Source organism: Poecile atricapillus, chromosome 3, assembly GCF_030490865.1.
Source record: "Poecile atricapillus isolate bPoeAtr1 chromosome 3, bPoeAtr1.hap1, whole genome shotgun sequence".
Lineage (NCBI taxonomy): Eukaryota > Metazoa > Chordata > Aves > Passeriformes > Paridae > Poecile > Poecile atricapillus.
The window spans coordinates 5231804-5374359 of NC_081251.1; the positions used below are offsets into that span (position 1 = coordinate 5231804).

Sequence of the window (142556 nt, forward strand, 5' to 3'; positions counted from 1 at the left end):
TTCACATTGCCCTGTTTATATGTGCATGAAAACCCCAAAGTAACAACATCCACAGCAAGCCTATTATAAATCACCCAGTGGTCAGGGAAAAAAAATTAAATTAAAGCAATTACGGCTTGCCTCTGCAACTACCCAGAGCTGTAATGCAGCTCATTCAGTTACTATTTCAACTTCCTTGTGTGGGAGCTGAATCTGACTCCTACTCATTGCCTTTCTCCACACTTACTTTCCCTAATAAAAAAAAAAATTAAAAAGGAAAAGGTATCTATGTGGTTCAGAAAGTTCAAACCCACACAGTAAATCACCCTTAACAAAAGCAAAGGAGTGTACCTTTACTTAACCTTTTCCTGGCATGTAGGAAAACCTTTAACCCATACTCTGGATTAAATGATTTGGGGGAAATGGTTATATCAGTAAATGCTCCCCTTGCCAAGTAATCATAAATATGAGAAGTATTTCTAAATAACTATATTCCTTATCCTGTGATTCAGTATAAAGCAAGTACTTAGTCTGGTTTTCCTGATCCTACATGGTTTAGGTAATCCTGAGCTGACTCTGAGATCCTTACAGGTTTGTTTGTTCCAACTTGAGATATTCCATGATTCTAACTCCAGAGAAGCTTTCAAGCCCTCATAGAAGATAATTAGCTTTTGTCTCAAAGAATAGCAGCAGCTTGTAAACAAGAAGAACAAGAGTTTATGAAGCAAGTCAGTGTAAAGAGCACTGCTATCTTCCAGCAGGTAATTTAACCTGAGAAAGTACTTTATGTTGTTTGATGTTGATTTTTATATTAAGTAATGAAAATGTAAAAACAATTTTGTACATTTGATAAAAAATTATTCCATTTCCTTCAACTGAGAGTTTATTTTAAAAATAGTAAGAAAGTTGAACAGGGAGTTTACAACTGAGTATTAGACAAGCTTATTTTTGCTACCTGTTTTGGGTTTAAACTCCCAGATAAAAACTACTTTGGTTAAAAACAATGCCTTAAGTGATTTACAAATATAGAAGTGCAAATACAATGGAATAGCTCCCTTATTCTGTGAAAACACCCACATAACCCAGGATACATTTGTTTCCCTTGTCCTAAGACAGGATAGACATGTCACCATTAGAAGTCAGCACAGGTCAAAAAAACCCCAATAAAACTTGACAGATGACTGAAATCACTTGAGTCCCAAAATGTGTCCACAGATTTATATACCAATGTTAACAGAAAATGTTTTAACAGAAATTCAGCAGTCACAAGAGGAAGGCCATCAGGAAGAAAGCAGATTCTCAGAAACTCAGCATGGACACTCCACACATTTGGCTTCTCAAAGCAAATCCACCTTCTCATAGGTCTTCTCAATGAGGGTTAACAAGTTCTTCAAGTCAGCTGACTGCTGAATAGCATTCATATCATTTAAAAGGCCCTTCTGATTCTTTACCTTCAAAATTTCCTCCTAAAGAAGGAAAGAATGATAGACAACAAATAAAAAAACAGCTTTCGTTGAGTCCAACAGGAATTTCACTTTCATGCAGCCCAGCTACAGCTAAAACAAAAGAGATCCAATGCCACAGAATGAGTCCTTCCTCCAGCAATTACAGATATATTTCAGAAATTACAAGTTCCCTAGGGCCATAGGGCTTGTTTTGTGATGTTTTAAATAAGAACACAGAATGGTTTGGGTTGGAAGAGACCTTAAAGACCAGCTTGTTACAAACCCCTATGGGCAGTGACACCTCCCACAAGGTTACACTATCCCAGGTTGCTCAGAGCCCCATCCAACCTGGCCTTGAACACTTCCAGGGATGAGGAGTTTTTTAGGATTTTGTCCTGGTTTTAAAACAGAAGCATATAGTTCTCAATGAAAAGAAAAAAACATTAAAAAAGGAAAATGAAAACCTATTCAAATGTTCTGAATTTTCAGAATTGCTCCCTCTGGCAGAGGTTAAGGGATAAAAGCACTATCTTTTGCCTTCCTCCTCATAACCAAAATGTCTCTGAAAAGACAAATATATATTCCACATTCACCTGCAAAATGGGTGCCTGCAAACTGTGCTTGGGGAGTTCTGGGAGGTGGAGTGCTCCACTGTCATTTTCCTGGAATATCTAGAAAAAGAAGAAGAGAATGAAAAAACAATCCAAACCCCCAAGTATCAGGCACACAAGTAGGAAAATAACCCATCATTATCCAACTTCTGAAACCAAACTTCTTAATTCTGCAGCTTTAGTTGGAAAGATCCAAGAAGATCTTGGTTAAGAAGTTAAGAAGATCCATTTCCAAAGGCAAATGAGCCCTTCCTTAAGCAACACTGCCTGAGAAACAGTTTTTTTGAGAAAGCTCTGGAAGTCTAGGTTATAGGAGTACACAAGTATTTATAAGAAATACCTTCCTGGCATTTTTTTCATCTTCCTCCAGCTGGTTCTTGAGCACCTGGATTTTATACTTCAGCTGCTGTATATTTTCCTCAGTGCGCTCTGCTGATCGTTCTGCTTCAGTTATTTCTTCCTAAAACGAAACAGACACTAAACCAGAAGAAAATTTACTTTAGAGATGGTGAGTCTTTCCCACAGACCACACTGAATCACTGAAAAAAACATCCAATAGACAGAGCTTTGTAGCAAAGGTGGGTGGCAATGATGAACACTGGAGACTCCTCCATAACAGCACAGGAACGGCCAGCAGTGTGGTAAAGGTAATTCCCACCCTTCCCTGCTTTTCATACCTGCAGTTGTACCAGAGACTCCTCATTTGTCTCAAGCATTTGCTTCTCTGCCATTTGAAGGCTCAGGATACTCTTCAGGTTGCCCAGCTCCCCTGGAGGCACCTTTAAAGACTTGAAACTTCTCAGCACCCTTTAATTACAGAAAATGGAAAGCATGGTTTGTTTGGAGTTCTTTGCAAAGCAAAAAGAAAATTCTGGGGAAAACCTAATCTCACTTTTGTTTTAAATTTAATTGCTGCCAGTGAAGTAAAAGGTTGCAGAGAGAAAGAAAAACTGCCTTGAATTGTTTTCCAAAATCATGTGGAGTAGGAAGGAACAAGGAACAAGAAATCCCAATAGTCTCATGTTTTCTATTGCACTGACCTCCTGTGGTTTATATTCCATTGGCTTCTACATTCCCTGACTCTAAACTGACATTAATTAATATTTTCCCAGTTCTGACCCTTCTGCTTTTCAAATTAAGTTCCAAGAGAGAATTTTTAACTGCTTCCAACTGATGATCATTTTAGTAAAACCTGGAAATGCCTTTATGAAACATGATACATAGCTTTAAGTCAGAAAGAGAAAGTTTTAGCTCACCCTCAAAGTATCGTACAAAACAACTGGGTAGAAGGATTCTCTTCTCTCCCTCTTTTTTTTTAAATTTATAATTTCATACCTTTTTTTCAGTACATTGAGGTGCTTCTGAACATCATCGTTTTTCTTCCTCTGCTGGGACAAAACAGATCTGGAAAGAAAATAAAGGCAGAATTTCCATCACAAAGCCTGCAAGCACAGAGAACACATCAAAAACCACACTGACTTTCAGCTCAAGTAATACGATTTTTACTTTATTCCTTGTGAAAACAAAGAAGAACCACCAGAATATTTGGCACTTACAGTACTACTGAATCCACTATATTTTCCAGGAACAGCCTACTGTTCTCTGAGAGAGGCTGCCAAGATCTTAATGTAGCACTGGACAGCTTCACCTTTTTTGAAGAACCATTTTCTCCTGTTATCACAAAGGAAAAAAGGGAAATATATGACTTGTCAAATCCAGACAGACAGCTTTGTGACTCAATTCAGTCAGACTGGAGTCAAAGGTGTAAAACAGTTCAGATTTAACAGGAAAGAATAGGACCGTACCTGCAGGGGAATAGTCCTTGAATTCCTTAACTTCCCTTTTGACTTTCTGAGGGACCTGCTGAAGGGAAAAATTTACAGCCTATGTGGCAATTTTGAGACATCATCTGCACTGCAATCATTCATCTGCTCCCATGAACTCACTATGCCAGTGTCTGACAAAAGTCTTTGACATGACCATAAAAAAAAAGCAGCTTTATTGAAGACTTCTCAAAAGAGCTCTTCATACTGGGCATTTCCTCAAGGGGACTGTTCTTAACTAATGAATTATTCTCTATAAACTGCAATTTAAGAAAATGGGAAAAAAATACCTCTTTCCCCTCCACCCTCACCCAGTTACTTCTCTACTTTGTTTGATCCAAAAAAACGAATACCTGTCTTTTTTGACCTTGTTTTCTTCCTTGTTCATCTGCTCCCTTTTTTTTGCTGGAAGGCCCTTGTTGATTTTGCGATTTAAAAGTATTTTTTGCTGATCTCCCACTAGTTGGTTTCCCCATTTTATTGGAAGATGTGTGGCGGGGCTTCATTATCTATAAGCCAATGGGAACAGGAGCAAACAAAGACAAAATTAAAATCCAGCAATTATAACCCATACAGTGCAAACCATACTTTAAAAAGCAAAATTATAGAAATTGTGCGCAACCCAATAAGCCCCAAATGAGGCTAAAGGAGATGAAATGTCTGAATATTTGCTAACCAAGAACCCAAAGCCTGTAAATTTACCTAAATTTAGGACCACTAAAAAAGCATCCCCATTTTGAAGATGTCTCTGCCCATGGAAGGGGGCTTGAAATAGATGATCCTTAAGGTCTCTTCCAACCCAAACCATTCTGTGATTCTATGATTTATCTTTCTAATTTTCAGCGCAATCATCCAACTACCAGAATATTTTACCTTAGCATCTAAGCACGGTAGTCCCTGATGCAGTTTAAACTTACAGTTTCTTTCCTTAATTACTACAGAGACAGAGGGAAAAGCGGTCACACAGAAGGGGGTAACCACAAACCCCACCACCCTTCTCAAATGCACCACGACCCAGATTTATTCAGCTTTTCCCTCACTCCCTCAGGCCACATTTTCCCTCACCCAGGTCCTGTCACTTTTCACCAGGCAACCTTCGAAATTGACACCAAATAAACCCCGGCCGGGTTAGTGAGGCCTAAAACAGGTAAATAAACCATATGCCAGGCAAATAAGCTCCACACCAGCTAAATAAGCCCTAAACCAAGTAAACAAATCCTGCCAATCCCGTCCCCATAACTACCGATGTTGCGGGACAGCTTTCACAGCGAACCGCAAATACGGCATGGACTACAACACTACAACTCCCGGCATGCATCGCTCATCTCACCGCCTAAGTACTTAACCCAATCGCAGCGCATGCTGGGAGTTGTAGTCCTTCCCACCCAGACTCCTTCACATCCCCAAATGCCCACTCCCCCGGTGCTGCCGGATAACATCGCGGATAACATCTCCACACAACCCTTCCTCTCCTCCCGGTTCATCTCGCCTCAAGCCTCACCTTCCCGGCGCTGCCTCCGCCTACTCAGCGCTGCCTCCGGTCCCGCCTCAGCCCGCCGGGACGTTACTAAATAAACCCGCGCTCCCCGCGGCGCATGCGCAGCGCCTCTCCCGCCCACCGCGCGTGCGCAGGGGCCGCGCTCTGACGGAGGGGCTGGTGGCAGGTAAGGGGGGGAGATCCCATCTCTGTCCTGATCCCGATCCCTTTCCGTGTCCCTGTCCATGTTCGGAGGCCCGAACCCTGCCGCTGTCCTTGTCCTTATCCCTTATCCCAGCTCCTGGCCCGGACCCGCTTCCCCATTGGCCGCCCGAGGGGCGTGTTGAGGGCGGGCTGTGGCGGCGGGCGCTGCCCCGGGACGGAGAGCGGAGCGTTCCTGTCACCTGTGGGTGCTGAGGAGGGAGAGGTGCGGAGACGGGCTGGCAGGGCGGCTCTGGGGTTCCCTCGGGGTGTGCTGGGAGATGGGCAGAGAAGAATTGTCTGAAACTGAACAAGGGTAAATGCAGCGTTCAGCACCGGGACAGGAATAATCCTGGCGAGTTAGGAAGAGCAGTGCCAGCAGGAAGGTGATCTTGCCCCTCTGCTCAGCCCTGGAGGCACATCTGGAGTGCTGGGTCCAGTTCTGGACTCCTCAGGACAAGAGAGACCTGGAGCTCCTGGAATGGGTCCAGTGCCCAGTGACAAAGATGATGGAGGGACTGGAGCATCTCCCTGCCCAGGAAAGGCTGAGGGGGCTGGGGCTGTTCAGCCTCGAGGGGAGCCCCAGCTGAGAGGGGCCCTCATCCCTGGGTGTCCCTGTGAGCAGGGAGGGCTCAGAGCAGGGCCCAGGCTCTGCTCCATGGGGATCCAGCAATGGCACCAGAGGAACGGGCAGGGATTGATCCCAGCAAGTTCCACCTGAACAGGAGGCAGAACTTCTTCCCAGTGCAGTGACCAAGCACTGAACAGAGACCAGAGAGAGTGTGGAGTCTCCTCACTGGAGATATTCCAGAACTGCCTGGAGATTTGCCCATGCCCTGTGCTCTGGGATGGCCCTGCTGGAGCAGGGAGGTTGGATCACATGAGCCACTGTGGTCCCTTCCAGCCTGACCCATCCTGTGACCCATACAGGGGTGTGGGCACAGGTTGCCTTCAATTCTGGCAGCAGCATCAATCCCCACAGGGCATGAGTTCTCCTCAGGAGCTCCTCTGTGTTCCTCAGGTTATAGGCATACCACACTTACCATATATATTATTAAAGCATGTTTGGAGGTGTTGCTGCAGTGATACAGGTGCTTTTCAGTTTTATGCAGAATTTCTTATAAAGGTGTCAGGAAAGTGTGTATTTCTTGGGAGTTGTGAAAGAGATGAGGCAGTGAGGAGGTGACTGACCCTTGGAGCCAAGCTGTAAAAGTTTTGTTTTTGTAAAGAAGTACAAGGATAGGGTATGGAGAGCAGAAGCAAAGGAGCTTACAGCTTTTAGGAGTTACTGAAGTCACAGACTGGTTTGTGTTGGAAAGGACCTGAAGGATCATCTCATTCCAACCCCTGCCATGGACAGGGACATTTTCCACTATCCCAGGTTGCTCCAAGCTTCATCCAACCTGGCCTTGGCCTTCCAGGGATTTGGCAGCCACAGCTTCTCTGGGCAACCTGTGCCAGGGCCTCACCACCCTCACAGGGAATTATTCACATTCTTGCCCCTATCAGTCTCATGCATGGTGAGACAAGCTTGTATTGCAGCTTTGTATTGTCCCTGTGTTCTCACATACCATATTTTTTCTTCTCCTTTCTTTTTCAGCCTATCTCTAGTTTCCATCCAGCCCAAGCCATCTTTTCCAAAGTGTATGATTATATCAGCAATTTTCTGACAGCTCACTTCCTGCAGAGCACCTCCTTGATGTTGGATATTGGGAAGAAATTCTTCCCTGTGAGGGTGATGAGGCCCTGGTACAGGTTGCCCACAGAAGCTGTAGCTGCCCCATCCCTGGAAAAGCATCGCTGTTTGACATTAAGGAATTCCTAGATGAGAGAGATGTGAAGGTGAGAGGGTAGCTGGCCATGCCATCTTCATGCCTCACGCTGGCTTTTCAGTGACTGATAAATGACTGTGATGCTGAGGGACTGAAATAATTTACACATCTCAGATGTGGATGTAGATAAGTTGAGGGAACTTTTTCTTTGGTTAGAGGAAAATGTAGATTTTTCCTGAACTCTGTTCCCGGTTGAAAGGCAAGAGGAAGGGCTGTCTGTCAAATCAGTGTGTGATTAAGATGTTTCATTTTTCTTCTGAGGGATTGTTTTGGCTTTAGCAAACTGCTTGACCTCTACATCCTCACATCTCCTATGCTAGGTGCATATGATAATGCAAAATATGTGTTTTTATTTTGTCCAGCTTGCCCCACACTGTGAGGAGAGCCATGCTGAGGGCCGGGGATGCCGTCCTGCGGCTGCAGCCGTGCCGCTGCGCACTCCTGGCCTGGCGCTCCCTGCACAGGCAGCCGCTGCACCCCGAGTGGGCTGCCCTGGCTCAGAAGCAGCTGAAAGGCAAGAACCCAAAGGATTTAATTTGGCACACCCCAGAGGGGATCGACATCAAGCCTTTATATTCCAAAAGGGACACAGAGGACTTCCCTGAGGAGCTGCCAGGGGTGAAGCCTTTCACTCGAGGGCCTTACCCCACCATGTACACGTACAGGCCGTGGACCATCCGCCAGTATGCTGGCTTCAGTACAGTGGAGGAGAGCAACAAGTTCTACAAGGACAACATCAAAGGTGGGGCAGCTGGTCTGGGAAACCACACTGCCTTGTGAAGCAAAGGGGGACATGAATTCAGTCAGTTACATGGCAAATGGGATTATTCTACACTGTGAGTTTGGATTTCTGATAAGGCCTTCCCAGTGGCACTGTCTTTATTACTGGGAAATTGGAAGTTAATTTCTGGAAGTGCCTTTGTTTCGTTTTGCTGTGAAGAATGAATGTGTTAAATACTGGTTGTAGTTGTTGTACCTTAACATATAGACATAATTTGGATCCATCCCAGGATTCAAGCAGCTGAGATCGTGGAGTTGAAGCAGAAGTGGTAACCTGGGTTAGGTGGTAACACAGCCCAGTCACTGGTCAGAGGAGGGAATGCCTGGGCATAGCAGAGTTTTGGGTTCTGCTTTCAGGTTGCAGCAACAAGAACTCTGGCCATCCTGTTCCCTGCTTCATGTGAATAATTTTCTCTCCCTGCAGATTTACAAGTAACAACGTGTGTCAGGAGAGCCAGGGAACAGTGTGTGTTTAGTTTGTGATAAAGAGAAGGTAACATGACAGAGTTTATGACACTTCTGTTCCCAGCTAAGCCAAGCTGAGTTATGTGTATAAGCTCTTACACTGCCTGTCTAGGCATATTTATAATTTGTGGGTGAGCTGTTATTCAGTAATTTTTGAAGTAAGGACTACCTTTTTGGCTTTTTTTTTCCCAGTTAAAAACTTTTTCATTTAAAGATTAAGACTACTAGACCTTGGACAGGTTTGGGGAGGGAACAATGTTTAAATCAAAATTTAGTTTGCCATCCAAACCTGAATCATGTAAAATAAAGTAAATAAATTTAGATCCCATCCTAATGCAAGTCTGTTCAACACTTCTAACTATCTTTCTTTGGGGTTTTTTGGGTTTTTTTTCCTTTCTTTTTCATGTAGCTGGCCAACAGGGATTATCAGTTGCTTTTGATTTAGCCACTCACCGTGGTTATGATTCAGACAATCCACGAGTTCGAGGAGATGTTGGAATGGCTGGAGTTGCCATCGACACAGTGGAAGACACCAAAATCCTTTTTGATGGAATTCCTTTGGAGAAAATGTCAGTTTCCATGACAATGAACGGGGCAGTCATTCCTGTGCTGGCTACATTCATTGTGACTGGGGAAGAGCAGGGAGTGCCTCAGGCCAAGCTGACAGGGACAATCCAAAATGACATCCTGAAGGAGTTCATGGTCAGAAATACCTACATTTTCCCCCCAGAACCATCCATGCGGATCATTGCTGACATCTTCCAGTACACCTCAAAGGTATTCATTGTTTATAACTTTCATTATTAGGTTAACTGTTTAGGAGGCACTTTGGAGAACAAAGAAAAGATGGGAAGACGCCATAGAGAAGAGCATTGTGGTTGTGGAAAGGGCCAGTAGGAGAAGTTAAGATCCAATATCACTTAAAATATAAATTTGAAGTTTGAGTCAGACCAGATCTGCAAACACATCTTTGTAGAGATGGGTTGTATTTGCAGTCAACAGGGAATTCAGAGAATGGGCTGGAGCACCTCTGCCCTGGAGACAGGCTGAGAGAGGCTGTGGGTGTTCAGCCTGGAGAACGCTCCAGGGGAACCTCACTGCAGCCTTTCAGTTCCTAAGAGGGGTTTATAAAATAGATTGAGAGCAGCCTTTTACACCAATAGTGACAACTTTTTACACAGATAGTGACAGGACAAGGAGGAACATTTTTAAACTAAAAGCATTTAGATTGGATATTAGAAAAAATTCTTCCCTGTGCAGGTGTTGAGGCCCTGGCAGAGGTTCCCAGAGAAGCTGTGGTTGCCCCTGGATCCCTGGAAGTGTCCAAGGCCAGGTTGGATGGGGCTTGGAGCAACCTGAGATAGTGGAAGGTGTCCATGCCCCTGGCAGAAGTTGTTGAAACTAGATGACCTTTAACTCCCTTTCAACTCAAACCATTCTGTTATTCTGTGTGAATGTTGATAGAACAAATATTTGATGCTTCCCTCTGCTGTTATACCCTTTTGTATCTTGTTGGTTTTGGCCTTTTTTTCAGCATATGCCAAAATTTAATTCCATTTCCATCAGTGGGTACCACATGCAAGAGGCAGGAGCAGACACCATCCTGGAATTAGCTTATACCATAGCAGATGGCTTGGAATACTGCAGAACTGGGCTTAAAGCTGGCCTCACTATTGATGAATTTGCACCTAGGTGAGTTCAAGAAATTTGCAAATATAAAACTCACTTTTGGTAAAACTTCTATAGAGTTTAATACCAAATTCAATATTTTTACACATACAAGCAAATAGGAACATTCCCATCAACTGTGAAAATATATTAATCAGAGACATTGCTGTAGGGTCTCTCCATTACTGATCCAGAGTTGTTAGAATGATTCAATGTTCTGTTCTGTTCATGTTCTCCTATTACAGGCTCTCTTTCTTCTGGGGAATTGGCATGAACTTCTATATGGAAATAGCAAAGCTCAGAGCTGGGAGGAAGCTGTGGGCTCACTTGATTGAGAAAATGTTTAAGCCCAAGGATTCCAAATCTCTTCTGCTGAGAGCTCATTGTCAGACTTCGGGCTGGTCACTCACTGAGCAGGTTAGAAATTGGACTCTCATCAACCTCCTTACTTAAAGGTGTTCTTGTGGTACGTGTCTTAAAAGGGGCTGCTGGTGTTACTCACAAAGGTGCAGCAGCTGTGCTCTCAGTTTGACAAATGTACACTCTGGCATTGGATACACCTTTATGTCTGTTCAGGACTCAGAGGATGAAGCTCTCACCTGGATTTGTCCTGTGAGTTATCCTTCCAAAATGCAGTGCAGTCAGCAAGTAGTAGAAGCACTGTTTTCTCAGGATCACTGGCTTGAGAATTCATTTGAGCAATCAAGGGAGTCATTCACATCCCTGATGCTCAGTGCTGAAGAGAGAAGTAATGGTTACAGCTCATCTGTTCCTTTGAAACTGTGTGCACTCTGCTCTTTCTGCTGATTTACATTACAGCAAGGAGATAAATCATTGGAGTGCATACAGTTTCCCGAGTGAGGTCAGAGCTGGGTTCCAGCTCTGATCCCAAGGCCTGTTGCTCAAAGTCATGCAATGGGAGTTATTTTTAGGTTGTGATTGTAAGCATTGTTGACTTCTCTGCCTTGTTTTTTTTGGTTTGTTTTTTATTTTTTAAATAAATGTAATGTTTACTTACATTACAACAATACAGTAAAACTAAAACAGTGGAATTTTCTGAACAGCGGCCTCTGTGGGTCCTCCAACTAAAAGTATTGTGGGAGTGAAAAAATGTTATTATTACCAAAACTATATTCAATTGTCTTCCAGTGTGCAGTGTAACTATATTTCTGGCTCGATCAAGCTCTTTCTTTTTTTCTAAACATTGTGGTTTATCTTAATATAGCTTCTCAGTGTGAAGTATTTTCTCCTTTTAAGCTTCAGAGAGCAAACATACTTAAGATGTCTTTAGATAGGTATCTACTCATAAATCATGTTTTACATTCTTGCTTATCCAAATCACAGTTTTCTATAATTACCTTATGTGATGCTATCATTAATGAAAATATTTAAGCACATTTAGTTCCAAAACACATCTTGACTAGTAATTTGTCTGCCACATGTACTGTTCACTCACTGCCCCAAGAATTCTGGATTTGGAGGATGGAAGACATCAGGTCTACTGTTCCATCCTCTATGATTTGGATTCACTAAATTCTTTGAAATACCACCAAATATAAATTAGGCTTTGGTTTGTTACTGTGAGCAGTTTACTTGCACAGTGATCATTTTGGCTTTCTTTATGGATTAATCTCTTTTCTTAAGATATCGACAAGTGATAAATCCATTTCATTTAGGTTTCTTTCAGCTTTTTTTCTGATTACAGTCTTTCAGTGGGGAATTTTGCATGTGTTTCTTTGCAATAATGACTAACCTGCCTCAGCCCCGTGGCAGAACCACTGAGCTTCAGAACTCCCCTTTTCCTTCCAGGATCCCTTCAACAACGTCATCCGCACCACCATCGAAGCCATGGCTGCAGTGTTTGGAGGGACGCAGTCTTTGCACACCAATTCCTTTGATGAAGCTTTGGGACTGCCCACAGTGAAGAGTGCTCGCATTGCCCGGAACACACAGATCATAATCCAGGAGGAATCGGGGATTCCCAAAGTGGCAGATCCCTGGGGGGGATCTTACCTCATGGAGTGCCTCACCAACGATGTCTATGAAGCTGCCTTAAAGGTCAGTTATTGCAAAACCTTCTCTGGGAAAATTCATGGGGTAAGAGTTTTGAAAAATGTCTTCTATGGAGCTGTTTGATAAATTGGTAACTTTTAATCTAGGAATTAGTTTACACTTCTGCTTCAGTGATGTCTTCGTAAATAAGCTTTACAAAATAGTTTAGAGCGCAGAACCGTATAAAAAAGGTTTAATGAAAATTTAAAATGTGGCTGATAGCACAGGTACAAAGCTCAATTTTTAAACCTTGCTACTACTCATTATCTCAATCCTTTTCATTTCTCAGCTTATTGAGGAAATAGAAGAAATGGGTGGAATGGCCAAAGCTGTTGCTGAGGGGATCCCCAAACTTCGTATTGAAGAGTGTGCAGCCCGGAGACAAGCCAGGATTGACTCCGGTAGGAGCAGGGGGATGAAAGAGGAAAAAATTTCCAATAGAAAACTTCGGTAGAAAGGTTTTTTATACACATGTTCATTGTGTTTTTTTATTTCTCAGTTTAGGAGTAGCAGATTGTGAGTGATAGAAAAAATGGTGATGGTTTTATATTAGTGAAAGCTCTGGAAAGAGACAGTGTGTACAAAATACAGCACCAGTGTGAAAAGTCTTGCTTGATATGTTCAAGATTAGATTAGACAAAGCAGTAGAAACACCATTTTAAAGGAGTGTTTGGATTCAACTTTCACTACTTCAGTAGTGAATCTCTTGATTTCTGATAAGAGCTTTAAGCTGTGATTCCTGAGTTTAAAAGCAGAAATGCCACCAGATGGCGATACTCACCGTGGCTGGCCAAATTCCTGGGTTTTCTGGAGAGCTGCCCTTTTCCTCTGAATGGTCAGATCATAGCAGAGGATGATACAGCTCCTTGTTTGCTATACAGATGTATATGTACAGAGTAAGTATTTGTGGAGATATTTATACATGAGTGCTTAAAACTCTATTTCACTTTTTGTAATCTGCATTCCAGTAGTAATCTAGGAACAGAAACTAGGGATAACTCAAACATGAAAGAAGTTATAAGGACTTCTTTGTATGGAGGATAAATTTGAAGCAGGTTTTAATTAAGACCAATAAAAAATAATCAGTAAAGTGTTTTCTCTCGTAAAGTAAATTATTTCATGTTGCTTCAAGGAGCATATTAATGTTATCAGGAACTGCAAATAAAAATAGCGGATAAGTCCATACTGATTGAAACCTAAAATACAATTTTACAGCATGAAAAATTAATTTTAATGCACATAGAGTAGTTTTAGGTAGGAACTTCACTTTCATATTTATCTGTTAAATCAGAAAAGTAAGTGCGGAGCAGGAGACCAGCACTTCTGCTTAGTTCTGTCAGATACATTTATGTAAGCTTAAAAAGAGAAAAATAGCCAATGTATTTTAGGGACTCATTACTAAATCAGTTTGCAAGATAAATACTGTTCTATTTCTTGTCTTTTTTCTGCTGCAGTATTCACTGAGTTGAATGTTCATGCATTTAATCTCTCATCATAAAATCTGGAAAATACTAACTTGAATCTGTTCTATAAGAGCAGATTTTACATATTTTAAATGTGTATGGTTATATAAGTAAAGAAATGCATAATTATGCTCAAAATCTTCTTATCCTGTTAACATTGTGTCTTTTCAGAGTAGTTTGCAAATGTGTTCTGAGTTTCTGGTATTTCCACTAAAAATAGGGTCTGAAGTAATTGTTGGAGTGAACAAGCACCAGCTAGAGAAGGAGGAGACCGTGGAAGTTCTGGCCATTGATAACTCTGTGGTCCGTGCCAAGCAGATTGAGAAAATCAACAAGGTGAGAACAACCTTCTTAAATATGAATCTTACTGTAATTGCAGACACAGATTGAGTAAAGGCAGCTTGCCAGAAGTTTGGCTTTCCCATTTGTGAGAGTGCACTCTGGTCAGTAGTGGAGAAACTGGAATATATATCTATATGTCCAACCTTTGAAAACTGAGAGCTTTACATGTTCTGAAACTAAGATAGAAACCGTCTATGCAATGTTTTGCTCTAAAAGCCTGTAATATTGCTTAATCACTCACTGTTGAGTGCTTTTTGTCAGGTGCTTGCTACTGAGGGTTACAGAACCAGAAGTCAACTTCCACTTTCATAATCAATTAAAATGTAGATAAAATTGGTTTAGGGTTATGTTATGGACTTGTACACATTTTAAGGTCTGAGATGTTGCCTTTTGACTTCCAATCTCATTGAGATAGGAAGTGGATATTGATAGTTCCATATCCAGAATTAATATTTGAAATTAGACAGTCTTCCACACTCAACTTCGCGTTTCACTTTGTGGTTTCTTTGAACTGAATGTCTCTCTCCTGCACTTTAGGTGAAGGCCAGCAGAGACCAAGCAGCAGCCCAGCAGTCCCTGGCTGCTCTCACACAATGTGCTGCCACTGGGGAAGGCAACTTACTTGCTCTGGCAGTGGAAGCAGCACGTGCCAGGTACCAGGGGTCGAGTTGAACAGCCAATTCTTGTTTAAAAATTGATGGTTCATTTTCACCCTTTAACTTTCCTTGGGTGTGATGTCAGCAAGATTGGAGTTTTGGGGCTTTTCTTTAGAGGTGGGAATAAATAATGGCTGCAGTTTCACATTGTAGGATACACTCTTATTACATTTTACAGCTTCTTAAGGCAATGCTTTGATTTCTCACATGGAACACTACAGATATAAAGAGTCTGATATGATAGGAGGCTGCTCATACACATTCTGCTGTTTACAGCTCATATTCATACCAGTTCTAGGACATAACTGGGTTCCTTTGTCACTCAGTTGTTTCATGGGTGAAGGAGTTTAAGAAGTGTCTGAGATGTGAAAATGGATATTCACAGTTTCATCATGCTCTGTTGCTTCATCTTTCTTTGCACCACAAATTGGTGTGAAAATATTTTTTGGCTGAAGGAGAAATCTTTTTGCTTAGTCAGGCAAAGTTGTAAGAAATGTTACTGAGCAGTGTGAGGAATCCTTAGAGTCTAGTGGAACAGCTCCTTTTTTTCACCCAAGGTGCTTTTGAGGCTGTTTTCTTTCCTGTTTCAAGGTCAGCATCAGTCTCTAGGATAGATCCTGTCTGTTGGTTTCTTAGTTAACTAAATGGCCCAAATATGAGCAAATTCACTCCTCATTGGGGTGCTGCCCTGTTTTAACTGTCATGTCTCAAATTCCTTCATTCCCACTCCTAGAATACTTAATAACTGTATTTTAAATACATTGAACCACCGCCTGTCAGGAATCTCCAGTAGTATGTCTACATTTGTATTTGAACTGGGAAGGTCACAGGAGGGCAGTGTTGGATTTACAAGGGATTCATATCTTCTGTACCACAATTGACCAGTTAAGTCCTAGTTTCTCTCTTTGGTGACCTCATTTTTGTTAACTGTAAAAGCATTAATAAATAGACTGAAGATGCACTTTTGTAAGTTCCAAACACAAGACTTAATTTTGCCCCAAAACTGTATATGGGATGTGAGCACAGAAAGAAGCTGTCGTGGCATCTGAGTGTTTGAAGGAGGACTGTAAGCTCTGGGAGCACATACCTCTGTAAGCCTTCCTTTTGGGGGTAACATGGGAAAAGGTTTCAAAATTAGCACATTCACCCTTCACAGGCAGTAAACAAGTGGGCCAGTTTCACCAGCATGAGAGGGACAGATGCCTCTTTCCTGCTAAATGGAAAATGATGGATTTTGAGCATGATGTAATTTAAGTCACTTGGAATAAAATGAGTAGCACAGAATTGTCAGTGCTGAACTGTGGAAGAGATTCTGTGGACTAGTACAGAGATTTCAGTGCTGACAAACATGAGTAGAAAAGTAAATGTTGTTATTCTAGCCCAAGAAATAAGGCAGATGTAAAGTTACAGGGAATGAGAGTGGTACCTCCCTTCTGTGCCTTGTGTCTCCTGAGAAACCCCCTTACAGGACAGTGGGATGGGTTATGCCAAATTCTTTCTCTCATCCCTCACCTGCTGTACTCTTTTTGTGTCCCTCTCTAGACTTGCAATTCAGTGGTGGAAAGGGAAGGCAGAAATGCAGTGCAGCTGCTTGTGCTGTTTCTTTTTCTGTCCAGTCTGTGTCCTTGTGGTACTTCCTCTGCTGATTTTACACTGCTGCCTCTGTTTACTGGGGAAACACAGAGAGGAGCAGCAGCAGCTCAGGCTCAGCAGACACAGGGTCCCAGCTCTAACAGGCACATTATGGTCATTGACTTTCTCCAAATTGGTATTTAGGCTCTGCAGCTGGCTGTGAGCCACTGGGAGAGAGTCACACACAAATACAGACTGATAAAAAATGACTCTGTTAAGAAAAGAGGCTGTATTCCTGGCTCCAGATACAGCTATTCCATTGTGGATGCATATGTGGCAGAGATTAAAAAAAAAAATAATAAAAAATCTTGGTAAACAACAAGAAAGTATTTTTGAGTAGTTCAAAAGCAAAACTCCTGTTTTTACTTAAATTTAGATTTAAAGGGTTGCAGAGATTTAGGATACAATTTTCAAAACACAGGGATTTCAGAAGCAGTGTCTATAGAAGAATGAAGCGTGTTTCATTTTTGTACAGTACGCAAAAACAACTTCATCCCAGCCACCAGTTTATGCCTCATTTATTTCTCATTTGTAACGTGAAAATTTCGTTCACACTTCTACACAATAAGAACAGAAAAGCACACCACAGCCATGGTAGGCTTTATTTAATACTGAAGTATACTCAGATACTACTGCAAAAGAGGAGGAGAAAGATTTATCTAAGCTTAGTTTTCTCTAGGAGAAAAGATGTGTTTCTTGCCACACCACACTGCCAGGAGTAAACACTCAGTGTTTGTGCATGGGGTATATTTATTTTGGGCTGCAATCTGTGATGTCTGGCACTCTGAAAAGGAGTCAGTATTTATAGACAGCATTTTCAAGTCTGCTGCAGACTTGCTTTTTAAACTTGGGGAAGTGACCTTACCTAATGCACTTTTGCAGTTTATTTTTCATTCTTTGTTAGTAATTACAGAAAGCAATAATATTAATAAGATTATTTTGATGTCCTGAAATCAAAACCTGATGACACAAGTGATTAACAGTGAGTCAAACAGAATTCCAGAAATCCAGGGAAGGGGAAATGACAAAAATGGCCCAAACAGCATCAATAACATGAGGTAAAATGTGTGTTCCAGAGTGATGCTGTCTTTAGCCAAAGCTGGCCAAGTGTAAAAGGTGATAGCAGAAATAAGAGGCCATTTCAGACATCTGAGCTGTACAGATCTTGCCTGTGTGATCATGAATGGATTTCTGACATTTTACCTTTGCATAGTTTATGTTTACAGCTACATTTGCTGAGTATGAGCCAGCGAAAGAGCAAATTAGTTGAGGGGTCACAGGAAGTAAAACTTCTCTCTGAAATTTACTAAATGATTCAGCAAAGGCAGGAGAAATCCATGTCTTGTTACTTTGGGGGCATGTGTGGCAGATTGCACATAGTAGGAATCAGTAGATGCTGAAACTGCAAACAGCAGAAGGAAAAGTGAGTACAGCTCATTTGACCATCTCCTTGTAGAGGTGTGTGGACAGCAAGGTGCATCTTATCCAGTCATTCCTGAGCATTTTATATAAAAGCTTTAGAGAATGTTTAAGTTAATTTTGCCTCGGAGTAGCTTGTAGTTAAATCATAGGATCATTTAGGTTAGAAAATTCTTTTAAGATCATTAAGTCCAACCATTCCCCCAGCACTGTTAATCCACTGCTAACCCAGGTCCTCAAGTGCCACATCTACACAGCTTTTAAATCCCTCCAGGGATGGGAGCTCCACCACTGCCCTGGGCAGCCTGTTCACCTGTTTTATTGAAGAAATTTTTCCAAATATCCAACCTAAACCTCCCCTGGTGCAACCTAAGGCCATTTCCTTTTGTCCTGTCCTTGTTACCTGGGGGAAGAGACTGACCCCCATCTGGCTCTACCCTCCTTTCAGGGAGTTCTAGAGAATAAATGGCACGAGAAAATATGAATCCCAGAGGTTTGAAATGTGCTAGCTTAATTAGTTATATACTTAATACTACTTTGGTGTCTGTATTTGTAAGCACACTTTTAAAGTGGTTTAGAAGAGTAGTATTTTTTTTTCATTCCTAATGTTGGAGTCTGAGATACAGAGTGTGTGCCCTTGTTTCTGATACTTAGTTCTAAGATCCAGAAAAACACTGAATTTCATATAATATGAAATTCATGAGCATGTTTTCATGGTGATACATGAAAACAACTGTTAAAGTTAGATAGAAAAGCTAAAAGTGTGTAGATTTGAAAGTTTTCTTAAGTCACTGGGTGAAAAAGTTTAGAGAACAGGAGACAAGATGGAGGATTTAGGGTGTTGTCTCTTGTCCTTCTTTCTTCTTCATGTACTTCTTCTAGAGGTTTTTGGGTAATAGTAGGTGATTGGTTAGGAAATTCTGCAGTGCAGCACACAGATGATGGGTCATTGGGTCATTAAAAAAAATAATATACATGTCTATTGTTAATTGGGTAAAAATAAGTATAAAGATGAAAGCACTGCATAATTCGGGGCCGTTTTGTACATCTGACACAAAGTGAGCCACAAGGCCTTGTTGTACCATCAAAAGAAAGAAATGTACCAGATTGCAAAGATTTAAGTTTGTGCAGTTAGTCTGGAGAGACCTGCCAAGTTTTGTGATGACCTTTTAATAAACACGAGAAACAAGATTCTAACGAGCTCGGCAGTTTTCTTCAAACCTAAAGAACTGATATAAGCAGGGCTCCCCACGAGGGAGGATCCCAAAAGAATTCAGTCCAAAGGAGAGTGAGAAAGCCAGGAAGAGAAAGAAAAATATAGAAGAAATGCAGCAGAATCAGAGAAAGAGAAAAAGGATTTTTTAGGGAAAAGTTACACCTTTGACAAAGTTTGCAGCAAGCTGTATTCAGCACAAATTTTTTTATTGCTTTGGAACAGAGATGTTTGGACAGGAAGACAGCACAGCCTAGTTTGCTTCTCTAACTTGTAATACAGCAGAAGTATTTTTTCAAACATGTACAGTGTGTCCAGTAGCAAACAAAACTTGTAACTTGCATGTAAATAAATTTCCCAGATCCTTCTGCATCATAGTGGGTAAAGGAGCTGTGTCAGGAGTAGAGGAGAAGAATAAACACTAAAATAAAGGCATCAAGGGAAAGGCAAATAAATTCCTGTTAAAATGTTAGGTTTCGGTATCTTCTGTGTGTTCTTCCTTTTTCTGTCCCCTCTTGATTTTATATTTTGTATTTTAGCATGAATCCAAATGCAGGATCTTTCAGTCTGAGCCCCCTCCAAAAAAAATCCCCATTGAGAAAATCAGATTTAGTTTTCTGAAGCATTTTGCCATTCCCCATTGCCTTGCCAGTTGTAAATCAATTCTCAAATGGGCAATAAAGTATTTTCTTAAAAATGCCTTTACATGTTCCATCTGTGGGTGGCAGTGGGGTGAGTCAGATGTTCAGAGTTGCAGCACTGAAAGGGAAATCAATGTAAGTAAATTTGTCCAGCAGTAAGGCAAATGGTTGGGCCAGTGCCAGTGATGTCTGTGTTCTGTTTTCATTTCAGCCTGCTGATAATGCGAATGTTTTCTGTCTGTGCCTCAGGTGCACCGTGGGGGAGATAACAGATGCCATGAAGAAGGTGTTTGGGGAGCACAAAGCCAGCGACCGCATGGTGAGCGGGGCCTATCGCCAGGAGTTTGGGGAGAGTGATGAAATCCTTCATGCCATCAAGAGGTGAGAACTCTTTCCAGATAGCTAAATGTGTAATAGCCTCACATTTAATCCAGGATGTACATGTGCCCTAAAAAACCATTTCCCAAGCCTGAGTGACATCCCTGGGGAAAACAATGACCTGCAAAAGCACTCTCGTAAGCAGGGGAGTAGAATGGTAAGCATTAAGTACAATAAGACAAAGTCAAAACTTAATTGAAGTTGTATTTGCTTGCAAACAAAATTAACTAAGGTGAAGTTATAATTTGAAGGCTTTGTTCAAATAGCCTATGCAGCCACAAGATTAAGAAGCTGAGAAACATTGCCTGAAATCCTTGTACATTGCGTTGCTTTTTTTAAAGGCTATGTAATAGTCATCTCTAAAACATTTCCAGCCATTCATGCTACAAAACCTCATCTTGATCTGCCCATAAATTGTTCCTGCAATTTCACTTTTACTGTTGCTTAAACTGTTGCTAAAATCTGTCTGGATATCCACATACAGCCTCCAGTCTTTGGGTGTTACTCATACCCCGATGGAGAAGGCATCCGGAAATGTTGTTATGTGTGAAAACAGTCGCCTCTTTGGGCCTTTTCTCAGCTTCTGCCTTTACTGCTGCCCTCAAGGGTACAGAGCCTGAATTGCTGCTGTGGGAGATGATGCAGCACAAATCGATGCTCATCAGTCCCTGCTGTGTTGGGGTTTACCCATTAAAGAATTCAGGCTCTCCTGAAAGGGAATTACTGATGGCTTTGCAGTGGTGATGATCAGATTGACTTGAAAGTAGTTGTGCTAGGAAATGTCACCACTGTTATTTTATTCTAGCTATTTAAATTTAACTATTTTAAATTATGCTTTTATGTGAAAGGGAACTGAACTAACCCCTTGAAAATCAAAATGTAGTTCCCTTTCTTACCTAGAACCACAGAATCATTTAGGTTGGAAAGGACTTAAAAGATCAGCAAGTCCAGCCTGTAACCACAGACAGATCCTGGTGGTACTTGAATCATGAGCAGTAAAATGACAGGTTAAGTCTGACAGGTTAATCTGAGGCTGTGATTACACAGCAGCATCAATACAACAGAAATATGAACTGCCACTATCCAAAATAAGAGGGGCAGTGGAATAACTGCACAGAATAGGAGATAAAATAATCCTTCCATGGACAGATTTTTTTCAATCATTGAGTGATAATGCACAATGTGATGTCCAGGACCCATCTGTGTGGAGCACTTTTGAAATAATAGGTCATAATTATTCTTGAAAACTAAAAAAATGTGTTTTAGTGAGTTCTAATTCAGCTCATTAAACCCTCAGAGAATTCAGTACTTTACCTGTTAGAAAATGAAAGAGCAGTGGAAGATTTTTTAAAATGAAGAATATTTTATTTTTGAGGCTGGTAAATACAAGAAGCAAGTTACTAATAACATAACATGAATATTAACATAGAGTGCAGACTGCACAGCCAAACCATGACTTGGAAGATCTTTTTATTTGATGCAATTACGCTACACTTGCAGCAAGTGCTTTTTTCATGTGTGGAAATACTTCCAACGATTCTCAGTGACTTACTCTGACAGAATGTGTGTTTTCAACAAGAGTTAACAAGTTCATGGACCGTGAGGGCCGCAGGCCTCGTATCCTCGTTGCCAAGATGGGTCAGGATGGCCACGACAGAGGAGCCAAAGTCATCGCAACCGGATTCGCAGACATCGGCTTTGACGTGGACATAGGTCCCCTCTTCCAGGTAGGACTGAGCAGCACCCAGAGCATTCCCAATGCATCCCTTCTCCCTGGAATGCGTGCTCAGCCCTCAGGCTGTGGCTGTGCCCTGTCCCACGCCCTGTTTGCACACAGACCCCGCGGGAGGTGGCGCAGCAGGCGGTGGATGCAGACGTGCACTGTGTCGGGGTGAGCACGCTCGCCGCCGGGCACAAAACCCTGGTGCCTGAACTCATCAAGGAGCTCAATGCCCTGGGCAGGCCCGACATCCTGGTCATGTGTGGAGGAGTCATCCCCCCTCAGGTATGGGCAGCATCATTTCCATCGAGCTAAGAGACTGATTTATCTCTGTTTGAGCTGTTTCCTCTGTTCTGTAACATTGGAGCATTCTGTAACATTCCTCTGTACAGTCACCAGGGCCAGCACAGATCTGCAAGGTGGGGCCCCCCAGTCTGATTTTCTGTACACCATGCCCTGGTTTAACTTAGTGTGTGTGGGATGGAAGATACAGCTGTGTTGTGAAAAGATGAGCTCCAGCAAGGTGTTCTTTATGCTCTGTTGTTTCACATCACCAGTCCTTGCATATCATTGGTACAGGCTGGCTTCTGTCATAAGGGACTTTTTGACTTCTGGCAATGGTTGGGAAGAGCCACAGCCAGTGACTAAGGCCCCTGGCAGGTCCCATCACCCATAGGCTGCACATCTCACTCGCTTTTCAGCCTCTCCTCACCTTCCTCATCATCAGGCACGTGTTGCCTCTCATTCGCTCTTCTTTCTCCTAAACTGTTAAGAAGTTTGTTGAATTCCCTTGCAGTCATCATTCCCTTGTGTTTCATCTTTAAATTTTCCTTAACTCAGGCACAATCTGCCCATCTCCATTACCTTACAACCATCCTCTGTCTATAGTGATCCAAACAGATTTTGCACATAAATTCCCTGTTACTCCCTTTTCCCACACCTCTCCCTTTTCTAGGCAGTTAAGTAGTTATTTGGGAAGGGAAGAATTCTAAACTGAACAAACAAAACTCATAGTATTTTTCTAGGAGATAATTTGTGTTCTGTCCAGTATCTCTCAATGGGATGTTACTACCCTATGGTTGGTAAAGGTGTAATATATCCTATACAGAAGAAAGAATACAGAACTGCTTCCCAAGTCTTCTTGAAATTTCAGGACAGTCATAAAATTAGATTAACTCTAGATTGCAAGAGACCACTGGCAGTCATCTGCTTCAATAAGAAGTTAGATCAAATTTAGGTTAGGTTATTGAGACTCATACAAAGTTGACTTTTGAATACTTTCCAACGATTGCCATTAGTCTGATTCTAAAGAAATAAACTCTTTCCTATGGATACCTTTTAGTATTTTTTTCTGCCTTCTAACTTCCACCCTTTTCCCATTTCCTGGAAGCTGTGCTGCCACTCTGGGACTTACTGCTTTCTCAGGCCCAGCATAGAGGACAGAGCATGTACCAGTTATAAATCAATTATCAATTTTCTTTTTCACAATTAACTGTATATCTTAAATCTCTCTTCCAACAGGATTATGACTTCCTGTATGAAGCTGGAGTTGCCAATGTGTTCGGTCCAGGCACTCGTATTCCAAAAGCAGCTGTGCAAGTATTGGATGATATTGAGAAGTGCCTGGAGAAGAGACAGCAATCCATGTAACTCTGAAATGTCACAATCAGCCTTACACTGACCACTTGATTGTCAGCAAGGGATGGCCAGCCACAAACCTCTGCTCCCACTACTGCCCCCTGGCCTCATGTTTTGTGCTTTCTAAGAAAGTTCTAAACTCTCTGCTTGTTCTATTTGAAGATTATTTATATAGATACCCACAAGATAATTTTATCTCTAGAGCTATGACTTCAGGAAGTGAAGAGAATTCAAATAAGTGTGTTTGGGTTTTTTTTTTTTCCAGATATACTGATAAATAAAATAACTGCTGCAGCTCTTTGGTTGGTCTTTTTTGCCTCATCTCTTTTGCATGCAGAGAACTTGCTTTGAACTTTTTTGGCAGTTCTAGTAGACCTAGAAGTCTTCATGCAGGATCACTCATTCAGCAGAGATGGGATTGAATCCAGCAGCACTTTGATTTGAGCAATGGTGGCTTCCCAGGGAAGGGCAGTGATGGGGACAGAGCACAGTGCACAGCTGCTCTTACACAGGCTACTGCCATGTACAGCACCTATATCTTACTAAGCCATGAAATTCAAAACTTACGCTTTATCTACCTATAGTTTTTATAAAAAGTTACATTGTGGCTGCCCCATCCCTGGAAGTGTTCAAGGCCAGGTTAGATGGTGCTTGGAGCAGCCTGGGATAGTGGACAGGGGTTGGAACAAGGGATCTTTCAAGTCCCTTCCAACCCAAACCACTCTATGATTCGTCAAACAACTTGTGTTTTACATTCATGAGCAGCAAAACTGTCTCAGCTATGTGGATGAGACAAGAACCCAAGACAAAGTTTAAGTAGCACAGTATTGCTGGCAAAGTAATGGGGTGGAATCCATGTCTTTGCAGTGTTATCCTCATGCTATAACTTCTGGATAATGACCTCTCTCAAATAATTGATCTTTGTTCTGAAGTGAATCACAATTAATTTTACAGATGGAAAATTGAACATTAACAGAAATTTTCTATAGAAGTTCTGTAAGTTATTCCTATGCCTCAATAGCCAGAGACTGCCTAGAAGATTTTTCAAAGCAAGGCATTGAATTCCAACTTATTTTAATACAAATCAGAGTTTTAGTTTTATTATCTAACTTTATATGTCATCATCTGGATAGGGAGCTCCATTTATCTTCAGTGGAAAGAAAGAAGCCAAAGGTGGCTGGCTCAGGTTGAGTGTTGCATTGTAAACCTCCTCAGAGTGATGAGAAAACTCCTAATATGTGAGAGGTCAGATCAGTTGGAATTTTTAATTAATTTTTTTTTGTATTGAGGTGGTTGCACTGGTGATTGCAAACATGAGGTGCCCAGACTCACTCCTGAACTCAGTGCTTGCATCCTGCTTCCATCTCTGAAAAGACAGCACAGTCCAGGGCTGGGTAGGAAATAACCATGGAATTATAATTTGAACATAAATTACCTTCTCAAAACTTAAGAAAACAACCAAACAAACCTGGTGTTATGGTTATACTGAATCAGCAAGCTGTTCTCAGTTGCAGTCATGTCTGTGCCCTAGCCAGGGGGGAATTTGGGATCTCAGGAGCTCCCATGGAAGCCATTAGAGCCAGGACTGCATCTGCAGGGTGACACTGCTAGGAAGGTTACCTGGGAATGCCTTTGTCATCCTATGCAGAGAGCAGCTGCAGAGAAAGGGTAAAGCACTGCAACAGGCTGCCCAGGGAAGTGGTGGAGTCACCAGCCCTCAAAGTGTTCCAAAAATACGTGGATGTGGCATTTGGCACAGTTTAGTGGTGAGCGTGGCGATGGGTTGATGGCTGGACACGATTTTAAAGGTCTTTTCCAACCTTAGCAATTCTGATCCTAAAGTGCTCCAACAGCTTCCGTAGCAGAAGAGCTGTTGTACCTCAGCCAGCAACAGCTGAAGGACACAGTTGCTCCTGCTGGGAGCTTCCTTCCCTTCCCACTGTGCCATTTGGGATACACAGAAGGCATCCTTCACTGGCTGCCACATTCCTGCCACACCTCATCCCACCAAGGCTGCTCACCTCTTTGGACTTGTGCTTGGAGGAGCTGGAGCTGCACCTCCGAAAGAGCAAGGATCCAGAGATCTCCATATCATCCACATTTTCACCTTTTCCTGGCATTTTCACTTTTTCCTGGAATTTCTTGTTCCTCATATGGTTTTCAGTCTGTGTTGCTGGAAAACTACACGCTCAGCTGTGTTTATTTGGTAACTGTGTGCAACCTTTTCTATGATGGCTGTTTCACTGGTAGAACCAAAAGCTGGCAGATAGATGGCATTAAAAAAATCCAAATTATAGGGAAAAAAATCAACAAAAAGAATAAATCTCTGTTTACCTGAAAATAAGTTTAATTTACATGATTTTATGTTTCATACATAAATCTATTTCTGTCGCTCTATTAAGGAACAGCTGGGAAGAGACGACACAGACTCTCATGGAGTCAGAACAGGAGAATTTTTCTAGTTTATTGCTTCAGGTCTTTTTTTATAGACCAATACCTGGAAAGTACAGAAAGGAAACTCTTATTGGTTAGTAAACCACTACATCACCATCATTGGTCAGTGGGGCACACCACCCCCTGACTTTCTCCTGCAAAGAAAACAAGGGATAGAAAACAACACCTGCAAGGCTGTTTTCTGTCTCTGAGGATTGTTTTAATTCTTTCTCATGTTTTTCCCAGGCTAGCTTCTCAGGCCTGCAGTTTCACAGGCACTTTGCTGCCTGCTCCAGAGCTAGCATCCACATATTTCCCCTAAACTGGAATTCCTTGGGAAAAAAAATAGGGGTTTTTTTATTATTCCTGTGAGGCTTAAAGACAATATTTGAGAGTTGCTTAAAAATATATACTTAAACCTCTGTACTGACATAAGATACGCAGTGACAACCTCACTTGCTGCATATCTGCTCCTTTGGAGCTGGCAGTGAGGCCGGGTTTGAGCTGTGCTGTAACCCCATGGCTGCATTTCAGGGAGCTGCAGCTCCCGGGTTCTCCACCTTGGCCGCCGCAGACAGACGGACGTTGTCCCTCCCGCTCCACACGGTGGACACGGGGTTCTCCGCGGAGTTGTCGGAGCTGAAGTAGTGAACCCTCCAGCCACAGCAGCACTGCAGCTTCTTAACCTCGCAGCGGAAAGTCTTGCTGAAGACGTAGTAAATGAAAGGGTTGTAGGCCGTGGAGGACTTGGCAAACAGGCAGGGCAGCAGCGTCACCACGGGCTGCAGGGAGTCGCTGGAGTTGAAGATGGACCAGAAGCTGGCGGCTGCATAGGGAGTCCAGGAGCTCAGGAACGCCACTGAGATGAGCACGGCCATCTGCAAGGGAACAGAGCTGCTTGCAGCGGCACAGACAGGGCTGGACAGCCTGGAACACGAGGGGTGTGTGGGGGACCACACCTGAACTGCAACACCCAAAGCTGTGCTTGCTGGGCCCTCATGACAGGAGAGACATTGAGGGGCTGGAGCATGTCCAGAGAAGGGAACTGAGCTGGGGAAGGGTCTGGAGCACAGCTCTGATGAGGAGCAGCTGAGGGAGCTGGGGGTCAGCCTGGAGAAAAGGAAGACCTTATCACTCTCTACAACTCTCTGGAGGGTAGAGGGAGCTCTGCTCCCAGGTGAAAAAAGAAAGGACAGGAGGAAATGCCCTCAGGTTGCACCAGGGGACTTAGATTGGATATTACCCCTCCTTCACAGGTGGGGTTGTCAGTCACTGGGACAGACTGCCCAGGGCAGTGATGGAGTCACTGTCATCAGCAATATTAAAAAACATGTGTTGCTGTGGTGCTTAGGGGCATGGTTAAGTGGTTGACCAGTCAGTGATGAATTAATGGTTGGACCTGATGATCTTGGAGACCTTTTCCAGCCTTAATGATTCAGTGATTCTATGATTTGCCTCTAGAAAGCTTGGATCAATTCTGCTTTTCCACAAGAAGTGCACAACTAAAGTGCATGTTTGGGAAAAAAAAAATAAATTAATATTTAAAGTATTAAAATCCTGCTTCCATACAGAATTTCTGTGTAGGTTTCTGTAATTCCATGATTCTGTGAGCTGTGCATGAGCAGAGCCAGCTCTCTGCCAGCTCCTGATTACTGCACACTCTTCCCATCACAGGGATAACTCACCAGGGTCAGCTTCTTCTCCAGTCTGGCTGCATTTGGGATCCTGTCAATATTCTGGATCTCTTGGTATGCTTTATGAACCTTCCAGGCAATCCCCAAGTAACAGGCCACGATGGTCAGCGCAGGCAGGACGGTGCACAGGAGGAACATGCTCAGGATGAAGGAGAAACCATTGGAGGAGTTGTGGAACTTGCTCCAGGCTATTGTACAAGAGATGCCAAAGGGCTCAGGGCCGTAGTAGCCCCAGCCCACCAAGGGCAGGATGGCCCAGAGCAAGGAGTAGAGCCAGATAAAAGCAATCAGGATGCAGACAGTGTTCCTGGTGATTTTGTTACCTGCAAGAAAGAGGAAGAGTGTGTGGATCCCATCCCAGCCACATGGGGTTTGCCATAACTTCTCCTTAGACAGAAGGATGGTGGCTACAGATTCACCTGGGCTGCTGCTGCAGGTCCCTAACCTTTGGATTTCTAGAGAAACAGAGTGTCAGAGGACTGGATGAGACCTGAACACAACCCCCAGTGCTCATCTAGAGCTTAGTTAAGCAGGGAGTTTTACAAGATCAATTTCACCTTGAACGTGCTGTGATCCCAGCCCAGGAATGCCAGAATATTCCTTTCTTTTAAATTCCAGTGTATCAGCTTGGATACAAATAGGAAAGGAAGACAGTCTGGTCTGGGAAAATGTCTGTGCTCTCCATTCTCAGGTAGTTTCACTTGGTAAAACTGAGAAGTGAAAAACCCCACTGTTTTGTACAGAAATTAATCAGATCCTTCTGGGAACACCAGGATTTGATATTGCACTAAAAGTTGAGGCTTATTCTGCTGTTACTGACCTGATATTCCACCCCACATTCCACAAAGCACCTCCCAGAGCAGCCCAGCCCAAACCCAGCACCACCAGGTGACCAGACAGGCAATTTACTCACTGTTGGATTTGGATGAGTTGGTGACGAGGAATCGAATCACGGCCATGGCACACAGGGTCATCATGCTGCAGACCCCAAAGAGGAAACCCATCAGGGCATAGTAAACACAGGAGGCATCTCCCCCCAGCCAGGCGTGGTTCCAGGCGGATGCAATGGCCAGTGGGTACATGCTGAGGGCCATCCCAAGGTCTGCCACTGCCAGATTCACTGTCAGCAGCTCTGGAGACTTCAGCAGGGAGAAGCGTTTCAGAGCCGTGGCAAGGACAGCTGAATTGCCAAGGATTGTCAGGATGGCTGAAGGGGAAGGATCAGCAAGAATATCACACAGTTAACACACCTGTGAAATCCACTGGGAGTGTGTGAAGTGCCTGAGAGGGCTACAATAGAGCTGAGGAGGGACTTCTTACAAGATTATGTAGTGATAAGGGGGAGTGGATTTAAACTGAAAGAGAGAATTAGATTTGATATTAGGTGTTCTTCCCTGTGAGGGTAGTGGGGCTCTGGCACAGGGTGCTCAGAGGAGCTGTGGCTGCTCCATCCCTGGAAGTGTCCAAGGCCAGGTTGGATGGGGCTTGGAGCAACCTGGGAGAGTAGAAGATGTCCCTGCCCATGGCAGTGTTTGGAATATCCTGTCACTGTCTGCCAGTGTGAAAAGTCACTTTCTGTCTTTTTTATAAGCTCTCTTTAAGTACTGTAAGGCCACAATGAGGTCTCCCTGTAGCCTTTTCAGAGAGAATTCCCCAGCTCTCCCAGCCTGTCTCCAGAGTGAAGGCACTCCAGCCCTCAGAGCATCTTTGTGGCCTCCTCTGAACCCACTCTAGCAGGTCCACGTTTTTCTTGCACTAAGAAAGAATATCCTAATTTCTCCTTCCTGCTGAAGTACTCCAGCCATTCTGCCCACCTGTCCCCAGCACTTCCCAAAGCCTTCCCCCTGACTTTCCTTATCATCAGCTGGAGCCCCAGCACTGGGCTGTGAGCTGCCTGGGTGGTGGGCATGTGCTGGCTGGGCAGCTCAGAGTCCTTGCTGATCCCTGAGAATTATCATGACTGTTCTGGTGGTCTCTGAGAGGAGTGGAGTTGTTTAGCCAGGGGCATGCAACACATCCAGAGCTTGCTTTGCAAAAGGAGCTGTCAGACATACATTATTCAGGTGTGCCACAGGGCTTCAAAGCGCTGGTGACAGCAGTGTCAGAAGTACATGCACCAAACAACTCATTTTCTCTCTTCTTTCAAGTGAACATGGTGCTGTAGCAACATCTTGATGAAAGGTTTTCCTGAAAAGGTGTCCTCTAAAGTCAGACGTGAAAGAGGGAGACAGAAAAATATTCTGTCATGTTCCCTTGTGGCTGTGAATGCAGGAAAGCCTGTGTTTGCTCACAGGTGCCACTAAAGTGCCCACAGAGGACTTAATAGAGGCACATGCAATAAAATGGAATAAATGTATTGGTGTTGATACAAAAAACCTCAGAGGTGTCAAGAGGAAGGCTTAACTGGAATGGGGACACAAATCTGAAACCCCATGTCCCTCCTCATTCACTTCCTGACCACAGACATTCACCTCTGGCTGCCCTTGAAGGGTTCCCTGGGCTCTCAGGATCTCTGTGGCTGCACACATGGGATGATGCCCACAAGGGCTTGGACACTTGCTGACAGAGCAAGCTGCAGCTCAGGGGACAGAGCACTCTCCACAGGGACACAGAATCGTGCAATTGAGAATGGTGCAACTTGAGGCCATTTCTTCTTATTCTATTACTTGTTATCTGGGAGCAGAGCCTGAACCCCCTGGCTGCCCTGTCAGGGAGTTGTGCAGAGCCAGAAGGGCCCCCCTGAGCCTCCTTTTCTCCAGGCTGAGCCCCTTTCCCAGCTCCCTCAGCCCCTCCTGGTGCTCCAGCCCCTTCCCCAGCTCCGTTCCCTTCTCAGGAGTCACTCCAGCCCCTCATTCTGTTTCTTGCAGTGACAGTCCCAAAATGGAACATCCTCAGGCTTCAGGAGGGAAAATGAACCCAGTTCACTTTCTTCTGTAAAAGCCCAACCCTTACACAAGATGCAGGAAGCAGCTCAGACCTCATCAGAGGAGAGATCCGGACCCAGCCTCTCTTTTACCTTGGCAGAAGCTCTTCCCCTCCATCCCACAGCCTGTGGGCTGCTGGCTGGCACAGGACAGAACTGTAACTGTGGGATTGTAACAAACAGCTGGTGGTGACTGCTGTTGTCCATGCCCTGGCCTTGTTCCTAAATAAAAACATCATTTCAGGGCACAAACGTGCAGCTCCAGTGAGGTGGCAAAGCTGTGGATAAATACACCACCTGTTTCCAGTTCAGCTCACTGCTTTATTTCTGAGAGTCCCCACAGGGTGCAGTGAACCTGGCTGCCACACAGGGCTCTGGATCCAGTGCTGGAAGCTGTGCCTGGAGTTTTCAGTGCCTCAAAGTCCTTTAGAAGAGATGTGAGACTGCAGCATGGTGGAACAAGAACAGGAGGAGCTCCAGCTTCCAGACTTTTTTTGCTGTCCCTTCCCACTGCTTTAACTGCATCTATGTATTTACATTTCTGAGAGAAGGGAACCGGCATCCTGACTCGAAAAAGCCTTTCATTGTTTTCTAAATGGGGATTTTCTCACCCTGAGTTGTGCTCTGCTGTGCGGAACAAGAGGAAATAAGAAGTGCTAAAGTCCAGCACTTCTACCCAGAGCCTCAGTATTAAAGCAAATGAAAATTAGGCTTGACTTTCTTATGTAAACCAGAATTTTCAAGGGAGATGAAGGAAGGAGTCTTAGGAAAAATTCAGGTGGAAAGCATGCCTAAACAAGTTACACTCCTCTCCAAATCCACAAAAACAAATCCAAGAAGCAGACAAGAAATAAAACACCTAACTGAAGCCATGGGCTGGTAGCCATCCCCACTTGTATTCAATTTTCAATCTGCCTGCAGCAGGGCAAACAGGCTGCTGCAAAACCCAGAACTGCTATTTGGAAACACTCTGATGTTCTGTAGCAGTTCATCCTACCAAGACACAGCAGAGTGACACTTCCCCCACCAAGGGTCAGCCCACAGCTGCTTTCCACTGACCAGCCCCATGGATTGAGCTGCCCTGGTTCAGTTCTCAGGGCTGAGAAGCCATGGAAAGTGACAGACAACTTATTTTGAATACTTGTGATGCCACAGAGGTAAATTTGTGCTGGCCATTCATCAGCATCAAAACAAGATTTCAAATCCATGAGATGGAGATAAATCCTGTCTGCAAACCAGCTCCAAGGCACTAAGCAGAGGAACCTGTGGGGAAACACTTGCTGACATTTCCCTCCAGGTTCTTCTGCCTGACCACAGCACAGACAGGGAATCCCTGTACCCTGTTCCCTGGCTCCAAGCAAAACGAGCAGGCTGTGCACTCACCTATGATTAGAAGAAAGACCCCAGCTCCATAATCCACTACTGGGTGGAGTTTGGAAATGTACTGCTCCTCCATGGTGCCTTGTGGAGGTGGGTGAAGGTTTCCAATCAAAGGTGAAGACGCTGCAGGTGCAAGGAGCTCGTCCTCATGGTTTGCCTGCTGCAGGTGAGAGCTGGTGTTGGGTGCTGGCAGTGCAGGGACCCTTCTGCTGCCTCCTTGTCCTGCCTCTGGTGTGGCAGGGGAGAAGCCTGGAGTGAGAGGAAGGCTTTCCCCCTGGGAGGCAGAGTGAAAGGCAGGCAGAGCTGCTGCCAGAGCGATCCCGCCTGCCTGGCTGGCAGAGCATCTCTCCTCCCACCCCTCCTCTCCCACCCTTCTGCTCCTTGGCTTGTCAGGAAGATTCACAACACAAATCCTCTCAGATGAGCAAAACCAATTGTTCTTCAGCCATCAGCAGCCCTGGGAAATAAAGCCAGGCTGAGGGGGCAGGCAAGGGAAGGAAGGTTGGGAGTTCTGTTTTCCAGCTGAGTCTGGGAGCCATGAGGTTGGGGCAGGGCTCTCTGAAGTGAAGTGTTAGAGGAAAGGTGTCTGCTGCAGGGGCTCAGCAGGGTCAAAGTCACACCACTGAAGACAGGACAGTCTGAGCTGCTCCAGTCCAGTGTAGTAAGAGAACCAACCTCTGAGGTCACTCTGTGACTCTCCAGGGTTCTGACGTGGCAAGCAGCCACAGGAACACCTTGCCTCTGTGATTTCCTTATCCTTAAAATATATGAGCCTAAAATCACCATAATGAGCAACTGGTTTAGTGGGTGGCATCCCTGCCCATGGCAGGGGGCTGGAACTAGATGGTCTTTAAGGTCCCTTCCAGCCCAAACCATTCTGTGATTCTCTGATAAGGAATTTTAAAATTCACAAGAGCATGGAGGCATCTCAAGTGTGATTTAGGTGGAATTTAGGTGCTCAAGCATAGCAGTAACAGCCTAAATTTAGAAATCTGGGAGACTTTAAAAGCCTTTAGTTTCAGGAGGGTTTTGTATATCTCCAAGCATGGAGATTCCACAATAGTTGTTCCTTTTTTTTCAAAGTCTCACACAGTTCTGAAATAAAGACACCACCCAACTCCTGACATCCAGCAGCTGCTCATGAGCTGTTCAGTGCAGGTGTCCTTCACTGAACCTTCCTCAGCAGAGGAGATTCAGCTGAATGAGTGTGGGTGGTTGTTGAGATGCTCTCCAGCCATGGGTGTATAGGCAAGACTCAGCATAGGAAGGTAGTATATATACAGTGTTAGGAAGTTCTTTTACCAGGATGGAATAAAACAGGGAAGAGGTGATGTCTCAAAAACATGCCCACTGCTGAGAGTTTCAAACAGCTTGGTCAATTCAGTGTAGCCTGTGGGAGAAAGAGAGGTTACTCTTTGACAGCATTTTGGGGGAGTGTCCTGGTTCTGGCTAGGACAGGGTTAATTTTGCAGTAGCCAGGAGGGGCATGGCCAGGACCTGGAGGGGATTCTATGGCACCTGGGCAGAACAAGGACGGGGAGAAATGTCTGCTGGAGTAGCCACTGACACAAATCCTGTGGCAGAAAGTAGAAAATGGCCACATTCTGACAGTATGACAATCTGTAAAACTGACAATATGACAATCCAGTACACAAAACCATTGTATTGGTTTACAATCAAACAGTGCCAGATCACCACAAAGAGGCTGGAATCTGATTGCTCACCTTGCTAAATTCACAGAACAGCTCCTGGCACTGGCTTGGGCTGGGCCAGCTGGCACTGTCCAGGCACAGGTTGGCTAAAACGAGCCCAGGATTGTTCCCAGAAAGAAGTAACATCATCAGCTCTGAAAACAAAGTGTTTTGTTCCCTGGTACAGATGTTGCCCAAAGGTTTTGCTCTTATCCTGAGTGCAAACATTTAGATCCTCAAGGTGCAGCCACTGGATGAGGACTGACTGTTTTAAAGTTCTCAAATAGAGTTTTTATTCTGATAAAACCCTTCCTTGATCAAATTCCTGGCCTGTGCTCTGCAGTCATCTCACCTAATGCTTCTTTTTGGCCTTTCTTGGTCAAACCACGGCAGAGGGCTCAGTTCAAGGAGCCTGATGTCACCCAGTCCCAGCCAGATCTCCTGCTTTCCCACTTGTTTCATGGTCCATCCCCTCTCTACTGAAATAAAACACTGCCTTTCTTCAGGCAAGCAAGGAGACCAAGGACAAGATTAAAACATTTTGCTGAGAATTTAATTGGTAATTATTATTTAATTACTGGAGACTCCACTGGCTACATCAGGAGCCCAGTCCTCTGCCAGCTCTTTTGGGTACCTTAGATTACACTGTGTGGCTCTTTCATGCTGGTTTAGATGGCATCTCATTTATTGTGAAACCCTCAGCTTAGCATTCACATGGGGTAGGATTACATCAACAGTCCAGTTACGAAATGGAAGAAAAGAAAATTAATGATTAAAAGCAGAAGAGCTGACGGATCCCAAACCCAGTGCATTATTCATGTGTTGTTTAACAATAGCAAGTTGTGCTCATCACCGTCTTCCTGCACATCAGATCAAGCCATATGATCTGTTCACAACAGCCCAAGTTTATACATCTTCACAGACCCAGATTTGGGGGAATCATATTTTAGAATTGCTTTGTGAAACTTACTTTCAATTTAATAAAGTAGTCATGAAGTGAGGCAGACGGAAGGATGAAGTTGATACCTACTCATTTCTGAAAGGTTATATGAAACTTCAAGCAAAAAAATGAACTTGCCATGAAATTATTATATGTATTTGATGTAAATATGGACATATCTAGAAAACAAGTTCCCATTGCTGGCATAAAACAGGGTATGAGTTTTGTTGTACCCAGTGAGAATGTCCAACAACTTCATTTTTACTTTCCACAGGGAGAAAAAATAAAGAACATTCTGAATCTGTAGGAACAAGGGAATTTCTCTGAATTACCAGTTTGCCACTATGTAGTGGTTTATTTTGAGAGATAAAATGTCTCAATGTTTGGAGCTGTGTGGACATGAATACTGGGTTGTGTTTGGTACCATATATCAAAATCACTGATATTTCCTGATATGTGGGGAGGGCTGTGAATCGGGGTCCTTATCAGAAATGTCTACCAAAAATAATCATGCATAATTTGGAAGAGGACATGACTTTGTTACTCCTGTTTCTGTCTGGCTGCTGTGTCCAGATCTTCTCTTTGCAAAGACTCTGAGATCTCAAGTCAGCAGAGTGTGTGCAGACAGTCTGTGGGGACAGTCCCTTTTTAGTGCCCTTTCCTTGCTGCAAAACACATCTGCCATGATGCACAACTCAGGCTTTTTGGTTAAGAAATAAAACCTTTTCCACACTCCTTGGAGGAGACGACTTCATCATATTCTCCAGGAATTACTACAACTTCCATCCTTTTAAATATTTGTTTATTTCTGCAGTTTTACTTTTGGAAGTTCATCTTTGAGCTGAGACCTCTAGCTGATCTTCTCTAGCTTTCACCTCTATTTATGAAAACCAGAGCCAGCATTTAAGTGGAATTCTCAGAGTCTCTTCATGGAGTTGTATGTTTTCAACAACTAAGTCTTGTTTAAGCTGGTATTTGCAACCTCAAGCATAGTCATTTTTAAATTGTTTTCTTCTGGCTTCCTGCACTGACTTGCATGTTATTGCCTGAGGGGTTATTTACAAAGTTTTAATTCAGTCTAGGGACACTAAACTCCCTAACTTCCCTTGTCAGGAACTGAAGCATCCAGTTGGATCAATACATTTTGCTCTTTCACTACAACCAGTTTAATCTACTATACTTGTGAGTTAACCCAGCCCAGGAGTAACTCGGGTCACAACAACCCCTGCAGTGCTGCAGACTGGGGGAAGAGTGGCTGGAAAACTGGAAAGGGACTTGGGGGTGCTGGTGACAGCAGCTGAACATGAGCCAGCTGTGCCCAGGTGGCCAAGGTGACCAGTGGCACCTGGGCTGTACCAGCCTCTGCAGGGCCAGGGCAGTGACCAGCCCCTGTGCTGGGCATGGCTGAGGCCACACCTCAAATTCTGGGTTAATTTCTGGGCCCCTCAGGACAAAAAAAGACATTGAGAGGCTGGAGTGTGTCCAGGGAAGAGCAATGGAGCTGGGGAAAGATTGTGGAACTGAAGCCAGAAACTCACATTTATTAAACAAAGTCATTATTTGTTGTAACCATGATATTCATGCTGCACTGGTGAAAATAATACCAGGCTCACAGTGAGGAAAGTCACACATGGAGTAAAGATGTCTCTGACAAGACAAATCAGCTCTTCTCAACTGGGCAATAGGCTGCCCTCTCAGGGACAATTTTTCTTTCCCCAATGAAAGGTAATATGCAATGAAAGGCTCTAATTTGATAAAACAAGACAAAGGAGGAACATGGCAGGAGGTGGAAAGGAGAGAGTGGAATGAGATATGAAAAGGTTAATTCAACATTCAAGTATGAAACATGCTACAGCTGTTTCAGGGGTGTGAGGAGACAGTCTAATACGCTAAAAGTGGAAAGAAAATTGCAGCATAGGTGCTAAAGTAAAATGAAAGCTACTACTGTGTCAAGAAAAGAGAAGAATAAAATGTATTGCCCATGCAGTGGAATTTGACATTGCAAACCTGCTCAGATTTAACATGGTGACCATGTTCCCAGATCTCAGTTTAACAGTGGTATGAACAGCAACAACTCTTATTTTCAAGGGCTCAAAGATAAAACCATGCTCTGTTATGCTGGATATTGCACAAATGAACACAGGAACACTTTCTTACAGGTTTTTTTTTTTTCAACCACTTATTGGCATGTTGATTTTGGTAGCAAGCTCCACTGACTTGTCCTTTGCATTTTGGTCCTGCACTCCATTTATTCACAATTCCTTTGTGTCATTCAGACAATGGGAAAAAAGCCCACGATTTGTAGAATGGAGCACCTGGGACTCAGGCACTGAAGAAATATTGCTGTGCAGCAACTCTGTCTCATCATCCTTTGCACAGCTCTAGAGCACATCTCTGAGCAAACATGAGTGTGGCTACAGAGAGAGGTGAGCTGGGAAGCAACACATTCCAGCCACTCTACCCTCTAAAAAGCCAGGTTTGACAGATTAAATCATTTAAGACTCTCCAGTTTTGTGTTACTGTAGCATGATGGCAACAAGGACTTGATTGTCTGTGATCCTAAAATCAGAAGAGCTCTGGAAGCAGCAAAACAGCAAATAGGACTGGGAGACAAGGGATTGTGTAGGGTTGGGACCAAACGTGCCCAGATCCTTCCATCAGCACTGGGAGTAGGAAGGCCAGCTCTGCAGGAGTCTGCCCAGCTTCAGGACTAGTCCCAGCTCTGCTCCGTTGCCTTTTTTTCATTTGACCTAGTGTCGATTTGGACTCACCCTTTCCTCTTTCGAATGACAAAATTCAATCCTCTCCTTTTTGCATGCTGAGAGGGAGCATCCCTCCAGCAGCACAGGTGAAACTGGTCCTTCTCTTTGTTCCTTAACTTTAACAGCAGGACTAGGATGTGCAGAACTGTGACAGGACTGAACAGGCTGTGGTGGCATATTTGGGATGCAGGGTCATATGGGATGGCAAACACCACAGGGCCCTCACGGACACTGGCATGAGGACAGTGAAATCCTCCCAAAGAGAGCCTCCAAAAGAGTTCACTGGCTGCAGCTGGTGTTGCTGTTCCTTGCTTCACTGAAGAGGGGAAAGGGGATTTGTTTTGAGGGAACGTTTTCACATTTATTTAAGGGTAGCAAGAGAAAAGGTTACCAGAGTGGAAAACAAGAGGTCAGAGTATTTATACAGCCTTTGGGGACAGAGCTGATTACATACTGATAATCTTTACCCAAATGGTGTAACCTGGTTGTGTTGACACCATGGGCTCTCTGAACACTTGTGTGTGCAGTTTGGGTGCACCCACCCCTGTTCCAGTTTCTCAGCCAAGGCAGGAACAGAGCAGCCCAGGGATGTGATCCCAGAGCAGGCATGGCCGTGTATCCCACACGGACAGCGGGGCAGGGTCCAAGGGTGCAGTCCTATGGCACTACAGATGAACTCGATGGCACTGCCCTGTCTCTGCTGCTGTCTACTGTGAGACACTGCTCAAGCCACTTCCTTCCTCCTGCTGCCTCTGACTGACCCGCTGAAATTGTGCATTTTCCAAGGTCTGACCGACCTCCAGCTACTTCTGCCCAGTGCCTGGTAACAATGCACTGCTGTTGTTGGCTTGTGCCTCTCAGCACCATTGTGACACAACAATAGCTTAAAAAGGCCAATTTTCTTTCATATTAGAATTACTCTTACTAATTTCTAAATAGACCCATGCTGGGAATTAAAAAATGCCAGGATTATTATTTAGAGAAAAGAAAAATAGCTGAGACTGAATCCTGTAAAAATATAGAGAGGAAATTCATGGAGACACTTCTCTTGGATGGAAAAGACCAGGTTTCCTTGTTCAATCTGGAACACAAAGTTTAATGGAGAAAGAAAAAAGATTGGGAAACAAGGGCACAACAGAGGCTTGATGGTAACAAATCTCTTATTAGGTAGAATGGGGAAGACAAAACTTCTGCTCTGCAATAAACTGTGGTGGCTTCACCAGTTCTTTGACAATGACCCTGTTAAGGACAGCATTGAGCAGATCTGCCTGACTGACAACTACCACAGCAACCTACTGCTAAGGCAGCTTCCCTGGATTTTAACTTCCAGTGAAAGACATTGCTTGGAGTTTAAGGGTTCCCAGCAGCAAGGAGAGCACCAGAAGCCTCATGTCAAGACCCTCTGTCATTTTCTTCATCAAGTCATGCTCAGGTCTCTTTTCCAGCCTTCAGGTTATAATCATATGAGGGAAGTCACAGCTATTCTGTCCTTTTGAGCCTCTTTCTGAGGTCTTTCGACCCTTTAAGCCAAGTAGTGCTTAATTCCCCCTCTACAAAACTGCCAGCTCAAGATGGCTGTAAATATGGCACAGAGTAGGACTGTCAGGGAAAGAAGAAAAATTACTTTCTCAAAATTATTATTTCATAGTCACTAGCATTTTAATTGCTTGAGTTTTCAAGGTTAACTGAGCTGCAGCAACACGTTGCTTTCAGAGAGCATTTTCCACACCTTGGAAAGTGCTTTAGGTTTTACATCTTTGCACTTCACTCCTTTGCAGTGGTGTGAAATGCCCTTTGCAAGGATATAAGAGATCATTAAACTTGCAAAAAATTAATCCTACAAGTGTCATTGACTTGAAGCCAGGTCCTCTGCTCATTGCTCTTGATACTTGACAGGAAAAAAAAGTGGGAGTAAGTTAAATATTTGGTGGATATTCCCTGCATTCACACAGAGAAACTTCCAGCTCTTTCCCCCATATTTACACAGGACTTGGTTTATTTTGCTAATATTGAGTTGTCCCTCTGCTTGCCTTCCCAGGGCCACTCTATAGTGAAAAACTTGTAAGACAAGGAAGGGACTTAGAAAAGTGTCACTGCAGCCTTCTTCATCTCAGGTAGGGATGACATCAATTCTTCTGATGCTCATGTCATCTGCTGCACATCAGAAAAGTATTGTCTTGCTTCTAAGAGGCTGGTTCAGATTATTCTCTTATAGACCATGCTCAAAAACAGCAACAGCAACTGTGAATACTTCGTGCACTCAATTACACTGAAAAAACGAGATGAACCTACCCTCAGAAAAAAAAAAGGTCTTGTGGTGAGGGCCCTGGGGCATTCTGGGTCCAGATCTTTGCCTTGCCACAGTCTTCCTGTCACTGCTTTTTGGCCATGGATTAAATCTTTCTGTGTTTTAATGCTTCAGAAATGAACCATGGATGCAAATAAAAGCTTTCTTCATTATATCCTCTAAATCACTGTCACACATTCATGGGAACAGAATGGTTTGGGTTGGATGCGACCTTGAAGCTCATCTCATTTCAGCCCCTGCCATGGGCAGGGAAACCTTCCACTATCCCAGGCTGCTCCAAGCCCTGTCCAAGCTGGCCTTGGACACTTCCAGGGATCCAGGGGCAGCCACAGCTTCTCTGGGCAACCTGTGCCAGGGCCTCCCCACCCTCACAGGGAAGAATTTCTTCCTCATATTTAACCCAAATATAAACACTGTCAGCTTGAAGCCATTGTCCCCTGCCCTGTCATTACATACCTTTGTAAAAAAAAATCCCTTTTGGCTTTCTTGGAAGCCCCCTTTAGGTCCTGGAAGGGTCTCTAAGGTCTTCCAGAGCCTTCTCTTCTCCAGGTGAACATCCCCAGCCTGGCTCCAGAGCAGAGGGGCTCCAGCCCTTGGAGCATCTTTGTGCCCTCCTATGGACCTGCTCCAACATGTCCCTGTCTTTGTTGTGTTGGTGCTCCCAGAGCTGGATGCAGCATTCCAGGTGGGATATCACAAAAGCAAAGCAGAGAGAGAATCACCTCCCTTGACCCACTTCCCAGACTGGTTTTGATGCATCCCAGGACACAATTTGCTTTTTGGGCTGCAAGTGCAAGAAATGACCAGCCATTGTCGAGTCATGCCCAGCTTTTCACTGACCAGCATCCCCAAGTCCTCCTCGGCAGGGCTGCTCTGAGTCTATTCTCTGGGTTGATACCAGGGATTTTCCTGACCCAGGTGCAGCATCTTGCATTTGGCCTCTTTAAATTTCATGAGGTTTGGTGCTGGGGGCTTGTTGAATCCAGATGGGGACATGGGGAAAAAAGTCCCCACAGCTCACTTGGGTTTATCTGGAAGTGGAGCTGCATTTTCTATTCAGTCTGCATTGCAAACATTGTTTACTTGGTTATTTGTTTGTAGACTCCATTTCCTCATCAGGAGAGAATCTCTGTATTCATTCAGAAGAGGAAAATCTAGGCCACCTCTATCCATTATGGTTATTTAGAAAAACTCTGACAGCATAAATACAACAGGCACAAAAACCATGAGGTAAATAAGGAACCATAATTATGACCCTTTTTTCACTCATCATTGTTGTCATACTAACTTCTGACCATTTTAATGCGTAGAGTTAACATGGTAATACTAATTTATTTTTGCCTGTAACTGAATATATTGAAATATTTTTCCTGTCACACATGTTGAAATGGTTTTTATAACCCAAACATTTGAAGCAAACATTTATTGGCTCGTAAGTGAATATATTAAAATCTGTCACATGCACTTCAATAGATTTTATAGCCCTAACTTCACCAGAGAATGTATTTCAGCTAAATAAAACCATTTAAAAGTTCCAGATCTGGTTGAAACTGGTCATCCAGACTTCCCCTGGAGTCAATAGAGAAAGATCATTGAAGTGAAAGACACTCTTGGAGGAGAAATATGCACCTTCTCTGGATGAGTTATTTGGAACTGCCTATTGACATTAAATTTAATAATAGCAATAACAGCAATAACAGCGATAATAGCAATAATAGCAATAATAGCAATAATAGCAATAATAGCAATAATAGCAATAATAATAATAATAATAATAATAATAATAATAATAATAATAATAATAATATCATCATCATTATTGACTGTAAGAGTGGTAAGGCCCTGGAGCAGTTTCCCAGTAAAGCTGTGGCTGCCCCTGGATCCCTGGAAGTGTCCAAGTCCAGGTTGGACAGGGCTTGGAGCACCCTGGGACAGTAGAAGGTGTCCCTGTCCATGGTAGGGTGTGGCACAAGATGATCTTTATGGTCCCATCCAACCCAATCCATTCTGGGATTACAGAGAGCCCAGAGGGGCATCTTAAATAAGCCACCCCATTTGAGGTGGCTAAATTTGGTTGAGTTGAATCCTGTCCTGACAGACATTCTAAGAAACACAAGAAACCTGTAATAAAGGATGAAATGGAACATATGGTTTCAAATCTTGAGTTAAGGCTTTCAACTCTGTTATATTCCCCTTGTTTCCATTACTGCCAAAAATGAAATTCCTCAGAGCATGCAGTGGTCACGAAGCCTGCTTGCTATTTAAAACAAAACAAAGTATTTTAGCTGTCCAACTTTAATATTATTTTCCCAAAGGTTTTTAATTACCAGTTCCTTCCTGTAGAAACATGACCAGGACAATGATGTTATTACTATTTGAATGACCCGGGTTTGACTGTGAAAATCACATTACACTGACCTGAAAAACACAGTGAATTTGAGTTTGCCCCTCTTTTGATGCAGAAAATTGTCAGTACCTGTAAAGATTTCCTGGTAAGGCAAGTAGTGTGTTCTCTGAAGCACTCTGTGAGCTCTAAAAGAATCATTTTTCCCAGATACTGAAAAGGATGTTTGGGGCAGTGAAGTGAGTAAAAGTATAAGTATTGCAAAAGCATCCACAATGCCACAAAAATAAGACAAATACTTAAACTTTTCTGGTTTTTCTCCGAAGAAGAGAAAACTTGCCCCAAAAGCTATAATATTTTTTCAAGTTATTTAATTGCTAATTAATGATATTTCAAGCTTCAGTTATACAATTCAATACTGAATTTTCTCTTCATATTTTTCCTTCAAATAAGCAACATCTCTGCCTGTCTGGCAGAAAGGAAGAACATCCAGTTTTTACAGCAAAATGTTTTTTGTCAATTTTGAGTTCTTATCAAAGGTACTTTCAGCCCCCTCTTTATCAGAGGTGATTTGTTTAATCCACCAGACTTGCTACTGAGATGCAACTTCAAGGTGGTCAAAGGCTGAAAGGACAGAGATCACATGTCAGGGACTGGGGATTGGAAGGGATGGGGAGGCTGTTCCTTGTAAACCACAGACCATTGGCAGCCTTGGAGGAGATGGACAAAGGGATTAAGTATGGATTTCTATGATGATGAAGACTATGGACTAGATAAACCAAAGCAGAAGAGACTCAGGTACCAAGGGAAGGAATATTCTGTTAGGAGTAGCACGTGCACAGCCTTTATGACCAAGTGAACCTCTGTATTAGTCTGTGGCTAACTTTGGTCTGCTAGTGCTCCTGTGAGAGTGCTGACCTTTGACAAAACATTGATAATAAAACACAGGAGAATGATGTTATCCAAAATTGTGGCACCCAGCTGCTAAATTAATGTATGCTGAAACCCTGGGGTTTGCAAAGCCCATTGAAGCCAGTGGAAAGATTCCTGTTGACCTCAGTGGGCTGTGAATCATTCTCAAATGGATATGGAGCTCCAGTTCCAGTGGCTGGTTTCATCTCCATGCAGACTTTTCCTGGGAGAGATCCCATATCAGCCATGGCATATGCTGGGTGATAAAGCTATTGCTGATAAGGCCAAATGTTGTACCCTGAAATGAAGATGGGATGAGTTCCTCCAATCCCATCAATCACCTGCATCTAAACTAATCCCCCTCTGGCCCTCTAGTACTCAACGAGGAGAAATCAGCATTTCATCTGCAACTCATCACTCCAAAATGGACATCTAAAATAGGTCAGATGACTCACTCTAAATTCCTGCTTCTTCCCATCAACAAAAAAGGGAATAAAGCCTGAAGTAATTTTCTCAGATTCAAGCATGTGGTTGGAAGAATATCACTCTAAGTATCTTCATTAGACTGGCTTCCAAAATGTTGTCTTTTACAGCTGATTGCTAAATCAACCAGCAAAGTCAACACAAGATCCTAATGGAGACAGGTTCAGATAAACCCGGTTCGTTTTGCATTGTCTTGCATGAACTACAGAGCTTTTCCTCAACAGGATTTTATGTTAACAACTTTAAAATATTCCAGTGACAAGACAAGGTAGTGATTTACCCTGCTCTGGTTACATGTTCTGGATCCCAGGCCCAAAATAGTCTCATGCATATTATAAATATAATAACAATAAATGGACAAGAGACTTCAAGTTATTGCTACTAATTAGTTCTCAGAAAGGTCCCATCGCACTGGTGAACAGAATAGGGGGAAATTCAGCACCAAATTCAAACCTAAATGGACATGGCTACAACAGTCCAGACTCCCATTATGCTTAGTGGAAAATGACTCAATTACAAGCAATGGAGATAAGAAATCACTTGTATAAGTAGAGGTATCTAATTTAAGACTGACTTGGACTATACAATTTTGGCTGTAGAAAATCCCTCACCTAATCAGGAATTTGGCCACTAAGCTCCAGTGTAGTCACAACACAAAAAAAGCCACCTAAAATTAGGTAATTGCTGATGAATCTCACCCACTAGAAGCTACCAATGTGGTTGTCCACAGCATCCTTACCTGGTTCTTATCCTGACAGGATACAGTGTGATGAGCTGAGCCATGTCCTGAGCCATTAGAAATGTTGTGTCAGGAGAGAATCATTGAACCACAGATTTGTTTAGGGTAGAAAAAACCTCTAAGATCATTGAAAGCAATCATTAACCCAGCACTCCCAAGCCCATCACTAAACCATGGCCCCATGTGCCACATCTACATGATTTTTAAATTCCTCCAGGGATGGTGACTCTACCACTGCCCTGGGCAGCCTGATCCAATAATTGATAACCCATTTAATAAAGAATTTTTTCCTAATAGCCACTGCAAACCTCCCCTAGTGCAATTTGAGGCTATTTCCCCTTGTCCTATCACTTGTTCCTTGGGAGCAGAGCTGAACTCCCCCCTGTCTGTCCCCTCCTGTCAGGGAGTTGTAGAGAGCCAGAAGGTCCCTCCTTTTCTCCAGGCTGAGCCGCTCCAGCTCCCTCCTCATCAGACCTGTGCTCCAGAGCCTTCCCTAGCTCTGCTGTCCTTCTTTGGACACGCATCAACACCTCATACTAGGATTAGAAACCAAACAAAATAAGTTTTGAACTAGTACTTTAAGTTTGAAGTTTCTCTATATATATTTACTCTTTGTTTAAAACAACACTTTTCTAAATGGGCAGATAAAGTTTTATACTTGTGGGTATGTTCACACTGAGAATAAAAACAAACTGTGAAACTTCAACATTTGCCATGAAATGGAAATGCTGAGTTTCAGACAACTCAAGAAAATTCAGTAATGCCCTGCAAAGTGTTCAGCATCTTTAGCACAACCAAACCCATGAAGTGACTCCACAAGGGGACATGTGAGTACCACTGCCAGTCTTTGTTGTGCCAGTCTGATCCTCTTCCACCAGATGTTTCTGGGATGACAGTCCAGACAAATTACCTCAAACTTAATAGACCCCTTGAGTATTTGAAAAAATCCATTCAGAATCACAGCTTCTAACTTGGCACTTACCTCAAAATATTCCTGACTGTCAGCAGCTATTAAAAACAACAATGGCTATTTCCATAATAGCTGTATTTTGAAATCTCAGAGCACTTTGAAAACTTAACAGATGTATCTGTATATCAGATATATCTGAGATGTGTGAACTCATACCATCATCAGGTAATGCAGACCTGCTTGGGCAAGATCTGGATTTCTGGTTTTAAATATTCCATAAAGAAATACAGATTAGGAATAAATACAGATAAAGAATGAGATTCCTGAAGGTAGGAACACCTTCCACTTCCACTTCCAACTTCTTATATGTTTTCAGCTCTCAGTATTGGAAGGGGAGTTTGATTTATTGCCATATGCAGCATTTCCCTAAATCTGGAGACAAATATACTTAAGGTAGAACTCGGGAAAACCTGGAAATACAGAGCCTTTTCTCTGGCAAATTGAGCATGGTCCATTCTACTGATTTTGCTCTTTTTCTCTTCATAGAATCATGGAATAGTTTAAGATGGAAGGACCTTTTAAAGGTCATTATATCCAACCCCACTGCCATGGCCAGAGAGACTTTCCACTAGACCAGGTTGCTGCAAGACCCTTCCAACCTGGCCTTGGACACTTCCAGGGATGGGGCAGCCAGAGCTTCTTTAGGAAAACTGTGCCAGGGCTTCACCACCCTCACTGGGAAAAATATAAATATAATGCCTTTAGGCTGCTCAATCACCTTAATAATGATCCTACTTTAATGAGAAATCCATACCACTTTGTCAAAGTCTCAATCGCTTTCAGCATGCTCTGTAACTGCCACTTATGCAAGGCAAAATTACAGAAAAAAAAACCCAACAATGTTCTGCACTTGCTAAAAGTGCAAAAAGTACCTAAAATGTTTTAAGATGGAATAATCTAAGGTGGAAAGAAAATACAAAAATAATCTAGGACATGTTTAGCCGAGGAAAAATTTGCAAACACAAAAAGCTTTGGCTTCTCCTTTTCCATAATTTTTTGTCATTTTCAATCTTGTCAGTGTGAATAATATTGTTGACTTTTGCTGTGATTTAGAAGCAGCTGCAGAATACAAAACAAAGTTGAAAATCAGTTGAAAGATCATTCATTTATTTTGCTTTCAGCTGAAACACTCCTCCAGCTGCAGACAAGTATCTAGGATGACTATAATTCCATAAACTACATCTGATCAACATATAGTTCAGGTCTGGGGAGACTTTTCAAGAAATCTTTTGAAACACACAAACAAAAAGTTACTTGAATGTTACAGCAAACATCTTTCTATATGGCATCATGCATTCCAGAGGTTCTCATCTGATTTTGTACAGGCATTAATCCTCTCTGCTCATTCCTTCTGTTTATTTCTGTTCTGGGAAATTAGCCCTGGCCCATGCTAGTAACTCCTAAACTGTACCTGAAAACTGTGTAGGAGAACTTTTGTTTTCCTGGATCCAAGTCAGAGTCACCTGGCTAGTGGAATGTGTCCCTAATCACCCAGCTTGGGAGAGTAACAGGAATTCACAATAGGGCATGAGCAGATCACACCAAAAGGACTCCAATCTGCAGAAAAGCCCTGCCACACAAAATCATAGAGTCATAAATGGTTTGGGTTGAAGAAGTTCATCTCATTCCACCCCCTGCCATGGGCAGGAACACCTTCCACTATCCCAGGCTGCTCCAAGCTCATCCAACCTGGCCTTGGACACTTCCAGGGATCCAGGGGCAACCACAGCTTCTCTGGGCACCCTGTGCCAGGGCCTCACAGGTAAATTCTTCCTCATAGGGAAGAATTTAATGCAAAAAACATGTGAGAAATCAGCTAAACAATCAATTAACATGTGTTTAAAAGCAAATACAATGTTCTCTGTTTTGAGTGAGGCACCTTTGCTTTGCTCTATTAAAAAAAAAAAAAAGTTTATCACTTTTTCAGGTTGGTCTCCAAACCCTGTGCTGAGGAAGCACAATTTCCACAAACTAATTATGCTGTTTTGTCTTATCTGGTGTGGATGAGTTATCTGAAGTTAATTTAAGTAAATCTAATAAGGAAACTTTTATTGTTATTTGTATTCAGACAACTGAATTAAGCTTGCAGCCAATATTATCAATGGAGTCTAGAGACAGATTAGCTGGTCAAATGGAGCAGGTAGACTGCATTCTCTAAATAAAAATCTTACATGCTCCACTGAAGAAAACTTCACCCAGATGGTGAATCATTAAATTCCTGCCACTAAGCAAATGTACTTCCCTTCACCCGTGGGTTACCCAGCAACTGGCAATTGGCAGCAATACACTTATTTTATAACCTTGTCAATCCACAGGCACTTGATTTCCCAAAGAGCTGACCTTTCCCTACATATTATTTTTTATAAGCAATGGCTCATTATCTTCTGGTACTGTCAGTATTTTAATCTTCAGTTTTCAAATTATTATAGAAGGCAGAGGCACCAAGACCCTCTATTAAGATTTCCTCACACTTTCCACAATGAAGTCTTGCTGTGCTGGAACTTTCAAGCTGAAATTTCCCTTGCCACGTTTTTAAACTGAAATTAACTCCATAATCCAGTTTTGGGCAAACTTTGTTCAGATCAGTGTGGCCTCATAAAAAGAAATCATTTTTTATTCAGAAGTTCTCCGTCTTTCACATCAGAAAGGCACAAGAGAACTCCCCCATCCCTGGAAGTGTCCAAGGCCAGGTTGGAAGGGACTTGCAGCAACCTGGTCTAGTGGAAAGTGTCTCTGGCCATGGCAGTAGGGTTGGATACAATGACCTTTAAAAGGTCCTTCATCTTAAACTATTCCATGATTCTATGAAGGGAAAAAGAGCAAAATCAGTAGAATGGACCATGCTCAATTTGCCAGAGAAAAGGCTCTGTATTTCCAGGTTTTCCCAAGTTCTACCTTTAGTATATTTGTCTCCAGATTTAGGGAAATGCTGCATATGACAATAAATCAAACTCCCCTTCCAATACTGAGAGCTGAAAACATATAACAGCACTGCTCTGTTCTCTTAAAACAATGTGAAGAGCTTGAAACATTCTTCAAACAATAGGGATTTTCACAAACCTGCAGAAAAAAACAGGACTGGAAATCAAGCTTCCTGGCTCTTGTACCCTAACCATAAGGCTGACTTTTTTTCCTAGCCCTGCAGTTTCCACAAGTTCAAGGTGAACTTAGTGATAAGAAGATCTGCTTGGTGGAGAAGGTATTAGAAATCAGAGTGTGCTAGGATTTTGTGTGACTCTCAATCCTCAGCTGCATCTCTCTGCGGGCGTTTGGTGTGAGAAGGCTCTGTGCCTAAGTGCTGCTCAGCTCTTTGTCCTCATTGATGTGTTCTCTTCTCTTCCCTCTGGAACAGACTTCAGGGGACCTGTTTTCAAAAAAGGACAAAAAAAAAAAAAACCAACAAAAAAAGTCAGTGGCAGTGTGAGAAAGAGAAAAACAAATCAGCAAGTTTTACAGTAAAAGAATCCATCTAGTTACTAAGATTTGGTTTGCTACTGCAACATCTGGGCTGTTAAAAAGCTCCCAGTCCCTATAGTTCACAGTGCTAATACAGCTGAAACTGGGCTGAGCAATCCTTCTGGAGATACTTCCCTCTTTATATCAGCTGACATTGATCAATAACTTCATTTACAACTTATCCAGCCTCTTTTCTATGCTTCTTTTCAGCTGTATTTGTATTCAGCTACCACTCCTGCTCTTATTGCAGCCCATATGCATTTATATTATGCACCTACATAATGTAAGTTTCCCAGGAACTATAATCTGACATTATCTTTTATCCCTTAACTTTCAGGCTTTTTGTTCAATATTTCCAGCTTGATTTTTTGTTATGTGCCCTGGCTGGTAAAATGAAGGATACTGATGTAAGACTTTACAAAATTAGTGGCACAAGCCCTTCCAAACTACAGGATTAAATGCAAGAGGATAAAACCCACTTGCAGTCTAAGATGACTACACTCTCAAGATATACCTTTTAGGTCAATATCTAATCTTAGTTGAGATAACTCTGTGCCACTATTCTGGCCACAAAGATGTCAAAAATCCACAATTGAAATAATCACAATTTATTTGGGTTGTTTCAATTTCTCATAGTATCTAATATTTCACATAATCACAAAATGATTTGGGTTGGAAGAAACCTCAAGGATCATCTCATTCCAAGCCCCTGCCATGGGCAGGGATACCTTCCATTATCCCAGGTTTCTCCAAGCCCCATCCAACCTGGCCTTGGATACTTCCAGTGGAACTTCTCCAATTGCTTCTCTGGGCAAACTGTGCCAGAGCCTCCCCACCATCAGAGGGAACGATTTTTTCCTAATACCCATTCTAAATCCACCCTCTCTCTGTCTGAAGCCATTTTCCCCCGTCCTATTCCTTACAAGATACTTCCCAAAACTTTTTCATGCTGGAGTGTGGGCACGAGCACAGTTGCAAGCAGGTTCAGACCAATCCATTGCAAGTTGAATTTGCAAAACAGTTTTGTGCAAAGGACTTGTAAAGACAGGTGAAGCCCAGACTGACCAGATTAATTCCTCAACCATTTCATGGTCGCTCTGTTCATTGGATGACGGCATCATCAAGTATTCGGCTTAAAGTAATAATCTGCTCCTTTAAGAAAAAAAGTGGAAAGAGCCACTTTTGAGGAAAAAGGCTTGGATTAACATCTTTGTAAAGTTTTCACAAAATTTTGAAGGTTTTCTAGTGAGGGAGATATCTTTTGAAGGAGATTATTTTAAAGTTAATGTTTTGAAAAAAAGAGAAATAACCGGTATTTCCAGGTTCTTCCCTTTCAGAGCCTGTGACTGCAGAGCCATCTTGTGGGGGAATTCTGCCAGGAGGAGACTTCTTTTACTTTTGTTTTTTTCCACATGTGGCTTGCTCAGGCAGCAATAAGTCTGTGCAAGACATGCTGCTCACCCCAGCATGTTTCACTCACCTTGGAGTATCAACAAGTATCACTCTATAGAGATTCCCAAACTCCCATGAGAGCTGAAACACACAAGCCAATACTTTTCTCATCTTTTCCTAATATAATGCTCCCAGTTAGGAAGATTTCAGAAATTCCCCTCCCTCAAGGTTTCCTCAGTTCTACTTGAAAGTAGAAGGAAGCCACCTAAATTTCACAAACTGAACAAATGTTCCCAAAAATGGGTGCAGCTAAGTGCACAAGAAGTGCAATGCTCTGAAATTAAGGCAGATAATTGGTTCCATGATTTTTATTGGGGGAAGAAGACAGGGAATAGGGAAAATTCCTCTCATTGGAGTGGCTAAACATTCCACCCTCTTCTGGAGACACTACTGCAGAGTGCTGAGCCTGGAAAATGAGGACCAGGAATCCTCTAGCAGTGCAGAATGTGGGCTCACAGCTCGGGATGGGGATAAAATAATGTCAGGAACAGGGTGCTGGGAGCTGGGGCAATCCCTGGGATGGCAGGACAAGGAGCTACTGGAGAGGCTTCAAAGAAGATGAGGCCTCTGGAGCATCTCTCTTATGAGGAGAGACTGCAGGAACTGGGCCTGGTTAGTCTGGAGAAGAGAAGACTGAGAGGGGATCTCAATGTTCTATGTAAGTATCTCCAAGACAGGTGCCAGAAGGATGGTGCCAGGCTCTTTACAGTGGTGCCCAGGAACAGTACAAGGAATAATGGCCATAAAATGAAACACAACAATTTCCACATCAACATGAGGAAGAGCTTCTTCATGTTGAGGGTGGCAGAGCCCAGAGTTTTTGTAGACTATCCTTCTCTGGAGCCATTCCAAACACACCTGGACACATTCCTGTGTCAGCTGCTCCAGGTGACCCTGCCTTACCAGACGGGTTGGACTGGATGATCTCCAGAGATCCCTTCCAGCCCCAACTCACAGAATTACATCATGTTTTTTGTTGGAAAGGACCTTATAGACCATCTCATTCCAACCACCCTGTCATGTGGGGACACCCTACATGTATAGAAATTTATTTATGAATATAAAGGCCTACATCTCTACACATGTAAATATGTCTGCACACAGGTTCCTGTATTTTCCACTTTCAGCCTGAACAGCCAAGGAGGAGACCAAGATGAAACCAAAGGTGCTGTTTTGTGTTTCCATTAATTTTGTGACTCCTGCCTGCGATTATTTTGTGATGCAGCAACCAAATTGCTTAAACCGGGAATAGGTTCCGCAGAGCATTCAAATAATTCTGCCCAAGGCTGGGGGCTCCCTGGCCCAGGCGGGTGATTAAACGGAGTTTTAAAACCACTTAAGAGCACGTTTAAAACTGACTTTTAAGGCGTATTTGAAAGGCTCGAGTCTCGCCCCACACATTCCTCCAGCCGCGCCCCCGCCTCTCCCACAAATCAGGAGGCGCCAGCGGCGCTTCCCCCGCCCCTCTGCGCAGGCGGGCACGGCCCGGGTTCGTGTCCCGCGGCGGAGCGGCCCGGAGATGAGGATGGAGGCGGGGGGGCTGCAGGAGGCCGCGGAGGGAATGGCGCAGCCGGCTGCAGACAGCGGTGAGTGCCGGCCGGCCGGGACAGGGACCCAGCGCGGCTCCTGTGGCACCGCGGAAAGTGGGGATGGCGGGAAGGGCCGAGTCGGCGGGGCCCGCCGGGACGGGCGCACTGGGCATGCGCACGGGTTATGGTGGACGCGGTGTTGTCGGGATTTTTTTGGGGGTGGGGAAATTGCGATAATTGCGTTTGTTTGTCCTCGCAGAGCCCGAAGTGTTTGAGGCAGTGCTGCCAATCACCGTTTTTGTGCTGAGCGATGAGGATTTTCTCCAGGATGATAAGGACCAGGAAGTGCCCATTCCCGAGGTGGAGCAGGAGTTTAAATTAAACAACAGCCTTTGCATAAAAAATGAAGCGGAGCCTTCAAACGACAGTAGCAGTGGAGGCAATTGGGACGCGAACAAGATTGTCTCAGATGAAGATAATTGTGTTACGTACTCTGAGGATAAATGGTTAGCTGAGAGTGTGTGTAACGCATCAAAACTATCTTTAAGTGATGGATGTGGTGCAGACGTGGATAAATATGGTCAAAATTGCATGTTACCTACATTGTCTTGCAAAACAGAGCTTCCAGAAATAATAAAATACAGTGATGGAGAAGATTGTGGTGATAATGGTGGCTTTCAGAAGATTCCTCCTCTCCTCTCCTCTGCTGACAGTGACAGAGCTGACACTTTTGAGACATTGGTGGTGGTACCCAAACATGAAGAAGAACCTGTCAGTATTGCAGGGCTTCTTTTTGATGGCAGTCCAGAGAACCAACCAGAAATCCACAAGGAACTGGAGATAATCGTTAAAATGGAAGGTAATATATTAATAAGATTATTGCAAAAGCTTAAAAAATACAGCAAACCTCGAGTTTTTGAAATAAAAAAAATGTACACAAACACTATGAAACCAATTCCTTTTAGAGTAAGCATTTCAAATTAGATTTTTAAATGCAGCAGAAAGAAAATACTGCCTGGAGTATGCTCAGTTCTTTCTCAGACTCCTGCAAAAGGCTATGAAACGACAAAAATTGGTACTTGGTCATTCTCCAATGATAAAAAGGGTGGCCTTTCATCAGGAAAGTGTTCTCAAAATAAAAATGCAGAAAAAGCGTGATATTTGTGAGAACGGAACATTAGAAAAGTTTTGTGTCAGTAGTTTGATAGAAATTCTGGCATAAAGGTGTTCTGTTAAAAACTGGATGTGATGTTGTCCTGTGAAATTCAGAGTCTAGAGTGAAAACAGAACAGAAGGTGGCTTTTAACTAGGAGCAATATTTAAATAGTGGGGTCTGAGAGGAGCATGAAGAGAGGCATTAAGGGAAAAAAATTGAGAGAGGGAAATAATAAGGATGCAAAAGTAGTGAAGAGCAAAGCAAGTTGTTGGGCAATTTTGGATTATTACTATGAGTTAATGATGAGTCTTTGTGATTGGATGAAATGTGACTTTATATTTCCATGTAGATCCTGATTTCTCAAAGAATGGAGATAATGAAATTGATTACCTGAAAATAAGCAAATTTGAAGATGAAACTCTGAATTCTCTTTTGGAGCATGGCTTGAAAGAAGAAGAGAAATTTACCTATAATTGTTCTGATCCATTTCTTAATGGAGGTTCTCCTACTTTTGAGGAACATTCAGAGGATGTAGGAAAACCTGACATGAATGCTTCCACTTCTGCTGAATCAAATACTACTGGAGAGCATATTTACAGGACGTTACCACCAGTCCCTAAGAGAAAATACCAACAACAAAAAGTTGTTTCTTCTCATGCAAGCCCAGAAGAGTTCCAGAGCAAGCAAGAAGGTTTAAAGTGGCTGAATGATAGTGTGACCATCACACCTCTTCCTAAAACATCTTGTTTTACAAAAGAGAATGAAAGATTGAGTTTCAAGTGCAGGTTTTGTAGTTCTGTGTATAAATGCAGTGCACACCTGAAAAAACATATTTATTCAGCTCATAAAGATAAGAAAATACATAAATGCTGCTTTTGTAAAAAAACTTTTTTCTTTTCTTTCAATCTCAAGAATCACCTTAAATTTCATAAGAAGATTGCTAGGTTGCAAAAGGCAAGAAAAAATAGAATTAGTGCGAGAAAAGGGAGGCAAAAAGGATCTGAAGACGGAGAATCTGAGACTAAGAAAAAAGAAAGTAAATACCATAAATTTTTCATTAAAATTGACAGGGACTTTACATCTCTGGATGCGCCAGTTAGATTTTCCTGCAGAATTTGCTTCTTTGCTTCATCAAATCCTAGGAGTTTTATTCATCACATGAAGGGACACAAGGAAAGACCACCTTACCAGTGCCCTCAGTGTGATTACTCCTGCAGCAGCTTGTCCTACCTGTTAAATCACATGTACTGGCATGCTGGCTATAAGCTCTACCAGTGCAGGTTCTGCACCTTTTTTTCACTGTATTTTGCAAGTATGGTGAGGCATAGCCATGTCCATACACAGGATAAACCATATTCCTGTGAGCTGTGCCAGGCAGCATTCACCAGCACCTCAGGGTTGGAGAGACACAGGAGGATACACGCAGGGACAGAAACGTGCCAAGGACAGCAACCCGACTGCCTGAGTGGGAGAAAGAGAACTGAAAAACCTCCAAAGAATTACACATGTGAAGAATGTAACCTGGTGTTCTACACTAAAGGACATCTCAGCTTTCACAAGAAATTTCATGAACAATTAAAGGTTAATGGTTCTATGAGTCAGAGCAATAAGTACTGTAACAGCAAAATACACAAAACTGATGGTGATTCTCAGGGCCATGTTTCTCACTCTCTTTTTGGTAGAGAAAATGATTGTCTGGGTAAGGGAATCATGGCTTCAGAAGTAGAGTTTGAGCAAGCAGATGGTGTGTGGGACAATGAAAAAATACGCCCTGGAAAGAAATTTCTTGAAAACAGCCAAGGAGGCAACAGCCTGGGTGTTACTGGAAATAGATCAGAAGTTCCTCAGACCTCTTACCAAATGGACACGATCACTTATAGAGAGGAGCCTTTCTTCAAATCAGAGGCCTCTCTTTCACGAGTGCAAGAGGATGCTTCATTTCATAACTTTGTGGAAAACTTGGAGGATACGTGTGCTTCCAATTTAAATACATTCCAAACATATAGATGCCAGCACTGCAGTTATGTTACTGATGTTCCTAACAACTTCAGGCTGCACCTAAAGGTACATACAGATGAAAGACCATTCGTGTGTAAAGAGTGCAATGAGGCATTTAAAACATCAAACCATTTGCAAAAACACAGCCTTCTTCATGTGAAAAATGGACAGGAGTTTGGAAGTTTCCACTTTGTAGAGAGGTGTTTGGAGAATCTTGAATTGCATCGTGAAATCAATGGAGGCACATACCCAGAAAGGGATGGTTTGGGTTTCTGCAAAAGCATAAACAGCTCCTTGCTTGGTTCAGAAGTCTGTGGAGTTCCACAAGGTGTTCAAAGGGGCCCAGTAAATGATGTGCAAACACAAAGTCAACCACTGTTATATCAGTGTACAGAATGCAGCTACGCTACTGGCTTTTTGAACAACCTGGAACTCCACATCAGAACTCACACAGGTGAGAAGCCCTACAGCTGCAGCGTTTGTCAGAAGAAGTTCCGTACTTCCAGTCACCTGAAAAGGCACAGTCTCACCCATTTGACCATGGGCCATTTCAAGTGCATGGGCTGTGACTACTCAACCGGCAAATGGCTGTCCTTGAAGCAGCATCTGGCTTCACACACCGGGGAGGGAACCTCCTCTCCTGGCTGCCTCTACGAGCACAAGGAGCTGCCTGTCAAGACGTACAGGTGCGAAGAGTGTGGCTATTGCACAGCCCACAATGGGAACTTGAAGCTCCACATGAGGATCCACACGGGGGAGAAGCCATTCCAGTGCGGGCAGTGCTCCCTGGCTTTCCGCACCTCCAGCCACCTCAAGCGCCACTTGCTGACTCACCTCAAGCTGCACTGCAGGAGGTGCAGGTATTCCACAACGGATAAACATGCTTTCCAAAAGCATATAAAAATGCACAAAAAGAAGTACAAGTGTGCAAACTGTAATGTGGTGCTGCCCACCAGAAAAATTCTGGAGAAGCATAAGCAGCAGCACAAGCAGCAGCACGAGCCTGGAGTGTGAGGTTGAGAATTGGAAATTGGTGCTTGGTTTTAGACAGGTTTGAATGTCTTAGATTTTTTCATGGCTTTATGTTCCTTTGCTGTGTGCAGAGCAATGCCTGGTAATGGATGCATCCAGCATTTTGTTTGAGAGAGTGAAATTTGGGGTACTGATCTGCTGCAGGTGTTTCTGAGAACATCAGTTCTAGCACAGGCTGTGCTGAAGATCTTGGAGACACTTTTTCATCCCTGAGTAACTGCTTCAGTAGAGGTCAGTTATTTTGGCCAGTGTTCATCTGTGTTTAAACAGCTATTCTGCACCACCTATTTTCTTGTAAAAAATATAGCAAGAAAAAAAATCTCTATTGTAACTGAAAGAATGTCTAAAGGGAGGGGAGGAAGGGAATGTTATATTTTATAGTAATAACTTTTAATATAAAAATTACCAGTGTATTTGGAGGCTTAATGCTACCTCCCATCTGCTGAAACTTGCCTCCTTTACTCCCAGGTGCTTTTGCAATACTTGTAAGAGGGAGGAAAAAAATAGTACCTCGCTGCATTAGGGAAACAAAACATGCAAGTCATCACGGGGTAATTGTGACATGAAAATGTTTTCCGTGTGTCTGTATGTGTAAGATGTTTATTAAGCTGTTACCTTGTCTGCAGTTTTGGTAATTTTTTGAGTAGTCCGACAGAAATGGTAATGTGTCCAGAAACACATATTTTATGATACTGGGAATCTTTAATCTTCAGTTTTATGTGAATGTTCAGTGTTAATCTAGTATGAAATGCCTTACCTTTTCTCAGGTTGGTAGTTATTGTGTTGTTTATTTACTTCTGTTAATATGAAAAGTTGCTGATAATTGTGAATGCTATTTAGTTAAAATGAAAACCCTAGCAGTACCTGAACCTGTTAAATTTATTTTAAGAACTTTACTCTTGGTCTAAAATACTCCATGGTGTGTAAGAACCATTGTACTATGCAGCAGTTGGTGCAGGGCATGGTGAACCCAGATGATGCTGCTTCCAATTTATATTCAAATCTAGACAAATCTTCGGAGTTGTGCAGTGCCAGCAACTGTTGAATGTGGTAAGTGGTTTTAGGATAACAGTGTGTTATCCTCTTATGTGAGGAAAGACAACAGCAAAGGACTAGTGCAAACTGTCCCAATGCTACAGCTCAGTCCATGGAGCAGCAGAACGAACTTGTGGTTTAATTTAGAGAATGTAAATGTGGAACTCAGTGCTTTTTTTTTTTCTGCTCCTGGATGTGTGCCTTTCTGTGGAAATACAGATAATGCCTTGTAGAGGCTTTCTGGTAACGTAGGAGACAGGCTGAGAAGGGCTGCCCAGAGGGGTAGTGGAGTTCCCCTCCTTCTTTCAGGTATTTAAAAGTCATCTGGATGTAATCCTGGACAGCTGGCTCTGGGTGGCCCTGCCTGAGCAGGGCCTTGTCTTCAAGAACTCTTGCAGCCATTCTGCGATTTGGAAGACAGTTTTCCAATAATGGATTGAAACTCATGGACAGATGCACATTTTAAGGCCAGATCAGCAAAGATATTCAAGTGATCCAGTTCTTTGCAGCTTCAATAACATCAGACAAGTATCTGTGCCTGAACTGTGGTGGTTACAGATGAGTGATTTAGACCTTGGAACCACCTAATCCAGTTGTGAGAAAGAAGAATGTTATGCTGTATGAAGAAAGGAAAGAACTTCTTTCTTTTATATAAGTATTTTAGGAAATATTTCTTAATATTCCTTGGAAATACTAATGGTTACTCAAGCTTGGATGAATTTTTACCTGCATTACATAACAATTCTGATAATTTATTTGAAAAGAACAGGTACAAAGAGAAAACCAAAATACTGATGGAATTGTAACCTTTATATCAGATGAGGCTAGGAAGGCTAAATCTGATAGAGCACAGTTGTTTAAAAGTATGCTTTACAACAATAATGAAGAGAGCCTGGTTTAGGGGGGTAAATTAACTACAGTAAAGTTTTAAAGAGTTTGTAAGTATAAATTTCTTCAAGTTATAAGTAAGAACAAGAAGGTATTTTCTGTTGGAGATTGATGATTTTGTAAAAATAATTAGTCCTAGTCTCTACTAACAAAAATAAATAGTTCAAGAATTCCTGACGTTGCTTTCTGTTCCTTATGCACTGCACTGGATTTTTGGGATTTCAGAGGTATTCTCAGTCTGCTAAGTCAGTGAAATTTAAAGGTTGAGGCATATTCAGTTTCAGATAAGATGTGGACTGTTGTTGGGTTTTTGTTTTTTTTGGTAGCTAGAAGTGTAATATTTTTTATTCGTGTAGTTTAAACAAAAATCAAATCTATAAAGTTTCCCATTTGAACCAAAAAGCTTAATAATTTTCTCCATGAAAATATCCTGAATTTGGACAAAATGGAAATGTAACAAGACAAATTGAGCAAAAGGCCTTTTTTACCTGCTGTACATCTGCTAATTAAATGAATATAAGTTAAATTGGAGGTGATGTAAATGAACAATAGTAACTCAGACCTGGATGGTGTGGTGGTGCATCTTTCAATTTGGGCCACATTGTGGTCTCAAAAATGCTCCTTAGGGCTTGGCCTTGGCAAGCTGGGCCAAGCCCCTCTTGAGCTTATCCAAAACTCTGTCTGCTCCCAGGAACTTATGCTGGCTAAGGAACCCCCTGGGTTTTAACAGCCTTTGAGAACTTATTTTTCTTACCCAGGTGGAACATTTTTGGGTTTGAACTTTCAAAGAAAGTTACCAACCTGAATTGCAGCCAGTTATGAGCAAAGCCAAGTCTGTTCTGATTCTCTAAGCAGTGGTATTTGAGACCCTCTGAGCTCTCTGAACTGCAGTGGGCTGAGACCAGCACCTCCCTCTGAGTGGGGCCTCTCTGAGCCACACAACTCCCAGGCTGGAGATACCTGGGGGGCCACAGCTGAGTGACGATGACAGATCCTGAGCTGAGATCCCCACTCCTTGAGATTGAAGATCCTTGAGGTTCAACCCCTTCACCTGTTGAGAGTGACATGAGTGCTTTGCTATGAAAATTTCCCAAGTTCAGGTATGTACCTTGTACACACTCGTTCAGCGTGTGTGTGAGTGTGAGTATGCAAATGCACTGTCAATGTTGCTCTCTTGTAGAAACTTAGAATAGTTTTCCATTGGCACTTTAAAGATTATCTCGTTCCACCCCCTGCCATGGGCAGGGGCACTTTCCACGATCCTAGGCTGCTCCAAGCCCTGTCCAAAGTGGCCTTGGACACTTCTGGCCTTGGACACTTCCAGGGATGAGGCAGCCACAGCTACTCTGGGCAACCTGTGCCAGGGCCTCAGCACCCTCACAGGGAAGTTTATTCCACACATAAATGCACGGGGCTTTTTCCTGAAATTACCAAAATACCCTCTAAACGGAACACTGCGGAGATGTGATTATTCCCCTGTCCCTTTCCTACTTCACTTGCGTCCCTTGGGGAAATTTGAAGGGTTTAATGAACTCCCAGCTCCTCCTTTCGGCGCCGGCCGGGTCTCCCCGCCGTGCGCTCCTCCGGCCGGGCGGTGGCGCTAGCGCAGAGCGCCGCCTCAGGACACGCGGGGTGGCTGCGCAGGCGCGGAGCGGCCGGACCCGCTTCCCTGGAGGAGCAGCGGCCTCACTTCCCTTGCAAAAGCAGCCGGCCCCGCTTCCCGCTTTCCTGGCAGAGCAGCCGGCCCCGCTTCCCTCGCCCTCGGCACCCGCCGCCGCTGAGGGGGACCGTGCGCGGTCTCGGCCGGCGCCGCTGACGCCAGCGGCGCTCCCGTCCTCTCTCCATTCTCTCGCTCCAGGGGTTCGTCCCCGCCTCTCTTTGCCGCCAAGATGCCGCGGATTATGATTAAAGGCGGCGTGTGGCGGAACACCGAGGTAAGACTCGGCGGGGTTTGAGCCCTCATCCCCCTCAGGGCCGGGGAGGTGGGGGGGGGAAGGGGCTCAGTGGTGCGCAGGCGCGGTAGGGGTGGAGGTGGGTGTCGCGGTGCGCCTGCGCGGGGGGTTCAGATCTTTGGGGTATCCCGGGGCAGGTTCGGGTCTGCTGGAGACCTGTGCCGGGACATCAGAGGGTTTGGGCTCTGCAGGAGTGCAGGGAAGGGCAGCGCAGCTGGGGAACGGTCTGGAGCACAGCTCTGATGAGGAGCGGCAGAAGGAGCTGGGGAATCTCAGCCTGGAGAAGAGGAGGCTCAGGGGGGCCCTTCTGTCTCTGCACAACTCCCTGACAGGAGGGTGCAACCACGCGGGGGCCGGGCTCTGCTCCCAGGCAACAAGCGACAGGACAAGAGGACATGGCCTCAGACTGCAGCAGGAGAGGTTTAGATTGGACATTAAAAAGAATTTTTTCACAGGAAAGGGCGATTAAGTAAGGTGGTGGAGTCGCTGTCCCTGTAGGTGTTTAAGGAAAGACTGGATGTGGCACTGAGTGCCATGGTCTCATTGACACGGTGGTGATCAGACATAGATTAAACTCAGTGATCCGAGAGGCCTTTTCCAACCTAACTGATTCTGTGATTCCTTGGCTCACTGGTGGGTTGCATTCCCCAGCACCCTGTGCCTTCTTCCTGCTGCCTCAGTGGGCAAAGGTCACACTGGTGTTGTTTTTTCCTCAGGCTGCAGGTTGGGAAGCTCAGCCACATGTGTGTTGTGTCCTTCTGCCCCAGAGAAGCTGTTCCCACTGCTGCTGGAGTGGAAACATGTGCTGTGCTTGGAGATGTCCCTCTCACAGGCTAGAGTGTGACTTGTACTTAATAGGCAGGTCTCTTACGCTCTAGGGGAATGAGGCAGCAGGAACCTCTTGCCCTTGAAGATATTTCCAAATGTGGAAATGGCAAAGGCAGAGGCATAGAATTTTTAGGGTTAGAAAAACCTAGTCCAGGCATCAGCCCAGCATCACCACCATAGTCACCATTTAATCTGTCCATCAGTGCCACCTCTATGTGGTTTTTTTATCACTTCCAGTAATGGTGACTTCACTACCACCCTGGGCAGCTGTTCCAATGCTTTACAACCCTTTCCATGGAAAAAAATCCCTAATAATGTAAACCTCTGCTGTAACTTCAGTCTGTTTCTTGTTTACATGTGTGGGTTCTTCATCTGCAGTCCAAGAATGCTGTATACAGAAATTATTGTTCCAAAAAAGAACGATCCCCTCCAGTTTTGCCATCCCAAGCTTTCAGAACTGCAAGTGATCATGAAAAATAAATTAATGACATGAGAAATCAAGGATGTCAGTTTTATTAGATGCATATTTGAAGCAAAAGGATGTACCTGGCACTGTAAAATACTGAACGCTGTCACTGCATACTGTGAACACCAGGCATGCATGTGGTTCCAGGAAAGAGTGAGGAAAAAGTAAGAGAAGATAAAATGTGCTGTGTGTGCTTTTAAGCACTTATGATATATCAGTGATGTGCCAGGAAGCAGCTAAATTTGGGGTCACCAGAAGACAGGAAAACTCAGGTTATCTTCACCCCATTCTTGGGGTCTTCCATACTTGATAAATTTTGGTGACTGTTGAAGAGAAAAAGCAGTGCATTACATGGAATCACAGAATATCCTGGGTGGAAAGGGACCCACAAGAACCATCGAGTCCAACTCCTGCACAGAACACCCCCAAGAATCCCACCCTGTACCTGAGAGCATTGTCCAAAGGCTGCTTGAACTCTGGCAGGCCCTTGGGAGCCTGTTCCAGTGGCCAAATACATCCCTAATTCACCAGGCTTTGTGTACCAGAGATAAAATAGGTGTTGGGGTTTTCTTAATTAACATTTTGATTATACATACGACATTAAAAACAGAGAAAGTCGAATCAGGCAATACCAGGTCATGCATGAAATGACTAATTGCTTGCAAAAAAAAAAGCAGCTTGTTAATGTCACGAGTACAGCTCCTGTGTGCTGCAGAGCACCAAGTAAGTTAAAAAAACCACACAAGGGAGGATTTATTATTTATTTCGGAACAGTAATTAAAGGAATTGTTGCCTGTAGCAGCTCAAGCCAGATCAAGAGCTGGTCATAAGCTCAAAGTTAAAGTTGTTCTCTGGGAGGTGTCAGTGGAGACAGTGTCAGACTCACCGAACACTCACTGGGTACAGGAGAGGGACATCTGTGGTTGACAGGGCTGCAAGAATAGCTTTAATGCATTTTAAATACCACTTTCTCTGAATAAAGCAGAACTAATGAACCCATCTATTGAGGAAGGGAGAGAGGGGTTGATGGATGGGATAGATTGACAGACAATTGATAATGCTTCTGGCTTTTGATCAAATGCAGTGCACACTTTGTTGTACCTGGCTCCCAAGCTGAATATTATATTTTTATTCCAATTGTATTAAAAGGTGAAGAATAGAGAATTTCATGGTGTTATTTAAAGCAAGGGATTTAGAGATATCTGCCAATTCTACTTTTTTTTTCCAATTGTGATGTCATTACCAGACAAACACCTCCTTACCCCTGCTGCTGTCCTTCAGGGAAGACATCCAGAGCCTTTAAACACTAGTGCATGAGAGAGCATTGAAAATTATCAGTTGGGAAGTTCTGTTGGATATATGAAGTTTGGAACAATAATCATGTGTCTTTTTCATTTAATCTTTATGGATTTCATTGGCCTTTGAAAGACAAATCCTCATTTTTCTTGAGAATAAAATAGAACAGAAGTAGCAGTGTTATGCTGTTTCCTCTGGGCCAGCCTATGAAATTTACCATGTTCTCCTTTCCTTGAGCTCAGACTTTCTGTTTTGCAGTCCATAAGGATATTTATTTATGTTTTTTTTCAAGGATGAAATTCTGAAAGCAGCTGTTATGAAATATGGCAAAAACCAATGGTCTCGAATTGCCTCATTATTGCACAGGAAATCAGCAAAGCAGTGCAAAGCCAGATGGTAAGTGAGAGGTGCTGTGCCTGGGAATATGACCTTCATAATTAGTGGAAATTTAGGAAAAAAATCTTACCACAGACTAATTTATGTCCACAGAGCAACAACAGTTTTAACACTGTTTGATTTGATCATGGAAATTTCAAATTCTTACTGCTTGAAGTAGTTGAACAAAAGTAGCCAGATGTTCTGTTTGCCAGTGACTGCAGTGTTAGCAAATGCAGGATCACTTTAAATTATACACAGTTTTTCCCTTTATTTAAACATGTTTTAATTGGTGGATATTGCCAAGGAAGTAAAATTGTAAGATACTAATCTCTCTTACATATGATTTTCTAATTTCATGTAATGGGAGTTTGGCTTGAGAGTAAATGTTTAGAAATTGCACTGTGAAATTTAATATTTTATAAAAGATAGGAGCTTTAAACTTATGCAAATACTGATGCAGTATGAATGTATTTGAGAATCAGACTTAGTTTCTCAAGTACTGAACTGCACATATTTAATAGGATACTTTTTGTAGAGATAACAGTGCTGGCACAGTTGGGGATTAGTAAAATAATTGTTGAAGGCTCCAAAGCAAATAATTCTACTATTTCTCTATCTTTGATAGTTGCAATTTTTACTTTTCTTTTTCAGGATTAATTCTGTGACTATTTACCTTGCCAGAATAGAGATGGGAAAAGCAACAAGAGGCAGTATCTGTATGAAAAGTGCTGGATAAATAATGCATTTTAAAGCTCAAATGCATATGTCATGAAAACACTCTTGAAGACAAATCAGTGGATAACTTGGATCTGTCATCCTTAATTTTTTTCCTTACTACAGGTACGAATGGCTGGACCCGAGCATCAAAAAGACAGAGTGGTCTCGGGAGGAGGAGGAGAAACTGTTGCACCTGGCCAAGCTGATGCCAACCCAGTGGAGAACCATTGCCCCCATCATTGGGAGAACTGCTGCACAGTGCTTGGAACACTATGAATTTCTGCTGTGAGTTTGTGCTTGCCTAGAGGAAAATCTAACCAGGAATACCCAAAAAATCTGAGGAGTTGTAGCCATGTGTCATTCCCTTCTCCCATGGTGGTAAATTAGAGTGGTTTCAAGTTGATTGAGTCCTTTTGTAAGCAAATCTTTAAAGACTGTTTTCAGTCACTTGTGTCTAGCTTGAAAGAAGCTCCTGGAACCTCGAGAGCGGCTTGAATAGAGATAGGTGTATCTCTTCTTGCTCCTGGTTATTCTGGCTAATGGACTGTCAAGATTTATGCTTTTATGAGGCTGTTTGGGCATTTTTTGAGTGGCTGATCAGCAGGAGTGGGTATGTGAGAAAGAAAAGAGACAAAACACGTGATGAAATGGCTGAATGTGTAGATACCATCTCTCTGCTACAAAGAGTTTCTTTAGGCCACGAGAAGAGAAAGAATGTGCTGTTTTCCCTTGTGAGCTTTCTTAATTCTGGTGCAATTGGTTGAGTAGAAAAAACATAATAGAAAATCTGATTTTTTAAATTTTGTCACACTGCTTGAATTCTTGTTTTTATTGTTAAAGATTACCTGAGGAGATTTTTTTACTACTAGCTGTATCAGTATTGTATTTTATGTAATATTTTATTGTTGTAATGCAATACTGTGTTGGTTTCTTTCTCTTATCTTGTTTAAGATTATGGAACTGTACCACACTTTTGAATTGTATAACAGATTTAATGTATTGTACATTACATTACAGTAGAGTACAAGGTTACTGCTTTATGATCAGTCTTTGGAGATATTTAAGAGATGGTTATTATGAGTCTGGGGGAAAACAAAGAGCTGGTGGTGACATCTGTAATATGTTTTTAGGGACAAAGCTGCTCAGAGAGACAATGAGGAGGAAACTGCTGATGATCCTCGGAAACTGAAACCTGGAGAAATAGATCCAAATCCAGAAACCAAACCTGCCAGGCCAGATCCCATTGATATGGATGAAGGTGAGTTAGGAATATGTTTACCATTTTTGACAGAAATATGACCTGCTAATTTTTCCATTTACACAGCTAGTGTACCTTGGTTTTCTTCTTTTCTTCCACCACCGCAGGGTCTTTAATTTACTTGCTAATTTTGTCTTATTTCTGTGTCTGGCCAGTCAGTTACACTTGTCCAGTTTTCCTTTTCTTGGTGTGTTTTTTGTCTCCTTATTTGTCACCTTCATCTGTTACTATGACTGGCAGTTCTTTGCTTTGGCAACTTCTCTGCTTGTTTGCATTCTGTATCTTCATCATTTTCCATCAGCTTACACCTCTCAAATGAATCCGTGCTGAAGCACAGAAGGACTGCCTGGACTGCCTGACTCTTTTTTTTTTTTTTTTTTTTTTTCCCTTGCACAAAGCAGTGTTGTGTACTGAAAAATGAACACTTTAAAATTCCATTAATGGAACCATTGGTGTTTTTGAACAGTCACAGGTTCACAAAAACAGTGCTCTCAGCTCTGGAAGTAAATGCAATTAAAAAGTTCTCAAGATAATACTCTCAGATAAAGATGTAAATGAAGTTTACTTCCATTAATGTGGTCAGTTTACTTCTTTATGTAAATATTTGATTTGCTGGTAATACTTATTGATACTGTTTTCACCATTAGGTTTTTTTCTAAAAGTCTTCATTTCACCTGGCCAGTGGTTCAGTAAATACATTGGGACAACCTGGAGATTAGTGATGGCACGGAATGCCTGTGATTGATTGATTGATTGAACTTTTAAAGATGGTTTTCTGATCTTAAAGTCATGTTTTTCCTGACTCTCATCTTTGAAGTGCAGATTCACTGCTGTATTTATCTGTACTATTGTAGATGAGCTGGAAATGCTGTCTGAGGCTCGAGCACGTCTGGCGAATACACAGGGAAAGAAAGCCAAGAGGAAAGCCAGGGAGAAGCAGCTGGAAGAAGCTCGGTAAACTTGCATATGGTTTCATATCCTGAGACTGCTTTTCTGTACTCTACACTTTAAATCATGTGATGTTACTCTTTCTTTAGACGTCTTGCTGCTCTCCAGAAACGACGAGAACTTCGGGCTGCTGGAATTGAGATCCAGAAGAAAAGAAAAAAGAAGAGAGGTGTGGATTACAATGCAGAAATTCCATTTGAAAAGAAGCCTGCTCCTGGTTTTTATGATACATCAGAAGAAAATTATCAGTCCCTGGATGCAGATTTCAGGAGACTGCGTCAGCAGGACCTGGATGGAGAGTTAAGATCGTAAGTGTGTGCTGTAATAAGGAGGGAACACCATATTTGAAAAAAAAGCAACCCATATATCTGTGTTAAGTCCTGAAAACATAGTGAGGAATATATTTCCATGGAACAGATACAAGTGTAAGTGGCCTCTGCCTTTTCAGTTTTCAGTGGTTTTGTCTTTCCAAAAGGTATGGTTTACCTGTTGTCTGTGATCACTTTTATTCTTTCCTCTAGTTCACCTTTTATCTATCAGAATAAAGTTTCTCACACATATTCTTGCTCTTTAAGTCAAAATGTTAATTTTTTAAGGTTGGTTTTTTTAGCAGTTCATTTGCTTGTGTATTTAGTGTATTTTAAGTAATGATCTTATTAAGATTGCTTATAGGAGTAGATTTGGAGTATTACTCTTTATGGAGTTGTTCTTAAGTAGATGTCCTTAAATGCTTGATTTCTCCCTATCCCCCATAAAAATTCACAAAAGTGTAGTTGAGAAGTTAAATGCCACTCTTTGCACATATTTAATTGTACAGTTGAATTTCCCACTACTTCTGTCAAAACTGCTTTTTACTGAGAGGGTCCAGTGCCATGTACAGTTTGGTTTATTAACTCCTGTGGTGTTACTGACTGATTTTTCTGCATAGCACTCCATTCAAAGGGTCAGGCAGGAGCTTCAGACTGAAGCTTATGATTTTACTGACTGCCTCCATTGCTGTTTGAAAGAAATGCCATTTTTATTAAAGACTGAAGAGAAATAGGTTCCCACTTTCCATAAAAGAAAATGTTCATCTTCCCTTAGCAACTGCTGGAGAAAAAGGGACTGTTCACATTCACATATTTTTACTATCTAAATTCTTGGCCTGACATTTTTTTATTGATCCAGTGAACCTGTTGATTGTAGTTATTCAGCCTAAAACTAAATCTGTTGGCTAATTGCATGATTTAAAAGCATTACACTGCCCTGTGGTAGGTTCTGCTGCAAGATCTGCAGGTCACATCTAATCACCCACAAGGTGCTCCACTCTTCCTGCAGTGTTTTATTTCAGCATATCCAGTATTTGATAAGGGTATGGCCTTTTTGTTCTTGGTTTGCTTGCTTTGCTTTGTAGCTGCTCTTTGTGTTCTGAAATGATTCTGTTTTCCATAATAACAGTGAGAGGGAAGGAAGAGAGCGCAAAAAGGACAAGCAACACATGAAACGGAAAAAAGAGTCAGACTTGCCCTCAGCTATTCTGCAGACCAGTGGAGTGTCAGAATTTACCAAGAAAAGGAGTAAACTGGTGCTTCCAGCTCCTCAGGTGAGGTGTTTCCTGATAATAAACAACTTGCAAGGCCAATACCAAACAGTGTTTTCTGTTTTATTGAGTGGATCTCATAGTTACATTGTATCTTACTGTGCCCTGGGCTTTTCTCTTTCAAAGATATCTGATACAGAACTTGAAGAAGTTGTAAAAGTTGGACAGGCAAGTGAGATTGCACGGCAGACTGCTGAGGAATCTGGAATCACAAACTCAGCTTCCAGCACTCTTCTCTCTGAATATAATGTAACCAACAACAGCATCGCTCTAAGGACTCCCAAAACTCCAGCAGCCCAGGACAGGATCCTGCAGGTAGAGTATAAATGTACAGGATGGGTTTTGGAGCAGGAGTCAGCTAAGTAGAAGGTGGAAATACCAAAGAAACACTCCACAGATTATGTGCAATACTGGGATTTGAAACAATCCCAATCTTCAGGACACACTGAAGGGCATAGAAGCAGATCTGCTTCTATTTGATCAATTGTCACTATGTTTCAAAACATTCTGATTCTTTTAGTCATATATTGTGTGAAGCTTTTAACCGTTCTCCTGATGTCTTGCATAATTTTCACTTCCCTTGTGTTGAAGATGTACGAGTTCATCTTCTTAAAACAGTGTATTTTATGCATGTTGTCCAACTTCTATTTCAATTAACAGGTAGTGATTAACTGCAACAATTCAAGAATATTTTCATAGCACTTTATTGGCTTAAAACATAGGTTAGCCAAAACCTTCCTTTGCAACCTCTGATTGTCTGGATTTTTCAAATACTGGTAATGTTAAGTAACATTTTGTTGACTGTGTGGAAATAGATAAATCTGTGCAACTAGTGTGTAGGACAAAACAAGACCCCAAAAATCCCATTCCAAAACAAAAACCCCTCTGAGATGACAATGAGCTGTATTTCAGCAGTTCCATGATAGCAGAAAAGAGAAAGTTCCTGGCTCTGCAGGTCATGACCTAAGTTTGTGCAATGTTTGCATCAATGGTGAGGCTCACCTTCAAACGGAGTACTCTGACATTATAAACGTCACAGTATTATGCATATCCAGAGTTCTCTCAGTGGATTAGTGGATTAGGTATATTCTGGGAATACATTTGCTGTTTGCAGTAGTATAATTAGCTCATTTTCAGAGAGACTTAATTCTTCACTGTAATAAGGAAAAATGAAATAGAAAAGGGAGCTATTCATAAAAGCCCAAATTGAGTCATGGACCAAAAATCTGAATAGTGACCATCTCTTTTGGAACATTCTCTTTGAAGTGCAGTTTGGATTAAGTTGATTGAATTCAGGCTTCAGAGTTCAAGTGTGCTCTTCCCTCTTAAAATCAGGATTCTTAGGATTACTTGAATGTTCAGTAAAAAATCTTGGAGTCTGGCAAACTGAAGGAAGCTGAAACAGTAAGTAACCCACTCATTTTGCAACTCCAGTTTATATTTTACTGGAAATGCAGTTCAAATGCCTCTCAGTGGAACAGTAGGGTTTATAAATACCAGTGTACAGGTGTTAAAGCTAAGAAATTTTAAATGTTTTCCACAAACTGATACTCAAATAACTCTTCAGCTGTTCTTGCTGCTACTGAATCTGTTAAACATGAATGTGAATGTCTTGGTGAAGAATTGTTTGTGTTGTCTGTTACACAGGAGGCCCAGAATCTGATGGCTCTCACAAATGTGGATACTCCTCTGAAAGGAGGTCTTAATACTCCCTTGCATGAAAGTGACTTTTCAGGGGTAACGCCACAGAAACAGGTTGTTCAGACTCCAAATACTGTGCTTTCCACACCTTTCAGGTAAACAGACTCCTTTTGTGATGGGTGCCTGGGTGGGCATGTCTGTTTGGAGGAGGGTGGACAGAGCAGATTTTAATGTGTAAAGTACTACCATGATTAGAGCTTCAAAAGAAATTTTAACTGCATTTTATTTCAAGCCCTTGTACAAATTTCTCCTTCTTTGTGTTTTTAGACAGCTCAGCCATATTCTCTTCATCTGTGTGCATACACTGTATGGCTCACTGGAGTTTTGATCCAAAATGTGGCCTTCTGTGGTGTGGATCAGTATAAATTATTCTGGAGTAATGCAGGAGTATAAATAGTAAGCTGGAGTGTCATTCTGTATGTGAATTCTGGCCTTTCCAAAGTATTACCTTGGAGTCAAAGATGTGGGAGGTCCTTTAGCCAAACCCACACTGAATTTTTGAAAAGCTGGAGTAAATATTTTATAAGCCATATATATCCAAAATAAAATATTTCTTATATTGCCAATCTAAATAGTACAGAATTGCTGGTTTAACTCTTACAGTGTACAAATAAATATCTCACAAATGCCAAATACCATACAGCTAAAACATGTTATAATTGGTACATTTTGTGTGTCAGGTTTTTCCACTTGTTCTAATTTTACCTGTATCGTGTTAGTAGGAAAAGTGGAGAATGAAATAAAAAGGACCTTTATGGCAGCATTTCCAAAGCAGCTTTATTTTGTTTAGAAGCTGTGTTTAAAAGCCCTGATCTTTTTAATTATAAGAGCAGTTCCGGCAATGAGTGCTTTTTTTGAAGATCTGTTGGTGTCAGTGTGGTGCAGAATGAATGCAGAATTTGACCTGGAGTGATCTGGCTGTCATTTGGGTTATTTTATATTTTAAAAGTGGAGATACTCTTAATTTTCTTTGAGATTTTTTTGTGGTGTTTTTTTTTTTAGCTTCTGAAGTTCAGATTTGCACATGTAAATATAGTCCCTGTGGGTCAACTTGTCTTGCTTGCAGAAGTCCTCTGTCAGTGGGAAAATCCAAGACCTTGAGTAGAGGGAAAAAATAAGAAATCCGTGAAGTAGCCCCTCATTCATGAGTAGGTCATTGGGATAGAGAACAATATTCTATCCCAATCTAGAGGAGAAGCAACTGGGAGCAACAAAATCTGAGACTTAATCTATGTTGCCTAACCATAGATGCTTAGAAGTAATTATAATGTAATTATTTCTTCAATAGTCAGTGAAAGCAAAGAGACATTTTCAGGATGATCCATTCAACTGCAGTGTGGAACAGCTGTTGGGCCAGATGATTTTGGAGTGAATGACTTGCCCAGGTGGTGGGGAAATCAGAGCTTGCAATTCAATCCTGATTACTGTATCCCAGAATAATGCCTGGTGACTTGATAAGCTCTTCTTTCAAAAGCAGCAGTGGGAGTTTGTGTTCTTGGAGTTCCTGAAGTTTCTCTTGTCAGCTTGACAGGACCTTGGTTACATCTTGACAGGCTTAAACGATTTGTTTTTAGTATTCTTCTAATTGCACTTTACAGTTTCACTGCCTTCCGAAAAACAACTCAAGGTTGAATGTATTGACTGTGTTTATGTAACTTTTCCCAACATTCAGACTTCTGTAAGTAGAACTCTTTAGTAAAAATCTAATGACTAACTACACTTCACTAGAACACCCTCTCAGGGGTCAGAGAGCTTAACTCCTCGAGGAGGACTGACTCCCAAACCTGCACTTGGCACAACTCCTGGGAGAACTCCCCTGCGGGATAAACTGAACATCAACCCAGAAGAGGGAATGGCAGATTACAGTGACCCATCCTATGCAAAACAAATGGTAAGTAGTACTTGAGAAGTGGAAATCAGTGCTCTATTAATTTTCAGGTTTTTAGCTCTCATCTGCTGAAAATAATTGTATTTTATAATAAATGTTATTTCTTCCACCTGTCTATAGGTCTGTCCTCATCACGTTAATAAAATACTGTCTTTATTTAAAAGAGCAGAAATCTTGCTGTTTAGAATGGCTTTCAGTGTGCTCAGTAAACACACTCTAAAATTGTTAGTCGGAGAAGACATAGTTAAGTTTCCATCCTATTTCTGTCTTTGAAGCTGAGCAGGAAATGCATCTTGAGCAAAGACTCATTTTTCTTGCAATCCTACACAATCCTCAAATTCCTCATCATCTTGGCTTCCTGATTTACCTGCAGGACCTTTTCATCAGTCTGTCTTGTTGACAACACTGAGCTAAAGGAGTTTAATTCTTGCCATTAGGAGCACTGAGGTTTGAGATGTTCAGAAATCTGAGTCCCATCCAGACTCTTTCATCACCTTTGGCAACAGATGTTTCCATTCTTGGAGATTCAGCCAGATGGACCCTGCCAATTAGACATGGTGTAAAAGGGCATACACCTAATAGGTAGCACCTTGGGAACTCCTTTTATGTGGCTGATTCTTCAGCCTCGACTGTGGCTTTGAATATCTCCCACCACAGCTATTGACAGTTTTCTGTTTGGCCTAGCTAAGATATCCACTCCCAAGTGTTTGGCATGTTCTCACAAAAATAATTCTTCAAGTTCAAAATTCAAGCTCCTCTTAGCTTGAAGGAGAAGGTTTATTTGATGTACTTATACTTTGGTTCTGTCTTAGCCTTTTTATAGTAAAAAGACTTTCTACTGCTAGAAGGGAAACTGTACTCCTGGTGGACTCCACTGGTTTCCAGATGTGGTGCCTTCTGGCTTTGCAGCAGACTGAGGTGTCCAGGGAATAATTAGTGTGTTGTTCTGTCTGTTAATGCAGATGAATGGAGTCTGATTGTGTTGCACTCGGGGTATTACGCTGCATTCAGGGTATGAATCCAGAAGCATCACATCTCACTGCTCTTCCCACAGGAGAGGGAGTCTCGGGAGCACCTGCGCCTGGGGCTCATGGCCCTCCCTGCTCCAAAGAACGACTTTGAGATTGTTCTACCTGAAAATGCAGAAAAGGAGCTTGAAGAACATGAAGTAGATGAAACCTTTGTAGAAGATGCTGCTGATATAGAAGCCCGCAAGCAGGTCAGTGTGTGAGATGTGAATGGTGCCTTTTGTATAAAATAAAATGTGTTCTTTGTGTGGTTCCCACCATTTCACACCTGTTCAATGGAAGAGGTTCTACAGGATAGCAGAGTAAAATTTACCTGTTTTATTTGCTGCTGTCAGAGTATGCACACACAAATTGGTTTTCTCTCTAAATAATTTTCTTAATTTCTTAATGTTACATATCACATCATTTTCTACCATGAAGTCCCTAAGAGCACCTGTGTCCTACCTCCTGTATTTGTCCCCCGGAAGATAAAAATTTATTTAAAGCTTTTTTTTACAGTGGCACCTGCTTGATATTAAGCACATAAGAACTGTGCACTTTTTTCAGTTTCAGGTTATTCTCTCGAGGGTAAAAGCTGCTGTTTGTGAATGGTTAGACAGGTATCTACAAACTCAGTCAGGCTGGTGGCACACAGATAAAAATCTACTATGCAGGGAATTGGTACCCTTGGCTGGTACCAGAGGATTACCCAGACAGCCAAGTTGTGAATAGGTCCCTGTTGTTTTTTGGTTTAGAATCAAGGAAGGCTGGATAAAGTACAAGCCGAAATTCTGCCAGTTAAATGGCTGTACTGGCCTGTAACCAGAGACACTTTAAATCTTTATAAAAACAGTCCCTTTTCTATTCATTGCTTAGCCTAAATTTTGTGTTCAAATCTCTTTCTGTTATATACCTTATATAAATATAAATGTCTTTTATAAAAATAAATTTGATTTTTGAGTCTAGAGAAGTTTTTGACAATGGCTATGCTTTGACAAGTGAAGCAAATATTTTTAAAAATCCTATGCTTTGATATCTATAAATGGGATAAGCATTTTCCAGAATTTGATTCCTAGTGTATCGTATTTGGGGACAAAAATGTTTTATACATGTATATGTATGTCTTGTGCATACATGCAGTAAAAAAAAGTCTGAATAAATACAATTAATGTATGTAGAATAGAAGAAAGAATCTGAGTTGTACCATCATACAAGAGAAGAGCATCCTGCCTTCAAGTGGAGATGTGACATGCTGGGATTAGAACATGGAAGATGTTGGACATTGTTCCTGAAGTTCCTGACAACACTGGCTTTTCATGTTACTTATTGCTTGAAAGTGTATTGTAAAGAGAACTCTCATGTTTTTTCACTTTCACAAGTATTGTTTTAGTGAAATACCTACTTTAAGTCATTGAGGACAACAGAGTCATGGCTGCTAGTTTAAGAGTCTTTCTTTCCTGGTGGATTTAATGTCTGGAGAATTAGAGCAGTTGTCACACATGGAGAATTGTGTAAAGAACAAAATCTTGCTGGAGTTGAGATTGGAGGAGAATTTGATGCCTGGAAATGACTTTTGAAGGTTTCTTTTTTCTTGGAGTTAGTCTGCTGTGCTCTTCCTATTCACTTTAGAGGTAGTAAATTATGTTGTCATCACATTATTTAGCTCTGGCTTAGTAACATGAAGTCTGTATACTGGAAAGAATCTTTACTGCAATAATCAGTTAGTTTTTATATCACATACATTCCTAGGCAGCATCTGATTGTCTTACAGTGGCTGGAGTAACACTTGGCTTGTTTGTTTAGGCTCTCCGAGAAGCGGAGCGTGCCAAGGAACTGAAGAGAATGCACAAAGCTGTGCAGAAGAACCTGCCACGGCCCTCAGAAGTAAGTGGAAACAAAATTCACTGTTAAAGAACAAAAATTAAAAATAAAGGCTTTAACCATTATAGGAGGAAATACAGTCTAAAGAGATCATGAGAGAGTGAAGTCTTTATTAGACTATGTTGATTTAAAGGAAATTTCCCCAGCAGAGTTGTCATGATGTATTTCATCTGCACAGATGTTGAGATTGCTGCATGTGTCCCACCACAAGGGATTTTGGCACCTGCTCTGTGGGATTTAGCTGATACATTAAATTCACATTTGAGTGGAGATAGATGAATTTAATGTTATCTTTGGTGTACATGATATTTACAAACTTTTTTTTCATTCCTGGGCAGGTTAATGAAACAATACTGAGACCCTTAAATGTGGAACCACCTCTAACAGACTTGCAGAAAAGTGAAGAACTCATAAAGAAAGAGATGATTACCATGCTTCATTTTGATCTTTTACACCATCCCTTTGGAGAACAGTTTACTGGTAAGAAAGGGAAAGGCCCAGGATTTGGAAGCAACAATGCAGAGCACATGGCTTACTTGGAGCAAAATCCTTACGAGAAGTTCTCCAAAGAGGATCTCAAGAAGGTGAGAATTGTGTGGCCCAAGGAGACTTAAAGTCTCCTTAGGATGTAGCTCTGTAATATTGGGGAAAAAAGCCTGCACAGAATTCAGCTGGGAGGTCTCCAGAGGGTTGTATGAAGAGCTGTAATCTTAGAGTTGTTGAGGTTGGAAAAGACCTCTAAGATAATCAGGTTTGATTGTTAACCCAGCACTGCCAAGTGTTAAGTAAGGGTCAGTTAATAAGTAAGGATGATTTAAGTGCACATTCTCCTTTCTGTGAGCTGATGTTTATCTGGGCTTTTTCAGCAGAGTGATAAGGATGCTGTATTTGCCCATAGTCATTGTCACTAAGATACAATTTCGAATGTGTTGTGGTTGCTTATCATTTTAAGTAAGGGTAAGAGCAATAATACCCCAACATTTACCAAATTCTACTTTGCTGTTTCTGTAAATTGCAGTTAAATCATTGAGGCATTAACCAGATGAGATATCCACCTTCTGATGCCTCTGAATTTCGCTAGTCCAGAATTACGAAGTATTTTCTTCAGAGCAGTGCAGACCAAATAGGACAATGGTAGTCAGTTTGTACCTTGGAGCAGCAAATCAAGTTGTTTAATTATGCTTGTCAAGCTTGATCCAGGCAAGCTGTGCCAGTGCAGAGCCTGCTGGGCTGTGGCAGCTGATCTTACAGCCATACCTGGTCCAGAAGTGCTGAACAAGCACACTGGGCCGTGGCTGGCTGCAGTGAGTGGGCGGCCTGGGCACTGTGTCCTGTTTTGCATTGTAATCCCAAGTTAAACAGCAGATCTGGAACAGGGTTCCAGTTCAGGGTGTTCATTTATTTAAGCAGCTACAGATGTTGCCTTTTGCTGCCAAGTGACAGATAGGCAGTTCTGTGGTTTAGCTCTTTCTAAGAGCTTCACCTGTGAAACTGTGCCAGTAATCTTTGACCAAATGCCTACAGGAATAAAAATGAGTGAAAAGACCAAAATCACGTGCCACCAAATTGTCTGTCTCTCTAGACTTGTCGTCTGACAATACCTGTTGTATCTCTATACCTAAATCCCCTGTTCCTTTAAGGTGACTCTGAAGGAACACAAGCAGATTTTGAATCCATGTCCTTGACCAAATCTGACCAATAAATTTAGAGCCTAAGGAGAGAAACACTGAACAGCATGTACTTCGAATTTGCTGTTAAATGAAAAATTATACTTCATGATCTCTTACCAGGAGACATTAAAGATGGAAAATATAGTTAGATCATGAATTTCATTGCCCTGACAGTGTCAGATTGTTCCCTTAGGATTGTTCTCCAAGTGCTTTCTCTGGTTGTTTTGAAGTGCAGCAAGAATCAGGTTTGCTATCACTTCCCTTAGAGACTATTACATGGTCCAGTAGTTTTTGTCTGGAAACTTTTCTTCGAAGTCCCTGGAAGTTTTGTCTCCTAACTGATGGGCAGAAGTTTTTTTTCATCCCTGCTCCTGCTTGCTCTCTAACATTCAGCAGAGTGTTCCCTCTTTGTCTAAAATCTAGTTCAAGCCAGAAAATTTTCCTATCTCTGTTATCTCATCTGGGGCTTATTTATTTTGCTTTACTTCATTTGTTTTAGCATCTTTGTGCTAAAACCTTTTCATAAAATACTCCTTTCCTTTCCTGATGTGCAGTTCTCTTATGGGAAGGATTAGTGGTGCTGGGCACAGTGTGCTGAGCTCCTGAAGCTGGGAAACACTTCTGGTGCCACAAATAAATACCCTCGTGCAGTTCCTCACAGTGTACTAATCATGGCTAATTGAAATTTGTAACATTTAGCTTTGTCATGTGTGGTTGTGTTACTCCTATTTTATCTGTCTTGACCATCAAGAACAAGTAATTAATTTTCCGTTCCCTAGCATCTGTGGGATCATCTAATCTGGTGATACCTGAGTTTTTCTCTGGTCAGTGTGCAGTTACAAAGCATAACATCTGCTTGGAGTAAGATACCTACTGCTGATAGGGAAATCTGTTCTGCACCTCTAAATGCTTTTGAAAGCGAGGATATGGACATGCTCTTATGGCCAATGAAGTCTAGACTGGAAAAGATATTTTATTTTTTTAGTTATTAATAAAATCAGAAGAACCTGGGTGCCAGTTTTGGCAGGCTCTTTGTCAGAAATATTAAGAGTTGTGAGACCAACAAGAATCTTTTTAGTTCATTGTAAACTTCATAAACTAAACTGGAAGCAGCAGAGCGTTCATGTCTCACCAGTTCTTCAGCCACAGAATGTGTTAGTTACAATCAGAGTTGTATTTCCTGCAACGGTGCTTACACAGCTCACCCAGGAATGTTTAGACTCAACTTTCCAGGTTGTGTGGAGAAGGGCAAGCAAAAGGAAATGAAAAGTGATTTTTGTTTCATAGGACAGCTGCTTCTGTCTGTACAGTTCTCCCTCCCCTCAAGGTCCCTGCTTTTATCTCTGTTCTTGTGCAGCAAGATGAAGTATCTCACTGTGCCACAGCTTTCATTAGCCATGCCAGAGTGATGTCAGGTTTGGCCAAATTATATAAAATGGGGGATAGTTGTGCTGTGAGGAGCCTTCTAGCCTGGGTTTCATTTGTAATCCACAGCATCTGTGTTCGATTTCATAGTTAGCTTAACCTGATGGTGAGCTTTGAGTATGAAAAGAAAAGCTGCCCCCATGAATTGCACACTGAAGGTTTGAAAAGAAGAGGAATTTGCTTGTATCCTGTGTATTGTAACTGCAATTTTTCTCATTCTTTTCAACAGGCACAGGATCTACTGGCACAAGAGATGGAGGTGGTAAAGCAAGGAATGGGGCACGGGGAGCTGTCAAGTGAAGCTTATAACCAAGTGTGGGAAGAATGTTACAGCCAAGTGTTGTACCTGCCTGGACAGAGCCGCTACACAAGGGCTAACTTGGCCAGCAAAAAAGACAGGATAGAGTCACTTGAAAAGAGGCTCGAGGTCAGTGTCACTTTTTTCTGCCTTTTGCACATCCTATTTTTTTGGAGCTTCCTAGTGTTTTGTCTTGTTTTGTTTTTTTTCTCTGTAGGAATTCAGTCAGGTCTTTTGAAGGGATTAATTTGAAAAGGTTGGTTGTTGAGAAATTTTCCTAGGGAGTTCATAGATGTTCTTGAAGTGTTTAAATCGTCTTCCATCATCTTCCTCCTTAAAATATCCCCACACAAAGTATTCCCACACAAAGTTTCTCTCTGCACTGTTAGCTGCAACACAGCTCATCCACTGGAAAAAAGGTCAAGTTCTGCTGTCTCTTAATTACATGTGGAATTTTTGATGTTTTCTTAATCTCTGTTGTGAATGGGTCAGATCTTTCTTGGTTTGCACTTGATTGTGGCCAGTATGAGGAGAAACTTCAGCGAAAGATGCTTAAAAAAAAGCCTTTTCTGTCCTGAAGTTCCTCTCAAGTCCTCTTTCCAGTTTAACATTTGGTTTCTGACTATTACATACATGAAGGTTAGATAGTCCTGAATTCTTGCCAGGCTGGCATCTTTTTCCAGTTCCAGAGATTCCCTCCAAAAAAGAGAACAATGGATGTTTGTGATCCCATTTCACTTTATTTATCAGACCCTTTGACACTGATTTCCCTTGCCCAGGCCTTCCTCTAGATTTTCACCCAAACACTCCATACAAAAAACCAAAAACAGACAGCATTCATGATAACAAGTAAGCTGGTCTGAAGCAGTTTCTTCCCATAGAGCATGTTTGTTCTGACTTGCAGTAAGTCATTAAATGTTTTCTAAAATAGCGTTTTAGCCTAAAAGTCTCTCTAAATTATGCAGGTATCAGGTTATTTTTTTTTTCCCATGGTAAAAGGAAACTTAGCAAAAAAAGTTTCTCTGCATTTAACATCAACATAGCTACTGTTGCTGGAAGTAAACCTCCCCAAACAAGGGCTACCCCAGAAATAAGGAGAGAGGCCAAAAAGTCAGAATTTTAACTTGATTCATACACATGAAGTACAAAGTGTGTGTGTGTTTTGTAAAGGCTGTCAGTCAGGAGCGTTGTCCAGGTACAGATCCCGCAGTTGTTAGCCCAGCTTCGGGGCAGGAGCAGCTCACCCGCAGGTAGCCTGGTGGTAGGGGTTCGGTCTGAGCTGCAGAGCCCCTGTCGTGCTGCTGCTCACCCAGCAGAGAGCACCATTGCCCTGCCCAGCGCTGCCTGGCAGGCTCTCCGTGCTCTGCTCTCCCAAACCCCTGTGCGAGCTCAGCAGCAGCCTGGCTGTGCATGGCAGCGGGGCCGGGCGGGCACAGCGCCAGCAGTCGGAGGGCTGCACCTAATTTGTGTACAAATGCTTTTGAAATTTAAATATCTTAGGTCCAAAACGACATTAGAAGGGCATTATTAAAGTTGCAAAGTCAAACAGTCCAAGTTAGGGAATGCACGAACAGCCTTAATTTGCCTATGCATATGCTTTTTGAGACAGTCTTTAATTTCATGATTGCAGCCTAGTTTTTCCACAGACTCATTTACTGCACAGGGTGGATGGTACTTGCTTAATGAGTAGCTCTTGAATATTTTGTTTTCTCTTAATTGTTTGGTGTGTGGCCCTGTGCCTCTATCCTGTGCACAGTTTCTGCAGTCTAAATTGGTTACTTCTGTGTGGGCTTTCTTGAGTTGATTTCTGTCCTTCTCTTCCCAGTATTTGAATGAGTAGTTGGTGATGGAATGCTTATTAAGGATACTGAAGCAAAGTAAGGTCAAGTTTTTAATTTATCAAACTCGTGTGTGTGTGTTCTAAATGGTCTTTGCTTTGCAGTCACAAGACAGTCACCCAGGAAGCAAAATACAAATCAGAGGTCTTGCCAAGAAAAAGAAATTATTTGCTGCCAACATTGCATGGGACTCTGTGAAAGACACTTAAAAAATCATGTTAAATCCTGTTAGCTGTGTCCCATTAGGCTGAGGAAGGTGATCTTGCCCCTCTGCTCAGCCCTGGGAGGCACATCTGGAGTGCTGTGTCCAGTTCTGGGCTCCTCAGGACAAGAGAGACCTGGAGCTCCTGGAATGGGTCCAGTGCCCAGTGACAAAGATGATGGAGGGACTGGAGCATCTCCCTGCCCAGGAAAGGCTGAGGGGGCTGGGGCTGTTCAGCCTCAAGGGGAGCCCCAGCTGAGAGGGGACCTCATCCCTGGGTGTCCCTGTGAGCAGGGAGGGCTCAGAGCAGGGCCCAGGCTCTGCTCCATGGGGATCCAGCAATGGCACCAGAGGAACGGGCAGGGATTGATCCCAGCAAGTTCCACCTGAACAGGAGGAAGAACTTCCCAGTGCAGTGACCGAGCACTGAACAGATTGTCCAGAGAGGGAGTGGAGTCTCCTCACTGGAGATATTCCAGAGCTGTCTGAACACAGCCTTGTGCCCTGTGCTCTGGGATGGCCCTGCTGGAGCAGGGAGAAGGAACCAGATGGTCCCTTCCAGCCTGACCCATCCTGTGTCTGTTACCAGTCACTGCAGTGATGAGGCTCTAGCTAATGTAGCTACATCCCCTTGGAGCTCAGAGTGCAGCTGGATGAGACTGACAGCTTGGTACAATTCCACACACAATCCTGCTCTCCCATTTTCCTGTGTTCCAAAATACCACCCCCCAGTCCAGGCAGGCACTGGGGCCTGCAGAGCCCTGTGCCTGCAGGTGCAGTGAGCACTGTTCTGCTTCTCACAGCTCACTGTTGTTGAGTGCAGGTGGACTCTGTGCAAAGTTAAATTTGACCTGAAAATTTCTCCCAAGTGTGTGCAAAATGCAGTTTATTGCAGCTCTGTGGCCTGACCCTAAAAGGCCCCTCCTAAAAGGAAGATATACATATACAGGTTTTTTAAGCATAGGTCACCTGCTGAATTGTTTTTAAACAATAAATAAAAAGCATAGCAGTTTAATGAACAAATAAATATGCAATAAAAAAGCACAGGTTTTTTTTTTTTCCTACACCATTCTTGGCAATAACAAAACCCACCTTCATTTTAATGTTTTTCCAAGGAAAATTGTCTGAAAGCAATATCAGTTGAAATAGATATTTTAATGGGAAGTATCAGACAAGCTTAATGAAAAGCAGGGATATTAGCTCAGCTTTCAGTACTCCAAGACACTTACTTGTACTCTTAGCTTTCTTTGAGAGAAGAGTAGAAACTTACTGTAAAACAGTTTGCCAGCAACAGCAACTGATGTTGGTCAGTTTTGGGGGCTGCTCCTTCCTCTTTATAATGCACTCAGATTGTTAGGGAAAAAAGCCACGAGAATGTAGTGATATTTGGCACAGCTGCACATGGGGAAGTCACTGTGTACTACTTCCATATGGGACTGCTGACACCCTGCAGATTCTGTGCAAAAAACCCAAGCTATTTCTGGGTCTGTCTTTGTTGCTCAGAGATTCCTGGCTGGATTGATGGTGTGGACACACACTCATCTTCCTCTAATTGTCCTGTTCTCACTGCCTGAGTGGTTTATGTTGACATGACATTTATCTTTCTCAAATGGATGCTGATATCACAAACAGATTCGTGCTGTTATTGATGAAGTTGTGGAGGCAAAGTGGAGCTGTTGTGGAGAGCTTCTGTTTGGCATGGTATCCTGTCCAGGCATCATCAGTAATGCACAGCTCATCAGTAGTTCTGATGTTGAAGTGTACTGCTGTGTATTAGTAATACTTTTCATTGCTTTGTTTTGAGGGTTTTGGATTCCTTGAATGTGTTACTTATTGTGGGTTAGAGGATTAGTATGTGAACTTGCTTGCATTACAGATGGGGAGTATCAGGTCTATGCAAGTGAATCCCTGTGACCTCAGTATATGTCTCTGGTACACCTTAGATTTGTGGAATTTTCTCATCTTTCCAGTAGCTTCTAGAAATCCAGAATATTCTTCCAAGGCTAGGCTACACTGCAGAGCAAGTGATTTCAGAAATCAAAGTTGCCTGATGCTTGCAGTAGTGTTGAGTAACTGCTTCAGTTCTCTGCAGTACCTTTTGGTCCCCTCTCTTCCAAATAATACGTTTATAAAGAAAAGCATTCCTACTAACATATGTTAAATTTGGAATGTTATAAGATAAAATGAGATAGTAAAGGCATCTATTTAACAACCTAGTTGCTTCCCTTTGTAGTGCACAACATAGAAACTTCCTGCCATCTTTACTTTTCCTTTGAAGACAGTTAATAAAGTTGGCTTTCAGAATACAAATACTTTTATTAAAATTGTGGTAGTTAACATTATCATTTCAGTTGATTACTAAATTATAAATGCTATTGGAAGCCTACAGAGGAAAAGTTCAAGGTACACTGTATATGCAAAATATAGTAAATTGTCTATTTGCAGTATCCAAGATACATCAAGGTGAGATTTACCAAAGTGTTGATGTTGGCTTTTAATTGCAGCCCAAGTCCTCTGAATTAATTCAGATTAAAAACAGCTTGCTTAGTTGGCGTTTTATAGGTTACATCGTACACTCTGCTGCAGGGTGTATCACTTAGTTTACTGGAGATTGTCTTTTAATTTCTCTCTAGTTTATGGGCTAAAGTTTGCAGTTTCTTTTGCATTTTCAGGTGTGCTGGTACTCAGAAAGCACCTGGAGAAAATAAGAGATTTTATTGGACTAGGAATAAAAAAGTTACTCACAAAACTAAAATATGGTGAAAATCCTGAGTGTCATTGCTTTTATGGCTGGATGTTTTATTTTGTGCTAATGTCTTGCATTTGTGGAATACACTTCTTTTAATAAGGTCTGTTGGGAATGTAGTTGGCACCAGAGGATCACATCAGAGAGGTATAAGGGGTCTTCACTGTCAGATTGTTCAGAATCTGGTAACTTAGCATGCTTAGAAAAAAAGTTCAGCATTGACAAAGCTCTCATTGCAAAGGCCTTTGCACACCTTTACTGTTCAGAGCTGACTGCTTCAGGATCACCATGGGGCTTCTGCTGTATTGAGAGGGAGCCAGGCTCTCTGCCAGCTCCTTTATTGCCTGAGCTTTCACAACCTTGTCAGCCTCTGGAAGAGGCCAGTGCCGGCACTCTGGGTGTGCAGGGGTAGTGTTTGAAGGTAATTACACTGTGCTGGCTGCCCTGTGACCTCATCAGACCCAGCAGTAACCCGTGTTTGCTTGTGGTTAATCAAAACTCTTGGCCTCTGGTGGGTGTTGCTGTCTGGGATCTTAATGCAAGGTTTTTCTTTTCCAATGAGTGGTAGAGAATTTCCAAAAAAGTTTAGTAAAAGCAAATTGTTTGGTTTTCATCATAAACTACTCTCTTCTAGTTTCTGTTACATGTTTCTGCTGTGATTGAGATAGGATCCTTGAATCATTAAATTTGGAAAACACCTCTAAGATCACCAAGTCCAGCCATCAACCTTATTACCACCATCTTGCTCACCTCTAAACCATGTCCTCAAGTGCCATGTCCACACATTTTTTGAACAGTTACAGGGATGGTGACTTCACCGCTCCACTGTGCAGCCTGTTCCAGTGCTTGGCAATCCTTTCCATAATCCTTTTTTTTTCCTAATATCCAGTGTAACCACCCTGATGCAATTTGAAGCCATTTCCCCTCATCCTGTCATTTGTTACCTGGGAGAAGAGACTGACACCCGCCCAGTCTAACATCCTTTATTTGTAGGGAGCATATATGGGTATCACTCATAAAACTGCTGGTCTTAGAAGCAGTTCCCAAAAAAAAATCTTCAAAGTGGACTTCAGTGTCATGGCTGTAGATCAGCAGTGACTGCTTTACTTACTAAGTAACTTTCCTACATTATTCTAGTTCTGAGTAGTTGGATGCTGTGAACCCCTGTAGGAACACTTGCTTTTGATATACCCTATATTGTCTTCACTCAACAGTCACATCGACTCATTGTCATTGGGGAAAAGTCATTAGAATTTCTGTAGCATTCTTCAGGGGGAGCATGCTCTTGGGTCATTAGATTTGGCTGTAAGTAGAGAGAATAGTGTTCTGCAGATTTCAGTAAATCATAGTGGTACAGAATCTATGTGACAAAGTACAGTATAGGAGTTTATCTGGGGCTCCCCTATTAAACTGGGAAAAGGCAGCGTTATATTGCTATGCAAGGTCTGAACATCTGGTCTAGTTTCAGTTGGGAAGTTGCAGTTGCTTACCATCAATGCCTTAAATTAAGGATTTTTTAAAGTGAATCTTTCCATAAAAATCTTCATGTGATCCTAGAATTAATTTCTGCTTTTTCATGTCTTAACAGCTACAAGCTCAATCCCTCTGACTGCTCTGATCCTGATCATCACCTTTACTTCATGATCCTCATTCTCCCTCATACATTAAGTAAAGCACCTTACTGGAGGTGAGGTGTTCATGGCCAGATTGGGCTTGGACTTGGGCTTGGAGCAACCTGGTGTAGTGGAAGGGGTTCTTGCCCATGGCTGGAGGGTTGGAATGATTAGATCTTTCAACCCTTCCAACCCAACCAGTTCTCTGATTGTGTGATCTTTAGTGTCACAGCAGAAATGTGAAATTGTGTCAAGCCCTTGGAGTAGTTTTGGTCAATGAGCTGAGCTAATATTGTTTGATAGGTTGAGGTCACATTGTTCTACAGTGGACATGCAATTTTGTTTTGATACTAACTCCACATCTCAGTTTCCAGCAGAGTTGACTTGTACTAACTTGGGGGTAACTCAGGCAGGGCTCTATGGAGAGTTTTGCCTGGTCAAACTCTAGATGGATATAACAATGTTTCAAACCAAAAATGGAGAATTCTGTTCCAGAGCTTGGAACTGAAAAAACATTTTTAAGTACAGAAGTTAATGTTTTTTATTTTTTTTTTAAACATGCTGTTGTTGAGTGCACCATAAGCTTGTAAAGGCAGATGACCCCAGCATGGCCAGAGGATTCTTTAGTGTGGGGGTCCTTGTCCCTGGAGTGGTTGGAAGTGCCTGGCCTGGGGCACAAGCTGCTGTCGAGCTGAGCGCCCAGACACTGCAGCTGAGCCAGCACAAGCCAAGCTCACAAACCTGCCATTCCAATTAAGTTAATCCATCTCCTGCCAGCAGAACTGAATTTGGGAGGGCTATGTGTGGGTCTGAGGTGAGGAAGGAAGTTACAGTAATGTTTAGAGTAGTCCTATGTATGTTCCAAGAGTACCCTGCTCAGCCGGCGTAGCTGAAGCTGGCAGAGGATTTCTCTGTGATGTTGTGATGATGTTGATTCTCCAAGGTCACAGAACAGGTTGGTTTACTTTGACTGTAGCTCTGCTCTGAACATGCAGTAGTTTTTCTTCCCTGTTTGTTTAATCCATCCAGCATGATTAGGAAGATCAATTAAAAGACAAGTCAGATTAATGCTGTTCAGGGATTACCAGAAGCTCCACATTAAAGGGAAGGAAAACAAACCAGTCAGTACGGCAAAAAAGCCCTTGGAACTGAGGAGGGGTGTCCTCAGTAGACCTGGTGAGATGAGAAGTCTGAAAATGCAGTTTTTAAGGCACTTGAGCTCTTCCCTCCTCAGGGTCAGTTTTTCTTAAATCTTTCCCAGTGGATTTTTGTTCTCATAAGGAGTCCTTCCCTGTCCTTTGTTGTCCTTAGTTAAACTGTACAACTAACCTCCTGTGGTAGTTTGACATTAATTGACATCTAGGGAAGGAAGTAAGAACTATCTAAAATTTCCTTCCCAAATTTAAGTCCCTCTTTCTTTCTCAGTAGCTGTAAGAACAGATGAATTTTTCACAATGAACTTTGTGATATTTAAAGCAGGGTGTTATGTCTTCTTTTTCTCTTTTTTTTTGTTAGGCAGAGGGAAAACAAACCAAACAAACCCTGGTAATCCAGTCAGTCTCCCTTTTCTAGATCATGTTTTATAAACCTCTGGTTATGTCTATTGCTTTTTTGGCTCTTTTGTCTGCTGCTTGTTTTGGTTTCTCTTCCTTGGTTCTCTAGTGCAGTACTGAAAACTGAACACCACTTTACGAGTCATGAAGGAAGGCTTTTACATCAGAGATTTGTGATAGGATGAGGCTCTCACACTTGCCTTAACATCATATATCATCTTACCCTGTGTCTGTACAAGCTGTTCTCATTTTGCTGTAACTGGTATAAAAGTCAGCAGAACCAAAGCTGGCCAAGGAACAGTATAAAATAAATAAGTGCAGAAATCTTTCAAATGTCTTTACTCTTTCTGTTAGGTTCAGGGGGAAATGGTAGTCAGATTTTACTCAAATCTATTTCTTTGCTTTAAGCAAATAATGTAGACTACTGTTTAAACACACCTCTTTATAACTGCTTGGAATTTTTAGCTTGGTATCTGAGCCTTAAAATTTTATGAAGCTTGAACTGAAATTATATGCAGTTGTTGGCACTAATGCAGCAGTCAGCAATTTTTAATAAATAGTATTTGTTACAAAAGCTGAGACCTCCTTTTGACCTTTTCGTAGTAGGTCCTAAAATTTTGTAGTTGAGAGGGAGGGGAAAAGGTGGTGAGTGTTCACATTTCTCCATAAGCAGAGAAGGAAGAAAGAGCTGTTATTTCTGGGTTTAGATACTTGGGAGGTTTTTTCCTTTTCTTTTTGTTTTTTTTTTTTCTTTTCACAGCAGTAAGGCCTATGATAATCCAAGATGGACAAGAAGCTGAGTAGAAAAGCAATATAGCAGCATATAACCTTAGGAGCTCTAGTAGTTAAGGGTCCAGTATCCAGACCAACTCAGAAATATTAAGTCCAATTCCCATTGTCCGAAAATTTCAAATGTTCAAATAATCAGGGTCTGAACTGTAATAAGTATTAGACTTGAATTGGCTTTGTTAAAAGTTTTACATTTAAAAATGCTCTATTATATCAAACACCTTAAGGCAGTAAACACTTAGGGTGGGATTGATCTACCTGGTCTTGGATAACAGTGTCTGAACAAACACAGTTTGTGCTCCCATCACCATCAGTGAAGGTGTTTAATCTTTTCCCAAGGCCCTGGATAAGATGAGCCATGCCCTGGCGTTGCCAGTTTCTCTCCTGATGACAGAAAGACCTTCTGTGACAAGCTCATATGTTGATGTCAAGCCAACCAAAGTGAATCCCAATTGAAGAGTATGAAAGTGGCAGACCAAGCCGGTACTGCCCCTGCTGCTGGTGATACTTGGAACATGGGGATAATTCAGGGCTTGTGACCACAGTGCCCTGATCCAGTCCCTTTTCTGTATGGTGGGGATAGTGCTGATAACTGTATTTATATCCTCAGGTACTTGGTGTTTAAAATTGTATTAGAAAATTAGGTTGTTGAGAGATCATAGAATCACAGAAAGGTTTGGCTTGAAGGGATGCTCAAGCTCAGCTCATTCCAGGTCCCTACCATGGGCAGGAACACCTTCCACCAGACCAGGTTACCCAAAGCCCCATCCAGCCTGGCCTTGGACACTTCCAGGGATGGGACAGCCACATCTCTGGGCAGCCTGTGCCAGGGCCTCACCACCCTTACAGTAAAGCATAAGCTCTTCACTCAGGATGACAGAACAGGATGACAGTGGAACTTCTCTAAATGGTTTTATTTTTCAGCCTGCCCTGAAGAGCGACATTGTGATGGGAGTTTCATTTCACACCAGCCGTACTCTATGTTGTCTGTAATACTGGGAGCAACATGGACAATTGATCTTTGTTGCATTAGGCCTCTGTTGCAAACAACATTCTCTTGGCCTGTGCATCCATCTAGTCCATGATCTCTAAATGTCAGTGGTGCTCAGCACACATTTTTCATGCAAGAAACAGTAATTGGAAAATAGTTCATTGACCGCACAGCTGTATTTGTTGTTGCAGTAATAGCATATTATTTACCAATGAAGACATTTAAAGCTTTCATACTTTTCCATCAGAGAGTATCCTCACAAATCCCTAATCTATTTATTTAATTTTCTCTAGATTTATATAAATATTGAAAAAGAGGCGCCTTTCTGTATGCTTAAAGCACCTTGGGCATAGCTTAAGTCTACATTGCAAACAGAGTTTGAAAAGCGTAGCAGTCTGCATCGCTCTCCCCAGGAGCAAACTAGACAGCTCAGAAAGTCAAATTCCTCTTTCACTCACCCATTAACAGTTTGCTCCCTTGACCATTCACTTTGTTTATCTCTGCACCACCAAGTAAAACTGTTCTAAATGAGTGAATAAATTGTTAAGGAGTAGGAGGGCACGCTACAGAAACCTGCAGCTGTGTAACAGAGGGTACTTCAGTACGGTTGGAGGGCTGCAAGGCTGATGAAATGCACTTTGCAGTGGCTTGGTGTGTAAGACTGTGATGGCTGGCTGTAGATGTCACTGTAAAGGACAGATCCCTCTTCAGTAGTTCCTTCCCAAAAGAGTTCTGTTTCTTTAGTAATGAATGATATATTGGGTAACTGTAGCAATGAAAAGGTACTGCATTTTGGTTGGTTATTGGTAATTTCTTTGTATATGAGAAAGTTCACCAGCAAAGATTTAATTTTTAAAGAAACAAGGCAAGGATTGGTGACTTCGACACTGTGGTTCTGAATTAGTCTTTTATATTTTAATACTTGAGAAACTTTCATATTATATTTCATGTCCTGTCCTAATATATCGTTAAGTGTGGCAAAAATCAAAATCTTAGAAGTTTAATTCCTTTTTTTCTTGAGCTTGGCATTCTTCATAGGGTCCTTTCTCAAAAAAAGGATTTTATTTTGTTGTTTTGTTTTTTTTTAAGAAAGTAGCATTAAAAAAGCCTCAACAAGGAACCTTATGTCCCTGTTCAGAGATGTGAGCTGTTGCACCTCGCCACAGCTGTGCTCAGTGGTGGAGGCCCGTGTTCTCTTGTGGTTTCATGGGATCATAGAATGGCCTGGGCTGGAAGGGACTGTAGAGATCATCTCATTCTACCCCCTGCCATGGGCAGGAACACCTTCCACTATCCCAGGTTGCTCCAAGCCCTGTCCAACCTAAACTTGGACACTTCCAGGGATGGGGCAGCCACAGCTTCTCTGAGCAACTTGTACCAGGGCCACACCACCCTCACAGGGAGCAATGTCTTCCAAATATTTAATGTAATCCATTCTTCCATCTTTAGACCATTTGTGATTGGGGTTCAGTGTTACAGATTTCTTTGATGCCTTCTTCCAGGTTTTAAATATTCTGATGGCCATTTCATTATTTTAGGGCTCATTTAATTTTACCCCAGGTGGAAAAATACACAAAGACTTCTGTTACCTTTGCTATTTATAAATGATTTATACAACTTTTATAACATATTAACAAGTATGTACAATTATTGATGTTGTGTCCCAATTGACAGAATTTTGTCATTTGTGTCACTTGTCTGTTTATGGATTTTGTCTGGATGACAATTTTAGAGATGCATTATATCTGTTATAAAGCTTTTAATACAAAAGTCTAGGTTCTTGTAAAATGTGCCATATGATTATTTTAACAGAAATCAAAGAACTTGATCAGCTCAACACAATTCCACAGATACATTTTTACTTTTTTTTTTTTTTCCCCTCTTGAATTTTGACTTCTGGGTAACTAAAACAACTCTTGGGTTCCTTCTGGCAGATCAACAGAGGCCACATGACCACTGAAGCCAAGAGGGCTGCCAAGATGGAGAAGAAGCTGAAGATCCTTCTTGGTGGTTACCAGTCTCGGGCAATGGGGCTCATCAAGCAGCTGAATGATCTGTGGGACCAGATCGAGCAGGCCCACCTGGAGCTGCGGACCTTCGAGGAGCTGAAGAAACACGAGGATGCTGCGATCCCTCGGAGACTGGAGGTGAGATTGCAAAATCCAGGAGCTGAGGTCAGACACAGACACCTCATGGAAAAGATGTTTTTCCAATACATGAGCTCTGAGCCTCACAGTCTGAGCTGGTATCAAGTTTTTAATGTTCTCTTAAAATCTTACTTTTGGCTGTTACCAGATTCATCTGCCTTTTACTTCAGTATCAAAGATTCTGTGACACACATATTAGAGGCTGGGACTAATCTGGCAGTGTGTTCTTTAACTTTGGGGTTTTTTTATTTCCTTGTGTGGTTTATTTTATAAGCCTTCTGCAATGGATATCAGCACAAGTTCCATCTCTCTCTCGATTTGGTTTTTCAGTTTTAATTACTATTCAAACTTCAAGTAAATTTAAAACTTGTCAAAATTCTCCTTCTTCCTTAAAAGTCAGTCTACTAAATGTATACCTAAAATCACTGCCTTGGAGCCATTTTTCTTGGTTTTAGGATCTCTTTTAAGGATATTCTCCTTTTATTCAGCTAATGAGACAACCCTTAATCAAGACTCAGTCCTAAGTCTGAACCAGTGCCAGCCTTTCTTTCCAAGGAATAAGTGTTCACCTGAGCACAATTTTTATTGTAATGTGGTTTTCCTCCAGAACAGAGGCTTCCATTGAGGCTTAGATATTCTCAACCACTTGCTATAAAAAGCATAAAATGCATCAGTGCTTAAAACTGATTTTGTGAAGATGATGTAGAAATACTGATAGATATGTCTACAAACTCAGAAGTGATTATTTAATTTAGTGAAAGACAACAGTTAAACATATTAAATCACTTGATAGCTGCTAATAGCACCTGTTTTTAGCAAATGGCAAGGTTCCAATTTGAAATCTGTCTTTTTGAAGCATTTGATCTTAGCTGCTGTCAAAAACATGGTGAGCTACCAGACATTTGAAGTAAGATAACTGTGATAATTGATACTTTACGTCCACTGCTCTGTTTTACATTTTTATTTAATGTAAGTAATTTTAGCAATGTCCTGTCTCAATTCTGAGCTTTTCTTCTGAAGGAACTAAAGTACAACCTTTGGTAATGATCTCCATGGGTGAGACTGGTGGAAAACTGACCTGTTGTTTAATGATGTTTTCCTTAGTGTCTGAAGGAAGATGTGCAGCGACAGCAGGAGAGAGAAAAGGAACTCCAGCAGAGATTTGCTGACTTCATGTTGGATAAAGAGACTTTTCAAGCAAAGTATTAAAGCACAAAATTCCATCTGTCACTGATGTAACATTTCTAAAGTGTGCAGATACTTCTCCAGCAGCTTTTGCCAGCAGTTGCAGAAATCCAAGTGTAGTCTGCTGTTTCCATCTTGTCAAGTTTTGTTCCTTCAGTGGACTATTCCAAATGCTCTAGGTATGAATAGCTCTGGCCAGTGTTAAAAATGGGATTGAAATGTTCAAAATTTTATTGAAGGAAAAGAAAAATCATTCTGGTATGATTTTAGCCATTTCTTCATTTGCTAGGGTTATCACGTTATTCCTAGTGTTTTACCATTCTTAAGACCTGTAAGATACATGCAGAATAATGTCTTTTGAATAAACCTGGAATGTTAAAAAACAGTGAAGTAATAATGTCTGTATTTTAGCTAAAATTGAATCTTCACATATCCCAGCCCTCCTTTGTGTTTCTGGTCTTCCCTTCCCTCTGCTGCTGCCTTTATTTTCCATGACTAATTTGTAATAGGAATTACCTGTGCAGGATAGCTGTTGTCCAGGTAATAAATACCATGTTCCCAACTCTTCTCTATGCTTGTGAATTTACACTCCCAGCTTTATCAGGTGCTCCAATGGTCATACTGGAATAATCTCCCCATCCTAGAACCATGGTAAGGATAAGTGTTACAAAGACATCCAAATAGAGCCATAGATCTCAGCAGAAAATATGCTGTTAAATTTTCTGAGTTAATTTTTATAAATCATCTGCTTTGTTACCTGTGGTGTGGGGTGGAAAAGAAGTTCTGTGTTTGCTCCTCTTCTCCTTTCACCATATCTCAACAGGATTGTATTGCTTTGTCCTGAAGGGTAAGGATGGAATTAGGGAAAGGCAGGAATGTATATACACTTTGGGTCTTTTGAGCTGTGGCTTATGGAAAGGCACAGGGAAGAAGGCAAAACTGTTATTAGCAGCACAAAATTCAGCAGTTAGATACATCCAGTAACATACATCATGCAATTTTGCTTGGGTATATTTGAAATTTAAATGGGGATTTTGCTGTCTGGAATTTTACCAGATTGCAGTGTCACTTTGCTTGGGACTTGGAAATGTTACTCCAGAACCCTGGGGTCAGGGCTGTGCCTGTGTAGCTCTGTCAATGCCATCCATGGAGATCAATCATTATCAGATTTTTCTGATAATTATTTTAATTTTAATTAAAAATTCACATTTTATTAAATGTAGCCTGGGTGAGTCCTGCTGATCACTGACAGTAGGGTCAGTGGAGTAGGGACTCCCACACTGGAGTAGGGACACAGCCAACCTTGGAATATCTTTCCCTTTACTCACCAGGACATCATTCTTCTGAAGTATTAATGCAATTATAGACTACATTCTTCTAGAAATGTGTTAAATATTTAACTAAGCCAGAACACATCTGGAATGAAGTATTAAGCATCAATCTTGTAGCATATGGGGTGTTTTAGCCTGGATGGTTATACCCAAAAGGAAAAATCATGGCATATCATGTCAGTTCTTGCGGTTGTGTGGTAGCTGGAGATATTAACAGAGAAACCCTTGTAGGTTTACCAATACCACAACTACAATTGTTTCCTTTCTTTTTAGGGCTGCAGCAGAGCCTCTTTGATGTGCCTTGTATTTTTGACAGCTTTGGAGCTAGACAGGTACTCAAACACTGCCTTAAATTGTTTAAAAGACAAATTCAGAAGGACTGATCAGTCACAAAAGACTTTTCTTTCTTGAAATGCATGCAATTAACCACTCATTAATTGCAGCAAGCACAAGGTGGTTCTATTTGAGAAGTACCTGCAGGAGGTTTGCTCAATGTTTTTGCAGTAGTTTGTTCACACAATACTTATGCAAGTTCACATTTTTCCCTGTTTTTAGTCAGAGTTTTTGTCCTGAAGTTTCTATCTCATTAATGAAAGAAAACTAGGAAAGAGACTTTATTTACTTAGAGCTTGGCTGTGCCCTGCTTTAGTTTTTTACCTGCCCTCAGCTGCCTGCTCTAGGGCAGCCATGTATAGATCTGCTGAAATTAACCCACAAACTTCACTCAGGGTGCTCTGTGTGTTTGTTGGTTCCAGGATGGTGTGAATGGAGCAGCAGAGCCTGGCTAAAACATCCTGAGATAATTCAGGTGTGGGATCTTCAACTGGAGTGCTTAGGAAATCTGTCCAAGCAAATTTGGATGCTGGTAGATGTTAGTGCTTCCAGCTGCAGGTGATGATGGAGCTTGGGCTTATCAGATCTATTTCTTGGGCTTAGGCCCAGTTTATGTCCTGGACAGCACTTCCTGAATCTTTCTAAATGTCTTTGTAGCTAAATGCAGATGTTTGGTGGACACAAGAGTGACCAGCACACCTTGACAGCAAATTTTTATTTTAAAATTATGAAGCCAACTAATTTGATCTGTCTTTCCAAGAACAATAATAAGTATAACCATAAACAATGCAAACCCGTGAACACTTCACTACAGTGGGGAAACTAATCTCACTGACAGTGGTGGGGTGGGGGTTGTGCTGTGTGTGTTAACAATTATTTTGAGAATTATTTAACATTCTCCCCAAGAAATTCCTCCATTTCCATTTAGCATGCCAAGATATATCTGCAAGCCCTTAAATAATTTCAGCTGATGATTTTCCTCCCTTCCTGGAATCAGACTTGGCATTTACATATTGGATCAATCCCATAGCTGGAGCCTGCTTCAAAGTCCATGGAGTTGATAAGGCTGTCATTTACTTCAATGGAGTTGGATTCAGGTACCTGGGAAAGCCAAGGGAACTAAATTATAACAGCTGGGTGTCTCATCCATACCCAGCAGATAACAGAGATCATGAGTTCGAGGTAAGGGGGGGACTGCGGAGGCACAGGAGGTTCCCTGTGAGAAATCCAGCGGAGCTGAAGCCAGCTCTTGCAAACATGGCAAATCTCCAGAGAAATAAGCACTGTGTAACACTCTAATTAGTCACAGCAGCCAGCAGTGGCCAAGACACACCAGAGTTCTCTGGCTGCCTTAAAAAGACACTTCCAGCGCCAACAGGAGCATCTTGTCTTTGCCTGTTGTTGCTTGTTTGCCTTTTGCACCCTTGTTTGCTGGGAAAAGCATTGGGCCAGCACATTTGGGTTAAAATATGTTAATCCAGCTTGATTGTCCAATCCCCTTTACAGAGCAAACATGAGTTGGGCCACTTTTCCAGGTAGGAAGTGTAAGTGAAGCTGGAAGTGGGACAGAATAGTGTCCAAAGAGGGGCAATGGAGTGGGGAAGGGCCTGGAGCACAAGGAGGGAGCTGAGGGGGTTCAGCCTGGAGAAAAGGAGGCTCAGGGGGGACCTTCTGGCTCTGCACAACTCCCTGACAGGAGGGGACAGCCAGGTGAGGGTCAGGCTCTGCTCCCTGGTAACCAGTGATAGGGTAAGAGGAAATAACCTCAGATTACACCAAGGAGGGCTAAATTTTATACTGGAAAAAATTTCTCCATTGAAAGGGTGATCAGGCATTGGAACAGGCTGTACAGGGAAGTGGTGCAGCCACTACCCCTGGAAGTGTTGAAAAACCATGGAGATGTGTGTAGAAACGTGGTTTAGTGTTGGGCTTGGCAGTGCTGGGTTAATGTTTGGACTTGATGATCTTGGAGGTCTCTTCTGACCTTAATGATTCTGTGACTGCTTCTGTCAGAGGATGTCCCACTTCATTGTCTGCCTAAAGTGAGTGTGAAATATTGGGCTGCAGTGCTTCAGGGCCAGTAGCTGACATGAGGTAACTACCCACAATTAGGTCCTCTGACAGACTCAGCTGGATCTGTGCCCCTGATGAAAACGCTGGAAATTCATTGTTTTTTGTCATCATGGCCTGAACATAGATTTCTAAATAAAATGCATCAAAACCCATGTTTGAACTTTTGTTTTGGCTGCAGACTTGCTAACAGTATCATAACCAGTGTGTGAACTTTGGCTTGCCTTCAGTATCCTCGGTCAGTGATGTTGCTGGAGAAGAGAGATTATTGTGGTCTGGACTTAATCTGTCTCACATTCATCTCTGGAATCCAGCTTGCAGTTATCTTCCATAATGTGGGTTCAAAGCAACACCTGTCTCCCAAGCAGGATTTAAAAGTGGAGTATCAAATAGCATTTCCCCCATTTTCCTAGCCGAGTGAAAAGCACCTTGAAAAATAGCCAGATACTCATCTCAAGGCAAAGTGTCCCTGTAACTGATTCCAGACCTGTGTGCTCTGCCTTTCCAGGGCTCCAGTTTCTACCTTTCTTTACCAACAAAAAATACCTGGTTCTGCTGATCTTGAAGACTTGCACTGACATTAGGAGTGAGATCAGACCCTGAAAAAGACTTCAAAAGGCACATTTGACACATATCTAAGCCAATGCAGCCCTGTATCTCCACTAAGTACGAGCAATTGTCTCACCCTTTGAAAGTTCCACACTAAGCACTTTTGAGACTAATAATTTTGAAGCAAAAGGGAATAGCTGTGGATAAAAAAAGAACAGCTTCACTTTTTTGGTTCCATGCAGGCCATTAGGTGAGTCGTCTCCCCTCCAGCAAGCCTTATTAGCTTTTTATGTATTTAAATGAGGTGGCTTTAACCAATTCCTGCTGCCTCAGGCAGGACTGTGATGCACGCAGTAGGTGAAAAGGTAAAGAAGTGGGTAATGAGCAGTGTTTTACAGCATCACTTCTGCTGCTGGTGTGATTACTCATAGCGGGTTTGATTGTTTGCCAGTTGTTGGGGGGTGTTGTCTGGGTTTATTGTAATTTATTGAGAGATGCCTTAGTGTCAGGGTTAGAAAAGTCTTGCTCTCAACTCCAGGGTTTTTCACAGATGAGATTAGACTGAATCTGCCTCATTTGATGACTTTCAGTTTCCAAGTCACAACTGTGGTGCTGATGTGTTTGGATTCCTCAAGGATTCCTCAAAGGAAATGCAAGTACGTCTTTTAGGATCATTTATGTGCATTGAAAGCATTTACTAATTGCGACATAAGGAAACACAGACTATTTTATTATTTATTCACTTCATACATCACATCTTTTGCCAAGTACATGCTACTAGTAAATGCCTCACAGGATCAGACAGATGTGTGTGTTAGGTTTCCCTCTTCTGCTCCCTCTCCCCTCCCAGGACAGAAATGTGGGGTCTATTTTGTATCATTTTCAGGCCAGTAGCATTTTTAAGTGTGTCATTCAGCTTAGGTGAGACTGTGGCCCCAGTGAATTCAATGGGAGATTTGGCTTCAGCTTCAAGGGAGCTGAGATTTCCTTTCCTCTCCTCTCCTGTCTGTATTTGATGAGCCTTTGTGTCAGGAGAAGAAAGAGATCATCTTTTGAAAAATAGTCATGAATGCTTAATAAAGCTGAATGAGCCAGCCAGAATTACGTTTTTAGCTCTATAGCCAGCAAAATCTATTCCAGAACTAATTCTGATTAAAAGAATCCACTGGTTGAACCTCAGACACAAAGGCACCCCTGGAGTAATTCAGCTGTATGATATATTTATTTTTTTAAAAACCTAATTATTGCATTGATCTTTGTAATATCTGGCTCTTGTGTAAAACATTGATTTCAAAGCTGTCTCTCTCTTATCTATAATTGTTTGTGAATTATCTTAGGGCTTGGGCAGGACCATCGCTGTAACTGGGTCTAAAAAAAAGAGTGAGTTTACTGACCACATTAATTAAGCTCCATGGCAGACCATAAAATAGCTATAAATAAAAGTTAAATTATTCCTTAGATTGTGTTCCCCCATCTTTTTTTCTTAATTCTGACTCAACCAAATCAATCTCTAGCACAGAACAGTCTTATCCCTCCTTGATCTATGCTCCTGCCGAGCACTTCCAAGGGTCTGGGAAGAGGTAGGGTCTTTCATTAGAAAGGTGGAGAACACAGATAATTACAGATATTTCATTTACCCTGAACTCTAAAACTCACCTCCCTGTTCCAGCTGGTTTATCCAAAGATATTCTCCCTTCAAAATGCTGCTTCTACATCCTTAGCTCATCCTGGCTCCAGCAGTGACCTCGAAGGTTTTTGTTCCCCATTTTGCTGGTGCTTTATTTGAAAAGAGACAGTGCTGCTCATCTTGGTTCAAGTTTAGAGGAAAACAAGACAAAGCCAGACAGAGCAGTTTGGTGGGAACACCCATGAGGTGTTTTCACCCCACACAGTAAATGGTTGGTCATTGCTTTAGAGGGCCCTGAACAGTTTCTCTCCCCATTGTAGCAGATGTTTAGTCACACAACTGTGTCATTTTGCTGTGACAAAGTGCCTTTCTGGGGGAGATGCCAAATCTTCCTCCATGTACTGGATTGGAAGGTCTGCACCTTTGGTCACACTTTTGACAGTCCCAGAGATCAACCCTCCAGCATCACTGTGTTACCTGGAAAGCACCCAAATTCTGGTCAGGGCAGAATTTTTTGTCTCTGGCTTCCTGCCTGGTCCCTAGAGAGGAAGATGAGAGTGTCTGGTCACTTTCTACCTCATGGAAGAATTATACATAGGGAAAAAATTGTATTTTATGTATTTCATGTATTTTATGTTTGCTGTAGCACATCCTGTGGATTTTATAGAATCCTAGAATCATTAAGGTTGGAGAAAACCTCTAAGATCATCAAGTCCAACCATCAACCCAGCACCACAATCACGTTCACCACTAAACCATGTCCCACAGCGCCACTTCCACACAATTTTTGAACACTTTCAGAGATGGTGACTCCACTACTTCCCTAGGCAGCCTGCTCCAGTGTTTGAACATCCTTTCTATGAAGAAATTTTTCCAAATGTCTAATCTAAACCTCCTGTAGTGCAAATTGAGGCCATTTCGTTCTGTCATTCTTAATAATGGCAGTGTTACCAAAGTCCAGGGATAAAAAAAGGGGTCCTTGAACCTACAATCAATATAAAACATCCCACCTAAACCTAAATCACATTAAGCTGGGGGTGAACTTAATCATGTGGGCGAGGATAGAACAGTGAATTTGATTTCCTAGCAGGTCCTGTAATGTGTTGTTAGCAGCAAAACAACCCCTCCAGCTCTGCATTTGACTTCCTTTCATTGCAGATGCCTTCTGGTTAACAGCAAAGATCTGATTTAATTTTACAGTTACCCAGTGACCACAGGACGGGGATTGTGCATCACCAGAGAATGCACAAACGTCTGCCTGCCTCCCCTTATTCCAGCAGGAGCGAGGCGTGGCAGGAGCACAGCCAAGCCCATGTGGCTGTGACTGTAATTGAAAAAACTGCTGAACCAGCCAGAAGGACAAGGGTTCACAGAGGAGCTTGGGCCAGGCAGACACATGTCCTTGGAAGCACCAAGCAAAAAGTGACCACAAGTAGTGGTGTTGCCAGGAGAGGTTGAGACGTCAGCTGGGTGGGAGGCACCTTCCTGTGAAGACAGTGTTTTACATCTTCCTCAGGAGAGGAAGAGGAGGGGCAGGCACTGATCTCCTCACTGGTGACCAGTGACGGGACCCGAGGGAATGGCCTGAAGTCGTGCCAGGGGAGGTTTAGGTTGGATATTAGGAGAAGGATCCTCACTCAGAGGGTGGCTGGGAACTGAGCAGGGTCCCCAGAGAAATGGTCCCAGCACCAAACCTGACAGAACTCAAGGAGCATTTGGACAATGCTTTCAGGCACAGGGTGGGCTCCAAACCCAGACTCAGGCAACTGCTTCAGAAGGCAGTCAGCAGCACAGAACAGCTTTTCCCCACCCATCCCCTTGGTGTGGGGATCAGGAGCCCGGGAACAGCTGCGCAGCGGCTGAGAGTCTGTCACAGCACACAGCTGGAAGCAGTTTTCCTGCAGAGACTGAGCACAGCTTCCAAGCCCCAGGGTGGAAGGAGGATACTGCAGGGAAGCAGGGCAAGGCAGAGGAAGGGAGGGAGATGAGAAGCTGTAATGAAGTGCACACATGTGCATGTGTGAAGGAATGACCTGACACTCAAGACGTGTGCCAGCAAAATTAAAAAAAAAAAAGAAGTGAGTCCTGATACCTCTCTGCTCATGTCACACATGCAGGGCTGACCTCAGATGCCTTCTGTCTGGCATCACCGCACTCCCAGAGATGATGGGACTCAGGTGACGTGTTTGGTCTTTGGCCATCTCTGGCTCAAGCTCCTCAACAGAGAACTTGGCCCAGTAAAAAACAAGGGAAGGGACAGGCACAGCTGGAAGACAATCATCATCATCATCATCATAACTGTCTGCTGCTGAGCAGTGCCTGGATCAGGAGCTGCCCCATTTTGCACTGTAGCAACAAGGCACTCAGCTCCTCTTGACCCCATCCTAGGCCAGACAGACAGGAGCACTTCAAGGAGGAGGCTGAGAGACTTCAGTCAGATTTGTCTTTGTTTGTTATATCCAGTCATTGTTAAATGAAAAATATCTGAGCAGTCCTTGGGCCTGGGTGTGGAGTCCAGAGCTGGTCCCTGCTTGCTGGCTGTCTCTCTGAGGTCACAGGGAGCTCCTTGCAGGGCATGGCACAGCTGAGGTCACTTGGTCTGTTCAGCCTTGGGAAGAGGAGACTGAGAGGAGACCTCATTGCAATTACAACTTCCTCATGAGGAGAAGAGGGGCAGGCACTGAGATCTTCTCTGTGGTGATCATATACCCCAAGGGAATGGCCTGAAGCCAAGTTAGATTGGTTTAGATTGGACATTAGGAAAAGGTTCTTTATCCAGAGGGTGGCTGGGCACTGAGCAGGCTCCCCAGGGCAGTGGTCACAGCACCAAGCCTGACAGAGTTCAAGGAGCATTTGGACAATGCTCTTAGGCACAGGACTGGATTAGGTTTTTCCTGTGCAGGGACAAAAGCTGGACTTAATGATCCTTGTGAGCCCCTTTGAATTCAGGATATTCTATAATTGTATGATTCTGTGATTCTACAGTTCTATGATCTGTGCCAGAAAACTAAACCACACCTATCCCTGTCTCTTGCATGGATTATGTCCATGACCTTATTAAACAGGTTTTCCCAGGATGATAACTATGTCAGAAATTTTCCCTGGCCCCTGCTAACATCTGAGGAAAGCCTTGGAATCCATGCTGCAAAGGGAGCACACAACACAGACCCTGGGTCCAGCACAGTGGTGACACACGTGTGTCATGTTTATGTATTTCATGCTTATTATAGCATATCCTGTCTATTTTTATGGAATCATAGACTCATCAAGGTTGGAAAACACCTCTAAGATCATCAAGTCCAACCATCAACCCAGCACCACAATCATGTTCACCACTAAACCATGTCCCACAGCGCCACTTCCACACAATTTCTGAACATTTCCAGGGATAGTGGCTACACCACTGGCCTGGGCAGCCTGTTCCAGTGTCTGACCACCCTTTCTATGAAGAAATTTTTCCAAATGTCTAATCTAAACCTCCCGTGGTGCAACCTGAGGCCATTTCCTCTTGTTCTGTCCTTGTTTCCTGTGAGCAGAGTCCCACCCCACCTGGCTCCACTCTCCTGTCAGGGAGTTGCAGAGGATGAGAAGGTCCCCCCTGAGCCTCCTTTTCTCCAGGCTGAGCCCCTTTCCCAGCTCCCTCATCTGCTCCTCATCAGAGCTGTGCTCCAGACCCTTCCCCAGCTCCATTCCCTTCTCTGGACACGCTCCAGCCCTTCAGTGTCTTTCTTGCCATGAGGGACCCAAAACTGGACCCAGGATTGGAGGTGTGGCCTCACTCCACAGCCTGCAGCAGGACACCTCCCCTGAACCAGGTCTGCGTGTCCCTAAAGGCAGTGCCAGGCACTGGCTTCCCCAGCTGTGCAAACACCACAGAGGGACTAAAGATAGCATCAGGTCATTTCTCAAAATCACATCTCTTCTTCTACGCTGAGGCTAGAAAATGGCAAATGGGATGCAGGATTTGGCTCCACAGTGTTCACTGTTGTCATGACTCATGAGTTATTTTTATCTTTTCTGTAAGAGAACAAATGGCTGCAGTTATTAATCTCTGTCTGTTCTGACAATGGCCTGGCCAAAACACATGATGTTTTTGCAGACAGTGTAAGAAGAGAAGCACAAAAACATCATGTGTGTGAGTTAGTATTTTAAATGTTTTCCTTAGGTTTGCTTCTTTACATGCTTTAGAATGTGCTTATGTGCTTCATTCAATGTATTAAATAAAATTAAAAGAAGCAACAAGTGCTGTTGCACAGGTTAGCTGCACAGATATAAATCTCTGTTTTGAAGCTCAACCACATGTGAAACAAGATCTAATCAAATCATGGCAACGGCAAAATTAATTTGAGTCTTTTCAAGGGGATCCAATCCCAGTGGAGGATTTTACTCTGCCAAGCTCCTTCCAACTTTATTGGATGATAATTATTTCTGTAGAGAGAAATGTTGCAATCAAACACTCCCCAGCAGTACTTTTGTTTTCTGCAGAGCTGGTTGAGCAATTAGAAGATTTATTAGTGGAGAATGTATTAACAAGGAATTTGTGGAGAAACAACCAAAAAACCGGCAAGTGGAATTTCCACGAAATATCTCCAGGGTGTGAGTTTGCCAGGCACACAGTTTGCAGATGCCCAGAGCTCCCTGTGGAGTAACAATCATACCCCAAACTGTAAACAAGTATTTTTTCCATCCAGAATGCCTAAGGGGGAATACCAGTTTACAGTAGTATCACAGAATCACAGAATGGTTTCAGCTGGAAGGGACCTTAGAGATATCTCATTCCAACCCCTGCCATGGGCAGGGACACCTTCCACTACCCCAGGTTGCTCCAAGCCCCGTCCAACCTGGCCTTGAATAATCCAAATCTACAGATGCCAATTCATCTGTGAGCCCAAAGGGGCAAATACTTCAACTTCTGAGTTCTGGGTGCCCCTAATTGTTGGCTGAACTAAAAACCTACTCATCCCATAAGCGTAAATTATGGTTTCTTGTCCCTTCCAATGAAGCTACCCATTCTCATGGTCAAGAGGATATGAGCCAGACAAGCCTTACACAGACTTATACAAACACATAGTAAACTAAGAAATACCTATTTTCAATACCCGTTACTCACTATTCATGTACTACCTGAAGTCTTACCATCCTCCTATTCAATAGAGTTTTCCTTGCTGTGACCCATGAGATAAGACAATATTTAGGCTTGTCCTTAATCACTCAAAGCCTGTTGTTCAATTGGACATTTGTATAATACCATCATTTTTGAATCTCAGGGAAAAAATCTTCCAAGTCTCTTGTAGCAGTAAATGTACTGCTTTTGCTTCCTTCAGACTTTGTAAAAGTGAGAGGAAAGCTTGTTTACGGCATTAATTAAGCCTTTAATTTTTGTTTATCAAATCAAATAATCTTTTCCGAAGCTTTTTTCCCCACCTATGGGGAAAAAAAATGCAGGTTACATATCTGAGTTCTTCCAGTAGTGGGATATCTGTATTTGTGTTGAAGATAAACAGTGACAAATTTCTCTTCTTTCTAACTTACAGAGAGTTTGGACTGATGTATTTTCCGGAGTTTCATGTGTTTGATAGAATTCAGGGGATATTTTTGAACAGTTAAAGGAAAATACACAAGTATTTCCTGAATTTGTTTCTTCTTATCCCATAGTTTACATGAACTGTTCAGCAAAGGGAAGCAAAAGCTGAGCTTCAACCAAACCCAGACCAAAGCAGAGCTTCTGGTAGAAACCATGTTGGGATTAAATGATTTCCTTTGGTTTCCATCCAAAACCAAGCTGAATGTGGATTTCTGGGTTGAGTTTCACTTTGAATTTTTGGTTTTATTCAGTTATGAAGAATTAAGTGAAACTTGGGAGGTTCAAGCCCTCATTGAATGATCCTGAAAAATGATCTGCAAAACCCCTTGCTATGGAGTCCAATTTCATACCTTTGATCTCTGTGGATGCTGGGAGCAGCACCAGTGTCTCTTCCAACCTATAAAAAACAGACAAGTGAAGCCACTACATTTTTTTTTTTATGTAGAGACTTAGCTATTCAAGAGACAATATCCAATCCCAGTCATCACCTTGGGCCAGCTGGAAAGCAGGAAATCCCAGAATTTGCCCTTTTCCTAGACAAGGCCCATCAAAGCCAGTAGGTACCACCCTGAGCAAGTCAAGAGCCTCCTGAGAAACACAGAGAGGAACACAACTAAGGGTCTTACTGATTTTTTCCCTGGAAAGAGGAAAGAATTTGCCTTTCTCAGCTCCCAGCTTGGCAGGCAGTGCTCTTTGGGCTCCCCATCATGGTCAGGATGATCCATGACATCCCATTTAAGTGGTGTAGCTGCCACTGAGCAGCACATCCCACCCAACAGGAGCATGAGGGCAACCACTGAGCTGGCAGCCATCCAAATAATGAGCATTTTACTTCTGCTTATCTACCCATCCACACTCAGGGGATAATCCCAGTGTGCCAGCTTTGGCAGGAGAGATGGTGCAAGATCTTCCTGCCCCACCATTTTGAATCTTCATAGCTTGTTTTTTAATGGGAATCATTTCCATGATCTGATTTCAACCCTGACCCACACGAGGTGGTATGAAGAAACTGGGGATGGGGGTAATTGCATCTCAGGCTGAGAATCTTTTTGGGGAAGAACAAGCCTTTGAAGCTATTGTCTCTCCCAAAATACCCTCAGGTATTCCCGTTGGACCCTCCTTATGGATGTGTGACACATGTCTCCCGCTTAAGTCATCTTTATGGAGCACGTATTTCCTGCTCTCTCATGTTTTTATTTTCTTCTCCCCCTTCAAATACTTCCTGCCTTTGGCTGTCTGTGACTGAACTCCCTGGAGCCTTAACAGTCTTGGAATCTCTCCACTTCAATAACTTGATTTTACTATTTAGGAGAAAGTTTGATTCATCCCCCAAAAACCAGAAAGAGAATAAAGGGGGAAAAAAAGTCCTGCTCACCCACCAGCAAAGGAGCAAGATACAAAAAGACAAGATTATTCTCATTCAGCTATTCCTGGCTTTGGAGTGCATTTCATTTCACTGTCTGCACAGGCCTTTGTAGCCACCATCTGATTGAACATTACTTATACTGCATATTATAGGCACTAATGAGAAAATTATTCTAAATTGCCCCTAGGGATGGTTATGATTAAACTATTTGCCTTTGCTTCCTCTAGTAAATTAAAGCAACCAAAAGAAAGAGAGAAGAAAAAAAAAAAAAAAAGGCTAAATCTGGAAAGCAGTCAGAATAACGGTTTGGTAAAGTTTCTGAATTCCTAGGAACATTTTTACCCCTAACCTGGTGATGGGCTGTGTATTTCATGCTGCAATTCAAAGCTAAAGCTGTGACAAATATGTGAAATGGGGAGGCATTTTGGAGGGCTGAACTGGGCATGATTTTCTGTGTTGTCAACCAGCTCGAAGCCCTGATCAGCTTTAATTGCAGCCAACTGAAGCTGCTAAACCCCTCTCTGCCACCGAGGAGCTCCTCCAAGGCGTCAGGCGTCTGTCTCTTAAAAAGAGCATTTCAGAGCCTCACATACCCAGAGCCTCATTCAGACGTTTTATTTAAACTCTTAAATCTTTTGAGCTTCGGATGAATAAACAAGTCCCTGAAATGCAATCCATTCTTGCCGGTCAGGGTTTTGCAAGTGTTTTTCACAGGGAAGAAACAAAATGTCATTTGTGTTTCCTTTGGCCATTTTAAGCAGGGCGGGATTTGGGGAGCCAGGAGCTGCGTTCCATTCGATGTGCCTGGGCCTGTGTGTGCTCACGCACTGGGACTTCCGTGGGATTTTTATCCGTGATCATCCACGGCTGTTGAATTACCTGATGAATTAATTAAATGTGTGAAAACTCTGTGGGGAAAATGGCCAGGTCAGACAGCTTTTCTTAAGCACTGGTTAAAATATTGGCACTGGCGGGCCCCAAACAGGAGTCCACGCCTTTCTGGTGGTCCCCAAGTCTCTGCAAGGTGATGCTCATCATCTTCACACCCTCTAACCTGAACAGTCTCACTTCCATCACCCAGCCCAACACACTGGAGTCAAATACTCCCTGTGACTTGTGGATTTGGTGCCAGTGACCAGGAAAAACCCTGATCTGACCTGTTGGCCAACATCACAAAGCACCTAGGAATCTGAGCTTCAGCCTAAGATGTGCACAGACCCTGCAGATGCCTTGGGGGTCCCTCAAAAGATAACAAAGTGCAGAGCTTAGAGACCCAAAAGAACAACCAAATACTGCATTGTTGAGTTTTACTGTAGAGCTACTAACAACTCTACACACCAGGTTTCAAGAGTGTGTCCTGAGTTTATTCTCTATATATCACAGGGACATGAAAGAAAAGTATTGTGAGATTATCTGCATGATACCTGAGGTCATATGGAGCTTCAATAGCTTGGGATGAGAGGAACCTGCTCTTCCTTTTCTCCAGACACAAAGAAGGCATCACTGAGAAATTCAGGTGCAGTCTGCACCAGCAACTTCTGAAGCTGGAGTTTTGTGGATAAGCTCCATTTTTCTGGGGTAATGGAGACAACTCCAGGCTCAAATGGTCTCTGAGGTACCAGACAAGATCTTGGCCCTATGCTTGTGTCAACACAAGCATGAGATGGTCACTGGTATTTGGTCATACATCTAAATTTGGGTTTTACATCACTGTGCCCCAGTCTGTGCCAAGGTTATAGGTGTCTAATTAATTGGTTTGTTTGAAACAAGACCTTTCTGTCATATAGAATCGGTGATGAGAGTAAAAAAACCAAACACAGCTTTGAAGTTTTTTTGGGGAACACAAGTACCCAACCTACCTGCTCACGGTAGGCAAGCTTTTCCCTTTAGAGGCTCTCTGAGGTGCTCCTCATTCACTACCCCAAGAAACATGGATCATGGTGGCAGAAACAGCTCAAATTTTGTCATTAGTTAGGTGTCCAAATAAGACAGGATTGGGGTCCCTGTCTTGCTCCAGTGCTTCTCTAGTCCTCAGAGGATGGTGGGGCCCTGGCACAGGGTGCCCAGAGAAGCTGTGGCAGCCACATCCCTTGAAATGTTCAAGGCCAGGTTGGATGGGGCTTGGAGCAACCTGAGGCAGTGGAAGAGGTCTCTGCCCATGGAATAGGTTTGGAATGAGTTGATATTTCATTTATGAATTTGTGGCTCTCAGTTAGCATGGAAAAGGTCTAATTTTATGTATTTGGCTGATACAGGTGTCTGCACCACCAGGTCACCGCTGTGGAGTCTGGACATGTGTGTTTCTGTGCACAAACTCAGTGGGGTGGAATGAGAGAGAGGAGGGGACAAGACTTCTGGACATTGTCATAACAGCCCAGAGCTGTCACTTCAATGTCCTGTCCCCTTGTGCAGAAGGATTGTGGCTTTGGTGGCAGAAATGCATTTCCAACTGACCCCAGGCTCAAACCTGAAGGCAGATGTTCTTTGTTTCCTCCCCACACTGCTCCCTCCCTATAACTGGAAGGTTATGTGTTTCTTAGCTACTGGTCAGACTGGTGGTGCCTGCCAAGAAGCTTTCAGGGAATTTCCTCACTATGTAACAAATTTATGAGTCATATGAAAATCTGGGAAATGATTCAACCAGCTGTCTTTCGTTGACTCAAAGATTTTTACAGCACCTCAGTGCCTCATCTTTGATTTAAGCCAGCAGAATGGTTTATTGTAACATCAAATGGTCTTATGTTCACTGGAAGGATGCTTCCTACTACCAAAAAAAAAAAATTAAAAAAAAATAAAAAAAGCTATAAAACTTTTGAAGGCAGCCTGTCATTAGGTGAGGGATGCACAGAGCAACTGTGGTCATTCACTGTGAACTGATGAATGTGGCTGGATTGTTGCTTCCCTGCAGGATGGCTGCAGAGGTGACTGCCACTGAGCACTGTTTCTCAGCTGCCATAGGTACAGCCTTTCTGCATGGCAAAAATCAGACTTGCAGAAACTTCACTTCGCATTTGGGTTCCAAAGGCTATTTCAGCAAATTTTAGCAAATCCTGACTGAGCAGGAGCACAGCTAAAGCCAGGAAATATTATTGTTACATAGCCTTTCCAGGTGGGAGAGGCAGGAAGTGGACCAGGACCTTTCATCACCATGGAAGAGGCTTACTGAAGGAGGCAGGCACAAAGAACATTCTTTCTATCTTCTTTTTTGGACAAAACCACTCAGAGCTGCTCTTTGTTGTGCTGGAATCACTGGCAGCCCTGAGCAGAGATTCAATGGGCAGCTCACATCTTACAGGTGGTCCTGTGCTTTTTAAAAACCATAAATAGGGATAAATCCATGGCACTAGAGCTAATCAGTGAGTGGGAAGCAGAAGTAGAACAGAAGTGATTCTTCCAGTAAGAGTTAAATTACTGCAAACAGAAGAAAAACTGGAATTTATTATTTCAAAGCTAAGCTGACACTCTACATAAATATCCAAATGAATTTAATTATTAGAACCACGTTTCCAGCATGAGTTTCCATGTCCATGAAAGCAATCTGCCACACAAAGAGCTGCTCCCAGTAGCCTCAAATCCTTTGTTGTAGACACTCAATTTCCCTGCCAAAATCATAGAATAATTTGGGTTGAGAAGAGACTTTAAAGATCATCCATTTCCAATCCCCTGCCATGGGCAGGAGCACCTTCCACTAGACCAGGTTGCTTAAAGCCTCATTCAACTTGGCTTTGAACATTTTCAGAGATGTGGCAGCCACAGCTTCTTTGGGAAACCTGTGCCAGGGCTTCACCACCCTCACAGTAAAGAATTTCTTCCTAATGTCTTAATCTAAATCTACGTAACTACAGCTCAAAGATATTCCATACAAATGGCTGGAGCCAGCAGCTCTGAGCAGAGCTGGAACAAATGCACCTCTCACAGCTGTTACAAGGAACTTTGCAGGTGTAATGTGGCTTACAAATCTCAAAATGCCTTGTGTCAGCACCTGGAGAATCCACTGTATGTACTGGGGAAGGCAAATAAAATATACTTGAAACAGACAGGACAAGAAAGGGCTCAGAGGAGAGCAGTATTACTTTGATTTTCTGAGGATCAGAACCTGAATTCAGTGAACTGAACCACCCTTCTCAGTCCAGGGACTTAATGCAGCTCTACTCTTTGGTATTCAGGTAAGCAGTATAAATCCTGGTCAAAGTTCTTATCCATATTACAGACACAGATTTGCTTGTGTGAAACTCCTGTTTCTATCCATTTCCAAGGGATACAAACCTGGGAATGGTTCAGGATGAGGGAAATAAAAATTCAGGGCAAAGAAAAGGAAATCCTAAATGGTGATATTGTCTCATGACTATTTTCTGGTTGAGAATTCCCCTTTCATCTTTCCAACTCCTTCCCATTGAGCAGCTTTGTAGCTTCCATTTGTAACAGGCAGAGAGTGCAAAAATATCTGACTTCAGGGGATTTGGCAAAGGTTCTGGCCTTGAACCCAGCAGCAGATACAGAACACTTGTAACATTCAAAACAGGCCCTCTCTTTCTTGACCTCTGTGATTTTTATTGCTTATCTGGGTATACATAACCATTTTAAGATGTCTCCCCTTACCATAAAATAACCATTAATTATTTTTAAAAAGGTAGATAATAAACTTCAGAATAACTCTTAAATGTACTCAAGCAGACAAGGGGAATGTGAGGCTGCTGTCATGAGGGATAGCTTCTGGCAACTGATCTGAGGAAGCCACTAATGATTTTAATTAGCTTTTGGAAGCACAATCCACCCATTCTGAAGCCAGTGCCCTGCTGGCAGCAACGACGCTTTGGAAGATCGACAGCATAAAACATTTTCTGTAATGAGACTTCGTGCAACTCCATGTGTCAAGCAAGGAGAGATCTGCATCCAGCAGCAGTGCAATAGGAAAGCTGTAGCTGGAACGTTTTCCAGCTGCGGACTTCCAGCAGGTAACACACGTGCTCCCCTGGGGAACGGGGGATTAATGACCAGGCACCGAGACCTGGCGCCGTCAGGTGCAAATCCAAAAATCATCTTTTCCTCCTGGCAAATCACTTCACCTCCTAATTTATTTCATCTATTTAGGCTACAAGCTTCTCAGAGGGATGTTAATCTCTGACTACATGTTTATACAGAGCTTAGGATGTAGTAAGGGATTAATCACTGTTGGGGCTATCATCCTATGGGAACAGGAAAGGTGAAATAGCAATAAATTGGACAAAGCAGCAGTAGATGCTGATGCCTTGGAGGTGGTTGGAATAAGGACCAAAGCCAGATCAGAGTTCAGCCAGGAACAGGGAATCTATTCTAGTGAGGAAACTGCAATAGGAAAAGATATTTAAACTATTAAAAAATAAATTTAAACCTACATGAAAGATCTTTACCTATATGGCTTTAAGACGAAGGAGGGTATATTTAGATTAGATGTTAGGAAGAAATTCTTTACTCAGAGGCTGGAGAGGCCCTGGCACAGATTTTCCTGAGAATCTGTGGCTACCCCATTCTTGGAATTGTTCAAAGCCGGGCTGGACAGGGCTTGGAGCAACCTGGGATAGTGGAAGGTGTCCCTGCCCATGGCAGGGGGTTGGAACAGATGAACCTTCTGGCCTGTCCCAACTGTCCCAACCCAAATCATTCATGATTCCATATCCTTGTGCTCAACAGGTAGCAGCTGCTGCCCTCCCAGCCTCTGGAGTATTTGAAGTATTTCAGAAGAAAGAAGGAGGAATCAGTAGATGCTGAGGTGGAGTCATCAAGTATTTTTGAGCTCCACATGAATTTATGCTGAGTGATGAAATAATAGATAGGTAGATATTGGACATATTATTTAAAACAAATCAGATCAAAGAAAAGAGGGATTGACCAGAATTTTCACTAAAAATGCAAATGAAATCTGGGCTTAGTTTTTTTCTACAACTTAGAAAAAATCTGGGTTCCTTTTATACTTTCTATTATAAATCATCAGTCCCAGAGCACATGTTTAACTACTTTGTTGAATCAGGGTCATTATGAATAAGAGCCTGGCAATGCTCCTCTGTTAATGAGCTTCCAGGAAATGTACAATTGTTTTTAGAAGAAGTCTAATGAAGATGGATTTGTAGATCTCATTTGATGCAGCCAGAAAACCCAAACTCATCAACCAAACAAAAGCATGGGAGTAATTTTGTGAGTGTGTGTGTGTGTGTGTGTGTGTGTGTGTGTGTGTGTGTGTGTGTCTGATTATCCTTCCAGGAGAGCTGGTGTGTAACGCTTTCAAACTTTCATTGAACTTTACTCTCTCGCTCCAGGCGATTATTTTTCCTTGATGTCTGATGTTGAATGATATACGTGCACCTGTGTGATAATGGCTGGTTGGATATATCTTTACTGAGCTGGGAAAACCCGGGACCTCACCTCCACACTTAACCATTTGATTTCTTTTATGGCTCTGGTACAGATCCCTGTACTAAAAGCTACCGGTGGAGCTTACATTTGTCAAGGGAAATGTGGGTGTTTTATCATACCAGCTGTTTAAAGTCTCCTACAACTTTGCAAACTGCTTTAAGAGCCTTTGCTTTTATCACTGCTCAAACTTCCAAGCAGTCGCCAGAACAAAGGAAGGAACAGCTGGGAAGTTTTAAAAGCAGCAATGTTTGCTGTTGCACTCAGGTTTAAGTACGATAATTAATAAAACTTCCCCTCCTCTTCCATCTCATCTCAGTGAACAATCATTTTGGAACTTCTCACTGGCCCCTTCTGCTGAGTTTCAGCTGTTATATTTCTCTTTTCCAAGCCAGCAATTTTTATTATTATTATCATCATGGCACATCCATATTGCTCTAGTGTCCTGCATCAACCTGCTAAGAGGCAGCATGCCTGAGGCAATTTTGTATTAAGCAAAAGTAAATCTTCTGGAATTTCATTCATCTGAGTGAGAGCTGCTGCAGAGGCTCAGGAACACATCACCCATGGCCAGGAGAGGTGAGGAACACCTCTCTCCACTACAGCCATCAAGAAATTTGGAATCTCACAGGGGTGAATCATATGGGCTCCACCTACAGAGCTGGGCCTCCAAAGGGTGATTTATCCTGGCTGCCTCAGACACCTCTCCTAGCATGGGATAAATCATCCCCTGACCCTCTCCCACTCTCTGCACCAACTAGAAAAAGATATCTGGCATTAGCCAAGTTTTCAGACAGCCACAGTTAGGTCAGGTGAATCCTGCCTGGGCAGTGCAGCGGTCTGGCCAGCCTGGTTTTCTGTCAGCCCTTCCATCACTGGATGGTGATGGATGCTCCTCAAGGATGCAAAATAAAGAGCAGCACTGAGATCTGTAAGTAAGGAGCTGCACAGTAATAAAGTGTGAAGAAAATTGCTTCCTTCCCCTCTGTGGTGATTAGTGTTGGCTCTGGAGTACGAGCACTGGATTGATGGCTGCTGTAATTTTATCCAAACTGAAGCTGCTGGAGTAGATTTGAGGGGTGGAAACAGTGCTGCTGATCCCTGCAAGATGGAGCTGGGCCCTCTGAAAGGACACAGAGGCTTGAAACAGTCATTGCAGAGAAACCAAACTGTAGGATTTTAGCAGAAATAGCAAGCATCATGTTTTTACACAGTCCATGCTTGGAGAGGTAGCAGCAGAAATACAATTCTGAGTATTTCTCAAGGTCATTTAGAAGTCCTACTTCCCACTAGATAAAAATAAAGAGATTTAAATGACTGATCTTTTCCTTTCTCTGACAGTTAATGCCAGGATTTGTGCCTTTGGCTCCTAGTTCCCAGGGCAACCATTCACCATCCCAGCAGGGCCCTCTCTGTGCCATGAATTGGCAAAGGACAGGACAGGTGAGATGTGTCCTTTATTCACACCACAGCACATCCAGCTGTGGTTGCAGCAGCAATCTGCCAGGGGTTGTCCTTGCTCAGAAATGGTCTGGTGAGCTCCCCAAGGTGTTCACCTCCCCAGATCCCAGGGCAATGCCATCTGCTCCCCATGGTGACATCCCATATGCCAGCGAAGGAAGGATGTGTGGGTGTAGCACATGGCCATGAGCCGAGCGTGGTTTCACTGTGGCCACACAGGGTCGGGGCTCTGGCAGGAAAACACTCAAAGCACCTCAGCAAACACAAGGTACCTGTGTTTCCCAGCAGAGACTTTTCCATGATAGTGGCAGTGGCACTTCCGACAGGCAGAATTTACAAATCATTATTAACCAAACAAAGCTCTTTAAAGAGAGTCACCCCAGGGCACTCTGGCCTCTGTTGAAGCAGACTTTTCAAAAACATTTATGGACTTAAATAAAACTCATTTCAGAATGCCAGCAAAATTGCCTCCAGGTTGCACTCTGGCTTTGCTACCAGTCTAGTCCTAAAATTATTTACCAGGAAAGGGAAAGACTTTTTTTTTTCCCCCAGCTAAAGGGTTCCTGTGTGTGCTGATCAGCTGTGAGAGTCCTGCCAGAATGTAGCTGGCCAGATGCGGGTGGCTGAGATTTGATGCAGTGTATGGGCCATATTTACATTATTATTATCATTATTATTAGTAGTAGTAGTAGTAGTATTTGTATTTGTATTACAGCCTTGCCTGTAACTTTGCATAGGCAAAGGACAGGAGTTAGAAATGTTGTAGCAGAGGAACTGAGGCACAGTGAGATCAAGTGTTTTGCCCTGGGACACACAGGAGGTTGGTGGCAGAGCTGGGAAATAAGCTCAGCTTTTCTTGAACCAAATCAACCTTTTTAGGTCTTGCTATAAGATTTTCAAGGTGTCCATCACGCTGACATCCAAGAGACAACTACACAGAAACTACTGTGCTCTGGAAGCTGTTCTTCACCCTTCTGACAGTGAATGCAAAAGCCTCATCAATAAGGAGGGGGGAAATGGTTGCAGAAATGCATTTGCTGGTAACTTTCACTCTTTAGCTCATATTGTTAACACACGACTCCAAATGCTGGATGGCAGATGGAAATACTCATTGGCCTGATGGATTTATGGATGTCTGAAGCCTTGTGGCAGTACATATTGCCTTCAGAACAACATTTTCTTCACAGTGAGCCAAGTCCTGGTGCAGTTGAAGTTATTAGAAGTTTTGCCATTAACATTAATGAGATCAGGATTTGGATTTGTGTCTGCAGAGACAAAAATAACACACTGTTGCAAATTGGAAGTAAGAGTTGAATTAAATGGAGTGAGATGGAGAAAAAGAGAGAGAGAGAGAGAGAGAGAGATTGATGCTCTGGTAAAACTTAGGATGGAGTTTTGCCCCATCTCTGTGTCTCCTTTTTCTGAAGGGGGCAGTCCCACAACCACACAGATCAGGATTTGGCCAAGGAAAAAATGTTTTATCTCCCAGCAACAAGATGTAACCCCAGCCCCTACCACCGGTGACCAAAAGCTGTCACTGGTGTGGTACCCTGTGTGAAACCAGGTGCTGTTCTCTGTCTTGCTTACTTGCTTTACATGTAAAAAGTCTTAAATCAAAGTATAAAATGGATTCACTGCTGGATCATTCTCTTCTTCCAGGTAACAAGTGATAGGAAAAGAGGAAACAGCCTCAAGTTGTGTCAGGGGAGGTTTAGACTGGATATTAGGAAGAAGTTCTTCACTGAAGGGGTGATCAGGCACTCGCAGGTGAGGCTGCCCTGAGAAGTGGTGGAATCACCATCCCTGGAATTGTTCAAAACACGTGTGGATGTGGCACCTGGGGACATGGCATAGTGGGGAACTTGGCAGTGCTGGGGTTGGACTTGGTGTCTTAGCAGGCTTTTCCAACCCTAATGAGCCTGTGACTCTTAGATATAACAGGGGACTGAGCTGAACTTTACCCTAAGAACAGTCCAAACACTTTCTTTGAAATAAATATGTAGAAGAGATAAGAGAGAGTTGCAGAGACAAATGAATAAAGCGTCATGACCCTGCCTGACTCATTTGCAAGGGCTGCCCTGGGGAGCATTGCTTATTCTGGCTGGGAAAATAACAAGGATCACATGGCATTCCAGACAACTGGCCCTTCTGGGGTGATTTCTTGCCAATTTTGCATAAAAGCAGGGTTGTAAAAATCACAGCAATCTAAACTGATATCCTGCTGGCAAACAGGAGGATAGGACAGGGAGGCAAGGATGCTGCTTTGGTGAAGGTAGGTTTTGTAATCAAAGCAAACCAACAGGTTTGCTGGACCTATCCTGACAGTGCCTTGATGATTTTGGGGCTGCTCTGAAACCAACAGGAAAGCTCCTGCTGCATTTTAGGGGTCAGAGTGCTGTTATTTTCTGCAAGTCACCCCAAGGGTAGAAGAATGCTTTACCTAAAAAATGTCAGAAGCTGATCAAAGACCAAAGACTACCAAGTTCACCAAGTACCTTGAGTCTAGCTGGAGAGCAAAAACCCATCAAGTTCAAGCCTTTTCACAGCTCTGCCTTGAAAGGAGAGACAAAATCCTCCCTCCCGAGCTGCTGGGCTCGGCCAGCTCCAGCTGTGAGCTCGCAGCCGCTCTCATCCCGGGCAGGGGAGACAGCGCTGCGGAAATCCTGCCCGTGGCTCATCACATGGGGCAGGTGTGATGCCAAGAACGTCGTCACTCCCCTCACTTGCCAAGTACCTGGGTGCAGCATGAGCAATCACATCCTGCAGATAACTCCATCAGCGATGAGCGCATCCTCCTTGGAGATAGGATGGCTGGACATGCAAACTAATGTGCCTGTGAGCCTTTCATGTGCAGAGCTGTAACAGATGTTCAAAGATCATCCTCTGGCACTGGGAAAGTGTCTAGGAGGCCCTGAATAGGATTTTTCTTGGCACACTTTTTTTTTTTTTTTTTTTTTTTTCAGATGAGCTGAAGGGGAAAAGTTCCTGTTAGTGATTATTTTCTGTCTGTGAGTGTCCCAGCTCATACATCAGGGAATGCCAACTAGATAAATACAGCTTTCCTCTTCCCTGTGGGTCTCCATCTCTCCTTAGGCTTTACAAAGACACAGGAGACATTCTTTTTGGTGACATCAGCAATTAAAAACTGCAGCTGGAAGCACCTCACACTTTTTTCTGACACAAAATTGCAAATCTCACTGCAAAGCTGCGGATCACAGGGGATGCTCACAAGAATTTCAAACAACAACAATGGGATGGCCCATGCAGCAGGACCTGTCCTCAGAGCTTGTCAGGGATGAAAACACAGACTCATTAAAGTGGGAAAAGACTTCAAAGATCATTGAGTTGAAATGGAGACCATGACCCTGTTCTGATTTGTAAGTGTGGGCAGAGCACCTGAGAACCACCTTTTTGTGACACTGGTGGCCTTTCTGTGGCACTGGTGGCCAGAGATGGCCACCACAGGTCACCAAGGATTCAGAAAACATGGCCACTTATAGGAACACCTAAAGGGTGAATGCCACTGGTGAGAGCTATGGAGCTCATTGCAATTCTGGCTGGATGTTCCTCCAAACCTTTATCCATGTGCAGGGGGGAGGATGCCCACAGCTCTTCTCCTAGAATTACAGAATTATTAGATCATTAAGGTTGGAAAAGACCTTTGAGATCATCAAGTCCAGCTTTCAACCCAGCACTGCCAAGCCCACGGTTAAATCACTTCCCTGGAGCCACATCCACACTTCCAGGGATGGCGATTCCACCACTTCCCTTGATGGCCTGTTCCAATGCCTCAACAACTTTCCACTGAAGAAATTTTTGCTAATATCCAGTCTAAATCTTGCCTGGCACAACTTGAGGCCATTGCATCCTGTCACTTGTTCCCTGGCAGCAGAGCCCGACCCCACCTGGCTGTCCCCTCCTGTCAGGGAGTTGTGCAGAGCCAGAAGGTCCCTCCTGAGCCTCCTTTTCTCCAGGCTGAGCTCCCTCAGCTGCTCCTCATCAGAGCTGTGCTGGGGTTGATCTTGCCCATCTTCCATCCTCTGCTGTGCATGGTCTCTCTCCAGCTGTGGATATATTTGATTTGCAGGTTGATGAGGCTTTGAAGTCCCTATTTACTCTTTCAACTGAGTAGTCAAATGCCTGGCACAAGCAATCAGGATCACATCCAACCGAGTCTGTATTCCTGCTGTGAAACCCTATAGCAACCATTTCAGCTGCCTTCCCAAGGACTTCCCATCCCACCACGGGATAATGCCTGCAGGGCACAGCCACATCCTGCAAACCTGTGGAAGCTGGTCCTGTTTAATTAATGAGGCCTTTTTTGTTGGGCAGCTGAAACATCCTCAGATCACTCAGTGAGTTTGGCCAGCTTACTGCAGAGCTACCTGACTTTAAAACAACTAAAAAGGAGGAACATTTATCCTCAGGGTCTGAGCTGGAGCCACTGGAAAGCACAAGGACTCTTTTAACTGATTACACAGAGCTGGGAACATCCCCCGACTGACTGCTGAAAAATGCAGACCTTTCTCATTTTATTTTTGAATAAAGAGAGAGAAGACACAGACATAGATAAATAGGGCATAAAAGACATATTTTTCTAGTGTACATCAGAACATCATGGGAAAAACTCACCCACTTTTTCATTTATCAGTGATATGTTTCAAACCCCATTTTGGTAAAGGGATATTTCACTATTAAGTTGTAAGGAGAAACCGAGCATTGAATGGGCATCAAAGTTAAAGGGAGTTCTGTCCCTGGTGTCCAAAGAAGGACAGAGCCACACAATAAGCCTTTTATAACTTCAAATAAAAACTGGGGGCAGTTTCTCTCAGTTTGGGCTGGTAAAACGGGGATTTCTCTCCCACTCTTCTGGACTTCTTTCTAGAAATGGGGCTATAGCACTGTAAGCTTGTTTGCAGTTTGATTGAAGATGGAGGTTAATTCATTAATGTTTATAAATTGCTTTAAGATCTGCAGCTGGATAAGTGCTAAATAGTCTTATTGCTGTAATACAGATGAATTTGCTTATCTCCCATGTAAATCAGCTTAAAACATTGCCCTGAAATTAACAGCTCTGGGGTTAACAATGGGCCCAACCACACACTACACTGCAGCACTTATCATATCATAACATTACCCTTATTAATTACACACCCTGCTGTGGTTTCTGGACCATAATCAGCTGCACTTCAGATATGGGCAGCCGGACAGCACAGGGAGGAAAGTGTTTGTAACTGCACGACACACACATTAATCGTGAAATTAAACAGATGGCCCACTCACTCATCAGTGAAAGTCCACCAGGGGCTGTAAGAAAGGAGGAGATTTCCTATGTAACATAACAATTTGGACATCAGAAGGTTTCAAGTTACAAGATTTTTCTTTATCCCCCACCTGAAACTTTTAAGGGGTAACGTCAGGGAATTCCATCCGGTCCTCAGATACTAATCCCTTTTTATGCTGGTTTGATGTCTCTGCTGGGAGCTGGCAGACAGCTCCTCTGACTCCACGTAAGTGAACACCATGCAGCAGATGCACCAGCCCTCTGCAGCCACCGAGAAGTGTCTGGGGCTCACAAATCCCCTGTCTCCAGAAATCCTCAAGTGTGATGAGCTCACAAAGGAGCCAGACCCAGCACTCACTGCATTGCATGCTGGCAGGATGGGTTTAGGGACTGAGATGCAGGGCAGGGGGAGTATATATTCACTTGTTGCTCATCCATGCATCCCCAGTGAAGTGTCAGATCTGGTATTAAAGGTGGTTTCAGGCTGTGTAACCACCAAGCTCACACCAAACTCACTCTGATAAGTTTTGCGTACTCTGAGGAGGGAGCATAAGTTATACCTGCTGCCTGATTGCCTGAAAAAACCCTTAAAAACCAGATAATAGGACAATTCAAGATTAAAAATCAGTTTATACAATCATAGAATTATGGAATTATTTTAGTGGGAAGATACCCTTAGGATCATCAAATTCAGCTGTTAACCCAGAACTGCCAACCCACCACTAAACCACATCCCCTAAACCCCCACTCTGCATCCAGGTCTGGAGCCTCCAGATCCAGAAAGTCATGGAACAGCTGGAACAAATCCAGAGGAGGGCACTAAGTTGGTCAGGGGGCTGGAGCTCCTCTCCTGTGGAGCCAGGCTGGGAGAGCTGGAATTGTTCAGCCTGGAAAAGAGAAGGTGCAGGGAGAACTTGGAGCTTCTTCCCGTGCTTAAAGGGGCTCCAGGAGAGGGGGAGAGGGACTTTGGACAAGGGCCTGGAGGGACAGGACAATGGGAAATGGTTTCAAAGTGACAGAGGGCGGGGTTAAGTTAGATATTAGGAAGAAATTCTTTAAGAAATTCTTTACTCAGAGGCTGATGAGTCACAGGAAAGCATTATATACATAAATATTTGTTTCTATCCTGGTATTTAAATGCCTACCAGTGTTTTCAAAACTTGACATCTAATTCTCTTTGAAAAGCTGTTCCAGATTTACAGATGTGGTCAGCTCTCCAAACTGATGTTCTGTTTTCAAAAGAGCACAGTTGCTGACAGGAGGTCACTCAGACAATGGGCAGGGTTTCAGAAGTGCCTAGTGTGGGACTTCAGGATGTTTTGGAAAAGGGGAATAAGAATCAAAACATGAATTTAGGGTATGAAAATCCAGATTTACACATCCTTTATCAGTTGCAGCTTGAGATTATACATTTGGACTTAATAAAAAGTCTTTATATGAAGAAATTTTTAATATATTTTAATATGTTCAATTAAGCAAGTGTCTACCATCTTCCTATTCTGCAACACAAAAATCCATGGATCATCTTTTCTTCCCATGACATTGTGACATCAAGTTTTCTACACATAACATTTTAGGGGAAATGAGATAGTTTTTCTCTCTCTGTTTAATATTTATTTACTTTTTTTTATTTTATTCTCAAGTGATATGAAATTTCCTTCTGAATTCTGAACATTTTTACTTATCTACATTACTTTTAAAACTGACTGGGATTTATTGGAAGCCTTATTCAAAAATATCAATCAGTATGAAAAAATGTTTATTTTACTTATATTTTCCAGGTAAGATAAAATAATTTCACAATAAACCCAAATTTGTAAAACAGAGCTGCAAAATGCAGAAAAAGACACATCTTTGTAAACTTTTTTTACACACCCACTGCAGGCACAACATTGATTTGAATTTTTGCTGTATTTCAAGTAGAACAAGAAAGCAGAAAGATCTTCCTAAGGAACAAATCAGATGTTCAACACAAATCTCTCACTGAGACGATTTGTGCCATAAGAAATATTCCCCCATCAGATATCACAGAATCAATCATAAATTGAATTTCACCTGGAAGTAACCTGAAAGATCATTTAGTTCCATGCCCTGCCATGGGCAGGGACACCTTGCAGGTTGCTCCAAACCCTGTCCAACATGGCCTTGAACACTTCCCAGGATGGAGCATCCTCAGGTTCTCTGGGAAACCTGAGCCAGTGTCTCACCACCCTCACAGAGAAGAATCTCTCCCTAATATCTAATCTAAATATCTTCTCCTATAATCTGAAAGCCTTCCCTCTTGTCCTGTCACCCCTTGGATAAAATTCCTTCTCTGTCTCTCTTTAGCCCATTTGGACACTGAAGGCACACTAAGATCTCCCCAGAGCCTTCTTTTTCCCAGGTGAACACCCCTGGCTCTCCCAGCCTGTCTCCAGAGCCGAGAAGCTCCAGCCCTTGGAGCATTTTCATGGACCCACATATCTGCTATGCCTTCACCTGACTGCCAGCTGAGAGGCAACAACAACGGGGCATGCACTGAGTCAGTATCACTGCAGCTTTTGTTAAGCACTTTATATTTTCTCCTCCTTTCACTCTCCTTCCTCATTTTTAGCTTGCAACACCTAAAGGTGCTGGAGCAAAGGCTCTCTGATGTTGTCACATGGCAGAAGGTCGGATAAGATGATCCCACAAGGTTTCCTCAGCCCATTTATCCTCCAGTTCTGTGATATGACTCAGTTTCCTGGGGATTAATGACCAGGTGGGGTTAGTGGTGCTCAGCTGCAGCAGCAAGCCCCCAGCCCCTTTTAGGTGGTCACTGTTCATCCCTGCATGTCAACTATGCATGTAGCTTCTGGCCCCTGGGTTTAAGAGCCCTGGAAAAGCCATCAGGGTTTTCCATGGCCCTCTGGCTAGACATCCTGCTCCAGAAAGGGCTGGGACCAAAGCCCAGAGGTAATGACTTCTGGACATGTTGTTCCTTTATGTTTTGCCCTGCTAAGTGAGGTGTTAATCAAAGCCCAGGTGCTGCAGTCATGGGCATCTTGCAAAGAATTTCTTGCTGATCAGAGACGTCTTCATCCACTGCTTACTCCTGGGAATGCTGAGACAGCAGGTGCCAAGCAGTCCTTCCTCAGCACAGGGAACTCTTCCTGGCACCTCACCATCTGCTGAAGGCAGGGCTTGGCTTTCTGTCTGCCATCAGGACAGCCTGGTGCCAGGGTGCCAGCATAGGAGTCCTGAAATGCAGGACTGAGCCTGCAGCCCAGTCACTGGACAGGGGCACAGGGGGATTGCTCTGGCAAAACTGGGATGCAAGGATGGAGCCTGCAGAGAAAATACCCAGGAGGCAGCAGGGATCCCACAACACAGGGAAGACAACATATCTCAGCAGTCCAACACAGAGAAAAACTTCCCTAGGTCTGCCTCAGCCTGACCTGGAACGAAATAAAACCTTTACTATGCCCAAACCCATTATTTATTGGGGTCTAGGGTGATGTCCTCATTCTGGGAATATGTGTTCCTACCTTGCCCTTGTCCTCCACTCCTGGCTCACTGGGGAAAAATTTTCCAGCCTACAATCAGAGAATCTGAGAATCAGAGAATGGTTTGGGTTGGAAGGGACTTGTAAAGGTCCAACTACCCGGCAGTGAGCAGGGACATCTTCAGCTAGGCCAGGTTGCTCAGAGCCCCATCCAAGCATCCCACTCACCTTCTGCTCTGGGAGCTGATTCCAGCAAGAGACAGGATCTGAGCCGGGAAGGGGTTTTCTTGCAGCAGGAAAACCAAAGTAGAGCCTGTGCCAGCCCCCAGCAAGCCACAGGCATAATTCCTGATCTTGATGAAATCATCAACCCTGTGTCCTGGGAATAGGGGCTCAGATAAACCACCCAGAGGACCTGCTGTGCAAACAGCAGGGAGGGGGAATTTCTTCCCCTTGGTAGGCAAATTATACAGTTTATAAGAAAGATTATTTACCTAAAGGGATTTACCTATTTCAAACCTTGGGACGTGGATCATCTGTGCCACGGAGCCCCATTGCCCTGCATGCAGGCAGGGGGCAGGGGCAGAGACACCCCCCAGCAGCTACCACGGCTCCTGCAAGGCAGGACAGCTGCACATAAATGTGCAACTCATAAAGCTGGAGGGGCTCTGCAAGCTATTAGGTAATTAAGCAAAGTGAGGGCTCGGAGCGCCCGGCTGCTCCTTCCAGCCCATGGCTGAGCTCCCTTTAGAGTCTGATTGGATAAAGGATTTTTATTAACTTCATATTTTTGCTTCTAATTTTCCTCTCTTTGCCTTTCATATTGCAGGCCCTGAGCTTCTCTGGTCTTGTGGTGATGTTTATTGGCACTGGCAGGTTGCAACACCCCTGCAGGCTTCCCACAGACAGACCCCAGAGTGCAGACCACGAACCGAGGCAACTTCATACGCTGCCTCTGCTGTGAAATTGCTCAGGCACTTCCCTCATGGTTTTCCTCTCACCCTCCCCACCATCCCAGCTGGAGCCTCATCCCCCCAGCTGCACCTCTCCTTTTCCAGGAGAAGAGGCAGCAGGCCCAGAAAAGCAGCTGCTTCACAGGGCATTGCCAAATTCATCTCTTTGCTGCTCCTTGAGGCTGTGGCTTGAGAGAGAAAGGAATCCCTGTGGGCTGCCGTGGGCATCACCTCTGTGTAGGGCAGCACAGACTCCAGACAAGGGAAGGATGGAGGGAGGGGGGCTTTGAAACATCAGCAAAAGCCTTGGGCATCTACTTTTGACTCCACCCTAGACCTGCTTCATCTTCAAGGTCATGTGAGTCCTGGCACCAGAAGGGTGGCAGTCCACCCATCCCTGGGAACATTCAAGGACAGGTTGGGCTCTGGGTCAGGGCTCTGAGCAACCTGAAAATGTCCCTGTTCATTGCAGGAGATTGGACTAGATGATCCTTAAATGTCCCTTCCAACCCAAACCATTCTATGATTCTATCATTTTCAGTTAACCCCATCCAACCTGGATACATGGACAACTTCACTCTGATCCCTTAAATACACTTTTCACTCCTATTATCTTCCAAGTGAGCTTAAAGATGCAAAAGTTTATTTTTGTTGCCATAATGCCAGTGTTTGAGCACCTACTATTTGCTTGGAGAGCTCCCCAGACTCTCTTTGCAGCAATAAGCACCTTTCTGGAAGCTTTCCCCAGCCTGAAATAGTTGTGCTCTGGGATTTATTTAACCTCCTGCAGTTGCTTGTGCCCCATCGAACAATGGGCTCCACTTTGCGAGGAGACTGGATTGGCTAAATTGGCTTTTTCTGCGATGCTCACAGGCACATCTGGTAGCAGCAGCTGGCTGCCAGCCCAGCCTCCTCTTTTTAATATTGCCTTGGGGTTTTACTGGTAGTGTCTCTGGACAGTAGGAGGCAAAGAAAGAAGCGACAAACCCCCAGAGTGCCACCAGTGAATCCCAATAAAAGGCAAGCGGGAAAGCGCCTGTTTGAAGAGCACAGTGCCCGGGTTTGGTGGCCCTCCAGCTGCTTGTTATAATAGCAGGGGAGTGGCTGGGTCACTTGATGATTTATTCCAGCCCCTTGTCCTGGCTGCAAGGAAACATAAAAGATGCTTTGTTTCCATGAGCAGGAGATGGGGAGCGCTCCAGCCTCCAAATCTCCCGCCTGCTAACAGAGCCCGATGCACTCCCCCATGTGGGATCCATTTGAGCCTGAAAACTTGACAAGGAATGTCACAGCAGCACGAGGATGTTCCCCTATCCAGCACAGCAGCGACTGCTTATTTGTTCAGCTCCCAGCTGCTGTGCACAATCAGTGCGACGCGGGGCGTGCGACGGGCTCGAAAGACGCGTGGGCAATCTCTGGCTGTGCTGAAAGGATGGGCTGTCCACAGGGAGTGCTTTTGGAGCCACACTCAGCATTGTTTAAGCTCCCAGGCATCTTGTCTGGCTCTCACAAGCCCTCATTCCTCCCAAGCACTTGTAAAACTTTCAAGCCGAGCCATTTCCACCCTTTTTGGGCTGCTGCCCTGTTCAGTGGGAGTGCCCCAACCCAGACTCGGCTCCTGCCTTCTTAACAGTCTGGATTTAGGACCCAAAGAGTGATGTTGGGTCTGGGCTGACACATCTGTGATTATCTGTTGCTCTTTATGGCTGCAAATAAAAGGAGCACAGAGAGATATAACCAATACCTTTGGCAGCTTGGGAGAAGCCTGGAGCAGTAGTGGCTGCTGCCTTCACACAGGGAAGCAGACAGGTTCATCTTTGGGGAAGGGCTTATCCAGGGCCCCTTTCAGCACACCTGTCCTGTGGCACCTGCACTCAGAGCAGCCACAGGTGGTTAAACCTATGTTGTTATCATAAATTTTGTTAAAAGAAGTTTGCCTTTACGTTGAGAAATTCAGTGTTTGGGGTCTGCTAGAGGAGATGTGCACTGGTAACAGTCTCCTTTATTGTAAATAAACGTGTACAAATAATTCAAATAATTTTAAGAGTTTATTAGAAATGGCAGAGATTTGTCTGTCAGGATCGGATCTGAATTTTGTTTCCATTGTCATTGCTTTATCCTGAAGAGACACAGGGTGTGGTGTGAGGTAACTCTGAAACATGGGATTACCCCAAAGAAATAATACATCATAATTTAAAACCATTTCTACACAATCCTTTGCAATCTCTGGACATTGATACTGTTCTCTCAGATCTACACATTATTATTTCAGGGTGGCATTTTCTGCAATTACTGAGGCTGCCTGGTATTGTTACCCATACTTTACAAATGGAAAAGTCCTGACAGGCCAAAAGGCCCACCCAAGTCACATAGATGAAGAGCTCAGAGTTGAATTTCAGGTTCTGGACTTAGGAGGAAACCCTCATATCAATAAATATATATTGAAAGACTAAAGAAATATGTTTAGCTGCCTGATCATTTCCCCATGCCATCCATCTCATTATGTGCCTGCCATAGAGAGTCTCTGCTATGAGAATTTTCTCTTATCTGTTGGAAGAAACTTTCCTTCCGGAAGAAGGGAAGAGGCTTTGTCATGCCACATGGCAGCCCCCAAGGGAGTAGGTGAAAGAATAGCTTGGTGAGTCAAAAGCTCTGTTCAGAAATGACTCAGTCCATGCTGGAGAAGCCAAAACTGAGTTTCAGTGACTTCACTTTGCCATGTAATGCTCATTTTTCTCAGGATGTCATTTGGGACTTCAGGTTGGATGCAGCCCTGAGCAATCTGGCCAGGTGCCCCTGGCCATGGCAGGGGTCTGGAATGAGATGATCTCTAGGTCCCTTCCAGCCTGAGAGATTCTAGATTTCTAAGTTTCTGTCATTTTTCAGGCTGGCTAGAGCCAAGGGACATGCAGATCCTTGTTCCATCCTTGGTTCCAGGACAGACACTTATGGGCAGGGGTGCCCAAAAAGACATCAGCCTTTCAGGATTTTGGTTTCTAGCAGAAAAGAGCTGTATTCCCATGGTTTCAGGATCACCAGGCATTACAGATGGTCCCAGTACCACTGGCATTGGTCCTTCTTGGTCACAATTTCTGTCACTGTTACCAAGGCTCTTTGTCCAAGCAGTAGGGTTTTTTTCCCAGATTATAGAAAAGTCCTTATGGGTTATGGCGCTCCCTACACCTGCAGAGGCTCAAGGCCAGGCTCCAACTGACCTCACCATTCCCATCAAGGTCATCCTGCAGCTCCCTTCCCTATGGATATTTCCACCTCTGAGAAACTGCCACCCTCTGACAAGCAGTGACTCAAATGAGCTTTAATGACAAAGGGAAAAGCCCCAGCTTTAAAAACACCTTTTTATTGTTGCTGCTTCCTTTAGTATTTGCATGTTCTTAAACTACCAGCTGGTGCAGCCCAAGGATGCTGTGTGGCTGCCTAGAATGTGCTCAGCTCTCTGGAAACACTGCCATTAACAACTAATAAATGTCAAGATAAACTCCATAATGACCAATTGTTGCATCTAGACCTGAAAACTCCCTGGATTGCTTTACCTTTAAGCAAAACCACTGCCTAGATGGATTGACACATATTTTCAGGGCCAGAAGGCACTATTAGGTTTTAAACTTCAACCTCAAGGGACAGATTTCAGGCAGAGAACATCTAATATGCATGGCAGGCTTGATGGAAAGCGGCCGAGGGCTGGGCTCGATGTGTTACTGTGAGCTGCTCGTGTTCATGAGCTGATCACCACCATAAGGTGACTCTGGAATCCTGGTCACCTGCTGGTCCAGTTAAATCATGGACATCTGCAGCATATAAGCTGAGAGACTCCCCACGTCCCTGTGGCACACCAGTTGTGTTTTATAATGATTCCAAAATGGCTCTGAGTGAAAATAAGCCACCTGGCACAAGAACTAACACAGACAGGGTGCAGAGCTGGAAAAGAACTGGAAAAAATTAACTTCTAGTATATATTTCCTATGGTTCTTTTCAGTTAACTCACCGCAATGCTTGAAATGCTTCCTTGCCCTATGAATCTGCTGTGGTGTATTTAGCATATTACCAGTATAAAATGATGCAAGTGCGAGTTTCTTTTATCAGCAAAGTCCAAACTACTTCCCTCCCTCTTAATGAGGGATGGAGCTGAACCAAAACCACAGATCTGATCACTCCCTGAACATTTGGGCAAGTCTGGATCTTCAACCTAGCATCATGTGCATTCCTAACTTGTTAATAGGCCCACACCTAAGTCCTAAATCCAAAAGTTGTTGGATGTGGAATTTGTTCCTTTTAACAAAAGCAATCCAAAAATTCATTTCTAGGAGACAGGCAATGAGGGAATTTGGTTCTGACAAAATGCTCATGACTTTCTCTAAACAAAACAGAAGGGAGAAACTGGAATTTTACCTCCTTTGTGTTTGGGCAGAGGTTTCATTTTATTCCAAAATTCTCCTGGCAAACACCATCGTTCAGGGCAAAGCAGTGAAATTTTATAAAGTGAGGAAATTATATATGTCTTTGGGGATTTGTCCTAAAAGGATTTGGGATAATTTTATTTAATTAATTAATTAATTAATTAAGGAAATTTTACCAGGATTGGGGTGTATTTCTGACTGGTACAACCATTTTCTATTGGTTTTGGTCTCAGCAGAGAAGTAATGGAGAGAGATGAGCAGTCACAGGACAGTTTGCTCTTTATCTTGGTCACATTAGAGACAGCCAGGTCTTTGGACAGATCTCCCCGATGGTGCTCCCTGCCAGAGTGGCCCTTGCCAGGCCACCTTGTCTCTCCCACTGCTCCCAAGGATGGTGCAGGAGCAGGCACACTCCTGGGACCACTTCCAGTAGATGGCTGGATGCAGTTTTAAAGCTGACAGGGTTTAACAGGGTGGAGGTAACCAGAGTGTCAGTTTCCAAGCACAGGAATGAATCCTGGCAGTGTTTGTTTTATTAATAGAGATGTAACCTTTGAGGTCAATGAGACAAACTGGAGAGATGAAGGCTGGAAAAAGATAAAAGTCTGATCTATAAATCCTTTGCTTTTTTACTACATGGGAGTAACACAGCAGCATCACTTAGTGCTATAGCACTAATCCAAAATCATAATTCTGAGCAAGATGTTGAGTTTTCCCTCTGAGAACATGTTTGGCTCCCAGACCCAGTCATTTACTCTTTTTTGCCAATTCTGTCAGTGGGACTCATCCAAAGCCTGGAAATCCCTAAACTCTGAAAGGGAACAAGTCAAACACGTGCCACAGAGTCTGGCATGGATCCTTTCGATCTACCATGCCTTGTTATCATCACAGAGCCATGGAGTCATGGAATCATGGAATCATAGAGTCATGGAATGGTTTCAGCTGGAAGGGACCTGAAAAATCATCTCATTCCACCCCCTGCCATGGGCAGGGACACCTTCCACTATCCCAGGTTGCTCCAAGCCCTGTCCAGCCCAAACTGGAACACTCCCAGGATGGGGCAGCCCCAGCTTCTCTGGGCACCCTGTGCCAGGGCCTGACCACCCTCACACTAAACAATTTCTTCCTAACGTTTAATCTAAATCTCTCCTCTTTGAAGCCATTCCCCCTTGTCCTGTACAGCCTGTGTAAAAGTGAGTCAGTTTGTACTGACTCACCAAAATGAGCTGCCTGAGAACAGGGACAGACAGCTGGAAGAGTAATATTTTAAACTTCCTTGCACAGCTTCCCAGAATAAGCTTATAAGACTAATTTTTTATCCTTTTGATTTAAAGCTCAGAGTGACTTCTCACATCAGAACACCCTCTGCTCTTGTTTGCAGTACTCAGAATCACTATGGGCTTCCAACAGGATCCAGAAGCCAGAGAGCAGAACTTTTCCTGTGACATGTTATTTTTGTGCATCTATTTGACAGAAAGGACACACTCCCACAGATAACCTGACCTATGCATGGAAATCGTGATTTTGTACACCTTCTGGCTTCAAGCCTATGGGATTTTTGTGCACTCAGGGCCCACTGGAAAAGGATGCTCAGCTTCTGATGGTGGATGGGACTCTCTCTGGATCCTCTAGGTGGAAGCCAGACCTCAGAGGAGTATCCTGACCCAATTTCAGAGTTTCTCCTCATCTGTCCCATCTCAGATCTATAAGACAGAGACAAAGAATGGAGGAGACCTTCCTGAGTAAGAGGGCATTACTGTATTTTCAGCTCCTCAGTGTACTTCTCATGGCAAACCCTTCTGTGTCAATAAAATGTCACCAGCCTCCCCAGGGCCTGCATAGACAGAGGCATCTTGCTGTGTGAAGGTCACCAAGGCATTACTGCTAGTATTTGTTGGAATTTTTGGTTGTTCCTTTTTTTTCCCCTCTGAGCTCCCCTCTTGTTTTAGACAGCTTTCATCTCCCACTGTCTCTTGAGCACTGTCTCACTGTGCATCTGTTTTCCCTTTGCATGCTCTCCCTTCCCCCTCTGTTTACTTTTATAAGCAGACTGTTGTTTTTATTCAATTCCCTTTGGTTTTCTTTGAGTTTTTCAGTTCTTCCAATCTTCTCTGCAGCTCTCCCATTCTCTCCACTTGCCTCCCAATCCAGAATGCTGCTGGGGGGCCTGTTTCCAATTAGGTCTGTTTTGTCTTGTTTACTGGAGTTCCCTTCTCCCCTGTGTTTTACAGGAGCCACCTTTTTTTATATATCTCATTTTCCATTTGCTGATCAGGAGCCAGGACACTACTCCTTCTTCACTGCTGTTGGTTTTACTCATTTGGGTAGTTTTTCCTTTCCCAAGAAAGAGAGCTGATGACTTTTTAAAAATGTGTAGACTCTCATTGTAGCAACTGCTGTGGAAATTACTTTCATGCATATTAAATTGTGGTAAAAAAGCCCATCTTCATATCCTCTCATTTTCTTTTTTACCTCAAAGAACCTCATCAAATATAGACCCAGTCCTATTTGCCACCAGATTTCCTTTCTGAAAAGCCCAAAAACTGTGGCCACTGAGCACCACAGTCCTCATCAAGTGTTCTTAAATCTGCAACTGAAAAGCCAGAAGCATTCTTCTGAGCCAGAAGAAAATGCACAAATTTTGAGTGCAACTTCTTGTTTAGGTCTTCTGCAAGGTTTGCCAAAACCAAACCACCTCCAGGAACCATTCAGATAGGAGAAAACCTGCCATTTCTAGCAGAAAAATGATCTGAGGGGAGAATTTCTCACTGGATCTGGCTCATAGTCAGTGTTATTGTGTCCTGGGTAGTACAGCAGGGAAAAGTGAGCATCACAAGGGAAGGAAAATTTCATTAAAAAGAAAAAAAAAATCAGGGAGCAATGTGCATTTCATCTGCTCATTTCCTTTTATTTTCAAGGAAAAGGAAACAAAATAAAAGTTTCTGCACTTGGCAGCCTGCTGTCCCCTTAGAGCTTAAGGGCTCTTTTCAGCCTTGGGGGCTAAAAGTGGGGCTGACAAAGATGCATAATGGCAACAGAATCAAATTCTACAGTAATAAAATTTGTGGGGAAAATTATCCACCAACCTAGAGAATTCCTACAGTGCTCAAAGCCATAAATGTTTGGCAACACAAGGCATTCAAGAAATCTGAATTGGTGATGTTGGGCTTGGTTCTTTGAAAGCTTTCCTTCTCACTTCTCTTTGTTGTGTTCTTTATGTGCTTAATTCTTATGAGCAGAAGTGGTTAACTCAGGAGTTTATGAAACAAGAAACTTGGCTGGCATTCCTGGCTCTTGCATTCACTTTCTTCCTACCCTTGGAAAAGTCACTTAAAACTAGATTTGTGTGCAGACTCAGGCTGTTCCAGGCATCAGGCACTCAGGATCTCTGTAAGCAGATTACATGAATGGATGGGATTCACCCAAAACAGAAAGGAGAGCTTAAAACTACCTGGGGAAACTGGTAGAAAATAGGACGACGGTCAAGACTCAGGACTCCAGGATTCCTGGTCCTGGATGAAGGAAAGACATGGTGTTCAAAAGCTAAGCGTTCAAAAAAACAAAATAAAAATTCAGGTGTGGAATTTTGCAATATGGTTTACGTGTCCTGGTGGGATTTGGTTGAAGGTTGGACTTGCTGACCTTGGAGGTCTTTTCCAGCCTTAATGATTCTGTGATTCTATGATTTTATGGCTGTCTGGGAATCTTTAGCTGGGATTTTCAGCTCTGAATCATTTTCTAGGTTAAGTACCTATGCCACCCTAGCCCAATTTTATGGGAACCTGCAGGACAATGAACTGGTTTGTGACAGTGTAAGAGAACTGTGGAGAGCTGTCTTATCAGACATCCCCTACACCCCTTTAAGGAACTTAAACCCACAGCTTGACTTTTGGGGTAGTTTTTTGAGCATCACTTCAGTGGGGTAGGCAAATGAGCAGGAAACCTGTCCAATTCAGTCACTGCCCTGTGGGATATGGTGGGGTACACGTGGCAGCATTAGAAATGCTTCTGGTTGGGGAAAAGCCAAGGATAAAAACTGTTCCCAGAGAAGTACAATAACTGTGCTCAAAGTACAGCATTCCCTGCAGCAGGTCCTCAAGGAAGGAGCAGCCTGAGAGCTCTGCTTTGACTCAGATGTGGCACAGGGGGCTCAGCAGGATGACAGCTTCAAGGCTGGTGTAGTTTCTCTGGTGGAGACTCGAGGCCCACAGGGCTTTGCCAGCACTAATGTGAACGTTCATAGCCCTCGGCCACAGGAATTTGAAGGATCCCTGTAAAATACCAAGTTGGAAGTAGCACTCAGGTCCTTTTGTAGCTTTAGCTCAGAAGCCTGATTCTGTGATCTGTCTGCACCCCTGACTGCTGGATTGCTTTATGGAAGATGTGGGTATTCATACAATCCAGTTGTGTTGAGGAGTTGAGCTGGAGTCAGCCAGTTGTGTAGTGTGTGTGTGTTTAAATATTTCCTCAGAAGTTTGTTTTGGAAAGCCAAAAAAGAACAGCTCAATGTTAATAAATAATCCTATCAAATGTTTATGATGCCAAAGCCATAATATAAATCAATATGTTTAGATTTGAGTGTGATAAATATACCTTAAAACAAATGAGTTGGAAATAATTTCCTTATTTCCTTACCTGCCAATTTTTCTGTAGAAAGGGCTTTGTTTCCGCAGCTACTCCTGATAACATCAGAGCCACCTGAAACAGCTCTTGGAGCAGACCTTAGAAGCAATCCAGGCCTCATGAATCATGAGAGAGAATGGGCTGTGTAAAAATGCTGACTAGGAACAATCATTATTGTTTTTTACTGGTTAAGGAACAGGGATACGTGTGTCATCCACTGCTTGGGTGACAAGCCCAAAATCTTGGCAACCAGCCATGCACAGGCTTGTTTATTCTGCTTGACCCCCAGCAATGGGATGAGGATAAAATGAGGAAATAAAAAAAAAAAAGAGAATGGAAAAAGCAAGTCTTTTCCAGCAAGGGGTAAAACAATTAAAGGTAAAACAATTAAATAAAATGAAATGGTGCCTTGCCTCAACATTAGGGGCTAGGCATGGGGCTAGGTGTCTGCTTTGCCACTTTCTTACACACCTTGCTTTTATTTTTGAGTACAGACCCAGGGCTACATGGCATCCACAGCCAAACTGTCCCCAGGTCACATCTGACATCTACTGGGGCAGCAGCGGGGATGAGGAGAAATCTAGACCTCTGTTTTGTCAAGAAACCTTCTATAATTGCATTTTTGGAGTCCACACCACAGTTCTGTCACATAATTCCAATGGTGGGGTTTCTTTCAGTTGTTCTTGCCCTATGGTCATTGATTGCTTGGACCAGAGAGATGTTCCTTCCTGTCTGAAAGCATTTCTAGACTAGAATGACTCCTGCTTTTCCAGGATGAGAAGCAGCTGAAGTTCATGTCCTACAGCTATGATGGCTTTTCCTTGTTTTAAAAACATCCAAAGAGCAGATATTTTTCTCACTGTGTATTTTAGATACTGGCAAATGTCTCTAGCCATGCTCAAGAGTTGATCATATCCCTTTCAAACTTCCAATTTGGATGGAAAAAAGCCCTAGTAACAGTTGCTAGTGAAACATTCTGGAAAGGATTTGTTGATAGAAGATGACTGCTGTGCTTTCAGAAGGAAAATTAAACTGAAGAACAAGTATATTTAAGCATAATTGCTTTAAAAAACAGAACACATGCTGTATTATAATCTGTACTTCACTGGAAAATGGAATAATCCAGAAGGCTGAATTCTGTATGGTACACTGGAAATGTTAATTTGCAAGTCCTGCTTGATGTTTTTTATCAGAATATGTACACAAAATACCTCAGCATACTGGAGAACAATCTCCTTGAGATCTGATGGCACAGTGCAGAAAGACTCAGATGCAATTTTCAAGAACATCATTTTGAAGATCAAGATAATTTTACCAAAACCTGTTTTTTAAACAGGATCCAATTCCTTTTGGTGGCTGGATAATTTAAATGTGATGTGTGCTCCTGACTCAATACTGACCTTGCCTGTGGTGCAGCCTTTCTTCAATGGGCTGTCTCAGCCATGACACACTATTACAGTTGTAATAAATGCTTATAACAAATCTTCCCTCATGAAGTTTTTATTTTCCATCTGATACAAGATCATCTTTGAGTCACTACCAATTTTCTTTAATTTTGATACTCAAAAAGAGAGTTTTCATTTTGAAAAACTGGAACTTTCCCACTTTCTATGTGAAAATACAGGCAGACTCAGACAAATCCATTTGTCCAGCAGATCTGAGCCCTGAAAGTCTCAATAAATGGCTGAGACATCCATGAGCCTAAATATTATTTCAAACCTCCAAATACTCACAGATTGCATAACTCAGAAATTGCTTACTTTAGCAAACAAATAAATAAACCATGTCAAACAACTCAACAGCTCTTTTCTTGCCTTTTCAGTTATTTTTTTTCTCTTTCCTTTTACTCCTCACTCTTCATCATATGGTTCCTGTGCAAAATGAGGCCATCTCATTGGAATGGACATTATAATAACTCTCAGTGCTCTTGTAGGTCAAAATTAGCACTTTCTAAACAGCAAAACCAGATGTAAGGCATGACAGCAACAGCAAACCCGAGTTCTGGAGATGCCAGCACGTAAATGGGCCTGTGTTGGTCAGGCTTCACCACACTGCAGCCTCACTGTGCTGAAAACAAGCTTTTGCAGTGAAATGTCAAAAGATACCAAATTATGAGCAACTCCAGCCTTCTCGTAGCTCTGAAGGAAGGAAATAATCCATCTCAAGATGCATTGAGCCTTCTTGTGTATAATAATCTGTGTCAAGTCTCTTTGGAGCTTGTAAACCAGGGAAGAATAATAAACAAGCGGAGGCTGAAAGGGGTTAGAGGGAACCTGGTGTATATAACAGGAATTCAGCTTTGCTGCCACCAGGGTTTCAGCAGGCCTCTCATGACAGCCTTACACTTACAGCTCATTTCTTCTCAGTCCAGCGAGTTTTGAACAATTTTCCAAAATCCTCAGATGTAATTTTTGAAAGGTGTTTTAACAGAACATAGCACACATCACGCTATTTGCTCCCACAAAGAGCTACAAATGTTCAAGGCCATGTTGGAGGGGGCTGTGAGCAACCTGGTCTGGTTGAAAATGTCCCTGTTCTTTTTCAGGGAGGTTGGACTGGTTGCCCCTTAGAGATCCCTTCCAACTTGTTGTAGTTTAAGGCCTGGTGATCTGAAGATGTCGGGGTGTTACGGAAAGTTAGCAGCCCCCCTCTCTGTTACGATAGTAAAACCTCCTGCAATTAGCCAATAGCACCTAAGTGTGATGTAAGCAGATGGGAGTAACACAGTGACCCTAGGTTATAAAAGGTTAAATTCTCCTGCAATAAACGCCATTGCTTCGCCATCCATCACATTGATGTCCTGTGGGTAGAGTGGTCCGGTGGCAAAAGGGGGGGGCCACCGTGCTGGCTTCTGAACCAGGGTGTCTGCCTTGCTTGAAAAACCAACACCAACTCAAGCTGTTCTATGATTCTAACTGCATCATTTTTTTTACCACCCATGGAAACATGCTGAGAAAATCAGGATACTCAGGGAAATCAATGCACCGGCTATCTCAGACAGGTCTGTCAGTGAAACTGAGACTGCTGCCTGGGGAGCAGAGGGCTCAGTCTCTGCTTAGGGAAGTGATGCTGGGCTGGCATGAGATGAGGTGTGCTCCTTTGGGACCACAATGGCTTGGGGACAGTGCTGAGCCATACCCTGGGGACATGTTTGATTCACAGCTTTCCCCAGTGTTGGAATTAGATGGCAGCCATGTGTTCTGTGCTGCATCAAAAGGCCAGCAGGCTGAGGAGAGGATTCTTCCTATCTATTACATTCTCCTGAGACCATGCCTGGAGTATCTTGGATCCCCAGGGACTGGAACCCCTCAGCTCCAGAAACAGGCTGGGAGAGCTGGGGATCTTCATCTGGAGAAGAGAAGGCTCCAGGGAGACCTCAGAGCCCCTTCCAGTGCCTAAAAGAGGTCCAAGAGAGCTGGAGAAGGACTTGGGACAGGGGCTTCAAACTGAAAGAACAAGGGGAAATAGCTTCAAACTGACAGGGTTAGATATTAGGAACAAATTCTTCCTTGTGTGGGTGGCGAGGCACTGGTTGCCCAGAGAATCTGTGGATGTCCCAACCCTGGAAGTGTTCAAGGCCAGGCTGGACAGGGCTTGGAGCAACCTGGAATATGTCCCTGCCCATCACAGGAGGTCGGAATTAGATAGTCTTTAAGGTATTTTCCAACTCAAACCATTCTGTGTTTCTATGATTCTATCCATATTTGGTGGAACTCCACCAAAATTTTGTGAGCAGTCAGAGGTATTTCACCCAGCACCAAGGTGTTCATTGTGATGACAAGCTTCATTCTGATTATCTGCTAAATAACATTCATGACAAAGAGGGAGTGCATGAGATGAAATGCTTAGATATTCATTAGCATGCTAATTAAACCCAGGAAGCTGTATGTATTAGCATTGCATTAGAGAGATGGGTAAACTGAGGCACAGAACAGTGACTGGGCTTGACGGTGCCACTCGAGGTTGGACCTGCACCATGATCTCTTTTGCAGTGCACCCCTGGTGCCTGGCCCTACAAATTATAGCAGGGAAGATCCCTATTGCCAGCAGCAAATACCCCAAGGGTGATAAGTTTCTTACTGTCAGACGTCTCTTACACTCCCTGTGTATAGAACCCCTGTCCAGTAAGACCAAGGATTATTTTGATAAGCAGCTGGTCTCAGCCAATATTAGTTTGTGGGAAAGTTTCTTGGATGTAGCAAGTCTTCTCTACAAGGCTCATTAAATTGCATTTTGCTACATTTACTTCACGTGAGCAGTTTCCTTCAGTATGGATTTACTGTTTATGCTCATTTCTCAGCTGTGTTTATTGGTTAAGTTTCACAGCCTTAATCACAAATGCATAACATCCCTAACCAATACAGAGCATCCACCATTGCTAATAACATATGGTTTGACCAGTCGATAGTTTGGATGCCATGGTTCATTAATTCTCCACAGGACAAATAAGCATTTGGTATCGTCTTGTATTTTAAGCCAATTTATTGTTCCAAAGGTACAAGAAAAAAGGACCTGTTATAATCTGAGTTTAAACACCCCCTTGCTTAGTTTTTCCAGATCTGTGCTGTTGTGTGACAATGAAAGCAGAGCCACAGGACTTCTGTCTCGGTTAAATAAACTTTACTCCCATTTCATTGAAAGCCTCCAGAGGAAGAACTCTGATTAATCTCTAATGTCATTCTGATGTGCTTCTTTCCCTCATTCTCTTTTGGAGATGTCCTTAGCATACAAAGATACAAGAAAGAAAGAGTCATAAATTTAAGAATTGTTTTTTTTTAGGACAAATTATTTTCTGCACTACACCAAAAGCTTGGGAAAATCCCACTGTTTGAAATAAAAACTCAGAATGGCTGAACCTGAACTCATGAGACTCATCAGACTCCTAGAGATAAGGAAGGAAGACTTTTAATAGAGAGGAGCACTGACTACATGAGTGGACAAGGGAAGAAAGGAAGAAAGATAACATAATAAATGTTATCTTTCTGGACTTCTGAAAAGCCTTGATAGTCTTACACTTGTGTCTTACCAGTTCACTGAGGTTTGAACAATTTTTCAAAATTCTAGAAGACCTGACTTCTGAAATAAATTGTCACAGAACTGAGAACTCATTATGCCCTTTGCTCCCACAAAAAAACTGCTGAACTGGGAACATTAAAACCATTCAGGGAATGGTTTTAAACTGAGAGACAATAGGTCTAGATTAGAAGAAATGAGGAAGAAATTCTTCCCTCTGAGGCTGGTGAGGCCCTGGCACAGGGTGCCCAGAGAAGCTGTGGCTGCCCCTGGATCCCTGGAAGTGTCCAAGGCCAGGCTGGACAGGGCTTGGAGCAACCTGGGATAGTGGGAGGTGTCCCTGCCCATGGCAGGGAGAGTAGAATAAGATGATTTTTAAAGTCCCTTCCAACCCAAACTATTCTGTAATTCCATGATATTAGTATTCTAATCAGGCTTCTTGAGGGAATCTTTTGATTCAGACAAATTTGAGGAGGCATTTCATGGCACAGCAATTATTATGCAGCCAACAAGGTGTCACAGGGAGGGTTGTGTCCTCCTGTGAAACTTTAGTAGCTGCGACTGAACATCCAGCCTGGCAGTGGGATGGGTGCAAGCCATCAGCTGAGCTGTTCAGTACTTGGGCCTGCTTGGCTGGTTCATTGTCAATTTTCTGCAGTTGCTTCTCATCTTCCAAGGACATCTCCCACCACAAACCCAGAGGTGCAGTCTCCTTTGCAAATGCTTTCATGTGGGGAAGTTGATTCAGGCACAGACCAAGAGGATGAGACATTATACGGGCTGTAGGTCACACTTTCAGGTCAGCCCACAAGATATATAGGACTGCAGCCAACTTTTCCTTAAAGAGAATAAATACTATTGTTTGGGTTTCCTAAATTAATTCCTGAAATGTAAAGTACCAACAGAAATGTGGTGATGGAGAATGATGTCTGGTGGCTCCAGCCCACTGCAGTCTTTAATTGACTCCAGCCTGAGTCTTTCTCTGCTGGGCTTTGTTTGTTAAAATCCCACGTGTGCTGCCCCTGGTGGGAGCAGCAGTGAGATCAAATATTCAGTATTCAAACAAGTTACTCACAACCAACAGAATGTGAGAACCTGATGTGAGTGGGGTTGCCTAGGAAGGGAGGTAATGGGTGGCAGCAGGTTCATAACAATTCTTAGACCCCTTTTGCCCCAGTGTAACTTCAATATTTCTTTGAAGTGATTCATAGGAATTTTTAGGAATGGGCACTGGGCAGAGTTGTTGACCATAGATCTCACAGTTATGGAAGTATGTTATCTTCCTCTTTTTTTTTCCTTAATTTGTGAGGAAAGAGCTGGTAAAATTGAAGTCTATTTGCTCTTCAGCCTTCTACTGGCATTGCTGACCAGAATGAAAAACATCCAAATGACAGCAGATCAGAACTGGGAGGAACAAAAGACAAGGAGAGTTAATTTCTACTTTGAAACCTCTTGTACAGACGTAATTGACACTTTTGAAAAAGTAATTTCTCTATCTTGGCAATAGTTAAAAGCTCTTGTCTGAAAGACAACTTTGTTTACTTAATTTGTCTTATGTTCTGCTCCATCTGGCCATAGAAAGAGCTGTTCCTTTGAGAGGTGCAAATAGGGTGAGGTGTTTGTCACCCTCTCTGTGTTGCAAGACTTGAGGGGTGCCTGAGTCCTCTCTGAACTCTTTACCTGCACAACATCCCTCACCAGAGCAACATCCCAAATCTCTCATTTCCCCTCTCATGGCAAGTTTGTACTAGAAGAGCAACCTGGGCACATGGTTGAAAGACATGAGATGTTGCATCCAAGTCTTGAGCCCACTGTGCCCCATTTCTGCTATTAAATGATGGATGAGAATAGAATCATGGAATCATGGAATGGTTTGGGTTAGAAGAAATCTTAAGGATCATCTTGTTCCAACCCCCTGCCATGGGCAGGGACACCTTCCACTATCCCAGGTTCCTCCAAGCCCCATCCAACCTGGCCTTGGATACTTCCAGGGATGGAGCAGCTGCAGCTTCCCTGGACAACCTGTGCCAGAGCCTCTCCACCTATTCAGGGAACAATTTCTTCCCAATATTCTGTCTAATCTAAACCTTGGCCAGACTGACAGATGTTGACCTGCCTGTAGCATGACCTCTCAATCTTCTCAAAGGGATGCTGAATTTATCCTGTCTGTTGGACATGGTACCTGCAAGGTTCTGACTCCAGGCCACAGAGGACACTGTTTGGACACTGTCACTGGCCCCAGCCAAGAGCAGGCAGGGTGAGTTCCAACAGTGCAATGAAGAGAGGATTGCACTCCCAGGTGTTTGGATGGCTGGTAGCCTTGGGATAGCAGGCTGTGGTGGGTTATACCCACCCTGCATTCTCCATATTGCCCTTAGGGCTAATCAAAATCAAAGCAAATCACTTGTGTGGAAAATCCTACTTGAAGAAATAGGACTTACCTGAAGTGATGAGTTCCTTTTTAGTGCATCATTTCTAGGGGCTGTGCTGGAGATAAAGCAGAGGAGGCAATTGTCAGGAAAAGTGTGCTCAGAGTTCGGATGCCTGAGAAATGGGTTGGGTTTGGCCTCGAACAAGCTGCAACACTCAAGATCACCCTTGAAAACCCCAGCTTCAGGCCTATATCTGATTTTTCTGCAGTTTTCAAATACAGAATGAGTGGCTGTGATAAAAAACCTGCATGGTGACCTCAAACAGGTTAAGATGATATGACACAAAGAAGGAGGAAAAAAGAGGGCAAACTACTATTGTTTTGTAACAATATACTAAAACAAGTGAGAAAAGTTAAGGTTAAATCTCTGAGAAGATACTACAAATTCTTATACATTGGTATAATTCTAAAGTACCATTGTATCACTCTGGAGCTTGTTAAGCTTTAAAATCTGTGTTTCCAGATATTAATGCACATTGATTAGGCTGCCAGTTCTTTTTTAAATGCTGCATAGTGAGCCATAGTGTGAAAATGGTCACCTTTCTACACTAAAGGTTTTGCATGGTGGCCATATATTTTGCATTCCCATAATATTTGACCAATCTTTTTGGCCACTGATAAAAAGTGTGCAACGTGTGTTGCTTCTTCATATGAACATTCAAGTATTTAAAAATATCTCTCTGACCTTCTTCAACTCTACCTCAATAATTTCCTGTGGCAGGGAATTCCTTAGGGTGATTATATGCTTTAAACAGAAATATTTCTTTGCATCCATTTTGACTTTGTTGCCTGTGAAATGGACCCAGCAAACTCCTCTGGTTCTTGCTTTATGGGGTTGGATGCAGAGAAACTTCCCAATGTTTTTTCCATAAACCAGTCATTATTTTGTATTCCATCATTATTTATATATAAACAAAAACACAAAAAAAGAAACACAACAAAAACAACAACAACCCAGTTATATAAACAGGAAACATCTAAAAGTTTTTCCAGGACCTTTCCAGTCACAAGTAAGAAAGAAAACTCCAGAAAATTACCTCAAAATGTTAGCTGTACCCAGTGTGCACAGTAAACTGACAAAAACTAGATGGATTTCCCCTCTGTTTTATTTTTTCTCCTGAAAAGTATGAAAGTTTCAGCTGGAAGTGTGTTTGTCTGGGCATCTTTCTCTGACACTGAGAGGTCTGGCTCTCAGGTCTCTCTTGCCTTCTGTGGGTCTCTCCCAAACCTGCCATCACCCCCAGTGAGGTTGCTGTTGCAGGGAGAGCTCCAGTAGCCCAGCTCTGAGATGTGTTTTCATATCAAGATGGTCAAAGAGGTTAATAAATTGCTCAGCAGTGGAGTCACAAACAGAGCTGGCAAACTCCACCTCAGCCTGCTCTCTAAGTCTGGTGGATAATTGTGATTGGCAACTGTGAGATGAATTTTGCTTCTGTAGGCACTGTGGAAGTCAGTAGGTGGCTGAGAAAGGGTTGGATGGGTGGGAGATGGGCAAGAAAATGGATGGGAACAGACCTGTGGGAAATGAGCCCTGCTTTACCTTTACTAAAGCTTTTAGCTTTAGTCCAGACCACAGAGACTCCTTAAAGGAAATGCTGGAAATCTACTGAGGAAATAAAAATTATGAAGCAGGAGCATCTGACTTCCTCATCAGGAAACATATAATCACATCCCTCCACAGGGCCACTCTGGAAGATCCATGAAGTTGTGCTGGGGAGGACTGGCCTGTTGTGCCTAACAGAAACAGTAAACACAAAGTTACAGAACTGGAATGGACTGGGATTTAGTAAAGGACTACTAACTCCCAATTCACCTTTCATGAAGGAAAATGTCTGTCATCCCAAATCAGGGATTTCAAAAGGCTTAACAACTGGGAAGTCTTTCTTCATAGTCTCTTCCAAGCTGGTCTCAAAGATTTTGGGATTTTAAAATCAGAGCCTTTACAGAAAAAAAAAAAAAAAAAAATAAAATCTTTAGCCTCATTCAGTAGCTCGGCTGAACAAGAACCCATTGGTTCTCTGAAGACCTCAGAGCTTCAGGATCAGCCTTGTGTCAATCCTTGAGCTGCAGAAGCTTCCCAAAGGCCACCATGCCATATTTGCATCAGCATATATGTGTTTAATCAGGCTCTTGACAGGTAAAGACTGTGAAAAGAGGACAGTTTGTTCTCCCAAACTGTTCCCTCACTAAGTCCCCTGTTTATTTTGGAGGTGAATGAATAACATTGTGCTGGGAAAGGAAATTAAAAAAGCAGGGTTGTAATTTACAGTAGAGAAAAGAACAGGTTTAGGGTCCTTTTTTTTTTTTTTACCCTCCTTCTCCCTCCTCCTTTCCCCCTCTATTCACTGCTCTAGTTCCAAACATCCAAACGTGCTACAGCTGAAAAAGAGGACCTCAAGCTTTCCTTACTGCTGGCAACAAGAAGTGAGTTACAATTGCCAGTCTCTGTATTCTTGCCAAGAGAACAAACTGCTTCAAGGCAAAATAAAAGAGAAAAAAAAAAAAAAAAAGAAGTTTTATCAAAACCAAATGCCACTGGAAATCCTAATGCTGTGAAGCCCAATTCAAGATGTACACTGAAACCTATCCCCAGCCATTTAAGGAAAGAGAAGAAAATGGATTCTTTAATAGAATATTTAAAATATAACAATTGCTTTGGAGTGAGGAATTCTACTCTCTCTGGTTCTTATAAAAGCTCTAATTTTTTTTTCCTCATCTCTAAGTAAACTCCCAGCGGTTTTCTTTGAAAGTGGATCCTAGGCAGGCACCTCTTTTCCAAAGAGCTCAACATTGTTCTAATGAGATGTGATAGGTGATTTGGAGTAGGAGCTGGGCCAAGGAGCGGAGGTATCACTTTATTGTGTGTTTGTTTTTCTTTTAAAATTCAGTGATCTGGCTACTCTTCATTTTCACTTTAATGCTTCTTATTATTTTGTTTCTAACCTGTCCCCTGGATCCAAATCAGATCCAGTCTCCTTTCCTCTTCCAAACATTCACTGCAGAATGAAAAAGGGGAAAATTCAAGGCTTTTTATTTTTAGACTAGCGACAGTTTTGAAGACCAGAGGGAATGAGCCATTCAGACCATCTATTTAGATTGCTGGACACCACAGATCACAGAATTTCATGCAGTGATTTGTCCCTTTTGTATAGGAACTGGAAAACACTTTGAGGGAAACCATCCAAGCACCCAATTCTGCAGGAGCCATCACAGCCCTGGGCATACAGACCTTATGGGTGAGTCTCACCCATACAAGATGTGCAAAGTTTTTGCCTAGAACACTCTCAAGTCCCAATTCAAGACATTCTAGCTTGCCATAACTTTAAAAGATGCTTTGTGATAAGATGTGCTTATCCTGAAGACCATGGCTGGGGCTGGGGCTCCTAAATTTCATTTGAGAATACATTTGATCTGGCCTGTTATCCTAAGAATCCACAAATGTCAGCTGAGAGGCAGGTGGCACTGGCTCACAGGGACACAGCAGTCATCAGCACGTGCTACCTTTGTGTGAGACCAGAGTCTGCAGCCAGACCATCTGACAGAAATATCCCAAAACTGTGCACAGAGGCAGGAACTTCGGAGTCAGGCTCTAGTTTCAGATGAGAAACAGGGCAGTTCCTGCTGCTTTTCTATATGAAAGCCTTTCCCACCTTACTGCTGCTGTAGGGAGGAGTGTGTGATCGTAACCCAGCCTCAGCCAGCAGCAGCATTCCCCACAGGAATCAGAGCTGGGAAAAGGCAGCTGAAGGAGGCAGAGCAGTGGAGAGTCACTTCCCAGGCTGGCTGTGAGCTCAGAAGCCATTGCCCATGTCACATGTTGGAGCTCAGGACAAGGCTGAATCTTCTGTGTGAATCTCAGAGGGCTTCCCAAGGCTGGCTACAGGCATGGAAGTCTAACAGAGGACACGTGGCAAAAGCCCAGGGTGAGACAGGCCAGCTCCACCATGCAGACACAATATAAATCCCTCCCTTGGTTCCCCACAGACAGAGTAAACAGCTTTGCTATCAGATCCATTTTCCAGATCCTGAATGACTTCTAGAATTTTTTTCTGAATCTATTTGCTCTGTGACTTCCTTGATGTTCACCAGATCTGGAAGGCAGCAACAGCCCCTCTAAAATAAATACAGATTCAAGGCCATCTCCTATACACTATTTTTCTGCTTTTTGCTGAGAATTTCTCCTGATATTTGCAGGCACACTGTTTATCTGTAGCATTTCAATGGATGTCCACTATCCACACAACATCTTTAATGTGTACATGCACTCATTCTCCCATAATCCCATTGAAGTCAATTGAGAATCAAACCAACTACTTCAAAACCTTTTGATTGGTGCTGAAGTCTAATTAACTCTAACCCTTCACCATACAAGTGTCTCCAGAGATTCCTCTGCACATGTTGCCTCTCCCAACAGAAACACAATGAAGCAATCACAGTGCTTTCCTCCACCACCCAACCTCATGGCTCTGATGGGGAGAATGCAGTTGAGACCCAGAGAGGAGAGTGCCAGAAGAAATAAGAGGTTCTGGATGTAATCGTGGGGCCTTGCACGTTGACGTGAGTTCCAAGTTTTCCTTCCTCTGTAATTGTTACCCTGATGTTTATATTTTCACTTATTGAATCTGTGTCACATAATAAAATGTGCTATAAATTAAAGGCAGAGTAGGGTTTTTTTCATCTGCTCTCTGCTCTGTGTCAGCATCAGGATGTTGCACTATGGAACCTTTCCTGGTCCACCAAGTCTCCTGCTCCATTATGTCAAAAGTGAAACCAGTGAAGCACTCCCTTGTTATTAATTGTTAATGTCTGATTTTTTTAGAAAAAAAAAAAAAAAAAATTTTTAAAAACACAATGCCCCGAGATTGAAATAGGAGCTGCAGCACATTAGCAGCTGTTAACACGTCTCCCTGAGCTTGTCCACCAGCCATGGAGCACCAATTCCTTTGCTCCGCAGCTGAGCCGCCCAGCTCTGTTTCAAATGAAAGCAGAGCTCAACTTCAAAGTGGGCATCCAGAGCAAAGCTTCCTCGGCATCAGAGGTGTGGACAGGCCCTCACCAAGAGGCACATCAGTCCTGACATCCAGATCCCAGTGAGGTTTCCCTAGGAGCTGATCAGGATTTGCATGAAAGCAAGAAATCAAGGGAAAGGCTTGCTGGGATTTATGTGCTGGATTTGAGTGTTATCTGCTGACTTAGCACAGAATTCCACCCTTTGGTCCTGGCTGGTTTTCCCCAGATTTATGGAGATAGAACCTGAGGGGAGGACGTGAAGATGTGTCAGGGGAGGTTTAGGTTGGAAATTAGGAGAAGATTCTTCACCCAGAGGGTGATTGGGCACTGAGTAGTCTCCCAAGGACAGTGGCCATAGCCCAAACCTGCCAGGGTTCAAAAAGTGTTTGGACAATGCTCTCAAGGCACAAGGTGGGATTCTTCTGGCTGTCCTGTGCAGGGCCAGGAGCTGGTCTCAATGATCCCTGTGAATCCTATCCAAGTCAGGATATTCTGTGATTCTGTGATTCTATGACCAACACAAACGTTTCCATGTCTGTGGGTGCCCTGTGGAGGTGGTGTAGAAGAGTGGCTGGCTTGGGTGGCACCTTGGGATGGGAGCTGTCTCCTCAGGAAATTCCGTAACGAAGGCAATTGCTGATATTTGAATGATCATGTATCCCCACTAGAATCTCTACAGAGTTTAAACAGGGTGCCAACAACAGAATTTCTTCAGGAGTTGAATAAAATTGTCAGCTACC

At 43.0% G+C, this 142556-nt stretch overlaps 5 protein-coding genes across 9 annotated transcripts; 3 read left to right on the plus strand and 2 right to left on the minus strand.

The window, feature by feature from the left end:
• Nucleotides 1–377: 377 nt before the first annotated feature.
• On the minus strand, nt 378–5482 carry CENPQ (centromere protein Q). Of its 3 annotated transcripts, none has more exons than XM_058834324.1 (9): nt 5360–5482; nt 4212–4367; nt 3841–3898; nt 3592–3706; nt 3371–3439; nt 2713–2842; nt 2376–2495; nt 2018–2095; nt 378–1445 (listed from the first exon to the last, which is right to left on the minus strand). In XM_058834324.1, exons 2-9 carry the CDS (start codon nt 4362–4364, stop codon nt 1317–1319), a joined length of 852 nt encoding a protein of 283 aa, XP_058690307.1. In that variant the 5' UTR covers nt 4365–4367; nt 5360–5482; the 3' UTR covers nt 378–1316. The 3 variants fall into 3 exon arrangements, with proteins under 3 accessions (XP_058690307.1, XP_058690305.1, XP_058690304.1); XM_058834322.1 differs by lacking the exon at nt 5360–5482 and adding an exon at nt 5102–5284 and having other exon boundaries at nt 3841–3895; XM_058834321.1 differs by lacking the exon at nt 5360–5482 and adding an exon at nt 5102–5282.
• Nucleotides 5383–23733, plus strand: MMUT (methylmalonyl-CoA mutase). 3 transcript variants are annotated; one of them, XM_058834317.1, is made up of 13 exons: nt 5383–5522; nt 7731–8110; nt 9023–9390; nt 10148–10305; nt 10527–10698; nt 12091–12339; nt 12623–12734; nt 14017–14132; nt 14676–14791; nt 19949–20080; nt 21657–21804; nt 21915–22082; nt 23319–23733. In XM_058834317.1, exons 2-13 carry the CDS (start codon nt 7756–7758, stop codon nt 23445–23447), a joined length of 2223 nt encoding a protein of 740 aa, XP_058690300.1. In that variant the 5' UTR covers nt 5383–5522; nt 7731–7755; the 3' UTR covers nt 23448–23733. The 3 variants fall into 3 exon arrangements, with proteins under 3 accessions (XP_058690300.1, XP_058690301.1, XP_058690302.1); XM_058834318.1 differs by lacking the exon at nt 5383–5522 and adding an exon at nt 5643–5762; XM_058834319.1 differs by lacking the exon at nt 5383–5522 and adding an exon at nt 7357–7378.
• A 2653-nt stretch (nt 23734–26386) lies between these two features.
• On the minus strand, nt 26387–31941 carry LOC131578015 (opsin-5-like). The gene is made up of 4 exons (XM_058836368.1): nt 31869–31941; nt 28476–28769; nt 27554–27885; nt 26387–26746 (listed from the first exon to the last, which is right to left on the minus strand). Exons 1-4 carry the CDS (start codon nt 31939–31941, stop codon nt 26399–26401), a joined length of 1047 nt encoding a protein of 348 aa, XP_058692351.1. The 3' UTR covers nt 26387–26398.
• A 19425-nt stretch (nt 31942–51366) lies between these two features.
• On the plus strand, nt 51367–58121 carry LOC131577921 (zinc finger protein 665-like). Its single transcript, XM_058836159.1, has 3 exons — nt 51367–51508; nt 51711–52310; nt 52957–58121. Exons 1-3 carry the CDS (start codon nt 51442–51444, stop codon nt 55617–55619), a joined length of 3330 nt encoding a protein of 1109 aa, XP_058692142.1. The 5' UTR covers nt 51367–51441; the 3' UTR covers nt 55620–58121.
• Nucleotides 58122–59192: 1071 nt separating this feature from the next.
• CDC5L (cell division cycle 5 like) lies at nt 59193–90301 on the plus strand. Its single transcript, XM_058835458.1, has 16 exons — nt 59193–59494; nt 62395–62498; nt 63321–63482; nt 64328–64455; nt 65310–65409; nt 65493–65711; nt 66841–66985; nt 67109–67297; nt 68630–68778; nt 70412–70574; nt 71626–71790; nt 73382–73462; nt 73798–74043; nt 76784–76981; nt 88519–88731; nt 89836–90301. The coding sequence occupies exons 1-16, from the start codon at nt 59450–59452 to the stop codon at nt 89938–89940; spliced, it is 2412 nt and encodes an 803-aa protein (XP_058691441.1). The 5' UTR covers nt 59193–59449; the 3' UTR covers nt 89941–90301.
• The last annotated feature ends 52255 nt before the right edge of the window (nt 90302–142556 follow it).

Coding starts and splice junctions, on each gene's coding strand:
- CENPQ (XM_058834321.1), bottom strand. CDS start 5,176: ATGCATGCCGGGAGTTGTAGTGTTGTAGTCCATGCCGTATTTGCGGTT. Junction 2,843..3,370: donor CTCAATGTACTGAAAAAAAG/GTATGAAATTAT, acceptor CTGTAATTAAAG/GGTGCTGAGAAGTTTCAAGT. Junction 1,446..2,017: donor TGCAGGCACCCATTTTGCAG/GTGAATGTGGAA, acceptor TTCCTTCTTTAG/GAGGAAATTTTGAAGGTAAA.
- MMUT (XM_058834317.1), top strand. CDS start 7,756: ATGCTGAGGGCCGGGGATGCCGTCCTGCGGCTGCAGCCGTGCCGCTGC. Junction 8,111..9,022: donor CTACAAGGACAACATCAAAG/GTGGGGCAGCTG, acceptor TTTTTCATGTAG/CTGGCCAACAGGGATTATCA. Junction 10,306..10,526: donor ATTGATGAATTTGCACCTAG/GTGAGTTCAAGA, acceptor CTCCTATTACAG/GCTCTCTTTCTTCTGGGGAA.
- LOC131578015 (XM_058836368.1), bottom strand. CDS start 31,941: ATGGAGGAGCAGTACATTTCCAAACTCCACCCAGTAGTGGATTATGGA. Junction 28,770..31,868: donor GGTCTTTCTTCTAATCATAG/GTGAGTGCACAG, acceptor CTTCCCCTTCAG/CCATCCTGACAATCCTTGGC. Junction 26,747..27,553: donor TGGAGAAGAAGCTGACCCTG/GTGAGTTATCCC, acceptor GTTCCCTTGCAG/ATGGCCGTGCTCATCTCAGT.
- LOC131577921 (XM_058836159.1), top strand. CDS start 51,442: ATGAGGATGGAGGCGGGGGGGCTGCAGGAGGCCGCGGAGGGAATGGCG. Junction 51,509..51,710: donor GCAGCCGGCTGCAGACAGCG/GTGAGTGCCGGC, acceptor TTGTCCTCGCAG/AGCCCGAAGTGTTTGAGGCA. Junction 52,311..52,956: donor GATAATCGTTAAAATGGAAG/GTAATATATTAA, acceptor ATTTCCATGTAG/ATCCTGATTTCTCAAAGAAT.
- CDC5L (XM_058835458.1), top strand. CDS start 59,450: ATGCCGCGGATTATGATTAAAGGCGGCGTGTGGCGGAACACCGAG. Junction 62,499..63,320: donor AAGCAGTGCAAAGCCAGATG/GTAAGTGAGAGG, acceptor TCCTTACTACAG/GTACGAATGGCTGGACCCGA. Junction 70,575..71,625: donor CATCCTATGCAAAACAAATG/GTAAGTAGTACT, acceptor CTCTTCCCACAG/GAGAGGGAGTCTCGGGAGCA.